Here is a 143,303-nt window from a genome sequence, read left to right as displayed (position 1 = left end):
CCCGTCTGTCCATGTTCACCCGATCCGCCAGACGGATGGAAAAGTAGGTTTTTCCTCCGTCACACTTTGGCGGATCGGAGAGGGTCGGATGTCAGGGGGCGTGTCACCGCTGACATCCGCGGCTCCATAGAGGAGCACGGAGCGCCCGTTCAGGTCCGCCAGAAAAAATGGCAGGCGGACCTGAACGGGCCGCCCATGTGAGAGGGGCCTTAGTGTAAAAATTGATGCTGATCTGAAGCCAAAGGGTTGTCACGCAAAATATTGATCTGATTGTGATTTTTCTTCCGTTCGCTCACTTTGCATTTTGTAAATTGATAAAAAAAAATAAACAATTAAGATATATTTTTAAAAAAAGCGTTCTTGCGTTACAGCATTTCTTCACACCTGCCAAAAACAAACCTTCGCACACTACTGTATGGGCCAGATCCACAAAGAAGTTACGTCGGCGTATCTAATGATACGCCACGTAACTTCAAGGATGCGCCCGCGTATCTTTTTTCTGTATCCAGAAAGCAAGATACGCCCGATTTTTTTCTTAGATACGACTGACGTAAGTCTCTTACGCCGTCGTATCTTAGTTGCATATTTACGCTGGCCGCTAGGTGGCGCTTCCGTAGATTTACGCGTAGAATATGCAAATTAGGTAGATACGCTGATTCACGTGCGCCCGGCGTATCTATATGCGTCGTTTGCGTAAGGCGTCGGACCGGCGTAAAAGTTACCCCTGCTATAGTGAGGCGTAAGCAATGTTAAGTATGGACGTCGGGACAGCGTTGAATTTTCCGTTGTTTGCGTAAAACGTTCGCGATTAGGGCTTTGCGTAAGTTACGTTCACGTTGTCTAGGCATCGAGCGGGTGTAATTTAATTTGAAAATTCGACGTGATACTGAGCATGCGCCGTTCGAAAAAAGCGTCATTTACGTGGGGTCATGCTTAGTTTACATAAAACACGCCCCCCTGTTCCTCATTTAATTTAGGCGCGCTTACGCCGGGCAACATTTGCGCTACGCCGCCGTAACTTTAGACGCAAGTGCTTTGTGAATACAGCACTTGCCTCTCTAAGTTGCGGCGGCGTAGCGTAACTACGATACGCTACGCCCGCTTATATTTACACCTATCTACGTGAATCTGGGCCTATATATTTAGAGATATAATATAACATCCGGCGGCTGCTCTGGTAGAACGTGGAAATCGGAGAGTCTTTCAGCTTCTCTCCTAATCTGCGTTCAGGTTACACTTAGAACACGGTGTGTGATGAATATTTTACAGGGCGGAGCGGTAATGACAGGATTGGGGGTGACCCCCCCCCCCTCCCCCGACCAGGGCTGAATTATTCAGCTCGTTCTGCTCATCAGAGATGTATCTCTTGTTCCTGCTGTAGATGACACGCTGTACAGCGATACCCGGAGACCCCCTCGCAGATTTCTTTCCGTCTTTAATTATCGATAACGAGATATCTCTGCACCGCCGTCTCCAACTCGCAACATCAATTAAACTTCTTTCTAGTTACAGATAAGACAAGACGACACTTTGTGAAACTTTTCCTCGTAAGAAGAAATTTCCCTTTGATGAAGTTTTCCAGGAAAAGAGCTCTGCCTGCTTAGCGCTAAAGGGAAAATGTCTTATCACTTTAGTTACAGGAGGAACTTAACCACTTAAGCCCCGGACCTTTAGGCAGCTAAATGCCCAGGCCAGTTTTTGCGATTCTGCACTGCTTTGCTTTAACTGACAATTGCGCGGTCGTGCAACATGGCTCCCAAACAAAATTGGCGTCCTTTTTTCCCCACAAATAGAGCTTTCTTTTGGTGGTATTTGATCACCTCTCCGGTTTTTATTTTTTGCGCTATAAACAAAAATAGAGCGACAATTTTGAAAATAATGCAATATTTTTTACTTTTTGCTATAATAAATATCCCCCAAAAACATATATAACATTTTTTTTTTCCTCAGTTTAGGCCGATACGTATTCTTCTACCTATTTTTGGTAAAAAAAAATCTAATGGCGGCGATCAGCGATTTTTTTTTCGTGACTGCGACATTATGGCGGACACTTCGGACAATTTTGACACATTTTTGGCACCATTGTAATTTTCACAGCAAAAAATGCATTTCATTCATTCATTCATATTGCATTGTTTATTGTGAAAATTACAGTTGCAGTTTGGGAGTTAACCACAGGGGGCGCTGAAGGAGTTATGCTTCACCTAGTGAGTGTTTACAACTGTAGGGGGGTGTGGCTGTAGGTCTGACATCATCGATCGAGTCTCCCTATAAAAGGAATCACTCGATCGATGCAGCCGCCACAGTGAAGCACGAGGAAGCCGTGTTTACATACGGCTCTCCCCGTTCGATCGCTCCGGGGAGCGATCGCGAGGGGGCGGCTAGAAACGAATAGCCGCGCCCTCGTCCCGGATCGTTCCCCGCGGGTTTCCGACCGCCTCATGTAGCGGGGGGGGGGTCCCGATCGGACCCCCGACCCGCGGAAAGGTAGGGACGTACATGTACGCCCATATGCCTGTACGTGCCATTCTGTGGACGTACATATACATGCGGCGGTCGTTAAGCGGTTAAGGACCTTGCCCCTTTTTGCGATTCGGCACTGCGTCGTTTTAACTGACAATTGTGCGGTCGTGCGACGTGGCTCCCAAACAAAATTGGCGCCCTTTTTTTCCCCCCCACAAATAGAGCTTTCTTTTGGTGGTATTTGATCACCTCTGCAGTTTTTGTTTTGCGCTATAAACAAAAAAAGAGCGAAATTTTAGAAAAAAATAAAACACAATATTTTTTACCATTTGCTATATTAAATATCCCAATTTAAAGAAAAAACAAAAACATATATTTTTTTCCTCAGTTTAGGCCGATACGTATTCTACATATTTTTGGTAAAAAAAATCGCAATAAGCGTATATTGATTGGTTTACGCAAAAGTTATAGCGGCTACAAAATAGGGGATAAAATTCTGACATTTTTTTATTATTATTTTTTTTTTTACTAGTAATGGCGGTTATCTGCGATTTTTGTCAGGACACTTTTGACACATTTTTGGGACCATTCACATTTATACCGCGAACAGTGCTATAAATATGCACTGATTACTGTATAAATGTGACTGGCAGGGAAGGGGTTAACACTAGGGGGCAAGGAAGGGGTTAAATGTGTTCTCTAGGGAGTGATTTTTACTGTGGGGGGAGGGGACTGACTGGGGAAGGTGACCGATCTGTGTCCCTATGTACAAGAGACACAGCATTGGTTTCCTCTCCCTGACAGGACGTGGATCTGTGTGTTTACACGTGGATCTGTAACGGTTGATCGCGGGTACCTGGTGGACATCGCGGCCGCCAGGCACGCGCATCGGCATCTCAGTGGCGCGCACGCGTGCCGCCAGCAGCGCTTGCGCGCCCCCCAGGGGCCGGAGGAGCCGAGGCCATAAAAAGACGGCCTCCCGGCATTGTAGAGCCACCTTGTGGATATCAGTTATATTATACAGGAGATCGGTGATGTCACTCCTGCATAATATAACTTATATCTAGAGAGAGCGGTGATGTCACTCCTGCATAATATAACTTATATCTAGAGAGAGCAGTGATGTCACTCTTGTATAATATAATTTCTATCTGGAGAGCGGTGATGTCACTCCTGTATAATATAACTTATATCTGGAGAGCGGTGATGTCACTCCTGTATAATATAACTTATATCTGGAGAGCGTTGATGTCACTCCTGTATAATATAACTTATATCTGGAGAGCGGTGATGTCACTCCTGTATAATATAACTTATATCTGGAGAGCAGTGATGTCACTCCTGTATAATATAACGTATATCTGGAGATTGGTGATGTCACTGTACAATATAAAATATTATATTTGAAGAGCGGCAGAGAAAAGATGTTGGGGGTGATGTTGCTTCGGTCCTTTGTAGTACCATATTTCAGCAGCAGGTGGAGCAGTTTCTCTGTGATGGATGCATCATTCTTCCAGCAGATCTCAGTGAGGGTTTTATTCTGATAAATGGTGATATTATCTGGAGGGGATGGTAGTGACGAGAAGATTTCTTCACTGATCATCAATGTAAGGGGTCGCTTTTCCACTAAACTCACTGAATGTAAGGCTATTTTTACACTGGGGCCGCACCGCGGTAGTGGTAAGGCGCCGCTCGTTTTAGCGATTTAGAAAGGGTTAAAGCCACCCATGTTGCTGCGTTTCCTAAGCACTTTTCATGTGCTTCGGAAGTGCTGCCCATGACTTCCAATTGGCAGGGGTGGTTTAGGATACTCCTCTCCCAAACCGCCCCAAAGATGCTGCTTGCAGTTATTTCAAGGGTTTCTTCATTTGTTTTTAAAGTTGAGAAAAGCTGGCCTATGGGATCTGAGCAAAGGTTCTATGTAGGGGTCTCAGCCTCCATCTATAGGCTCTTAGACTCCATCTATGGAATCTCAATGTGGGATATCTGTAGAGGTCTTAGCCTCCATTTATGGAATCTCAATATGGGATCCTTGTAGAGGTCTCAGCCTCCATCTATGGGATCTCTGTATGGGACTCAGTCTTCATCTATGGGATCTCCATAGGGGTCTCAGCCTCCATCTATGGAATCTCAATATAGGATTCCTGCAGAGGTCTCAGTCTTTGTAATGGTCACCACCGTTTACGATATTCCCATTCCATCGCCCATGTCAGCTTATCCGACAGACATCAGACACGATCCATCTCATTTCCCAGAATAACGAGACATACCCTCTGTTGCTGGTTTCAAAATGTATCAACAATTTTAATGGTATCTTAGCTTTCTTATATAGTTACAGTAATCAAAGGAACAAAGACACATTCCACCCACACATCACACAATGGGACTTCAATCGCATTCTTTTAGAGAATGACATTCAGAGAAGTTAATTATTCCCCAGACGTCCGGACTCCGATACTAAGTGACTCACCTGCATAATACACATTTCTATGTCAGACGTTTTGGCACCGATTTAACATGACCTAATTACTACAGCTGAGAAGTCACATTCCTTTACTAAACATAATTGACATGCTAATTCCCTACCCCTGAAAGGAGACATCTGACCCTTAGACTGCTAACTCACAACACATATCTATCATCAATAGCATCGTCACACAAACAGTGTTATTAGCATACATAATGAAAGGTCTTGGAGCAGACCCAATTAACACCTCAAAAGCCTGAGTCCTCACATTGAAGGAGACACTCTTATTGACCGGTTGGGGGTCAGAATGAAATCGCCTGTAATATGTCCAGGTCTCCTGCAATACATGAATTAACAGTAATGTCCCATCTCATGTAATTTATAATTAATATTTCCCATCACCCTATGCCCAAAAGGGGCACATGGTGACCCTAGACCCATGAGTCATTAGTGACGCTGGCCCAGGAGTACCCCCCATCCTTCAAAAGTCTCTGGTTGTCACGGGTCATTCCGTTACAGTCTTCAGCTATTGAATCTCAATATGGGATCTTTGTAGAGGTCTCAGCCTCCATCTATGGGATCTCCGTCTGGGTCTCAGTCTTCATCAATGGGATCTCCATAGGGGTCTCAGCCTCCATCTATGGAGGCTTAATATGGGATCTTTGTAGAGGTCTCAGCCTCCATCTATGGGATCTCCGCATGGGTCTCAGTCTTCATCCATGGGATCTCCATAGGGGTCTCAGCCTCCATCTATGGAATCTCAATATTGGATCTTTGTAGAGGTCTCAGCCTTCATCTATGGAATCTCAATATGGGATTCCTGTAGAGGTCTCAGTCTCCATCTATGGAATCTCATACGGGATTACGCATGTATTTGCAAATACGTGCAACTAAACCCCTGTTTTTAACGCACTGTTAGACAGGTGAATTTGGTTGGTTGCTGATTGGTTGGTGAGTTGAGCTTGGTTATTCTGTGTGTTTGTTGACATGCGTCTGCCCTTCTAATGCTCCTTGCTGTGAAGTTCAGTCATAGGTAGGGGCTGTAAAAGTTGTTTTTTTTTTTTCAATATGGGATCTTTGTAGAGGTCTCAGCCTCCATCTATGGGATCTCCGTATGGGTCTCAGTCTTCATCTATGGGATCTCCATAGAGGTCTCAGTTTCCATCTATGGAATCTCAATATGGGATCCCTGTAGAGGTCTTAGCCTCCATCTATGGAACCTCAATATGGGATCTTTGTAGAGGTCTCAGCCTCCATCTATGGGATCTCCGTATGGGTCTCAGTCTCCATCTATGGGATCTCCATAGGGGTCTTGGCTTCCATCTATGCAATCTCAATATGGGATCTCTGTAGAGATCTCAGCCTCCATCTATGGAATCTCAATGTGGGATCTTTGTAGAGGTCTTAGCCTCCATCTATGGGATCTTCGTATGGGTCTCAGTCTTCATCTATGGGATCTTCATAGGGGTCTTAGCTTCCATCTATGCAATCTCAATATGGAATCTCTGTAGAGATCTCAGCCTCCATCTATGGAATCTCAATAAGGGATCTTTGTAGAGGTCTCAGCCTCCATCTATGGGATCTCCGTATGGGCGTCAGTCTTCATCTATGGAATCTCCATAAGGGTTTCAGCCTCCATCTATGCAATCTCTGTAGGGTTCTCAGCCTTCATCTATGGAATATGAGTAAGGAATCCATTAAGGGTTCTCAGCCTCCATCAATGGCAACTGAGTATGAGATTAAGAGGTTTGATTTTAAGATATTAATGGGGTCTTAGCCTCTGTGTTCGGTAGAGCGGGACAAGGACTGTTTTTCCAGGAGGTGGCATTTACTTAATTCTTTCTCACATTGTTTGCTGTTTTTCGAACACAAAATTATTTGTATTATCGGAGCCATGGGTGATGGGTGGCAGGGCACATCGGAGAATGGATGGAGGCATTAAATGTATTACAATGGAAGTTTATCACTTTGGGCGAGTCACCCCCCCCCCCCCCCCCCACTTTGTATTTTGTGTCAAATTCTTCTTAAAGTTAATGTATGGACTATGCTGACTCCCTGGAGGCCTGACTGTAAATATTGTATATATAATGGCTTATGTTGGTCATTTCTGTGTATTATGTGTTTGTACAATCTCTACACACTGTAGCTGCGGTCTCCTCCCTGTATTTCGAGGATGTCTTCATGTGGTTAGTCTTTAGCTGCCTTTCTCAAATTTTCCTCCATTGAGGGACTCTTAAAATGGCTTTCCAGGCTCAAGGAAACCCTGCCAATAATTACTAATTATCTACAGCTCATAGTACATTAGTGTGATGATCTCTAGGAAGAATGCTCCGTACATTTGTGGTCAGTGGAAAAAATCCCATTCTTACAGAGAGTTTAATGGATCATTGGTGTCAGTGATTCCTCATCTGAGAGTCAGAAGTTGCTTATTGCTCAAGGTACCCCTAGCAGCCTCTGGAGCAGTGGTCTCCAAACTGCGGGCCCCTTGTTTACCTTTATCTGGCCCTTGGAGCTCTTTTCCTCCCCCAGATACAAGTCACTATTCCTTCCACTGACACCAACAGTGGGGCATAATTCCTGCCACTGACACCGGCGATGGGACACTATTTCTCCCACTCAAAGTGAAGAAATGTCACCAACACACCAATGATTCCTCAAAAGGGTCCACAGCTTTAATTTCGTGGTCACATGGTAAGCATAAGTTAAAGTTTTGAAGCCCCGCAGGGCCCATTCATCAGGCGAGTCACTTTCCTGACAAAGGGGCCCTGTGTGGCTCCAAAACTTTGTTTGTGGTCATTACAGAACCCAATATTACTGAACAGCCATTTTCAGGAACGTGTGCGTAGGGAATATTGCGTTTGGACTATTTATCCCATTGACACCAATGATGGGGTAATATTTCTTCTCCTGATACCAACAATTGGGCACTATTTTTCCCACCAATACCAACAATGGGGCACTATTCCTCACACTAATACCAATGATGAGGCTCTATTCCTCCCACTAACACCAATGATGAGGCTCTATTCCTCCCACTAACACCAATGATGAGGCTCTATTCCTCACACTAATACCAATGATGAGGCTCTATTCCTCACACTAATACCAATGATGAGGCTCTATTCCTCACACTAACACCAATGATGAGGCTCTATTCCTCACACTAATACCAATGATGAGGCTCTATTCCTCACACTAATACCAATGATGTGGATCTATTCCTCACACTAACACCAACAATGTGGATCTATTCCTCACACTAATACCAATGACAAGGCTCTATTCCTAACACCAACAATGTGGATCTATTCCTCACACTAACACCAATGATGAGGCTCTATTCCTCACACTAACACCAATGATGAGGCTCTATTCCTCACACTAACACCAATGATGAGGCTCTGTTCCTCACACTAATACCAATGATGAGGCTCTATTCCTCACACTAATACCAATGATGAGGCTCTATTTCTCACACTAACACCAACGATGTGGATCTATTCCTCACACTAACACCAACAATGTGGATCTATTCCTCACACTAATACCAATGACAAGGCTCTATTCCTAACACCAACAATGTGGATCTATTCCTCACACTAATACCAATGATGAGGCTCTATTCCTCACACTAACACCAATGATGAGGCTCTATTCCTCACACTAATACCAATGATGAGGCTCTATTCCTCACACTAATACCAATGATGAGGCTCTATTCCTCACACTAACACCAACAATGTGGATCTATTCCTCACACTAACACCAATGATGTGGATCTATTCCTCACACTAACACCAATGATGAGGCTCTATTCCTCACACTAACACCAATGATGAGGCTCTATTCCTCACACTAATACCAATGATGAGGCTCTATTCCTCACACTAACACCAATGATGAGGCTCTATTCCTCACACTAACACCAATGATGAGGCTCTATTCCTCACACTAACACCAACGATGTGGATCGATTCCTCACAATAATACCAATGATGGGGCATTGTTTACTCCCATTGATGTCAGGGCATTTTCTACCCCCAATGGCCACAGTCCGGCCCCCTCAGAATCTGAAGGACAGTAAACTGGCCCTTTGTTTCTAAAGTTTGGATACCCTTGCTCTGGAGGAACCCTAGCTGAGTAAGGCTGGTCTATAAGTACAAATACTGAAATAGATCAGGCTAGAAGCCCAAGTGCTGAACAGGGTGTTCTATCGGCTTGTGTAGATGGGATTATCCTTCACCTGGCACCATTGGGGTAAATGAAAATTTGCTGAGCGCCATTTGATGGTGTTTCCAACACATCAAGCTATGTGAGTCCCAAATGTGTTATTTGAACTGTAATGGGGAGCCAGTCCCAAGCTAGAACTAAACCCTCCTATCATTTTCAGCCAAGGAAGTGCCCATCTTGGCCTCTGTTTGCTTTTCAGCTGCCATGATGTTGCAAATGTGATCAGTTATGTTACCAGCCATTTGATGGTTTGACAGTTTGGTTTAAGCCCCTGATGTGTTGTTTGAACTGTAATGGGGAGCCAGTTCCAAGCTGGAACTAAACCCTCCTATTGTTTTCAGCCAGGGAAGTGCCCATATTGGCTTTTGTTTGCTCTTCAGCTGCCATGATGTTGCAAATGTGATCAGTTATGTCAGTTGTGATCAGCCATTTGATCGTTTGACAGTTTGGTTGAGAGCACATGTGACAGTTACATTCCCGGCACAGGCCAGGAATGTAACTATTTTTTTTAAACAATTAAATTGTTGGGTTTAGTTCCGCTTTAATTCCGGGACCTTTCAGGCTGAATGGTTCCTGCTGGCATTAGACACGAATCCACCATCTAGAAGACCTTCAGCCACCCTAATCCTCGTGTTTGGCAAACATGAAACCGCTGAGACGGTGTTGCCATATGACATCTGCGTCATCTCGTGGGCAGCGCTGGGCTCTGGCTGTAACAAGCCACTTACTGTGTATCCTGGCCGGTAAATATTAGCTTTTGTGTCATATTTTGTTTTTCTGGCTGTCAGCGGGAGGCTTTGTCTGTAAATCCACAATGAAATAACAATGGCTACGGCTGTGGTCTCCATGTGTACAGAGAGCGACCTCCGGAGAGCGCGGGATTCTAGGAGCGAGCCTCAGGCACGACTCCGCCGGGTTTTTTCGTTCATCAATAACGTCCAGATGATAAACACGGCTATTTCTGTCTGTTTCATAACACACGATACAAAACATTTATGTGACATCAAACAGAACATGTAAAGACAAGAGAAGAATGTAATTTTCTCCGTCACATTTGTGGCCCCGTTATGCCATCTGTGTTTAACCTGGAGTGTCACTGTCTATGGAAAACACATGATAAATCTGAACTCTGGAAAATCGGCTAAATACACAGAAGAAAACATATATGGGAGCGGTTTTACTTGCCAAAGGATTTTGTATTTCTGTTTATCCAAGCCTGAGATTTGTACAACTCTGCCACACAACACCACCAGGCAGATGACATCATACATACCCCCAACGTAATTAACACAGTTACCCCACCTCTATGCGGAGATTGCCCACTCGCAGCCCCAAACACTGCAATGAATACCTTACTGAGTTACGGAGTGCATCACGTGGGACACGGCTTTTCTAGGATGTGAGGCAACAAAACACGAAAAATGCCATGGGGGGGGGGGGGGGGTGAATACTTTTGCAAGGCACTGTATATTTGCATGCAGCTTTTACCTGATTGGCTCTGTTTCTGCTCCTTCCTCTCTCAGTCTGAGCTCTACAGGTATTGCAGTTCATAATCAGGTACTTGGACTGCATGTAATTAAAAAAATGAATCAAATGATGTATTAATAAATACACATCTTCATTATTTTATGTACTTTATATCTGCCTGGAGTTCAGCTTCAAGAGATTGACGGTAGTGAGCCCTGGGACGTGTCAAGAACCCCGCCGGTGTTGTTGGCCTCCAACAGATCTGAACTCTTTTATTCCTCGTGTCCGCACTCTTTTATATTTTCTCTCCAGTCGGCATTCTACATTGGAATTTTATTGGAAAGGCTAATTAATAACACCTTCCGGGTTATTTATCATTTCACACTAACTAAGCCATAACCCTCTTAAAATGAGAAATGGCTAAATACACATCCATTACTTCTGAAGGTTTATGGGGATCATTAAAAGTCTTCGTCTGGTCGGGGAGCATTTATTCCACTGATTTCAGCCTGGCTAATGGATATCATCCTACCGCCTCTATACACACCACTGGAGGGGGAGTTACATTATTCTCCCACCAATCAAATATGAGCTTTTGGGCAGCTTAGTGCATCGTCATACTGATTACATGTTTTCTGATTGGTTGCTGTGGGCTTTAACTAGTTATCTTGGAAAAGGAAGGAGGTCACAGGATTTCCACTGGTAGAGACTTCACCTGGCCAGTAAAAATTGGACTTTTTGCCCATGTTATTAATAGTAAAGGCTGGAATTTTGTTCCAGAAAAGATGGTATTGTTAATTATTGTCTGTCCTGAGCAGGGCCGGTGCTAGACTATTTTGCACCCTAAAGAAAGATCAGCTCCTTGTACCCCCCCAAAAAATAAAATAAAGACTGTCTGTATATAGGATGCTTTCTCACCTTCTTGGCTGACTGGGGAGCTGGGAGGAAGTGACCTCTTCTTCACAGATTGGCTGAAGTTTGCAGGAAATGGCTTTATCTCCAGCTAATATTATCCAATCCTGCAGCGCTATGCAGAACATCAGCGCAGTGTGTGGGGAACAGGGCATCAATCAGATATTTTGGGGTTCCCTCTTACATCAGAGTTTACCCCTTTCATTAGGGTCCACAAAGTGCCCCCCCCTCCCTTACATCAGGGTCCTAAGAGTCACCTCTCCTTAAATCAAGGACCCCAGAGTTCCAACCGTACATCAGAGTCCCCCTTTTATTAGGATCCCCAAAGTTCCCCCTTACATCTGGGTCCCTAAAGTGACCTTACATCAGGGTCCCCAGAACCCCCTTACATCATGATACCTAGAACCTATTCCCTTTCAGTAGGGTCCCCAAAGTTAGAAAGGAAGAGCAGACTCGACTACGCAAACTCCCTCTACCTCGGACTCCCCAAATATCAAATTTCGCATCTACAAGTCGTCCAGAACACAGCAGCCAGACTGGTAACAGGAAAAAAACCTGCAAATCACTCACCCTGTCTCTGAGGACCCTCCATTGGCTAGTTAAGGATCGAGTTACATTCAAGACCCTCTGCCTCACTCAGAAATGCACACAGGGAAACGCTCCTCAATACCTATGGAAGAAAATAAAGCACTACACCCCTAGTAGCGCCCTCCGGTCAACTAACCAAAACCTCCTCCACATCCCCAAGACCCGCTACAAATCTAAAGGAGAACGAAGATTTGCAGTCCAAGGACCACAGCTATGGAAGGCTCTACTCACGGACATCCACATGGAAGAATACCATCGGGCCTTCATAAAAAAACTTAAGACCCACCTCTTCTAAAGACACAGGACGGCACTAGATGCAAAAAGCGCCTTGAGGCGATTTATTTCGCATTTGTAGCGCTATACAAGTTACTCACTCAGTAAGGAGAGTAGAGCGGTTTAGGAGGATAGTTGGGGTAGTGGAAGGACAGGGGGGAGTATTGTGAAGACCCCATTGCCTACATCAGGATCTGTTCCTTCTCTCTCAGCAGTCGGCTTCAGGACAGGTGGAAGCTGGAAGTCTGGGCACTGGGACCAGGAAAGGTTTGGAGGAGGAATTTCTTCCTCCTCTCCCTCTGAATCGCAGGGCCTGGAGGAGGGGCAAGCACGTGACTGGTTGCTAGGACATGGGTGATCCTTGCAACTAAACCCTGGCTCTGAGAACAGCGGGCAATGGCATTGGTGCCATACATTCAGGAACAGTTCTGATTTCTGCACAGCCAGCACTGTTAAAGTAGAGATGCTGACTGGGTATTTGGGAAGGATGCCGGGGGGGGGGGGGCTGGACCCTGCAGCAACTGGTCGTGGCTGCGCCCTAGGCAGCAGTGTGCCCTAGGTGGCTGCCTAGTTCGCAGAGTGGTAGCACCGTCCCTGGTCCTGAGTTGTGTGAGGATTGTTGCGTGGGTAGTCAAAAATGTTGTATGATGACCAGGCTGTAGCTCCCAGCTGCTGGCAGTGTGATGTTGGTTCCAGGAGAGGCTCTAAGCTGATCCAGTTATGAAAAAAAATCACACCCCAGAGAGACTATTTATAAACTTTAACCTTCTCCAGCATCTCTCCACTGAAAATAATAGATTCCACTGTGCTTTTGGTGGAGTACATTATAGATGAAAGCTCATAAAATTCATATAAATTGGTCATGATATCTGCAAGATAGATGACTGTGGGCTATTTTCAGCAGAATCAAAAGAAATGAGAAGTGAAATTACAGAGAACAGCACTATAAACGAGCAATGTGAATGTAAAGCATGAAAGGAAGATTCTGAAGTTTATAACTGGGACACAAATTGCCCACGATGATGACAACCTGAGAGCTACAGAAGAGATGCTCATGTGCTAGAACCAGACCCTCTACGATTTGCTTGAAGTATTCAAGAAAGTGTGGGGTAGGAGGAGAGAAAGGGGTAAGAGATGTAGTATGGGGTAGGACAGGATAGATGGGTCGGCGGCATAGTGCAGAGAAGGACAGAAAAGACGGGTCAGAGATGTAGTGTGGACCAGGACAGGAGAGATGGGTCAGAGACAAAGTGTGGTGTAGCACAGGAGAGCCAGATCAGAGATGTAGTGTGGCGTAGGACATCAGAGATTGGTCATAGATGTAGTGTGGACATGGTTGGTGCAAGGATTTTTTACACCCTAGGCGAAACCTCATGCGAGCGGAGGCTAAATGCTGAAACGGAGACTTAGTTGCTTGCTGCAGAGAGAAGAAAGTAGGAACACCCGTGGCTGGGCACCCTAGGTGGCTGCCTAGTGGTAAAACCGGCCCTGAGTGTGGAGTAGGACAAGAGAGATGGGTCAGAGGCTTAGTGCAGAGTAGGACAGAACAGATGGGTCAGAGATGTAGTGTAAACAAGGACAGAAGAGATGTGCCAGAGACAAAGTGTGGCATAGGACAAGAGAACCAGGTCAAGGAGGTAGTGTGGAAGAGGACATCAGAGATGGATCATAGATGTAGTAGGATATCAGAGATAGGTCATAGATGTAGTGTGGAGTAGGACATCAGAGATGGGTCAGAGATGTAGTAGGACATTAAAGATAGGTCAGAGATGTAGTGTCAAGTAGGACAGGAGAGGTGGGTCAGAGACGTAGTGTAGAGCAGGACCCGACAAGAGACATAGTGTGGAATAGAACAGGAGAGAGGGGTCAGAAACGCAGAGAGATGGGTGAGAGATCAATTGTGGAGTAGACAGGAGAGAAAGGTCAGAGATGTAGTGTGGAGTAGGAGATGTAGTGCAAGTGTGACAAGAGAGTTGGGTCACAGACGTTGTGTGAAATAGGACAGGAGAGATGGGTCAGAGACGTAGTGTGAAGTAGAACAGGACAGATGGGTTAGAGACAAAGTATGGAGTAGGTCAGGAGAAATGGGTCAGAGACCTAGTGTGGAATAGGATAGGAGAGACAGGTTAGCGATATAGTGTGGAGTGGGACAAGAGAAATGGATCAGAGATATAATGTGGAGTAAGACAGGATGGATGGGTCAGAAACCTAGTGCAGAGTAGGACAGGAGAGATGGGTCAGAGATGTAGGGTGGAGTAGGACAGGAAAGGTGGATCAGAGCTGTAGGGTGGAGTGGAACAGGAGAGATGGGTCAAAAATTTAGCATTACATTTGATAGGTGAGATCATGATGGGTCAAGGACATAGTGTAGAGTAGGACAGGTGAGATGGGTTAGAGATTTAGTGTGGAGTAGGTCAGGAGAGATGGACTAGGGATTTAGCATGCAGTAGGACAGGAGAGATAGGCCAGGGATTTAGCATTGAATAGGGTAGGAGAGATGAGTCAGGGATATAGTGTGGAGGCGGACAGGAGAGATGGGTCTGGGATATAGTGTGGAGTAGGATTGGAGAGATAGGTCAGGGAGGTAGTGAGGAGTAGGACTGGAGAGATGGGTCTGGGATGTAGTGTGGAGTAGGACAGGAGAGATGGGTCAGGGATGTAGTGTGGAGTAGGACAGAAGAGATGGGTGAGGGATGTAGTGTGGAGTAGGACAGGAGAGATGGGTCAGGGATGTAGTGTGGAGTAGGACAGGAAAGATGGGTCAGGGATGTAGTGTGGAGTAGGTCAGAAGAGATGGGTCAGGGATGTAGTATGGAGTAGGACAGGAGAGATGAGTCAGGGATGTAGTGTGGAGTAGGACAAGAGAGATGTGTCAGGGATGTAGTATGGAGTAGGACAGGAGAGATGGGTCAGGGATGTAGTATGGAGTAGGACAGGAGAGATGGGTCAGGGATGTAGTATGGAGTAGGACAGGAGAGATGGGTCAGGGATGTAGTGTGGAGTAGGACAGGAGAGATGGGTCAGGGATGTAGTGTGGAGTAGGACTGGAGAGATGGGTCTGGGATGTAGTGTGGAGTAGGACAGGAGAGATGGGTCAGGGATGTAGTGAGGAGTAGGACAGGAGAGATGGGTCAGGGATGTAGTGAGGAGTAGGACAGGAGAGATGGGTCAGGGATGTAGTGTGGAGTAGGACAGGAGAGATGGGTCAGGGATGTAGTGTGGAGTAGGACAGGAGAGATGGGTCAGGGATGTAGTGTGGAGTAGGACAGGAGAGATGGGTCAGGGATGTAGTGTGGAGTAGGACTGGAGAGATGGGTCTGGGATGTAGTGTGGAGTAGGACAGGAGAGATGGGTCAGGGATGTAGTGAGGAGTAGGACTGGAGAGATGGGTCTGGGATGTAGTGTGGAGTAGGACAGGAGAGATGGGTCAGGGATGTAGTGAGGAGTAGGACAGGAGAGATGGGTCAGGGATGTAGTGTGGAGTAGGACAGGAGAGATGGGTCAGGGATGTAGTGTGGAGTAGGACAGGAGAGATGGGTCAGGGATGTAGTGTGGAGTAGGACAGGAGAGATGGGTCAGGGACGTAGTGTGGAGTAGGACAGGAGAGATGGGTCAGGGATGTAGTGTGGAGTAGGACAGGAGAGATGGGTCAGGGATGTAGTGTGGAGGAGGACAGGAGAGATGGGTCAGGGATGTAGTGTGGAGTAGGACAGGAGAGATGGGTCAGGGACGTAGTGTGAAGGAGGACAGGAGAGATGGGTCAGGGATGTAGTGTGGAGTAGGACAGGAGAGATGGGTCAGGGATGTAGTGTGGAGTAGGACAGGAGAGATGGGTCAGGGATGTAGTGTGGAGTAGGACAGGAGAGATGGGTCAGGGATGTAGTGTGGAGTAGGACAGGAGAGATGGGTCAGGGATGTAGTGTGGAGTAGGACAGGAGAGATGGGTGAGGGATGTAGTGTGGAGTAGGTGAGAAGAGATGGGTCAGGGATGTAGTGTGGAGTAGGACAGGAGAGATAGGTGAGGGATGTAGTGTGGAGTAGGACAGGAGAGATGGGTCAGGGATGTAGTGAGGAGTAGGACAGGAGAGATGGGTGAGGGATGTAGTGAGGAGTAGGACAGGAGAGATGGGTCAGGGATGTAGTGTGGAGTAGGACAGGAGAGATGGGTCAGGGATGTAGTGTGGAGTAGGACAGGAGAGATGGGTCAGGGATGTAGTGTGGAGGACAGGAGAGATGGGTCAGGGATGTAGTGTGGAGGAGGACAGGAGAGATGGGTGAGGGATGGAGTGTGGAGTAGGTCAGAAGAGATGGGTCAGGGATGTAGTGTGGAGTAGGTCAGAAGAGATGGGTCAGGGATGTAGTGTGGAGTAGGACAGGAGATATGGGTCAGGGATGTAGTGTGGAGTAGGACAGGAGAGATGGGTCAGGGATGTAGTATGGAGTAGGACAGGAGAGATGGGTCAGGGATGTAGTGTGGAGTAGGACAGGAGAGCTGGGTCAGGGATGTAGTAATAGTAGATGTCTTATGTCACTAAGTGAAAGTGACATGTTATATTAAACTTCTCCTTTCAGAAGAAATATTTGCACGGTAGCGCGTACATGCGTTTACTCTGCATCCAAGAATCGGCTATTTTCATGTAACATTTAGACGTGATCATGGTCAGTCTAGAAGAGGGGGGTCTCGCAGGATGATTGAAGGGACTCTAGCAGTGCCAGGATGATCAGACTGTCACAAGTTTAGGATCTGCCTCTCAAGAGACTAATTGGAGGAAGCTCAGATAAAGACCATGATGGAGTAAAATGGGTCAAGTCCTGCAATTTGATTAGTTGATGGAAACATTAAAGTTACCAGCTATCTTGCTTCAGTGTCATTCAAACCAAGCCCAGGGGGACCATGTGCTGTCAGTCATTGATGATACCCGGAGATGGCCAATAAACTATCCGAGGAATGCAGCCAGCATTAGATGATGTCGGTTGAGAGTATCAGGGTCCTGGAGCCTGGTCTGTTGTACAGTATCAAGACAATATTAGGAACTTACTGTACACTACTTGTATTTAAAACCATAAATTTAATGATATATTAACCACTTCAGCCCCGGAGAATTTTGCTACCCAATGACCGGGCGCTATAAACAAAAAAAGGTTGTCAATTTTGAAAAAAGCTATATTTTTTACTATTTGCTATAATAAATATCCCCTAAAATATATAAAAAAAACTGATTTTGTTTCTGTTTAGGCCGATACGTATTCTTCCACATATTTTTGTTAAAAAAAATCGCAATAATCGTGTATTGATTGGTTTGCGCAAAAGTTATAGCGTCTACAAAATAGGGAATAGTTTTATGGCATTTTTAAAAATATTTTTTTTTTACTAGTAATGGTGGCGATCTGCGATTTCTATCGTGACTGTGACATTATGGCGGACACATCGAACACTTTTGATGCTATTTTTGGGACCACTGTCATTTATACAGCGATCAGTGCTATAAAAATGCACTGATTACTGTGTAAATGGCACTGGCAGGGAAGGGGTTAAGTGTGTCCTAGTGAGTGATTCTAACTGTGGGGGGCTGTACTATATATAGCTGCAAAGGGTGGGGCCAACTCAATTTTTAACTCTACGGACCAAGTCTGGGAAGCCATTAAAGTTCATGGGGTAGATTCACAGACAAGATACGACGGCAAATCTCCTGATACGCCGTCGTATCTCTGAGTCCGGCTGGTCGTATCTATGCGCCTGATTCATAGAATCAGTTACGCATAGATTTCTATTAGATCCGACCGGCGTAAGTCTCTTACACCGTCAGATCTTAACTGCATATTTACGCTGCCTGCTAGGGGCGTGTACGCTGATTTGCGCCTAGAATATGTAAATCAGCTAGATACGCAAATTCACAAATGTACGCCCGGCCGACGCAGTACATTTACGCCATTTACGTTAGGCTTTTCCAGGCGTAAAGTTACCCCTGCTATATAGTGGCGTAAGTGCGGCGTACCAATGTTAAGTATGGCCGTCATTCCCGCGTCGAATTTTGAATTTTTTACGTAGTTTGCGTAATTCGTCCGTGAATGGGGCTGGACGTCATTTATGTTCACGTCGAAACCAATGATGTCCTTGTGGCGTACTTTGGAGCAATGCACACTGGGAAATTCCACGGACGGCGCATGCGCCGTTCGGGAAAAATGTCAATCACGTCAGGTCAAGCCTGATTTACATAACACACGCCCACCTCTTCACAATTTGAATTAGGCGGGCTTACGCCGGCCTATTTACGCTACGCCGCCACAACTTTCTTTTAAGAATACGGCACTTGCCTGTAAAAGTTGCGGAGGCGTAACGTAATTAGGATACGTTACGCCCGCACAAAGAAACGCCGATCTACGTGAATCTACCCCCATGTGCGTGTAAAGGCAGGTGTCCCAATACTTTTGACAATATAGTGTTTGTCAAACAGATCTCAGATAAGTGATTTCACTATGAATTACCATCAGAAAAGTATCTGCTGGCAAAATGTGAACATTATAATTAAAATGACAATCCAAGACACCGTATTAGACTGGCAGTGACCACTTCACATGTAGAAAGGCGCATTCTCTGAAACATTGCAGGGCGCTTAGTCTGGATTGTATCAGTGATGTCATGGGCCACATTGTCCCCTCTCCAGGGAGCTCCATTTGATTAGCAGAACACAGCCGTGCTATGCTGGTAATGATTACAGCGGAGGATAATGCAATGGCCGGCGATCTGGACAGACTCTGTGTCAGAGCAGAATCTTATTATGATCATTGGGAAATGGCCGTCCTAAGACTTCCTCATCCGCTGCCCGTTATTGGTTGCCTAATCGCATTACTGGTGCCGCCTGTTCTCCATATCTAAGATTGCGACATGACCCCCTCACTTCTCATGACATGCACATCGCCTATTCACTAAGGGAGCGCTACAACCCAAGAGCTGACATACCATTGGAGCAGAGTGGCCCTCTGGGACTTAGGGACCCATTTATATTAAAAGTGGGTCAGGTGGGTGTTGAGACCCCTCCCCTTGTATCATAGACCTGAATATGACTCACTTCTATCTGTCACGCAATACAAAGTACCGTATATACTCGAGTATAAGCCGACCCGAAAATAAGCCGAGGCACCTAATTTTACCACAAAAAATGGAAAAAACGTAGACTCGAGTATAAGCCTAGGGTGTCCATCTGCATGCCTCACTGTGCCCATGCCTCACTGTGTCCATGCCTCACTGTGCCCATGCCTCACTGTGTCCATGCCTCACTGTGCCCATGCCTCACTGTGCCCATGCCTCACTGTGCCCATGCCTCACTGTGCCCATGCCTCACTGTGTCCATGCTTTACTGTGCCCATGCCTCACTGTGTCCATGACTAGACTTACGTTTAACATGGGATTATATAGGAGGGTGCCTGGCTTTTAAAAAATGGTGCTCCCCGGCCGTAGGTCCACCAGACAGCAAAGGTTGCACACTTGTAGAGAAATGGCGCTACATGTGTGCCAGGTTTCGGGTCCAGGGAACCTACGGGCGGCCGGTACGGGGTCCCCAAAGTTATCAGAGAAATTACCATTTAACATGGAAGTCTATGGAAGGGGCTGTAGGTCCCTCGGACAACAAACTTTGCACGCTTGTAGAGAAAGAGTGTGGGGCTACATGTGTGGCAAGTTTGGGGTCCAGGGGACCTATGACCGGCCGGTACCGGGTCCCCAAAGTCCGGGAGATCAGGTGCAAAAAGGTGACTCGAGTGTAAGCCGAGGGGGGCATTTTCAGCACATTTTGTGGTCGGCTTATACTCGAGTATATACGGTAAATCTTTTGGTAATGTACTAGGTGTTCGCACACACCTGTTTGTGTTTTTCCCCAGTCTGGTTCTTCCCCTTTCGGAGTTATCATTTCTATAGTCTAAGAAAGAATTATCCTGATCCAGGGAACTGAGTCAGCTGACCTGGGAAGGGTCATTAGGGTGTTACAATGAAAAGCAGGGCCGTCTTTACTATTGATTGGACCCTGGTCAAAAAATGTCTTGGGCCCCTGAGCTGACCTAGTCAGGTCACATGATATTGACATCACACATGTGGGCGTGTATACAGGCTGCAGTGGAAATCTCCTCCTACCTGAACTCTCGGCACTGGAGAAACTCTGCAGTTTATCTCTGACCGTGGTATACAGATCAGCCAAAAAGGTATATAGTAGCAGTATTTTAATATAAAAAGAAGATTTATAAGCTGTGGGCAGACAGATGAACTATTTTCATATTACTGAGTTTAGTAACACTTTAATGTCCACAGTTGCTGCCGGTCCGCCTCTATTTACATATGAATGCCACCGCTATTTACATATCAATGCCAGTATTTCTATGTAAACACAGGGGCCCAGATTCTCAAAGGGCTTACGACGGCGCAACGCAATGTGCGCCGGCGTAAGTCCTAATCTGGCCTGTCGTATCTATGCGACTGATTCTTAGAATCAGTTACGCATAGATAACCGTTAGATCCGACAGGCGTAAGGCTCTTACGCTGTCGGATCTTAAATGCAATTTTTTTTCGCCGCTAGGTGTCGCCTCCGTCGTTTTCCCCGTCGAGTATGCAAATTAGCAAAATCCACGAATTCCCGAACGTACGCGCGGTCGACGCAGTGAAGTTACGACGTTTACGTTAGATTTGCGACGCGGAAAGTTGCCCCTGCTATATGAGGGGCAACCAATGTTAAGTATGGCCGTCGTTTCTGCGTCGAAATTTAAAAATTTACGTTGTTTGCGTAAGTCGTCCGTGAATGGGGCTGGACGCCATTTACGTTCACGTCGAAACCAATGACGTCCTTGCGACGTCATTTAGCGCAATGCACGTCGGGAAATTTTAGGGACGGCGCATGCGCAGTACGTTCAGCGCGGAAACGCGCCTAATTTAAATGCTCCACGCCCCCTACCCGGCTCATTTAAATTAGGCGGGCTTGCGCCGGGGGATTTACGCTACGCCGCCGCAACTTTACAGGCAAGTTCTTTGTGAATAAAGCACTTGCCTGTAAAACTTGCGGCGGCGTAACGTAAATGACATACGTTACGCCGCTGCAGTATTACGCCCATCTACGAGAATCTGGGCCAGGGTCTGTAGGTGAGGCATCTGTACACAACAAAAGGGCAGAGCTGGGCAACATTAGTAACAGAACTTCACACCAGGATATCGGGACACAGCACAGGACTAAAACCTCAAGGGATAAGGGAATTCGACTTAAAATCAGTTTACTGTATCAGATCAGGCAGTGACTGCGATTGGTTGCCAGAGGTTACAGCATATCATTAACACTTACTGACCGGTTGCTAGAGATTACAGCACACATTACGGCTCGCTGATTAGTTGCTAGAGGTTATAGAACATGATTTCTTCTTGTCGATTGTTTGATAGAGGTTACTGTACAGTAATACTGCTCACTGATTGGTTGCTAGAGGTTACAGCACATCGTCTCTTCACTGCAGAGGGGCGTGATATACCTATGAATGCCGCCTTTATTTACATATGAATGCCGCCGACCTTAGCTATTTACATATGAATGCTGCCGTTTTTACATATGACTGATGGTTATTTACATGTAAACACAGGGTCTGCAGGTGAGTCATCTGTACACAACAATAGGGCAGAGCTGGGCAGTATTAGTAGCAGCACTTCACACTGAGATATCAGGACACAGCACAGGACTAAAACTTCAAGGGACAAGGGAATTTAAACTGGGATAGTTGGCAAGTATGAGGCAGCTGCTTTGGGCCCCACAATGACAGGACCCAGGGCAGCTGCCCCTTTTGCCCTGCCTTAAAGACGGAGCACATGATTTCTTCTTGTCGATTGGTTGCTAGAGGTTACTGTAGAGCAGGGATATGCAATTAGCGGACCTCCAGCTGTTGCAAAACTACAAGTCCTATCAAGCCTCTGCCTGTGGGTGTCCTGCTTGTGGATGTCAGTCTTGCTATGCCTCATGGGACTTATAGTTCTGCAACAGCTGGAGGTCCGCTAATTGCATATCCCTGCTGTACAGTAATACTGCTCACGGATTGGTTGCTAGAGGTTACAGCACATCGTCTCTTCACTGCAGGTAGCTGCTTTGGGCTCCACAACAATGACAGGGCCCAGGGCAGCTTCCCCTTTTGCCCTGCCTTTAAGACGGCCCTGAATAAAAGTTCCTCCAGACCCGAGAAGTAGGAATTGTGAGAGGATGAAGTGTAGGTATTTCAAACTGTAATAACAATGTAACTACACGTACCCTGATGGAGCAGAAAACACACATCATATCAGCCCACGTCTAGTGAATTCTCCGCCTCCAGTAATAAAAAAAATGATAGGAGTAATAAAAGCGGTCAATGTATCTTTATCAATTTAATAGTAATAATGAAACATTACAAGGACATGGTTTCCATTCTCCACAAAGATAGAGGAAATAATAAAAAAACAGAGCAGGTCACTTCTTCAGGTAGCGAGACGGCTACGAACATGTCTGAGCGAAGGAGAGACGACCAGTGTGACACATATTGCATATTTCTCTTCTAACAGTCCAGGAACAGCACGGACAGGAATGAACAGAAAACATTGCGGCTCTCCTTCCTAAACATTTTCCTGGATGCTTACATGGACATGACTCTTCAAGCAGGTCCCCCAATACTCCCACTGGAGGCAGCGAGTCCACAGACATCTGTAAGATTGGTTATGTGACCGTCATGAGGGGGACAAAACAAGATACAGCATTTCCCAATCACAGACACCAGACCATCCGCATGACGTAACGTGGAACTTCGAGCCAAAGTGTCAGGACTAAGACCGGCTGTCATTCTCCCAGAGCCACCAAATTGGATTCAAGCCCAACTCCAGCCAAAGCTTTGATGAAGTGGCGAAGTGTTAACTCTATGTAACCACTTCAATACCGGGCATTTTCACCCCCTTCCTGCCCAGGCCAATTTTCAGCACTGTCACGCTTTGAATGAGAATTGCGCGGTCGTGCGACGTGGCTCCTAAAAAAAATAAAATTGACGTCCTTTTTTCCCCACAAATAGCTTTTGGTGATATTTGATCATCTCTGTGGTTTTATTTTTTGCGCTATTAACAAAAAAAAAACTGACAATTTTGAAAAAAACACAATGGCCCGGATTCACAAAGCACTTGCGCCGACGTATGTCCAGATACGCCGCGTAAGTGCAAATATGCGCCGTCGTATCTATGCGCCGGACTCAGAAACTTATGCCGCGTACACACCATCACTTTATGTGATGAAAAAAAATGATGTTTTTAAAAACGTCACTTTAATTGACTGTGTGTGGGGGAAAACGTTGTTTTATGTCTTGTAAAAAACTACCAAAAAAAATTAAAGCATGCTTCAATTTTATGTGTCGTTTTTCAAAAGTGCACTTTTTACTTCACAGAAATTGACCGTGTGTAGCAAAAAACGTCTGTAAGACGTTTTTTCATCCACGCATGCCCAGAAGCTACTTCAATGGTAAAACGTGGTGGAACGTAACCTCACTTTGCAAGAACATTGTGAGAAAAACGATGGTGTGTAGGCAACTTCGTCTTTGAAAATTGAAGTTTCAAAAACGTCATTTTTTACTTCACAGAGTGTCGTTTTTTTTCATCACATAAAGTGATGGTGTGTATGCGGCATAAGATACGCCTGAAAATAGGCTTTATCCGACCGACGTAACTTGCCTACGCCGGCGTAGAGTGGGCGCATATTTACGCTGGACGTATTTGGCGCTCCCATTGATTTTCTATTCACATATGCAAATGAGGGAGATACGCCGATTCAGGAACGTCCGTCCGTCCGACGCAGTGCGTGTAAAGTCATACGTCCGGCGTAAAGTTATGCCCCATAAAGGAGGTGTAACTCAGCAGCATCCATGCAAAGGGCTGCACCAGGGAACACAAGACGGCGTGTTTTACCTAGGACGTGAATATGACTAGGCGTAGGTTACGTTCACGCCGTAGGCAGTGATCCGACGTATCTTAGGGAGTAGTTTCGACGTGATTCTAAAGCATGCGCACTGAGATGCGTCCACGGGACGGCGTATGCGCCGTTCGTTATACGTATCTTTCTGGCGCTCGGCCCATCATTTGCATGGGGTCACGCCTCATTTGCATGGCTCACTCCCACTTCCACCTACGCCGGCTTATGCCTAGGAAACAGCGCAGTTTTGGCAGCACTGGCTTTGTGAATTCAGTGCTTGCCTCTCTGTGCTGCGTCGGCGTAGCGTACAGGAGATACGCTACGGCGGCATAAATGTGCGCCACTGTCTGTGAACCCAGGCCAATATTTTTAACTTTTTGCTATAATAAATATCTCAATTTTTTTTTCTCAGTTTAGGCCGATACATATTCTTCTACATATTTTTGGTAAAAAAGATTCGCAATAAGCGTATATTGATTGGTTTGCGCAAAAGTTATAGCGCCTACAAAATAGGGGATAGATTTATGATTTTTATTTTATTTATTTTTTTACTAGTAATGGCGGTTATCTGCGGTGGACAGATCGGACACTCTTGACACTATTTTGGAACCATTCCCATTTATACAGCGAACAGTGCTATAAATATGCACTGATACTGTATAAATGTCACTGTCAGGGAAGGGGTAAACACTAGGGGGCGATCAAGGGGTTAAATGTGTTCCCTAGGGAGTGATTCTAACTGTGGGGGGAGGAGACCGATCAGTGTCCCTATATACAAGGCACACACCATCGGTCTCCTCTCCCTGACAGGAGGTGGATCTCTGTGTTTAAAGAGATCCAGGTCCCTGGCTCTGTAACTGACGATCGTGGCTACCGGGCGGACATCGGCACCCAAGTGATATCACGCACGCACGCGCGCCCCCTAGCGCCGGGAGGCCCGAGGACGTCATATGATGGCCACCCAGGATGGCAAAGCCACCTTGTTGCCGTCATATTACTATGGGAAGTGGTTAAATTAATGCTAAAAGATAGTTTTGGTTGGATTCCGGGCTACAACTATCTTCCTGGGCAAGCGATATTGATGACTGGAGGAAAATGATGACTTCTCTAAGCTCTGACACTTTAACACATGAACCCCCTTATTGGGCCGGCTACCAAGAGCCTGAGCTGCCACAGTCCCATGAGAAGTACAATTGTGGAGGCAACCATGTTGTGGCTATGACTATGCTACAGCCAATCAATTCACCAGGAGCTGATGTAGCATGAAACCCCCCCCTGGTGATGTCACCTCTTTCTGGTGAGTTGATTGGCTAACATTTTTTAGATCCATGGTGGCCAAGTAGTGCAAGCTCTGGAACCATTGTCGTCCACCTTCATATATTTCACCAGTGAGGATTACCTTGTTTTATGGGATCTTTACCGTCGATGTGTCTGTTTTCCATTTCCACGGACATGATATTTTTTGATAGAACAAAAACATGGAAATATTTTTGAGACAAAAACATTTGGATATCTTGGAAATGTCGTTAATGCCTGGCAGGGTGTCCACAGACCCTCAACAACCTCTGGTGGCCACAGTTCTAAAGGTGCCCATAGACCCAAGACACCATTTGTGTGAATGCGTACGAATTCAGACGGCAGTTTTTTTTTTTTCAGGCAGGCTGGATATTTTAGCTGATTGACTATTGATCCCTTATTAATTACAAGTCATTGTGCTGTGAGGGGCCAGACCACACCTCTGGCATATGGATGGATGGCTTTGTCTAGTAAAAACGTATTTTTGGCAGTTGGACAATCTCTTCACAACGCCATCTTATGTCTGTGGGCCCCTTTAGTTCTGGCTCCAGAGGCTGCTTATTACAGGACAGTTGTTGCTACAGCAGTTTTCAGGCAACAAACAGTACAGAAGGTGAAAGTAAACAATACATATTACGGTCATGGCCGTCCTTGAAAGCGCCATTTTCTAAGCGCTCCACCTTTTTTTTAGGGCTCACCATATGTCCACTACAGAGAACAGGAAATGAGTGTGAATACTCACTGACACTTTACTGGCCACTAGGCGTTTTCAGATGCTACAGGAACTAATTAGGCGTCTCCATCACTCAGCACAGTGTCTCTGAGTATCGGCATTCCTGTTTAAGTCTCTACAGTGATTTTATGTACACGTGAAAGTGCACTCGGACAGTGGCAGCACTACGTGGAAGGCTCAGGAGATCTGGCCCCCACGGCTCCACACAGGGCCCAGGACATGCAAGGAGAGTTGCACCAATTGAATTGTTTTCCAGTCACAGTTCTGTCACTTATTCCGTGCATTGTGACCGGACACAGAGTGCACACGTACACACACGACAGAACACAACCCTCAGCAGCGTTATCACAAGAACAACATGACACTGAACTGTCATCCATTTATATATTATATATAAGTAAAATAAAATTTAATGACTACATAAAAAAATAAATATGTCTTTGTTACCTCAGTTATCCGAACTGATACATGCGGAGCATTTTGTGCCCCAAAATAAATAAAAAATAAAACATTTTTTTTTTTCTGGCCATCTGCTGCCCGTCACATTCTTAATTAATAATTTAATAGATATTTACAGAATTGTGTACTTTGGTATTGGATTTCTTTAACGTAAGTTAGAATGCTGCTTATGGCTTCAGTAGTTTATGTTACAGTACCTTGGCCTCACCCGCCGTTTACGCCTCTTTGAGGGGAACGTCCGAACCACGTCACGTCAGTGACCATCTGTCCGTGGCCAGGCTGCTTGTGTCTCAATGGACTATGTGTGGTGTGTAATAATATGGAGGTCACCCCTGTAATAGGGACAATTTATGGCCCTTCTTAAACACCTGAGAATTGTGTAGACTGAAGAGAGCTTCTCATCCTGCCCCCCCCCCCCCCCCCCCCCACACACACACACCTAACCCTCTTCTGCATCAGGTTTGTAGCTGTGATTAAATGATAAGTGGTGTAGGCATAGAACTAAGACCATTGGTCTCCAAACTGCAGCCCATGGGCCTGATGTGGCCCTTTGCTTGCCTTTATCTGGCACTATTTCACCTACTGAAACCAATGATGGGGTACCATTCCCCCTACTGACACTCACAATGACCCAAGTGGTGTTTATTAATGCAAAATAAAACGAGATATACTTACAATCAGTGGCGGCCGGTCCACTGCCAACTCAGCCCACACCATCTGTGTGGCTGTGCACTGTGCGGGGCGCCGGACCAACAGGTCTCTACCAGGTCTGTCACCCCCTCACAAGCAATTGACCACAGCCCGAGGCCCCAATTGGCCAGTTTCATATTGTCCTCCCACCCTGCCTGCGATACCAGCGAATCAGCTTTTGGTTTCTAGGCCAATAAGGACAGCAGGCCGAAGACCGGGTCAAGACAGAAGCCATGGCGCTGGGCACCAGGAGAGCCGTAAAAGCTGGATGGCTCCACCTATAGGGTGAGTGCGGACCTGGAGGAGCCCGCCCCATGCCCCTTTAAAATCCTCCAGCCTCACCCGCCACTGCTCACAAACAAATCAATCATAAAAGCATATCAGGGTCCATAGTGGACGGAAAGGGATCAGGTAACCGAGACTGCTCCCAGCAAACTTTAGGACCTTACAGATGCCTGACATGTTTTGAGGGGAGATCCCCTCTTCCTCAGAGCCAAAGGAAGAGGGGATCTCCCCTCAAAACATGTCAGCCATTTGTAAGGTCCTACGGCTTGCTGGAAGCAGTCTCGGTGAACCAATCTTTTTGCGTCCACTGTGGACCCTTATATGCTTTTATGATTGCTTTGTTTGTGAGTATATGTCTTTTTATTTTACAATAATAAACACCACTTGGGTAATGCGCAAGGTCAGTGCACCCTCTCCTCTTTTTCTTAGTGTTTTCATTGGGTCTTCCCCCCGACCCTTAGAGGACAGCAAAGCCTGTGCGTCCATTGGAGCCATCAAGATCCTGTGGTACATCCACCACCATTACACCAGCCTTGTATGCAGGAGACTGTTGTGTTGTGTTGACACTCTCAATGGTGGGGCACTGATGTCAGGGCATTTTCTACACCCACTAGCCACGGTCTGCCCCCCCCCCCCCCCCCAAAGCCTAAAGGACAGTTAACAAAAAGAAGGACAGTTAATCGGCCCTTTGCTTAGAAAGTTTGAAGACCCCTGACTTAGACCCCCAGATCAGTGACTGAGGAGACACATATGGTCTCATTGCCCTCTGATGGTGCTTGTGCAGTCTTGTAGAAGGTGTTTTTTGTTTTTTAAATGTACGTTTTCTTGTCTTTAAAATACCTGAGCACATTCTGGGTTAGGACCTGTACAGCGGAAGGGATGTGCCGTATTAGCCATGAATGGATTCTGATTGGCTATACGAAGGGTTAATACTTTATAGTTATATACAGAAGCAAAATGATACCTTGCTTGCAATTTTACCATTTTCAGTTTGCTAGTAAAAGCTATCACTGCACTCCTGGAGTGTCCTGCTAAACTAAAGTGATGAATATTAGAAGCATTGGGGTGTTCCATACGGATCATTTCAGCTCATATCCAAATTGAAAGCCCAATTGAACGTTTGGTTTGAATCAGCTAAATACATTCCAGGTACAATAAAATTCTTACAGTTATTTTTGAGCTTGATTAGAAAAGCCTATCCCCTGCCAAAATGCTGCAGAAAAAGATCCTAGCACTCCCCGCTTAGTCTGGCCTAGAAATCTCCAAACAGCAGAGAGCATGAGCGTTGTTGCTTGAAGAGTTCTATGTCAGGGTCATGTAGCTCTCTTGATCCTTGATAGCTGCTGGTCTCATTCCAGAATCCTGGTTTTGGCTATGATATATTCTCCCTGTCTGTTTGTCCACCTGCAAGATGATTGATGTGGCCAGTCTCTGGGTGGAGACCAAACCTGATTTAAGCCAGCTAAGCCTGCAGTCTCTTGCTTGTGATAGTATGTGTAATGCTCAAGCTCTCGGTCAGTCTGTCCTGATCTGCTGTTTGGATTCCTCTGTTTATGACCTTGGATCGGATATCGACTATTATCTGAACTCTGCCTGCTTTTTGACTACAGATTGGACCTTGACTACTCTGAACTCTGCCTGCCTTGTACTTGGACTGTCATTGAACCACTCTGCCTGTCTGCCAACTGCAAGTACCTGTTTGCTTTGCTCAGTTGCCTGTCCCATTGTGGCAGTCAGGCACTATAGCATTATTTATAAGACCAGGGGGCAGCCAAGTACCGGTAAGCCTGCTTGACTTATGGGAAAGGGGGCTGCTATACATGAAGAACACAAAATCTAGCTATAGTGTCTGACTCCCTGCATTAGGGGGTAAGGGCTGCAGGGATAGCCCAGCATGGCCTGGCTGATGTAGAAACTGACCGGCTTTGAAACATGTCTACAGTGCATGTGCCTAGAGTGACGTTGGGGATTCCAATGCCGGGTTCAACATCTTTTGCAGCTGCAGTAAGAGCGGCTTCCTCCATCTTCAACATGCTTCATCCCCAGCCGGAAGCCAAGGCTGATGGTGCTCTGGATGCCCCCTAGACATATCTGGCTCCCAAGTTACCTTTATGCCATTCCCTACACATGCGCACTTTTGTGAGTGCATTTCTATCTTTCAATAAATTGTCATTTATTTTTTAGTGCTACAGTGTGGGGATGTGTTGTTGTTTTTTTCAGTGGCGTCACTAGGGTTGGTTTCACCTAGTGCAGTAAAACACCAAGTGGCACAACCCCCCCCCCCCCCCACATTGTGCTCTCTCCTGTCTAGCCTGCCACAGTGCCTTACAGGGCACTGGGCAGGCTAGTTCGGGCTGGTGGGCAGTGGGCTGTCACTGGCCCCTGTAAATAATGAGTTGAGTGGCATCTTCATATAGCGCGGTCATTTACCCCGTAGGATCCCAACACGCTTGTGGCTTAAAACCTTACAATCATGAGATCGGTGATGGCATGCTGATCCGTGCGCTGTCACATGCTGGCAGGGGGCAGACTTTTCTACTCCAGCTGTGACTGCTTTCTAATGAAAACAAACTGTAACACTTGGAACGTATTTTGGATGTTACACACAGTTGATTCAAACTGTAAGTCCAGGTGAGCTTTAATTCCCCAGTTAGGTTCATAATAGTAGGGTCATTTTCTACAAAAACTGAGGGGGTCACTTCCAGGACCGTATTCTTCCTACTCCTCCCAGAGACACTGAAATACGAAGTGAGGAAATGCGTGAAACAGAAAGAAGACATAATTGTTCCGCCGGGAGGCAGATGGAAGTGTCTCCTCTACACCGTATTGTTGATGAATAATTTAGCTGCACTTTAAAATAGGGGAAAGCTGTTTCGGTTGTGCGTGATGCCACACATCTACTTCCTCTCGTATCAGCGCAAAGGCTCGAGTGTTAACGGTTTTCAAAAACGAGGGCGTACGTAGGTCTAGGGAGACCAAACCATTTCCTGGTAATGTTCTCTTACAGAAGAAAACAAATGGCAATTAGAGGCACAAATGAAGGTAGTGCTTACTTTAAAGTGCTCTGTTTTTACAGCTCCTTCAGCCTGCAAAGTGTGCAAACATGTTAAGTGTTTTGCAAATGGTAAAAAAAAAAAAAACTATATATATATATTCGAGAGAAATGCAGCTAGCAATGGTAAATATGCTACAAAATGAATTGTTTGCCTTTTTACGGTCAGCAAATTCCCCAACCCCCTTTGAACATGTAATGCCCTGATTATTCATAGTCACCCCCTTTAAGACAATGCACAGTCGTCTCCCACGTTTGGCGTACAAATTCCCGAACAACTGATGCAACTCGCCTTGTCTGTGTTAACTATGGAGAAGCTCCGCACTTTACCCCGAATCTGGGAAATCTGCATAAGATGCTTTGATGCACGGACTCCAGAAAAATCTCTGAATTTCATTTTTTTTTTCTCTTACCTTCACTGGAAAGCAGTAAAAGTTTGTATACAATAAAATAAAAAGCAGTTCATTGTCAGTAGGGGTATATTTGGTCACAATGGCTTTCAAGAAAGAGAAGTTTTTAATAGGAGATGGAGTCACTGCAGTTTCCTATCTGAATGCTCGGTGACACTCCTAGCTCGGTTCGGTCCAGTTGAGAGGAGACGTGGCCCCGAGGCTTCCTCTCGTCTCTCCCTCACACTAAGGGGAGAGGATGCTAGTAATCAATGCCATGCATAAGCTCAATGTGCACATATGAGCATCTCAATTCTCACAGTGTCTTAACACGTCAGAATCGGGGGTCACGTGTGTTAGAAAGTCCACCCCCGCCTGGCAGAACATGGACCTCCGGGGAGATGTGGTTATCTATCTTGACGGGTTCTCGACTGCTTCCAGTAATCCCATCTGTGGAGTAAACGCAGTTTTGTCCTAAGTACCTGGAGGAACTGGATAATGCGCCACTCTCTAAGTGGTTTTTTTCTGTTCGATGGATGCTCTCTCTTTGTTTCCGATGACCGCTATTTGTGATATTGTATTTTGGACTCATAGTCCCTAGCAGCTCTTTGGAGGGGCATGAATCCAGGCCATCCAGAAGCTGCCCCTCATCATCTGTGTCAGCATCAATATACTTGTGTACGTTAGCATCGTGAAAGGTGAATGCGATTGCCATGTGTTTCTCTGGCGACCTGGAAGGGGTTCTAGTGCTTGCCGTTGTGTACAGAGATGTCTCTGGGCTACGGACTGACTGGTCAGAAAAGTAGGAACTTTCTAACTTGGAATGGCTTTGCCTATGCTCTACGGGGCTTGTTATGTTTGGTGCAGGCACCAGTGTCCTTGTGTCACCTTCTCGAAAGTTGACTTTTAGGGATCTCAGCAGTAAAGGATTTCTAACTTTTACTAAACTTTTTGGACTTTCCAAAATGTATGCAGTGTGTCGACCTCTATCAGTTTTAGGACTAATTTCGCCAAAGCTCTCTCTGCTGATGTCAAAGTTCAAGGTTCTTTCACGCCCACCTGTTGAATCCTGCCCTGTATTTATACCTTTTTTATATGGTAGGACTGCCAGTGGACTGTGTGAAAACTTAACCGATTCTGGAAATTCGGCAGTGCAGCTAATGAAACTGTCTATGCTGGACATGCTTCTCATGTCAATGATTCCCTCCTTGTGAGTGGTCAACAGAGGGACAGCTGGACAAGGTATGGTGTCCATTTCCAACTCCTCTGTCTGTTTAACTGATTGATTTGCTTCTTTTAAGTTTAGAATGGGCTGTGACTGTGTCTTTGCCATTTTGTTGTATATATCTTCTAGCTGTTGAACATTAAGGTGTTGAGGACTTGAACAAGACCGGCTCTTCTCTGGAGAACCTTGTTCTTTTGTGTCAAAGGACTTGTTAGAACTCGTGTCTGATAGAGTCCTTTTTGTCCATTTCCATTTGGTGGGGGATAAGTGGTTATCCTGAACTTTCTCTTTCTTTCCATCCTCTGTCTTATCAACCACTACGTCCATCAGTTCTATGCTACGAGCGAAGGCATCTTTCATGTTCATTGACACTATGCTACCATTTCGTTTGGCTCTCTCAAGAGCTTCTCTGCGCTTGATGGCTTTTTCCTGCCTCTTTTGTTCCTTGTAGAATTCTGAAAAGTTATTTACAATGATAGGAATGGGAAGAGCGATCACCAGCACTCCCGCAATACAACACAATCCGCCAACTATTTTCCCCAGCAAAGTCTTAGGATAGATGTCCCCATAGCCGACTGTGGTCATGGTGATGGTCGCCCACCAGAAAGAGGCTGGAATGCTTTTGAACTTTGTATCATCTTCGTCCTTTTCTGCGAAGAATACCAAGCTGGAGAAAATCATAATACCCATGGCCAAGAAGAGGATGAGCAGACCAAGTTCATTGTAACTCCTCCGTAAGGTGAAACCCAGAGACTGCAGGCCTGTGGAGTGCCGTGCCAGCTTTAGGATTCTCAGTATCCTCATGATCCGGAAAATCTGCACCACCCTCCTGACGTTCTGGAACTGAAGTACACTTTTGTTGGACTCTGTTAGGAATATAGTGACGTAGTACGGGAGGATGGCTAACAGGTCAATAACATTAAGTGGCCCCTTGAAAAATTTCCATTTATTGGGCGAAGATAAGAATCTCAGGAGGTATTCCATGGTAAACCAGGCGATGCAGACAGCTTCCACATGCGCCAACTGAGGGTTGTCTGTCGACTGTCCAAACTCATCAAGACCTTGTAGTTCCGGAAGTGTATTTAGTGACAAGGCAATTGTTGATAATACAATGAAAAGAATAGAAATGATTGCCAGAATCTGCAGGGAAAGAAAGAAAACATAAATTGTGTTAGTTTTGTACAAACAATTAGTTTCACTGATAAAATAAAAGTAGATAAGTTCAACTCCAGCCCTCTTAGGCCAGTTTCCTGCCACAGTTTTAGGATTGAATAATTAGATGAGTGGAGGAGGTCATGGATAGGAACATCTCCACCAATAACCAAAGCTAGTATTCTGACAATATTTGCTTGATCTTTTCCCAACACGTCTACCAACCCAACATGAACAATGGTCAAACATTCCCATAGACACACTCCTAAACCTTGTGAACAGCCTTCCCAGAAGAGTTGAAGCTGTTATAGCCGCAAAGGGTGGGCCAACTCAATATCGAACCCTATGGGCCAAGACTGGGATGCCATTAAAATTCATGTGCGTGTAAAGACAGGCATCACACTACTTTTGGTAATATAGTGTACTTACCTATGTGGATGCAGCATCTGTTCGATCAGCTCTAACACTGAGAACCAAGCGATCGAAACACTGCCGATCGCTCGGTTCTCAGAGCTTCGTAAGCAGAGGGCTGGTGACTGTCAGTAACTGCTCTCTGCTCTGCCCCCCCTCGCTCACTGGGCTATGGAGGGGGCGTGAGTGGTTGGTTCAGGCTCTGGGCAGCTTGCTGAGAAGCACAGCTGGGTGCCGGTCCAGTAGGGTTGCCACCTCATCCCTTTAAGACCGAACACATATTAATTACACAGGTTCTGTGACTGATTAAGGTGGTAATTAAACTCACTTGGTGCCTTATCTGCATTAAATTAGCCTCAGAACCTGTGTAATTCATATGTGTTTGGGTTTAAAGGTATGAGATGGCAACTCTACGGTCCCATAGTTGCCAACAGTCCCGGGACAATCCCAAATTTGAAACCCTCATCCCGATCGGAGGCCATCCAGATTAAATCCTGGGATTTTGCCTTTGTCCCGGGAAATCTGGAATGTTTTTGGGTCCGCAGCAGTTCTGGCTTCAACAATGTTGGCAACTATGCAGTCCAGGCATGTGGGAAGATCCCAACCTCAGTGACGTCAGCCGACAGCGGGCTTCAGCCCACTGTCAGCTGAAAACGGGTCACAGAAGTGCAGAGTGAACAACACTCATGTGATCCACAGGAGAAGTACAGCCAAATGAGCTTTGGCTGTACTTCTCCTCTAAGAAAATGTCTATTTGAACAATTAGATTAGTGTATTGCATTGATGTTGGGGACTGTCACCTATGTGTGATAGATATGTCTCTGTAGATAATATTATGAGAACCAGGATGGCATCCACCTATAAGCCTTGTCTGGAGCTGGGGGCGACCCTGCATGTTGGGGGGCAATCATCCTATAATATAATGGTGATAATTGTCACAATAGGGAGTGGCAGTCTACAGGAACAGGCTGTGGTCGTAGAGTGATGGCTGATAGCATTATCCCCCACCCCAGGTTGACTTGCTGTGACCTGAAATCCTGAGCATGGGTCACAGTACGGAAACTGATCAGATTATCCCATGTGCGTCACGGCTCTATACTCACCTTCCATCACCCAATACAGTGTATAAGAGAGAGGTCTGTGCCTGCACTGGCTCTAAGGTCACATCATCCCTGCACACACACCCTTGGCACTGAGAAACGAATGCATGCATTTGTATGTATTTATTTATGTATTTCATTGCGAGATCTTTCCATTTTCTATCTGGAGTAAGATGTGGCTGGTGAGACTTGGTGAACTTGCACAATGTGAATGAATCAATTTATTGATCATTATCAATAATATAAATAAGCCCCTTTTGTCCTGTTTATGATGCAATAGAACAGGGGTCTCCAAACTATCTAAACAAAAGGGCCGGTTTACTGTCATTCTGAATTTATGGGGGCCGGACTGTGGCTAATGGGAGTAAACAATGCCCCATCATTGGTTTTAGTGGAAGAAATAGTGCCCTATTAATATCGGTGGGAGGAATAGAACCCCATCCTTGGTGTCAGTGGGAGGAATAGCGCCTTATCCTTGGTGTCAGTGGGAGGAATAGCGCCTTATCCTTGGTGTCAGTGGGAGGAATAGTGCCCCATCCATTGACCTTCCAGGGCCGCGCACGTAGCCGCGTAATCGTCGCGGCCACGTCACCGCGTATCGTGTACGCGCGGATTTCTGTCTGATGGTGTGTACAACCATCAGACAGAAATCTCCGGGCGGACATGTCCACTGAAAATGATCCGGCGGACCTTTTTCAGCAGACAGTCCGTCCGTGTGTACGAGGCCTTACCGTGGACTGATGAACAGCAAGCCTTTTGGAGATACTTTTATAACCCTTTCCAGCTTTATGCAAGTCAACAATTCTTAATCGTAGGTCTTCTGAGAGCTCTTTTGTGCGAGGCATCATTCACATCAGGCAATGCTTCTTGTGAAAAGCAAACCCAGAACTGGTGTGTGTTTTTTTTTTATAGGGCAGGGCAGCTGTTAACCAACAACTCCAATCTCATCTCATTGATTGGACTCCAGTTGGCTGACACCTCACTCCAATTACCTCTTGGAGATGTCATCTGCCATCTGCCTACTCAGTGGAGGGATCCCCTGCTGAGCAAGTGGAATCCGCTAGACGGAGGCGCTGTGTGAAAGGGGCCATAGCATCTACAAACTATGGTGTATATATATATATATACATTTATGCTTTTACTAGCCCTAAAGGCCATATAACTTTCTATGACCCCTAACTCTAGCCACAAATGTCTCATTCAGACCCATGGGACCACTCAATTCGTTTTTTAGTCCCCAGATCAGGGGTCTCAAACTGGCGGCCCTCCAGCTGATGCGGAACTACAAGTCCCATGAGGCATTGCAAGGCTGACAGTTACAAGCATGACTCCCACAAGCAGAGGGATGATGGGACTTGTAGTTCCGCAACAGCTGCAGGGCCACTGGGACCCCTGTCTCAGATCTTTTGCTGAGTCATGGAGATTTTTTCGGATCCTCAGGAAATATTTCTGATCACCATCTTGGCGCTCTGCGGTTAGCCGAGGATATGCATGCTGAGCCCTTAGGAGGCGTTGTCTGATAAGTTTGATTTACATTTTATAACAGCTAGAGGTTAATAATTCATCTGCAGAGGTTGTTATTCTCATCTGCCCGGTGGAATTATCTATGGCGATCCTTCACTCCCGCAAAGGCGCTGATGGTGAGCTGTGATTGGTGGAAAGTTCACATTTTCCATCACTAGTTTGGGAAGAGAAGCCTGGGGACCTGACATACGTCCCTGTGGAGAGGCAGTCGCTCCTCACTATTTACATGATATTAATAGATCAGCAACATCATCAGCGTCAAAAAAAAGAAAAAGAAAATAAAATTTCACAGCATGCCAATGGATGTGGACTTAAAGGATTACTCCACCTTCTTGACAGGCTTATAGGGGGGGGGGAAATAATAATACTTTGTAAACAGTGTATATTCTGTTTTTTGTTGTTTTATTTCTGTACTGGCTCTGGTTGTATTCTCAGGACACAATCATTGCTTGTTGTTATGCTTACAGTTGTGCTTCCAGTGTTCGGATAAGTAGGGTTGCCAGTCCAGTGGCGGCCCGTCTATTAGGGATGCCCGGGCGTCGCGCCCTCTCTCCTCTCCACCCATAGGGGGTGGAGAGGAGAGAGGGCGCGGCGGTATGCAGTGGATAGATTCATGCATAGGCCGAGGCCTATCCACGGCCGCTGTGGCCACCCCCCTATTCATGTGTCCGGCCGCCGCTTCGGGTCACCGGGCACATGAATTACGGCATCCATAGTTTTTTTTAAGCACCCGATTAGAGCCATAGGCCCAGATTCTCGAAGGCGTTACGACGGCGCAACACCATTAGCGCCGTCGTAACACCTCATCTGGCCCCGGGTATCTATGCGACTGATTCTTAGAATCAGTTGCGCATAGGTACCCATTAGATCTGACAAGCATAAGGCTGTTACGCTGTCAGATCTTAAAAGTAATTTTTTTTCCCGCCGCTAGGTGTCGCATCGTCGCTTTTCCCCGTCGTCTATGCAAATGAGGTAAGTACGGCGATTCCCGAACATACGCGAGGTCGACGCAGCGAATTAACGTCGTTTGCGTAGCGTACCCGACGCGTAAGGTTGCCCCTGCTAATTAGCAGGCGCAACCAATGTTAACTATGGCCGTCGTTCCCGCGTCGAATTGAATAAAAATTACGTCGTTTGCGTAAGACGTCCGTGAATGGCGCTGGACGCCATTTACGTATACATCTAGGCAAATGACGTCGGGGCGACGTCATTTAGCGCAATGCACGTCGGGTAATTTACCCGACGGAGCATGCGCAGTACGCTCGGCGCGGGAGCGCGCCTAATTTAAATGGTGCCCGCCCCATTTGAATTGGGCGGGCTTGCGCCGAGCAATCTAACGCTACACCGCCGCAAGTTTACAGGTAAGTGTTCTGAGAATCAGGATTTAAACCTGTAGACCTGCGGCGGTGAAACGTAGAGCTCATACATTACGCTGCCCAGGAGCAACGCTAATGTATAAGAATCTGGGCCAAAGGCTCTAATAGGCTTCAAAATAGCGTGGGATTTGGTCACAGAGGATGCGTCCTGAGCCCACCCAGGTGTTTTGCAACAGTGAATGAATATTCGCTGTTGCAACACTGATCCTCCTCCTGGTCAATGGGAAGCAGGTATGAAACCCGTTTCCTAATTGGACAAAACGTCAGGCGATCCGATTGGATGCTTAGTGGCGGCAGCAGCAGAGAGGAGGCTGGCTAGGCGGGCTAGGCAGGGAGTGGTGTGGCTTGGTTGGAAGGGAGTAGTGTGGCTGGCGGGGCAAGGAGTGGTGTGGCTTGGCTGGAAGTGGAGTGCCTGGGTTGGAAGGTAGCAGTATGGCTGGCTAGGCACAGAGCAGTGTTTCTAGTATGGTAAGGAACAAAGTGGCTGGGTGGGCAGGTAGTTGTGTGGCTAGCTAGGCAAGAATCAAAAAGGCTGGGTGGGCATAGATTAGTATGGGTGGCTGGGCAGGGAACAGAATGCCTGGGTGGAGTGACTTTTACACTATAAGGTGTGAATTGCCATAGGAGCTCCCAGCACCTATGACTTATTTTAAGGTGGTCCTCTCCCACCCTTGGAGGTCCCTAGTAATGCCCCTTCCTCAAGTTTTTCCTTATTATAGTCAACTGAGGAGTGCCACCTCTTCCACTGATCAGAAGGAATGGATGGCCCATTGTCCTCCATTGTCTGCTGCTCATCCATCTGGAAGTCCCAACCCTGTTGTGTAGATGTAGTTCTATCAGCCAGCTACAGTCCAGGTCTGTAGCCAAGATAAATCTCTTCCATGAAGAAGCAGTGACAACGCTGATACTGGCTCCCCCATTGTTTGCCATTGTGTGACCAGCAGCTGCAGATTGTGATTAGCAGCCAATCAGCCTCTTAGTGTAATATAGGAGAACATTTATCCGGAGTTCCTCCCTGAGAGATAACAGAACAATCCCTGGGCCTCCATTGTGATCTGCATTCATATCGATGTCAGGACGCTGCTAAATTCATTACTTTGTCTACCAGAGAGCGCCATTTTTATTGGCAGTTTAGGACCAACACATCAAGATAGGAAACCGGGAGCAGTCAAACTCCTTCTCTGTAGTATCCTATAGCAACCAGCCTACAGTCTGTGATTGGTTACAGTCCCTAATTAGGAAGGGGTTACCCAGATCTAGCAAATGACATCTTCTTCCTCTTGATTGGTTGTTCGATATGTGATCCCACCAGGATCGCCTGAACATTTGCATTCTACATCGCACATACTCTGTCAGTGGCGATTGGTGGTTGCCGGTCAGGATGGTATGTCCCATCCCAAAATCCTTGGCAGTATGGTAAATTCCAAGATCTGTAATGGTAAGTGGGGTGTTAGGTGCCATCCAGAATCCTCAGTGGTGTGTAAGGTATGTCCCATCCGAAGAGTCCTCAGCAGCATGTGAGGCAATAAGTCCTATTCCAGAATCCTTGGCGGCATGTAGGGTGGTATGCATAGGTGTGCGCAGCCTATTGCATTAGGGTGTGCACCCCAAAGCCCAAACACACACTACCAATCACTAATGATGTTCATTCAGAAAGGAAAGGGTCGGTAAATTACATATTTACTGGCCCCTTCCCCACTCCTAAAAAATCCCAACAGCCGATAGGAGAGGAGGGAAGCTGGCAGCACTGCGGGGGTAAAGATGGGAGCCAGGGCAGTAGAGGGAATCTGTGCTGCACAGGGTGATTAGGGTGTGCCTGGGCACACCCTGTGCGCACGCCTATGGTGGTATGCCCCATTCCAGAATCTCCGGCAGTATGTGGGGTGCTAGGTACAATTCCAGGATCCTTGGCAGTATGTGGGGTGGTAGTCGGCACAATTCCAGGATCCTCTGCAGTAAGTGGGGTGGTAGGTACAATTTTAGATTCCTTGGTAGTATGTGGGGTGGTAGGTACAATTCCAGAATCCTCTGCAGTATGTGGAGCATTATGTTCCATTCCAAAATCCTTGGCAGTATGGTAAATTCCAAGATCTGTAATGGTAAGTGGGGTGTTAGGTGCCATCCAGAATCCTCAGTTTTGTGTAAAGTGGTATGTCCCATCCAAAGAGTCCTCAGCAGTATGTGAAGCAATAAGTCCTATTCCAGAATCCTTGGCGGCATTTGGGGTGGTATGTCCCATTCCAGAATCTTCAGCAGTATATGGGGTGCTAGGTACAATTCCAGGATCCTTGGTAGTATGTGGGGTGGTAGGTACAATTACAGAATCCTTGGCAGTATGTGGGGTGGTAGGTACAATTCCAGGATCCTTTGTAGTATGTGGGGTGGTAGGTACAATTCCAGGATCCTTGGCAGTATGTGGGGTGGTAGGTACAATTCCAGGATCCTTGGCAGTATGTGGGGTGGTAGGTACAATTCCAGGATCCTTGGCAGTATGTGGGATGGTAGGTACAATTCCAGGATCCTTGGCAGTATGTGGGGTGGTAGGTACAATTCCAGGATCCTTGGTGGCATGTGGGGTGGTATGTCCCATTCCAGAATCTCCAGCAGTATGTGAGGTGGTAGGTACAAGTTCAGGAACCCAATCGGATAGTCAGCAAAGCCAAATGTCATAGAGCCAGAGATAAATGTAGTAGAACAGCAAGCAGGATCTGGAGCCAGAAGGAACGTCAGCCAAGCAAGTCTTCAACAGGAACACAGGAGATAGTCTCTGTGATGTTGACCAAGGCGAAGGCAGAGATCGTCTGAGCTGGACGCCTTAAGTAGGCAGGACTGACAAGCAGGATCATCAACAGGTGAGTCACTGTGGAGAGATAGAAGCTGGCAATCAGCCGACAGCTGAGCGGTCAGCTCAGAGATACAAGGGCTGAGCCCAGCCCTGACAGTGGGGCAGTATGCCTCATCTTAGAATACTTGGCAATATGTCACATAGCAGAATAATCAGAGATTAATGAGGTGGTGCATCACATCTCAGAACCCTTGGCAATATGTGGGGTGGTATGACCCATCCCAGAATCCTCAGCGGTATGTTGTGAGGTATGTCTCATCCCAGAATCCTCAGCGGTATGTTGTGAGGTATGTCCAGAATCCATGGTGGTATATTGAGCAGTATTTCACTTCCCAGAATCCTCAGTGGTATGATCCATCCCAGAATACAGGGCAGTATGTGGGGTGGTATGCCCCATCTCAGAATCCTTGGTGGTTATATACCTAGAATCCACAATGGTATGTAGAGTTGTATGCCCCATCCCAGAATCCTTGCAGGGATGTGGGGCGATATGTAAAATCCCAGAATCCCCCCTCCCACCCATCTACTACTAGTCTACAACTGGGAGATGGGGCCCCTGACACACTGTGGGTTCTTCATCATGGGTTACCACCCTCTGCACTTCATGAAGGTTAGTTGCTGTGGGTTACCACCCTCTGCACCTCATGTAGGTTGGTTGCTGTCGGCTACCACCCACTGCATCTCATATAGGTTGGTTACTATGGGTTACCGCCCGGCACCTCATGTAGGTTGATGTCTATGGTTTACCAACCTCTGCACCTTATGTAGGTTGGTTTCTGGTTTCTATGGGTTGACACCCTTTTCACCTCATATAGGTTAGTTGCTGTGGGTTACCACCCTCTGCACCTCATGTAGGTTGTTTGCTGTGTGCTACCACCCCCTGCACCCCATATAGATTGGTTTCTATGGGTTGTCACTCTCTGCACCTCATGTAGGTTGGTTGCTATGGGTTACCGACCTCTGCACATTGCTAGACTGGGTTACTGAAATTGACTATGCACTTCTGGGATTGGTTAGCAGAGGTAACTGCAGTTGGTTCATGATTGGTTGCTATTGTCTACCAAATTCAGTGCTGACTGGATGCTGTAAAAATTCCCACTCTGCTAACTGCTAGGATTGGTTGCTACTCTGAACATGACTGGAGTTGGTTGCTATGGGTTATCACACTCGTTGCTCACATTGGTTGCTGGGGATTTGCCGTCATTGCTAGAATTGGTTCGCTCGTGGTCCTTTGCAGTTGGTGAGGGGGTGATGGCAATACCACTCATGGTAACCATATTTGGGGGGAATGATTCAGATCCAATATAATATTGCTGACCCCGAAGGTAGACAGGCGTCTTGTTATCTGCTGAGCGCTGCGTTCTCGCCTCCTCTAGCTCCATGTGACGATATACGCGGCGACAGCGGACAGCGATGTGTCACACCGTATTAGGGACAACTCCGATCGCACACAGAAATTCTTCTCTTGACCTTCTTCTGCAGTGTATGGGGGGCTCTTCATTCAGCCATCCTACTCAATACTAGCGGCTCAGCTCCCCCCTCCCAGCCGCCGTCATTCATCTCTGTCTCCGATTCTATTTATAGATCAAAGCCCGGCGCTATTTTTATCCAGCGGGGGCGGATGTGAATTATAAATAGGCTGCAGCAAGAAATCTGTGCGATGAGCTGCGTCCATCGATATGTCCTCTGGAAGGTCCACACACACCACAATCCTCATCACATTCCTCGGTTTGGTGCCGAGGCAAATCTGTACAATCTCAGCATTTCGTGTGTAAAGGATTCGGATTGCACAATCGCAGCGGCGTGGTGGGGAGCGCGCAAATGTGCATTAAATAGAGGTCGACCGATATGGGTTTTTCTCTGGCCGATGCCAATATTTAGAAATCGGGGCGGCCAATGGGCGATATATGATGCCGATTTTTAGGCTGATTTTTTTTTTGGCAGGTGGCACTGGCTCGTGGCACTGATTGGCAGGTGGCACTGGCTCGTGGCACTGATTGGCAGGTGGCACTGGCTCGTGGTACTAGTTGGCACTGGAAGATGGCACTAGCAGAAGGCACTGATTGGCAGGTGGCACTAATTGGCACTGGCAGGTTGCACTGGATGGCACTGAAAGATGGTACTAGCAGATTGCACTGATTGGCTGGTGGTACTTATTGCCACTGGCCGGTGGCACTAATTGACACTGGCAGGTGGCACTAATTCACATTGGCAGGTGGCACTAATTCGCATATGGCACTGGCAGGTGGCACTAACAGGTGACACTGGTTGGCACTGACTGGCAGGTGGCACTAGTTGGCACTGGCAGGTGGCACTGGATGGCAATAGTTAGCACTGGCAGATGGCACTGGTTGGCATTGGCAGGTGGCACTGATGGCTTTAGTTGGTACTGGTAGGTGGCACTGAATGGAAGGTGGCACTAATTGGCACTGGCAGGTGGCACTAATTGGCACTGGTGCAAAAAAAATGGTGTCACCCCCCTCAGTACAGACCCCCTCTCCCTCCAGTATAGACACCCCCCCCTTGGTACAGAAACCCCCCCTGCCCCCCGTAGTACAGACACCCCTCCTTCCTCAGTACAGACACCAGAGAGCGGTGTGCGTGTCCCACGAGCGCGGGCCCCTCCTCCTCTGTGGGTGTAAACAGAGAGGAGGGCCGCCGCGCTGGGTGTACCAAGATGGCCGCGGCTCCGGAGCTAGGCGGAAGCCGCGGCCTTTCCTGATGCTGTGACCACCGCGGCAATCCGCGGATCACAGTGTGCCGATCCGAAGGGGGTGACCCCTTCGAATAACGGATCAACGGTGACGGGTGGCACCACTAGCGGCCATGTTAAATATCGGCTTAATTTGGATAAAAATCTGCCGATGCCGATTTCTCCAAAACGGCCGATATATCGGCCTGCCGATATATCAGTCAACCTCTAGCATTAAACCTGCATCAATCTGGGATGTTTGGATTGGATGGAAATGACTTACACGATGTCCAGAGACTGACAACGGCCTCCGATCCGACTCCCTCCACCCTGTCCCAATCCTAAGACCCTACAACCGTCAGGATTGCGCGTTATCTGCCCCCACAAGGCTCATGTTGGCCATACACCTAGCAATGTGATTGAGAGTTTCTTCACAGAATCTGATACTACGGTATGATCAGATCTATAAATCAGAAAGACGCATACTGTGTCATCGATTGATTTCAAACAAAACTGTCTGATTTAATCAAAATTGTTTTGATCAATCTGGAAGGAAAATCCGATCCTAGAAAAACAGGTAACGCAGTATGACCATTAACCACTTCAATACCCGGCACTTCCACCCCCTTCCTGCCCAAGCCAATTTTCAGCTTTGTGCGCTGTTTAAATGACAATTGCGCGGTCGTGCTACACTGTACCCAAACAGAATTTTTATCATTTTGTTCCCACAAATAGAGCTTTCTTTTGATGGTATTTGATCGCCTCTGCGGTTTTTATTTTTTGCTAAACAAATGAAAAAAGACCAAAAGTTTGGAGAAAAAAAAAGTTTTTCTTTTGTTTCTGCTATAAAATTTTGTAAATAAGTACGTTTTTTTCTCCTTCACTGATGGGAACTGATAAGGCGGCACAGACGAGCACTGATAAGATGGCACCGATGAGGTGGCACCAATGAGGTGACACTGACGGCCACTGATATGCGGCACTGATGGGCACTAATAGGCGGCACTGATGGACATTGATAGGCTGCACTGATGGGCACTCATGGGTGGCACTGGTGGGCACTGATATGCGACACTGATGGGCACTGAAAGGCTGCAATGATGGGTACTTATGGCCGCACTGATAAGCGGCAAGGCTGGGCACTGATAGGCATTGTGGATGGGCACTGATTGGCAGCTGCCTGGGCACAGATTGGCATTTCCCTGGTGGTTTAGGGGGGCATATCTTGTGGTCCAGTGTGGTGGCCATCCCTGGTTGTCCCGGCGGCATCCTGGTAGTCCTGGGCGGGCATCTGAGGGGGGCTGCGCTAATAAACAATCAGCACAGACCCCCCCCCTCTGTCAGGAGAGCAGCCGATCGGCTCTCCTCGCGTCTGTCAGACTCGAGTGAGGAAAAGCCGATCAACGGCTCTTCCTGTTTGCATCATGATCAGCTGTAATTGGACATGGCTGATCACGTGGTAAAGAGCCTCCGTTCGGTGTAGCAGTTTGTCAGAATGACACGCCGCACTGATGAGGCTGCACTGCTGGGCGCTGATCAGGCTGCACTGATGAGCCTGCACTGATGGGCGCTGATGAGGCTACACTGGTGGGCGCTGATGAGGCTGCACTAATGAAGATGCACTGGTGGGCGCTGATGAGGCTGCACTGATAGGTGGCAATGATAGGCGGCACTGATAAGGAGGCATTGATGGGCACTGATAGGCAGCACTGATAGAGACTGATTGCACTGTTGGGGCTGCACTGGTAATCAGTGTAGATGTCCCCTGTCACACTTGCCGCTTACTGACTCTCCTCTCTGCACGCCGTGACAGTGTGAGGAAATTAATGCCGATAACCACCAAGTGTGCTTACATTGTGATCAACTGTGATTGGCCCTTTACCACAATCTGTGATCAGCTGTGTCTGAATGACACAGCATTCACCAGAGCGTGCCGGATGCGCGCCACAGGGGGGTGCAGTTCTGGGTGGGAACGTCAATAGACGCCCTCCCAGAACTGGACAACAGCACTGTAGCCTTCACTTGGCTACAGCGAGGCCAGCAAATGGTTAAAGTGACATTAAAAACTATCCTTATTCTCAAAAAAAGAATCGATACCCAATCTCTTCCTAAAGCCAAAAGCAAACATTTATTGAATGTTCACAGCGTCTCCCCGCAGGGATGTAGTCCCAAGGGAGGGGGCCAGCATGCTGTAGTCCCAAGGGAGGGGGCGAGCGCGCTGTAGTCCCAAGGGAGGGGGCAGGCACGCTGTAGTCCCAAGGGAGGGGGGCGAGCGCGCTGTAGTCCCAAGGGAGGGGGCGAGCACGCCGTAGTCCTAAGGGAGGGGGGCGAGCACGCTGACTAACCCCCAGCCAGAGCGGTTCGGATGATGGAGGCAAGCTTACTAAGGAGGAACAGGAAGTGAGAAATTCAGACAAAGAAAAAAAAACATTTAGAAGGGAAATGGAAGGAAAAGGTAAGTGACCCAACAATGCACTAGCTTAAAGGAACCTATTTAGAAAATAAAAAACGATCCTTTAAAACCCCTTTAATACAGCTTTAATTGAAAATGTAAAATACGGCATTTGGCCACTAGATGGCGATACATATAACAGGAATTTTAAATGATGTCTTGTATGACATCTATCTGTACTGTGTGGGTATAGGGGGCACATAACCCAACACGGGGGGGTCATTATCTCCTATCGCCCCAATGACACCAAAATCTTTCTGGCTAATACAGGTCCTCCACGGAGGGGAGGGCTCTGAAGGGTTAAGTGGTATTACAATATGGATGAAGGTGTATTCCGGTCAGGTCTTTACAGATGGCGTAAATAATTGATCGGCACCTATCAGTAATTGATATTGTTTAGTTTTACAAGACGCTCGGCCGCGGTGTAATTAAAACACCACTCCGTACACGGGACGGACTGAGAGCGTGAGTCCAATCCCATTATCTGTGAATATCTTCCTGTCTGTCTGCCCCGGAGGATCGGGAGAGGGTTCCCCCTGAGTGCAGAGCCAAAGACGGGGGGGCGACAGGAACATAAAAAGTTCAATATAATTCCAATACAACATGTGCACACAGACCCATCTGCAGAGAATCCCAGCATGCCATCCTAATAACAATATTTTATATTCATTATAACATAATAATAAAACTGACGTTTAACTACTTGACCTCCAGAAGGTTTTAACCCCCCTCCCCCCCTCCTTCATGACCACGGCATTTTTTTTCTATTCAGCACTACGCTACTTTAACCACTTGCCGACCGCCGCACGCACTTTTACGTCAACAGAATGGCAAGGGCAGGCAGATTGGCGTTAGGGTGACCACGTGTCCCGGATTGCCCGGGACAGTCCCGCAATTTGCAGGTATGTCCCGGGCACCTTCATTTCAGGACAATACAGTGTGCCGGAATGAAACTGACACAGACACCCCCCAAGCCTAACTAATGCCCCCAAAAAAGGGCGTCACATCACCGCTTTACTCACTGACAGTACTTGTCCTGGCCGGGAATGCCTGGAGGAGCACAGTCCCGCCCCCTGCTTGTGATTGGAGAAATCATAAATCCTGCCTCTTGTGTCCAATTACTGTGCTGTGATTCGTTACAGCGCAAGCTGATTTTTGGGAAGGGAGGGGTGTCCCTGAATGGTAGTTTGGAAATTTGGTCACCCTGGGCACGTGCGCGTGCCGCGTGCCTCGTGAGCGCGTTTGTGGGTCTCGGGAACTCGATGTTCCCGGTCGGCCCGCGATTGTGGTTGGCAAAGGCAGAACAGGGGGATGCCTTTGTAAACAATGGATGCCTAGTGACACGTCAGGTCAGGGATCTACTGTTCCCCCGGGAACGGTCATCAGTGACGTGTCACGTGTAGCCACGCCCCCTAATAGTAAGAATCACTCCCTAGGGAACACTTCACCCCTGCAGCGCTACACCTACACACTTAACCCCTTCACTGCCAGTGGCATTTTCACAGTAATCAGTGCATTTTTATAGCACTGATCCCTGTAAAAATTATAATGGTCCCAAAAATGTGTCAAATGTGTTTTACGATGTGTCCGCCATAATGTCGCAGTCACGATAAAAATCGCTGATCGCCGCGATTACTAGTAACACAAAAATTTTAATAAAAATGCCATAAAACTATCCCCTACTTTGTTGACGCTATAACTTTTGCACTAACAAATCAATAAACGTTTATTGCGATTTTTTTTACCAAAAATAGGTAGAAGAATACGTATCGGCCTAAACTGAGGAAAACATTTTTTTAATATATTTTTTGGGGATATTTATTATAGCAAAAAGTAAAAAATATTGTTTGTTTGTTTTTTTCCAAAATTGTGGCTCTTTTTTTGTTTACAGCACAAAAAATAAAAACCTCAGAGGTGATCAAATACCACCAAAAGAAAGCTCTATTTGTGGGGAAAAAACCTTGCGGCGGCGTAGCGTAAATCCCCCGGCGCAAGCCTGCCTAATTCAAATGAGCCGGGTAGGGGGCGTGGAGCATTTAAATTAGGCGGTTCCCGCGCCGAACATACTGTGCATGCGCCGTCCCTAAAATTTCCCGACGTGCATTGCGCTAAATGACGTCGCAAGGACGTCATTGGTTTAGACGTGAACGTAAATGGCGTCCAGCCCCATTCACGGACGACTTACGCAAACAACGTAAATTTTTACATTTCGACGCGGGAACGACGGCCATACTTAAAATTGGTTGCCCCTCATATAGCAGGGGCAACTTTACGTGTCGCAAATCTAATGTAAACGTCATAACTTCACTGCGTCGACCGCGCGCACGTTCGGGAATTCGCGTATTTTGCCAATTTGCATACTCGACGGGGAAAACGACGGAGGCGACACCTAGCAGCGAAAAAAAAATTGCATTTAATATCCGACAGCGTAAGAGCCTTACGCCTGTCGGATCTAATGGATATCTATGCGTAACTGATTCTAAGAATCGGGCGCATAGATACGACGGCCCAGATTAGGACTTACGACAGCGTACATTGCGTTGCGCCGTCGTAAGCCCTTTCAGAATCTGGGCCCCTGTGTGCATGCCTATGGTAAGCAACTTCAGTACAAGACAGGAGGGAAGGCCAGAATTCAGATTGAAGAACAATGTTGGCATCTATGCTGCGTTAGGCAATTAGGTCACATAAGAGCAGGTAACACAGCTGTGCTGTTCTTTCCCCGCCCCCTCCAATGCTGTCTCATATTTACCAGTCAGTGTTGCCAAGCTTCCTCCAGCTGCAGGGCGCTGACAAAGGCGGGGCCTATGTTCAGGTGGAGCCGGTAATTGATTTGTTCTGCTTGTGTGGGAGGGGCAAGGAAATAGGAGACAACTTTTTTTAGGTTAGGAAATAGACGGTGACACTGGATGATGCCTGAACAAAGATGACGCTGTCCTTCTGGAGAGGAAAAAAGCAGACGGTGGCTGTGTCTGTGGGAGTACTGGGATCTTTGTGAAAAGTAATAAATACCTGGAAGTGTTATACCGACACATTACTCAGCACGCTGCATTTATCATGTGAATATATATCCAATGACAGATCCACTTTAATTATTGATTATGCTTTATAACGGAATTATGCTCAAGGGAAGGTATAGCTGAACGAAGCTTGGACATTGATCGTCTGATAGGAGTGCCGTGTAGTCTATGGATCGGTTCTGTCTGGTACCCCCGGGCCGAGTGGATTGTCGCCTTCTGTGCTTCTTCTTCTTCTAAAACAGAACTCAGATTGGACAGAGCTGGTCAGACGGGACTTTCCCTTCTTATACAGAAAGAGCCCAGTATACGTCACTGTCTGCTATCCACATCAGACAAACCGTCACATAGGCAACCCGACTGCCCCCCAAAACATACTGACCGACTGACTGCCCCCCACACATACTGACTGACTGCCCCCCACACATACTGACTGACTGCCCCCCACACATACATACCGACTGCCCCCCACACTGACTGACTGACCGACTGACTGACCCCCACACATACATACCGACTGCCCCCCACACATACTGACTGACTGCCCCCCACACATACTGACTGACTGACTGCCCCCCACACATACTGACTGACTGCCCCCCACACATACTGACTGCCCCCCACACATACTGACTGCCCCCCACACATACTGACTGACTGCCCCCCACACATACTGACTGACTGCCCCCCACACATACTGACTGACTGCCTCCCACACATACTGACCGACTGACTGCCCCCCACACATACTGACTGACTGACTGCCCCCCACACATACTGACTGACTGACTGCCCCCCACACATACTGACTGACTGACTGCCCCCCACACATACTGACTGACTGCCCCCCACACATACTGACTGACTGCCCCCCACACATACTGACTGACTGCCCCACACACATACTGACCGACTGACTGTCCCCCACACATACTGACTGACTGCCCCCCACACATACTGACCGACTGACTGCCCCCCACACATACTGACCGACTGACTGCCCCCCACACATACTGACTGACTGCCCCCCACACATACTGACCGACTGACTGCCCCCCACACATACTGACCGACTGACTGCCCCCCACACATACATACTGACAGCCCCCCACACATACTGACTGACTGACTGCCCCCCACACATACTGACTGACTGCCCCCCACACATACTGACTGACTGCCCCCCACACATACTGACTGCCCCCCACACATACTGACTGACTGCCCCCCACACATACTGACTGACTGCCCCCCACACATACATACCGACTGCCCCCCACACATACATACCGACTGCCCACCACACATACATAGCGCGACTGATCCCCACACATACATACCGACTGCCCCCCACTCATACATACCGACTGCCCCCCACACATACATAGCGACTGACCACCACACATACATAGCGACTGACCCCCACACATACATACCAAATGCTTACCACACATACATACCGACTGCCCACCACACATACATACCGACTGACCCCCACACATACATACCGACTGCCCACCACACATAATGACTGCCCCCCACACATACTGACTGACTGCCCCCCACACATACATACCGACTGCCCACCACACATACTGACTGACTGCCCCCCACACATACTTGTAGTCAGAGTCTTCGAGTATGAAATGTGATAACCCCAACAACCAAGGCCTGAGGTGTGCCTTGGCCTAGCTGGTCGGTATGCCTGAGAAGAGGGCATACCCTGAATGTAAGAATAAGAAAATGTACAAAGAGTAAAAGTATGAATGAAAGCTGGGGGAAACGGGTGGGTGGGAAACCTGAAATGGCGCCAACACAGGACCCGACAGAGGAGGAGGCTTAAGTACTCAGCAGACTCCTCCTACAAACACAGGCTAGCCTTCGGCCAGCCTTTATACATATTGACTGCCCACCACACATACATACTGACTGCCCCCCACACATATATACTGACTGCCTACCCTACCATACATACTCCACGATGGACCACAACACATGTTCTGCCTATGCTGTGTGCTAACTACAAGGGGGCTGTGCTGTGTGCTTCCTACAGGGGGCACTGTGTGGTGTGCTGCCTACAAGAGGCGCTGTGCTGTATGCCGCCAATGGGGTGCTGTGCTGTGTGCTTCCTACAGGGGGCACTGTGTGGTGTTACTGCATATGGAGGTCCTGTGTGCAGTATACCGTCAATGGGGGTGCTGTGCTGTGTGCTGCCTACAGGGGGCACTGTGTGGCGTGCTGCCTATGGAGGTGCTGTGTGTTGCCTACAAGAAGTGCTGTGCAGTATGCCGCCGATGGGGGTGCTGTGTGCTGCCTACAGGGGGCACTGTGGGGTGTGCTGCCTATGGTGGTCCTGTGTTTTGCCTACAAGTGGTGCTGTGATGTATGCTTCCAATGAGGGTGCTGTGTGCTGCCTACAGGGGGCACTGTGTGGTGTGCTGCCTATGCTGGTCCCGTGTGCTGCCTACAAGAGGTGCTGTGCTGTATGCTGGCTACAGGGGGCACTGTGTGATGTGCTGCCTATGGAGGTTCTGTGTGCTGCCTACAAGTGGCACTGTGCAGTATGCCACTGATGGGGGTGCTGTGCTGTCTACAGGGGGCACCGTGTGGCGTGTTGCCTATGGAGGTGCTGTATGATGCCTACAGGGGGCACTGTGTGGTGTGCTGCCTATGGAGATGCTGTATGTTGCTTACAGGGGGTGCAGTGCTGCCCACAGGGGGACACTGTGCTGTGTGGTACCTTTAGGGGTTCTGTGCTGGGTGCTGCCCACAGTGGACACTGTGTGCTGCACTCCTTATAGAGCTTCTGTGCGCTGCTTACAAGGTTGTTGAGCTGTGTGCTGCATACAGGGGGCTTTGTGCTGTGTGGTACCCCTAGGGGTGTTGAGTGTTGTCTACAGGGGGCACTGTGCTGTGTGGCACCTATAGGGGTGCTGTGTACTGCCTACAAGGGATGAATTGCAGAGTGAGGCTGGAAGCATACATACATTAGTGAGGAATCAGCCCCATTCAGGGTGCCCTGTGCTGCTCACACATTGCTGGGTGCTGATTTATCACCAACCCGGGAGACCCCTGTAGGAAAAGAAGTGCCCCAAAGTAGCCTCATCCGGGTGAATTTGCCAGGATAGAGTATGGTGGGCAGTTAGAGATCGGATGTTGGCATACAATCTCAGCACTGTGCAGAAGAAGTGAGCTCCTCACTCCTTCCATCTCAGAATCTCTAAGAAGATTAATTCAACCATTTGTATTTTTATTGGAATAAGAAGCTTATGAGGCTTTCCCAGAGGTCACAGAGGCCGAGAACTCTGCGTCACTGCACACCTCCACTGCAACTCTCTATCCACCGAGGCCGAGAACTCTGCGTCACTGCACACCTCCACTGCAACTCTCTATCCACCGAGGCCGAGAACTCTGCGTCACTGCACACCTCCACTGCAACTCTCTATCCACCGAGGCCGAGAACCCAGCGTCACTGCACACCTCCACTGCAACTCTCTATCCACCGAGGCCGAGAACTCTGCGTCACTGCACACCTCCACTGCAACTCTCTATCCACCGAGGCCGAGAACTCTGCGTCACTGCACACCTCCACTGCAACTCTCTATCCACCGAGGCCGAGAACTCTGCGTCACTGCACACCTCCACTGCAACTCTCTATCCACCGAGGCCGAGAACTCTGCGTCACTGCACACCTCCACTGCAACTCTCTATCCACCGAGGCCGAGAACTCTGCGTCACTGCACACCTCCACTGCAACTCTCTATCCACCGAGGCCGAGAACTCTGCGTCACTGCACACCTCCACTGCAACTCTCTATCCACCGAGGCCGAGAACTCTGCGTCACTGCACACCTCCACTGCAACTCTCTATCCACCAAGGCCGAGAACCCTGCGTCACTGCACACCTCCACTGCAACTCTCTATCCACCGAGGCAGAGAACTCTGCATCACTGCACACCTCCACTGCAACTCTCTATCCACGAGGCCGAGAACTCTGCGTCACTGCACACCTCCACTGCAACTCTCTATCCACCGAGGCAGAGAACTCTGCGTCACTGCACACCTCCACTGCAACTCTCTATCCACCGAGGCCGAGAACTCTGCGTCACTGCACGCCTCCACTGCAACTCTCTATCCACCAAAGCCGAGAACTCTGCGTCACTGCACACCTCCACTGCAACTCTTTATCCACCGAGGCCGAGAACTCTGCGTCACTGCACACCTCCACTGCAACTCTCTATCCACCGAGGCCGAGAACTCTGCGTCACTGCACACCTCCACTGCAACTCTTTATCCACCGAGGCCGAGAACTCTGCGTCACCGCACACCTCCACTGCAACTCTCTATCCACCGAGGCCGAGAACTCTGCGTCACTGCACACCTCCACTGCAACTCTCTATCCGTCCGTCTCTCCTCTGTCTGCCCATCTCTCCTCTGTCTGCCCGTCTCTCCTCTGTTTGCCCGTCTCTCCTGTGTCCGCCTGTCTCTTCTGTCTGCCCGTCTCTCCTGTGTCCATCCATCTGCCCTGTGTCCGCCCATCTCTCCTGTGTCTGCCCGTCTCTCCTGTGTCTGCCCGTCTCTCCTGTGTTCACCCGTCTCTCCTGTGTCCGCCCATCTCTCCTGTGTCCGCCCATCTCTTCTGTGTCTGCCCGTCTCTCCTGTGTCTGCCCGTCTCTCCTGTGTTCACCCGTCTCTCCTGTGTCCGCCCGTCTCTCCTGTGTCTGCCTGTCTCTCCTGTGTCCGCCCATCTCTCCTGTGTCCACCCATCTCTCCTGTGTCTGCCCATCTCTCCTGTGTCTGCCCGTCTCTCCTGTGTCTGCCCGTCTCTCCTGTGTCTGCCCGTCTCTCCTGTGTCTGCCCGTCTCTCCTGTGTCCGCCCGTCTCTCCTGTGTCCACCCATCTCTCCTGTGTCTGCCCGTCTCTCCTGTGTCTGCCCGTCTCTCCTGTGTTCTCCCGTCTCGCCTGTGTTCGCCCATCTCTCTCCTGTGTCTGCCCGTCTCTCCTGTGTCTGCCCGTCTCTCCTGTGTTCTCCCGTCTCGCCTGTGTTCGCCCATCTCTCTCCTCTGTCTGCTCGTCTCTCTCCCGTTTCTGCTCTTCTCTCTCCTGTGTCTGCTCATCTCTCTCCTGTGTCTGCCCATCTCTCTACTGTGTCTGCCCATCTCTCACCCGTGTCTGCCCATCTCTCACCCGTGTCTGCCCGTCTCTCTCCTGTGTCTGCCATTTTTCCTATATCCCATCTCTGTGTCCTTTCATCTTTCCCTTGTTTTTTCCTCTCTTCTGTGTCTATCCAAATCCTGTATAACAACCTTCACTGCAGGATTAGGTAGATCTGCTCTGGGCCCCCTCCCCTAACGGGCCCAGGGACATAATGCAGACATATGGTGTATTGTGTATGGTGGGGTGTACAGGGGTAAACCTTAATTTCCCGCTAATCTCAAGTGTCTGCACTGTCTGTACACTTTTGTGCAGGGCAGAGAGGATGTGCAGTAACCCATGGCAACCACTGCTGTACACGTAGCAACAGGCAATGTGTGCCGGCGATGGAGAGCAGCAGTAGAGAGCAGTATGGAGTATCACCCTGCAATATGATGTCAGGTTTGGTGGATATAAAACAATACTGGGAAATATTAGTGCTGTCACTCTGCAGTTATCGGAGTCGGCACCTGGCACTGGCGGATCTTCACTGGAGGATGATATTGATTAAACACACAGCTTCAGTTAGGAGCGGAGTCAGCTCTGGCTGCAATATATTCTGACGGTTTAATGTTCTATAAATCAATCTCTCTCTCCTCAACTCCATGTCTAATCTCAGGACCTGAACTCCAACAGGACTGTTTATTGGAATCCGGGGACCCCCTGCTCTATATTCCCTTCCTACACAGTCCTGTTATCTCAAACCTGTCCTAAAACCCTGTTATTTCCACAGCCCCTTATCCTGTTACCCCTATACCGCACCCTACTCCCCCATCCTTTCACCCCCTATACCGCACCCTACTGTCCCATCCCATCACCCCTATACCGCACCCTACTCCCCCATCCTTTCACCCCCTATACCGCACCCTACTGTCCCATCCCATCACCCCTATACCGCACCCTACTCTCCCATCCTACCACCCATATACCGCACCCTACTCCCCCATCCTTTCACCCCCTATACCGCACCCTACTCCCCCATCCTTTCAGCCCTATACCGCACCCTACTCCTCCATCCTTCCACCCCTATACCGCACCCTACTCCCCCCATCCTTTCACCCCTATACTGCACCCTACTCCCCCATCCTTTCACCCCCTATACCGCACCCTACTCCCCCGTCCTATCACCCCTATATTGCACCCTACTCCCCCCATCCTTTCACCCCTATACTGCACCCTACTCCCCCATCCTATCACCCCCTATACCGCACCCTACTCTCCCATCCTATCACCCCCTATACCGCACCCTACTCTCCCATCCTATCACCCCCTATACCGCACCCTACTCCCCCATCCTATCATCCCTATACTGCACCCTACTCTCCCATCCTTTCACCCCTATACCGCACCCTACTCCCCCCCCATCCTTTCACCCCTATACTGCACCCTACTCCCCCATCCTTTCACCCCTATACAGCACCCTACTCTCCCATCCTATCACCCCTATACCGCACCCTACTCCCCCATCCTTTCACCCCTATACCGCACCCTACTCCCCCATCCTATCACCCCTATACTGCACCCTACTCCCTCATCCTTTCACCCCCTATACCGCACCCTACTCTCCCATCCTATCACCCCTATACCGCACCCTACTCCCCCATCCTTTCACCCCTATACCGCACCCTACTCCCCCATCCTATCACCCCCATACCGCACCCTACTCCCCCCATCCTTTCACCCCCTATACTACACCCTACTCCCCCATCCTGTCAGCCCTATACTGCACCCTACTCCCCCATCCTATCACCCCTATATTGCACCCTACTCCCCCATCCTATCACCCCTATACTGCACCCTACTCCCCCATCCTATCACCCCTATATTGCACCCTACTCCTCCATCCTGTCACCCCTATACTGCACCCTACTCCCCCATCCTTTCACCCCTATACCGCACCCTACTCTCCCATCCTATCACCCCTATACCGCACCCTACTCCCCCATCCTTTCACCCCTATACCGCACCCTACTCCCCCCCATCCTTTCACCCCCTATACCGCACCCTACTCCCCCCATCCTATTACCCCTATACCGCACCCTACTCCCCCATCCTATCACCCCCTATACCGCACCCTACTCTCCCATCCTTTCACCCCCTATACCGCACCCTACTCTCCCATCTTATCACCCCTATACCGCACCCTACTCCCCCATCCTTTCACCCCTATACCGCACCCTACTCCCCCATCCTATCACCCCTATACTGCACCCTACTCCCCCATTCTTTCACCCCTATACCGCACCCTACTCCTCCATCCTGTCACCCCTATACTGCACTCTACACCAGCCATCCTGTCACCCCTATACTACATTCTACCCCCCAATCACCCCTAAAAACTGTACTCCACTTCTCCAACCTGTCACCCCCTATACTGCATTCTACTTTCCCCCCATCTGGTCACCTCAATACTAGCACTCCACCAACCTCCATTCTATCACTCCCTATATACTGCACCCCCCCTCCCCACCAGTACTGTACTCTATTACCCCCATCCCGTCATCAACCCCCCCCCCCCCTAAGGCTGCACCCTGTTCCCCACGTGCTGTCATTCCCCATTTTACTTCTGCCCATCCTCTCACCCCTTTACTGCACTCTGCATGTTGCCCCAATTCTGTCACCCCTATACTACCCTCTATCCCCCGCTCTGTTACCCCCACAATACCCTCCACACCCCCCCCCCCCCAAATACAGCACACACTTGTAGAGAAATCGAGCAGAACAGTTTTATAAAGCGGTGAACCTGAAATTGAATTGATATTGATGTGTGGATGAACCCGGCTTCTCACCCGGTCCTGCAGTGACAGGTCCTCTTAGATTGGTGCATTCCATAGAAGAGGAATTATTGGTGAAAGCATTGCGGGCATGGAGTCTCCCTGTATAAAGCCACGCAGGCCGTATTTCTCCCGTCCGTCTCACCAGTGGTGTGAGCGCTTTCTTTCAGTTTAATTAATTCTGCTCATTTATCTGTGTGAGAGGCGCAGAGTCGGGAAACTTTGCTGTGTGGCCAGAACTTTGTCTATAAATTAGAATTTGACCAAAGTCATTAATCTCTGCTAGAAACTCTCCGCAGCCGCCACTAATCAGCCGCAGATCACCGCGTGCCACCTCTACCCTATATTCGGTCACATCACACAGTCGGTGACCCTCTGGCGATGGACCCGCTGCCACCCCCCTCTGCCAACACACGATGGTACAATGATGTGCAGCCACCATCGCCCTCCCATCACACAGGTCTTTCCAGAACTTGTCTGGGTCTCCATGGGGAGTATTTGTACACAATTTGCATAGTAATTCACCCACTGAAAGTGCCTAGTATTCAGCAATTTCCTGTGCTGGTCGAGTGTTTTTCATTGATTTAAATCGGTAAAACCCACAATTGGCCACTAGATGGTGCCAAGGTTAATAGACATTTCCTATGATACTTAGAAACCAATGAAAGTGCCTGTACATTTGTTCTGTGTGAATGGGACAAAAAGTAAAGGCGAATGGTAATCAGCAATTTCCTGTGCTGGTTGAGTGTTTTTCATTTATTTATAACTCTAATTACCACATTTGGCCACTAGATGGTGCCAAGTATCACCGACATTTCCTATGATACTTAGAAACCAATGAAAGCGCCTGTACATTTGTACAGGCGCTAACGTAAACGTCGTTTACGTTAAAAACGTAAAACGACGTAGTAAACAACGTAAAAAAATGCGCCGGCCGGACGTACGCTTCTGAATCGGCGTATCTACCTAATTACCATATTCCTCACGTAACTATACGGAAGCGCCACCTAGCGGCCAGCGTAAATATGCAGCCTAAGATACGACGGTGTAAGAGACTTACGCCAGTCGGATCTTAGGGAAATCTATGCGTAACTGATTCTATTAATCAGGCGCATAGATACGACCCCACACACTCAGCGATACGCCGTCGTATCTCGTTTCTGAATCCAGCCCACTAACTTTTTAACCGGTTAAGCCCCGGACCATTATGCAGGTTAAGGACCTGTCCCCTTTTTGCGATTCGGCACTGTGTCGCTTTAACTGACAATTGCGCGGTCGTGCGACGTGGCTCCCAAACAAAATTGGCGTCCTTTTTTTCCCCACAAATAGAGCTATTCGTTTGGTGGTATTTGATCACCTCTGCGTTTTTTTTTGCGCTATAAACAAAAATAGAGCGACAATTTAAAAAAAAATTAATATTTTTTTACTTTTTGCTATAATAAATATCCCCCAAAAAATATATAAAAAAAATGTTTTCCCTCAGTTTAGGCCGATACGTATTCTTCTACCTATTTTTGGTAAAAAAAAATCGCAATAAGCATTTATTGATTGGTTTGCGCAAAAGTTATAGCATTTACAAAATAGGGGATAGTTTTTGGCCTTTTTATTTATATATTTTTTTTTTACTAGTAATGGCGGCGATCAGCGATTTTTTTCAGGACTGCGACATTATGGCGGACACATTTTTGGGACCATTGTAATTTTCACAGCGAAAAGTACTATACTATACTGTGAAAATGACAATGGCAGTGAAGGGGTTAACCATTAGGGGAGGGGGGAGCGCTGTAGGGATTAAGTGTGACTTAATGTGTTTATTTTACTGTAGGAGGGCGGGGCTGGACGTGTGACATCACTGATCGTCGTTCCCTATATCAGGGAACAGACGATCACTGACACTGCCACAGAGAAGAACGGGGAAGGTTTGCTTACACTCACCTCTCCCCGTTCTTCAGCTCCTGTGATCCGATCGCGGGACACCGTCTGCGATCGGGTCCCGCAGGCGTGGTCACGGAGCTTGGACCGGGTCACGAGCGTTCAGCCGCCGGCGCGCTCGTGACCCACGGCTGGGTTCTTAAATGGGACGTACCTGTACGCCCTTGTGCCCAGCCGTGCCATTCTGTCGACGTATATCGTTGTGCGGCGGTCCTTAAGTGGTTAAGCTGCGCAATCCGCTGACACCATTTCTTCATTAGACACCTATAAATATATATATTTTTGAGTCTGGAAATTCATAGAACTTATATAGGGCTAGATTCAGAAAGAATTTACGTCGGCGTATCTATTGATACGCCGCGTAAATTCAAAGCTGCGCCGGCGTATCTTCTTTCTGTATTCAGAAAGCAAGATACGCCGACATTAGGCTAAGATCCGACTGGCATAAGTCTCTTACGCCGTCGTATCTTAGGCTGCATATTTATGCTGGCGCTAGGTGGCGCTTCCGTCGATTTACGCAAGGAATATGCTAATTAGGTAGATACGCCGATTCAGAAACGTACGTCCGCCCGGCGCATTTTTTTTACGTCGTTTACGTTAGGCTTTTTCCGGCGTAAAGTTACCCCTACTATATGAGGCGTATCCAATGTTAAGTATGGATGTCGGGCCAGCGTCGAATTTTCCATCGTTTGCGTAAGTCGTTCGCGAATAGGGCTGTACGTAAGTTACGTTCACGTCTAAAGCATTGACGATTTGCGGCGTAATTTCGAGCATGCGCACTGGGATTCTTTCACGGACGGCACATGCGGCGTTCGTAAAAAACGTCAAATACGTGGAGTCATAAGTAATTTAAATAAAACGCGCCCACATCATCCACATTTGAATTAGGCGGGCTTACGCCGGACCACATACGTTACGCCGCCGTAACTTAGGGCGCAAGTTCTTTCTGAATACGGAACTTGCGCCCTAAGTTATGGCGGCGTAACGTATCTGAGATATGTTAAGCCCGCAGAAAATTACGCCGGGCTATCTGAATCTAGCCCATATAGACTTGTTGCATCTTTTCCAGCATGCAGAGCATCAGGCCGTCACATAGATCTCTGGATCCTACCACCACCACTAGCTCAGTCCATCACCACCCACACGGGTGGTACATGCAACCCTATGGGAAGGCTAAACCCGCCTGAAGCAGGTCAGCTGTAGGTCCAATAAACGTTGAACAACCCGTACCGAAACCATTCACATCGTCTTGGTTGGCAAGATAAAGCTGCTATTATGATCAGGCTTGCCCTGGCAGCCCCCAACCCCCCCCCCCCCATCCAAAATGGAGCCCATTGGTTACCAGGTCCAGGCTACACATGGCAATATACAGTATCTCACAAAAGTAAGTACACCCCTCACATTTTTGTAAATATTTTCTTCTATCTTTTCGTGTGACAACACTGAGGAAATGACACTTTGCTACAATGTTGTGTAGTGAGTGTACAGCTTGTATAACAGTGTACATTTGCTTTCCCCCTCAAAATAACTCAACACACAGCCATTAATGTCTAAACCGCTGAAAACAAAAGTTAGTACACCCCTAAGGCCTTGTACACACGAGAGGATTTCCGCTGGAAATGGTCCGCCGGACCGTTTCCAGCGGATAAATCCTCTGGCGGATTTTGATCTGATGGCTGTACACACCATCAGATCAAAATCCCCGCGGAATACATCCGCGGTGACGTGGCTGCGCCGTCGCCGCGACGATGACGCCGCGACGTGAGCGACCCTGGAAGGTAAATACTTCCACGCATGCGTCGAATCATTACGACGCATGCGAGGGATGGGATTGGACGGACTTATCCGGTGAGTCTGTACAGACGACCGGATAAGTCCGGCGGACAGGATTCCAGCGGATAGATTTCTTAGCATGCTAAGAAATTTTTATCTGCTGAAAATCCGTCGGCTGGATTTTTATCCGCCTGAAAATGTCCGCTAGGCCGTACACACGACCGGATCTATCTGCTGGAACTGATCCGCGGATCGATCCGGTCGTGTGTACGGGGCCTAAGTGAAAATGTCCAACTTTTTTGCCCAATTAGCCATTTTCCCTCCCCTGTGTCATGTGACTTGTTAGTGTTACAAGGTCTCAGGTGTGAATGGAGAGCAGGTGTGTTAAATTTGGCGTCATCGCTCTCACTCTCTCATACTGGTCACTCAACATGGCACCTTGTGGCAAAGAACTCTCTGAGGATCTGAAAAAATGTATTGTTGCTCTACATAAAGATGGCCTAGGCTATAAGATTGCCAAGACCCTGAAACTGAGCTGCAGCACCAAGACCATACAGCGGTATAACAGGACAGGTTCCACTCAGAACAGGCCTCACCATGGTGGACCAAAGAAGTTGAGTGCACGTGCTCAGCGCATTATCCAGAGGTTGTCTTTGGGAAATAGACGTACGAGTGCTGCCAGCATTGCTGCAGAGGTTGAATGGGTGGGGGGGTTAGCCTGTCAGTGCTCAGACCATACACCGCACACTGCATCAAATTGGTCTGCATGGCTGTCGTCCCAGAAGGAAGCCTTCTAAAGATGATGCACAAGAAAGACCGCAAACAGTTTGCTGAAGACAAGCAGACTAAGGACATTACTGGAACCACGTCCTGTGGTCTGATGAGACCGAGATAAACGTATTTGGTGTCAGATGGTGTCAGGCGTGTGCGGCAGCAACCAGGTGAGGAGGACAAAGACAAGTGTGTCTTGCCTACAGTCAGGCATGGTGGTGGGAGTGTCATGGTCTGGGGCTGAGTGCTGCCGGCACTGGGGAGCTACAGATCATTGAGTGAACCATGAATGCCGACATGTACTGTGACATACTGAGGCAGAGCATGATCACCGTCCCCTCAGAGACTGGACCGCAGGGCAGTATTCCAACATGATAACGACCCCAAACACACCTCCAAGATGATCATTGCCTTGCTAAAGAAGCTGAGGGTAAAGGTGATGGACTGGCCAAGCATGTCTCCAGACCTAAACCCTATTGATCATCTGTGGGGCGTCCTCAAACGGAAGGTGGAGGAGCGCAAGGTCTCTAACATCCACCAGCTCTGTGATGTCATCATGGAGGAGGGGAAGAGGACTCCAGTGGCAACCTGTGAAGCTCTGGTGACCTCCATGCCCAAGAGGGTTAAGGCAGTGCTGGAAAATAATGGCGGCCACACAAAATATTGACACTTTGTCCCCAATTTGGACATTTTCACTTAGCGGTTTAGACATTAATGGCTGTGTGTTGAGCTTTTTTCAGGGGACAGCAAATTTACACCGTTATACAAGCTGTACACTCACTACACAACATTGTAGCAAAGTGTCATTTCTTCAGTGTTGTCACATGAAAAGATATAAAATATTTACAAAAATGTGAGGGGCGTACTTACTTTTGTGAGATATTGTATAGTTAGGGTGCTGCGATCAAGATTCTGCCATTCACATTTCTTGTGAGAGGATTCCACCACGGACGTGATCGTGCAGCCGTGCGTTGAATGGTTACCATGGCGACATCAGGACCGTGGACGCTGGAACAGGACACGATGACAATGACAGAGTAGGCACAGCACGGTACCTGCACATGCTGTGGGGAAGCGGCGCTCACTTTTATTGTACAGCGGGATGCGGAGAGTCTGGGGCGTCTCTATTCATCATGATGTATGGTGGTTCTGCGCCTATAATGGCGCACAGAGGACAGCGACAACTCTGCGTTAGCGTTACTATATATATATATATAAATATATGTATCTCTCTTTATCTCTCTCTCTATATATATATATATATATATATATATATATATATGTTCTTCTCTTAAAGGGAAATTTTTAATGGACAAATATGGAAGCTGCCATTGCTAATCTCCTTCTGAAAAATTCTTGCTGCCTGGCTTCAACGGTGATCCTCAGGCTTCAGTTGTTTTTCTGAGCCGTGGACTCAGAATAAGTATGTAAAATCAAGAGCTGTGACTTCAGTAGCTGGGCAGTGATTGTAGCGCAGAGATACCAGTGTGACACCCAGACAAGTAGGGCTAGATTCAGCAACGATTTACGCCGGCGTATCCATAGATACGCCGCGTAAATTCAAAGCTGCGCCGGCGTATCTTCTTTCTGTATTCAGAAAGCTCGATACGCCAACATTAGCCTACGATACGACTGGCATAAGTCTCTTACGTCGTCGTATCTTAGGGTGCATTCTCACGCTGGCCGCTAGGTGGCGCTTCCGTTGTTTTCGGTGTAGAGTATGCAAATTAGCTAGTTACGTCGATTCACAAACGTACATGCGCCCGGCGGTCGTTTTTTTTACGTCGTTTGCGTAAGGCTTTTTCGGCGTAACGTTGCTCCTGCTATTAATTCGAAATTTGAATTTTTTGCGTCGTTTGCGTAAGTCGTTCGCGAATAGGGCTGGACGTAATTTACGTTCACGTCGAAAACCAATGACGTCCTTGCGACGTCATTTGAAGCAATGCACACTGGGATATGTACACGGACGGCGCATGCGCCGTTCGTAAAACACGTCAATCACGTCAGGTCATCACATATTAGCATAAAACACGCCCCCCCTTCCACATTTGAATTACGCGGGCTTACGCCGGCCCCATTTACGCTACGCCGCCGCAACTTACGGAGCAAGTGCTTTGTGAATACTGCACTTGCTCCTGTAAGTTGTGGCGGCGTAGCGTAAATATGATACGCTGCGCCGCCGTAAGAAGGGGCGCAGCTACCTGAATCTAGCCCATAGTATTTTACGGAAGAGATGATCAGTGTCCCTGTGTTTCCTGGCAGAGGAGGGGAGCCAGGGGAGATCCACAGCCCAGACCTGCTCCTGCCATCCCTGGGACTCTCGGAGAACACAGCATTTCCCATGAGAGAAGTCCCGGAAGGATGGAACATTTTGTGTAATGAGGACACATAATTCAGCTGAGTGATGAGATCCCAGGGGACGGCCGTCTTTCACACAAATTACTTATCACACACACTGCGTCGAGTCCTAATAAACATGAACTTCACCCCCTGCACCAAGTCCTGTGTGCAGTGTGTATGGGGTGTCCTGTGTATATGAAGTGTTCTGTGTGCTGTGTGTACGGGGTGTCCCGTGTGCAATGTGCATGGGGTGTGCTGTGTGTATGGGGTGTCCTGTGTGCAATGTGTATGGGGTGTGCTGTGTGTAATGTGTATGGGGTGTCCAGTGTGCAGTGTATACGGGGTGTCCTGTGTGCAGTGTGTACAGGGTGTCCTGTGTGTACGGGGTGTGCTGTGTGCAGTGTGTACGGGGTGTGCAGTGTGTACGGGGTATGCTGTGTGTACGGGGTATGCTGTGTGCAATGTGTACGGGGTGTGCTGTGTGCAATGTGTACGGGGTGTGCTGTGTGTACGGGGTATGCTGTGTGCAGTGTGTACGGGGTGTCCTGTGTGCAATGTGTAAGGGGTGCGCTGTGTGTACGGGGTAGGTTGTGTGCAGTGTGTACAGTGTGTACGGGGTATGCTGTGTGCAGTGTGTACAGGGTATGTTGTGTGCTGTGTGTACGGGGTGTCCTGTGTGCAATGTGTACGGGGTGTGCTGTGTGCAATGTGTACGGGGGGCAGTGTGTGCTGTGTGCAGTGTGTTCTGTGTGCAGTGTGTACGAGGTGTGCTGTGTGCAGTGTGTACGGGGTATGTTGTGTGCAATGTGTAGGGGGGGGGGCAGTGTGTGCTGTGTGTACAGGGTGTCCTGTGTGCAATGTGTAGGGGGTGTGCTCTGTGTAGTGTGTACGGGGTGTGCTGTGTGCAATGTGTACGGGGTGTCCTGTGTGCAATGTGTACGGGGTGTGCTGTGTGCAATGTGTACGGGGGGGCAGTGTGTGCAGTGTGCACGGGGTGTTCTGTGTGCAGTGTGTACGAGGTGTGCTGTGTGCAGTGTGTACGGGGTATGTTGTGTGCAATGTGTACGGGGGGGCAGTGTGTGCTGTGTGTACAGGGTGTCCTGTGTGCAATGTGTAGGGGGTGTGCTCTGTGTAGTGTGTATGGGGTGTGCTGTGTGCAATGTGTACGGGGTGTCCTGTGTGCAATGTGTACGGGGTGTGCTGTGTGCAATGTGTACGGGGTGTCCTGTGTGCAATGTGTACGGGGTGTCCTGTGTGCAATGTGTACGGGGTGTGCTGTGTGCAATGTGTACGGGGTGTGCTGTGTGCAATGTGTACGGGGGGGCAGTGTGTGCAGTGTGCACGGGGGGGCAGTGTGTGCAGTGTGCACGGGGTGTTCTGTGTGCAGTGTGTACGAGGTGTGCTGTGTGCAGTGTGTACCGGGTATGTTGTGTGCAATGTGTACGGGGGGGGGGCAGTGTGTGCTGTGTGTACAGGGTGTCCTGTGTGCAATGTGTAGGGGGTGTGCTCTGTGTAGTGTGTATGGGGTGTGCTGTGTGCAATGTGTACGGGGTGTCCTGTGTGCAATGTGTACGGGGTGTGCTGTGTGTACGAGGTGTGCTGTGTGCAATGTGTACGGGGTATGTTGTGTGCAGTGTGTACGGGGTATGTTGTGTGCAATGTGTACGGGGGGCAGTGTGTGCTGTGTGTACAGGGTGTCCTGTGTGCAATGTGTAGGGGGTGTGCAATGTGTAGTGTGTACGGGGTGTCCTGTGTGTATGGGGTGTGTTGTGTCCTGTGTGTATATATACGATTTTTTGTTTATATAACCATCCACTGCCTGTCTACCTCCCTTGCCTACTGCCCATTTCACACAGGCTTCAGCTTGTATAAGAGCAGTGTGAACAGCAAGCTTCGACAAAGAATTAGCAGAGCTTTCGGCAAGCTTTGTTGAAGCTTTAAAAGTACCATTCAGCTCCAGTTTGTAAACGTTGAATACAAATGCTAATGTGAATGTAGATTGCAACTTTAGGCAAGCTGCTAGCAGGCTTCAGCAGGCTTTCAACAAGCTTCAAGAAGTGTTGAGGCCTGCTAGCAACTTGCAACGGGTGAAGTTCATGTTTATTAGGACGCGGCGTAGTGTGAGTGATAAGTACAGTAATTAGTCAACACAGTGTGAATGGCGGCCATCCTCTGGGATCTCATCACTCAGCTGAATTATGTGTCCTTGTTACCTGGAACATTCCATCCTTCCGGTCTTCTCTCACAGGAAATGTGTTCTCCTTTTTCTTTCCTCCTGTCTGCCCTCTGTGTCCCTGTTATCTTCTACCCCCCTCCATTCCTGCCACCTATTTCCTGTCTGCCTCCTGCTTCCCTTCCTCCCTGCTTTTCCCACTGCCTATTCTTTTCCACCTCCCTCCCATCCGCCTCCTTCATTTTTCTACTCTGCCTAATCCTCCCATCTGCCTCCCTCGTCTCCGTCTCCCTTCCGTGCCACTTTGTTTCCTTCTACCTTTATCCCGTCGATCTTCCTTTTCCACCACTTGGCTCTCATCCCCCTCCCTGTCCTCCATCCCCTTATTCCTAACACCTCCTTACCCTCCATTTCCCTTCCCTACCACCTCCCATTCCCAACCCTGCCCTTCATCTCCCTTCCCTGCCACCTCCTTCCCATCTCTCTCTTCCCTGCCATCTTCCTCCCATTTGCCTTCCAGCCTTCTGTCTTCCTTTCCTGTCACCTCCATCTAATCCCTCTTCCTTTCCTGGTACCTCCCTCCAATCTGTCGTCCTTTCCTTGCACCTCCTTCCAATCCGTTTTCCTTTCCTGGCACATCCCTTCAATCCATCTTCCTTTCCTGGCACCTCCCTCCAATATGTCTTTTTTTCCTGGCACCACCCTCCAATCTGTCTTCTTTTACTGGCACCTCCCTCCAATCCGTTTTCCTTTCCTGGCACCACCCTCCAATCTGTCTTCTTTTACTGGCACCTCCCTCCAATCCGTCTTCCTTTCCTGTCACCTCCCTCCAATCCGTCTTCCATTCCTGTCACCTCCCTCTAATCCGTCTTCCTTTCCTGGTACCTCCCTCCAATCTGTCGTCCTTTCCTGGCACCTCCTTCCAATCCGTCTTCCTTTTCTTGGTACCTCCCTCCAATCCGTTTTCCTTTCCTGGCACCTCCCTCCAATCTGTCGTCCTTTCCTGGCACATCCCTTCAATCCATCTTCCTTTCCTGGTACCTTCCTCCAATCTGTCTTTCTTTCCTGGCACCACCCTCCAATCTGTCGTCCTTTCCTGGCACCTCCCTTCAATCCAGCTTCCTTTCCTGGCACCTTCCTCCAATCTGTCTTTCTTTCCTGGCACCACCCTCCAATCTGTCGTCCTTTCCTGGCACCTTCTTCCAATCCGTTTTCCTTTCATGGCACCTCCTTCCAATCCGTTTTCCTTTCCTAGCACCTCCCTCCAATCCGTTTTCCTTTCCTGGCACCTCCCTCCAATCTGTCTTCCTTTCCTGGCACCACCCTCCAATCTGTCTTCCTTTCCTGGCACCACCCTTCGATCTGTCTTCTTTTACTGGCATCTCCCTACAATCCGTTTTCCTTTCCTGGCACCTCCCTCCAATCCGTCTTCCTTTCCTGGCACCTCCCTCCAATCCATCTTCCTTTCCTGGTACCTCCCTCCAACCCGTCTTCCTTTCCTGTCACCTTCCTCCCACCTGCCTCCCTGGCCTTTGTCTCTCATTCCAGCCACCTCCCTTGTGTTTGCCTAATTTCCCCGATACCCCCCTTTCATCCACCTCCCTTGGGAAAATGATGTAGTGTTTAGATAACTTTGAAATTGCATTACATTAAATAGTTCAATTTCAACAAAAACATTTGTGTTCTTCTAGACCAGGGGTATCCAAACTTTCTAAAGAAAGGGCCAGTTTATTTTCTTCCAAACTTTAGGGGGGCCGGACAGTGGCCATCAGGAGTGTACATTTTCGCGTCATCAGTGGGCGTAAACATCACCACATTTGGTATTAGGTGGAGGAATAGTTCCCTATCATTTGTATAATTGGGAGGCCCATTGTTGATGTCAATGACAGAAATGGTGCCCCGTGGTTGATGTCAGTTGGCAAAATAGTGTCTCGTATCAGTGGGAGAAGAGTCCCTAAAGGGTCTCCGGCCCCCGGGTTGCAGTTTGGAGAGCACTGTTCTAGACAGACCAGAGAAGGGCGAGTCTCTGCAAGGGTTTTTTTTATGGTCACCTGTATCCATGTTGGAGAGTTTTTCCTTTCTGGAAGGGAACTATGGCAGATACAGACATAACCCATGTTTAGTGGAGTAGGGAAGAAACACCACACCACTTGTGTCTCTCTAAAGGACAGAGGGCCACCATTCTTCATATCTCAGAGTGTCTTCACTGCCTTGGGCCCCATTCAAGTGACAACTCAACTGAGCTCTTTCTCAAGCGTCCAGATTCCTGCATCCTATTGGTGGACCATGACACAGAGTACCACTAACTGAGAAACTAAGAGAACCGCCTTGTATCAGGCTATGCTCCAGAATTACCCTTCCTCCATATTATTTGCCATACAAAGTGAAGGTGTGAGGCCCCGTACACATGACCGGTTTTCTCGGCAGAATCCAGCAAGAAACTCGATGGGAGACCTATTCTGCCGCGAAAACCGGTCGTGTGTACACTTTTCGCCAGGAAACCCCGTCGGGAAACTCGTCGACCCAAATAGAGAGCATGTTCTCTATTTCCTCGTTGGGCAATGGGAACATTCGGTTCGACGAGTTTTCTGACAGCCGAACAAGGAACTCGACGAGCAAAACGATATGTTTTGCCCGTCGAGTTTCTCGGTCGTGTGTACGGGGCCTGACTGATCATGGAAGTTTTTCAGTAGGCGAGCCAGGTAATGTACTTGTTTACAGAGCGGGGTTCCTTCAGTGCCATTTGGACAATGTCACTGGTCCTATGCTGAAGACAGACAACCCAGGTGTAGGTGGGGCCGACTCCATGCTAACAGAATCCAGTTCTCATATCTATATATATCGGTTCCAATAACAGCTGGTGGGCGCCCGGTGTCACCCTTTAATATTTCAGCAGCCTGGTGTCACAACGGCCTATTAAATGACGGATGCAGACAGATGTCACACTGAGAAGAGATTTTTAGTTAATGAGCGGAGTGGAGTGTCTGTGCCATATCAGTCTTATTAATTATCAAATAGCACCGTCCAACCTTTAATGCTTTCTGGTACTTGCGACACCCACTATGGATGGCAGAGCAGCACCCGGGTATAATACCCTGCTGGGTCAATGAACGCTGTGTCCGAAAAAAAAAATGCAATCTATTCTGGTGGATTCAATTTCACCGCTAAATAGTTCTCACTGCCCTCCGGGTTATACAAACTCTGCTTAGAAATGGGTGACGTGGATGTCAGGAGTAGACGAAAACAGCAGATGCCTCTTCTCCAGCTCCAGTTTGGGGCGAAGTAAGTTGTCAGAAGAACTAGAAACCTTGGCCCAAATTCTCAAAGGAGATACGACGGCGTATCTCTGAGTCTGAGCCGTCGTATCTATGCGCCTGATTCTTAGAATCAGTTACGCATAGATTTGTATTAGATCCGACCGGCGTAAGTCTCTCACGCCGTCGGATCTTAACTGCATATTTACACTGGCCGCTAGGGGCGTGTACACTGATTTACGCCTAGAAATATGTATCAGCTAGATACGCGAATTCACGAACGTACGCCCGGCTGACTCAGTACAGATACGCCATTTACGTTAGGCTTTTCCCTGCGTAAAGTTACCCCTGCTATATGAGGCGTACATGCGGCGTACCAATGTTAAGTAGGGTCGTCGGAACAGCGTAGAATTTTTCACATTTTACGTCGTTTGCGTAAGTCGTTCGCGAATAGGGCTGTGCGTCATTTACGTTCACGTCGAAAGCATTGACTTCTTGCGGGTCAATTCGGAGCATGCGCACTGGGATACTTTCACGGACGGCGCATGTGCCGTTCGTAAAAAGCGTCATTTACGTGGGGTCACATTCAATTTACATAACGCACGCCCACATCTTCCACATTTAACTTAGGCGGGCTTACGCCGGCCTATTTACGCTACGCCGCCGCAACTTTGGTTTGAGAATACGGCACTTGCCTGAAAAAGTTGCGGAGGCGTAACGTAAATAGGATACGTTACGCCCGCACAAAGATGCGCGCTTCTCATAGTTGCCAACATTTGTCCAGGGACACTTTGCAGCACAGCTATTAATTAATTACCACACTCACTTCCCTGAAGCTCCACCCACTACGCATAATCTTCGCCAGGCAAAGATTATGCAGAGTGGGTGGAGCTTCGTGGAAGTGAGTGTGGTAATTAATTAATAGCTGTGCTGCAAAGTGTCCCTGGAAATTTTTTAAAAATGTTGGCAACTATGGTCGTGAATCCGGGCCTCAGTTCCTGAGCCTTTCCGAGGTTTGTCTAGGTCAGCTGATCTGTCCTCGGGTCTTTCTGTCTGTTTCTGAGGCTTTCCGGCGTCCCCCACCTCTGGCCGCATGCGGCATTGCATGCCATTGAAGTCACTGCGGAACAAATAATTTTCGTTTTCCTTGACTTAAATGGGGAAACTCGCTTTGATACGCGAGTACTTTGAATTACGAGCATTCTCCTGGAACGGAAAATGCTCGTAATCCGAGGTTCCACTGTACTTTAAAGTGGAATTCAAGGCGAAAATTTCCAAAATGGAATGTGATGGTAAATCTCCCCAATGAGGACACAGCAATGAAAGCCTGGCAGAGGTTCTCATCCTTAACCTGCTCCACCCAAAACTGTGAGATAAAACGTTATTGCTGGAGTTCCAGGCTCTTGCAGTATAACTGTGTTGCGCCACCTCTGCAGTAGGTAAGTCCATGATCCCTGCATTTAGTATCCTGAACCATGGAAAGATGATGGGTTGTGAGCAAGTTGGCGCTCATTCTAAAAAACATGTCCGACCTGTACAGGCCGCCATGTCTGTTCACATCTATGAATGGAAGTTAATTGTCACGATATGATTAGAAATAATACTAAATCTCTTTATAATAATTCATCTGAAGGGGACCTTTCCGTTCACATACAGCTGTCTTTACTCCATAGAGGCTTCACCACCCTCATAGATTTTTCACGCTCTGCCCGCTCCATATGTGTAATGGAGAGGAATTGATTAGTTATAATCCTAGTTTGGATTCCAGCCATGACAAATAATTCTCCTGTATTGGACTTGGCATAGATAAGCGCGCACAGGGTGGGGGTGACATACAATCAGAGTTGCCCTCTGAATAGGAATTCCAGTCCCATTGGCAGAAAGATGTTCCCATTTTACTTGCTAGTAATATACGATCATCACAGCTGTACATGGCCAGATATACGGAGCAGAGATCGGTGCAGATTATCCTACATGTACATCAATGATGGAGTCACGTATTTTAATAATGAAAACAAATTCGTTCTTGCCAGACCAATCTATTATCGTTTTACGAGGAAGTGATACAGTAAAGGAAAAATTTGACCCCCTTCTGATTTTGTACGTTTGCCCCACTGACAAAGAAACGATCAGTGGGCCAGATTCAGAAAGAGATACGACGGCGTATCTCCTGATACGCCGTCGTATCTCTGAGTGCGCTCGGTCGTATCTATGCGCCTGATTCAGAGAATCAGTTACGCATAGATATCCCTAAGATCCGACAGGTGTAAGTGTCTTACACCGTCGTATCTTAGGCTGCATTTTCAGCCTGCCTGCTAGGTGGCGCTTCCGTTTGTTTACGCGAGGAATATGCAAATTACTATTTACGTCGATTCAGAAACGAACGACCGCCCGGCGCTTTTTTCCGGCGTAAAGTTACCCCTGCTATATGAGGGGTATGTGCGGCTTATCCTATGTTAAGTATGGCCGTCGTTCCCGCGCCGAGTTTTGAAATGTTTACGTTGTTTGCGTAAGTCGTTCGCGAATACGGCTGGACATAATTTACGTTCACGTCGAAAGCAATGACGTTTTGCGGCGGATTTTCGAGCATGCGCACTGGGATGTTTTCAGAAACGGCGCATGCGCCTGTAACGGCGGCACCGAGATCCACTTAACATGACCTGATCAGACACATTCCTTTCTCAATAGAATTCAATTAACCTTTAGAACAATACACATTCACAGATAATCCCATTAACATACACCTGACAGGAGGCTGTTAACTGGTAATACCCAACAGAGAGTCAATTAGAATTTAGCAGTGAAAGAGTCACTCTACAATTAACCCTTTGAGCTCAGAATATAATGTGGTAAATCCAATTGTAACAAGTCATGCAGTTCTTTGTATGCCTCACTGCATGTCCAGGCAGAATACATAGGTCTGTTACAGCGCCGTTCAAAAAAAACTTACAATACGCGGGGTCAAGCCAAATTTATATAAAACACGCCCCCAACATCCCCATTTGAATTAGGCGGGCTTACGCCAGCCCACATACGTTACGCCGCCGTAACTTAGGGCGCAAGTCCTTTCTGAATACGGAACTTGCGCCCAAAGTTACATAACGTATTTAGGATACCTTACGCCGGACAGATACGCTCATGTATCTGAATCAGGCCCAGTGTGTATAATTTTAATTGTAGGTTTATATTAACAGTGAAAGACAGAATATCCAGAAAAACGCATTTGAAAAAAGTTATAAATTGATTTGCATTTTAATGAGTGAAATAATTATTTGACCCCTTCGCAAAACCTGACTTTGTATTTTGTGGCGAAACCCTTGTTGGCAAACACAGACAGGGCCGCTCATAGGCCAGTAAAACTGGCCCTGTTGTACCGTGCCCAGCCAGCAGAGGGGGCCCTGGTAATCTGAACAGAGTGGAAATTGATGCAGATTAAAAAAATAAAAATTCCTCCAGCCAGCACCCCATCACTCATCACCAACCAATCCAAGCACAGCTCTCTGCAGGCAGCACATGCATTATGGCCCATAACGAATGTGCTGCCTGCAGAGACGGTGCCACCCATTGCCATAATGTGCTGCAGACAATGCCACCAATGGCATTGGCGGCATGGTCTGCAGTACATTATGGCATTGGCGGTGTCTGGGGAGGGGACGGGGACAGGGGTGGGACCCCATCAATTAGGCTGTACAGGGCCCCATGATTTCTATCAGCGGCCCTGAACACAGAGGTCAGACGTTTCTTGTAGTTGGCCCCAAGTTTGCACACATCTCAGGAGGGATTTTGTCCTCTTTGCAGATCCTCTCCAAGTCAATAAAGTGGCTGTAAAACTTTACTTTAAAAAATAAATTAATAACAAACATGTTATACTTACCTCCACTGTGCAGCTCGTTTTGCACAGAGTGGCCCCGATCCTCGTCTTCTCGGGTCCCTCGGCGGCTGTCCCAGCTCCTTTCCGCATCAGCTAAACCCCTCTGGGAAGCGCTCTCCCAAGGGGGTTAGCTTGCGGGCGCGCTTCCGAGTCCTGTATCCGGCGTCGATAAGCTGCCGACTACAGGACTCGCCCCCGCCAGCGGACGCCCATGTCTATGGCTTTGACTACAGAGGGTGGTGTCAGAAATACTTCCCCAGCTTTTTCACATGCCCCCCCCAACTGTCCTGAATCCCATAAAACTGTTCTGATATCTGAACGAAAACCTGGCTGGGACTTGAGCCAAGGCAGACACCTGAAACTGAAGACATTTTCTCTCCGCTCCGACCAGCACATGATCATCAGAAAGGGGCACAGATAATGGAAAAAAATACACCCCCTAAGCTAGTAGGAACGGTGGAACGGGGGGGGGGTGTAATTCAGTTTTTTTATTTTTTTATTCTGCACTGACTGTCTATGAACTTGCCCCAGCCCCTGTTCAAATCCGGGACAAAACCAGGGATAGACTTGGTTCGGGGACAGTGTCCCCAATCCGGGGACTTTCCCTGGAAATGTCTCGTCACCCTAATGAATGGGCACCTGTCTGGCCAAAATATTTTCCTTCAAAGTGAATGGGTGCTGATGGGTTAAGCTGTTTACCATAGAAGTAAATGGGTGCTGCCAGGCTGTCTATCAAATAAGTGAACAGGTGTTACAGGGCCAAGATATATACTGCATATGAATGGGTGCTGCTGGGCCAAGCTATTTGCCATTGGAGTGAATGGGCGCTGGCCTTGCTAAACATTTAACTACAGAAGTGATGGGTGCTGTAGGGTCAGGCTATTTGCCATAGATGTGAATGAGTGCTACTAGGTCAATCTATCAACCATAACAAAGAATGGGTGCTGCCTGGCCAAGGTGTCCCCTGTGGAAATAAATAGGTGCCAACAGATCAAGCTGCCGGAGGGTTATTGCACTTTCCTCCTACCAATGCTGAGACCTTCATCCTCCCAGTGAGAGCGGTGTATGTCTCTTAATGCCACGGACAATACTCATTGCTCATGTAGCCTCATGTCATCTTCCTGTCAAGGTCCCTCAAGTTCTAAGGTTGGGAAGTGTGCATTCCCTTGGCTCAGCAGATGATGTTCCAAGAATGCCAGATTACTGAACCGTGTGATTTTCATCAGTCTGATACGTGGCTATAGCTGGATGCAAAAAACAAACCCCATCAATGAACACTGACTGAATACACAAAGACGTCCTCCATCGATATAAACGTTAACCGTGTACAAACACTTTTACAATTATTTTTTTTTTATATTAATTCTCTCTGCCTTTCAGTAATACTTTTCCATTGCTCGGATTGGCTGCGTGTTGGCGCTATTATCTCATCCCTGGGGATGCAAAATAAGAATCTGTTTCCATGACATTGAGGAAACGCGGCGTCCTCAACAACATTCTATTTCAAGTCAGACAAAGATCACGGCGGAAGCCGCAGGCAGCCACGGCCTATCGATCTAAATTTAGCTCCACATGTGGGAAAGAGCTTCCTGCCCATTAAAGTAAATGAAATGCCCTGTAAGCAGCAATGTGCACCCTGGGAAATCTGAGACCGCAAGGCCACCACATTGTGGGAACAGTTGATATGGCAAAGCCATCTCTCACTTGCTGGAAAGAGAGCAATAAAAGACATGGAGGGATGGGGGAATTCCCACTAACCCTCTTCCAACCCCCCTACTAACCCTTCCACCAACCCTTCTACTAACCCTCCCACTAACCTGTCCACCAACCTCCCAATCCTCCCATGAACCTTCTGACTAATCGTTCCACTAAAGCTTCCAGTGACCTTCTGCCTTCTACTAACTCTCCAACCAATCCTTCCTAATTTTTCCACTAACCCTCCTAGCAATCCTCCCACTAATCCCTATACCGACCCTCCCACTAACATTTTTACTAACCCTTCCACTAATCTTCCTAATAAATCTCCCACCAACCCACCCACGAACCCTTCCACTAACCCTCCTACCAACCCTTTCACTGACCTTCGCAGCAACGTATCCATGAACCCCCTCCCATTAGCCCTTCCACCAACCCTTCCACCAACCCTCCCATTAACCCTTCCACCAACCCTCCCATTAACCCTTCCACCAACCCTCCCATTAACCCTCCCACTAACCCTTCCACCAACCTTCCACCAACCCTCCCAAATCCTCTTACCAAACCTCCCACTAACACTTCTACTACTCTTCCTAATAAATCCCCTATCAACCCACCCACTAACCCTTCCACTGACCTTCGCAGCAACTTATCCATTAACCCCTCCACCAACTATCCAACTAACCCTTCTATCAAGCCTCCCACTAATCCTCTTAACAAACCTCCCACTAACACTTTTCTACTAATCTTCCTAATAAATCAGCCACCAACCCACCCACTAACCTGCCCACCAACCCTTCCACTGACTTTCGCAGAAACTTATCCAATAACCACTCCACCAACCTTCCAACTAACCCTTTTGTCAACCCTCCAACCGATCCTCCCACTAACACTTCTACTAACCCTTTCACTAATCTTCCTACAAAAATCTTCCACCAACTCACCTACTAACCCTCCTACCAACCATGCCACTAACCTTCCCACCAACCCTTCAACTGACCTTCGCCACAATTGATCTATTAACCCCTCCATAAACCCTCCTACCAACCTTCCAACTAACCCTCCTATCAACCAACTATTTCACTAACCCCTCACTATCATCTCTCCCACTATCCTTCTCACTTGTCCTACCAACCTCCCCACGGACTCACCTACCAGCAGATTTTCATTTAGCTGTTGCCCTTTGTGCCGCATCCTAATTAATCCTAACCTCATGGTATAATGCCCCGTATTGTCCCCCATAGTGTAGAGTGGTTGTACAGGTGATTTATGTAGGGACAGTACTATACATGCACCCCATGTTCCTGTCCACATCCCAAGATCATGTTTGCTCCCCAGCTCTGTTTATCTGACCCCATTCGATATACAGAAGGTAATCACCACTGCCTGTTCTTTAGCATTAAATTTCATTTGACATTCAATGGTCCAAAACACCCGGTGAGTTTTTTCTACGTTATTTTGTGCTGTCTGGGAAAAAAAATAAAGTGACATTACTCTCTACACCCTCCAGATTATTAGTAAGATGAAAATGTCTTCCTTTCACCTCCGCCACCTCTGGGGCCCCTACATAGGATGATGACCCCCTTATAACGGCCCCATCCTTCCAGGGTATATGTCATAAGGCACCATCTCTGTGGAATTCCCAGTCCCAAACGAATCGACCGTCCTCTAATCTACAAGGTTTTATGGTTCAGGTTAATGATCTGCCCTGAATACACTGAATTTAGGCCCTATTAAGAATGTTGCATAACCAGGTGTGGGTTCTCCTATGTATTATCATTAGTGTCTGTCAGTATTTGCCATTCAGGTCAGTTAAAGGGAGAAAACATTAAGGCTGCATTCACACCTAGGCGTATTGTCGCCTGTAGCGCGACGCTATTGCAGCCTGCAATACGCTGGAGGGGTGATTTTACATTGTCGGCTATGGAGATGGTTCACATCTCCACGCCGAAACGCCTGAAGCTCAAAACAAGTCCCGGACCTTTTTTTCAGGCGGCTTTCGGCCATAGCTGACATTGTTGATCACCCCTCCAGTGTATGTTACCGCGGCGTATTTTACCGCGTTTTGTCGCGGCAAATACGCCACGTTCAGGTGTGAATGCAGCCTAAGCCCTGTACACACGATCGGAATTTCCAATGGATAAAGTCAGACAGATTCATTTGATAGAACTACAAGTCCCAGTATGCCACCCTCATTTTTATAGAACTATAAGTACTAGCATTCCCCCCTCCTGTCTCACCTAATTTGATATAACTTCAAAGTCCCAGCATGCCCCCCCTTATTTTTATAGAACTATAAGTACTAGCATGCCCCCTCATTTATATAGGATTACAAGCCCCAGCATGGCCCCTTCCTTTCTCACCCATTTTTTTATAAAACTACAAATCCCAGCATGGCCCCTCCCGCCTTACCCATTTCTACAGAACTACAAACCCCAGAGTGTCTCCCCATTTCTATATACTGGGTGTCTTCACTGGCTGCATGCTTGTTTCAGGTCTGTGGGTCAGTAAGCAATGTAGGAGGGATGACAAGCCTGGAGCAATGGCTGCTCCCATCATCCTGTCCTGTGGTTTGTGTGTGAAGACAGCAGACAGAGATGGGGAGTTCAGGATCTGGTCACGGTGAAGGTGGGGGCGTCAGACAATCGGAGCCCCGCACTGCGCCTCCGTCCACTCTCAGTTTCCTTGGTAACCAGCAGAATGTTTGGTTGCATTACACAAATTTCAGGTTGTGCATAGCCATCGACGTTGGTTCCCCTTCGGTGACATTACCAAGTGTGAACAGTCGACAGATCTCTGGCGAATAGCCAATAAGAAGCCAGCCAGAAAAAAGCTGGATTCTGATTGGCTGATGTGCTCTAAGTCCCTTTTGGGCTCAGTAATAAAAATTTAGGGACGCACTAAAATTTTTTTTTTTTTTTACTACTTGCCCATACCAATTACCGATACCTTCCGCAACTGGTTTTCTTTACACTTCTGCTGTTAGCAATGGTACAAAGCACTAAAAAGTTATTTAGAAATTAAATACATTTATAAAAAATTAATAAAAAATTTGCTTCTTTCAATGTGAAATGTGTAAATATATATATTAAAGGTGTAAAAATATTAACGAACAAAGCACACAAAAATAAAAAAAATTAATTATAAATAGTTTATAAAATAGAAGTGAACAAAAAAAAATCAGCGGGAAAATAATAATTACATGAAGGAGGATTAAGGCCGATTAGAGTAAATTAAGGATTAATAAGGGGTTAAACAGGAACATTTCATAAAAAAAACACAAACATTTGTTTGACAGGTTGCTTTATACTGACTTCATCTACAGATGGAAATTCATCCCTTTGATCTGTAGATGAAGAAACAAAACGATACAAAAAGAAACAATGTTTTTTTTTATCTTATGCCACGTACAAACGATCGGTTAAACCAATGAGAATGGTCTTATGGACCGTTTTCATCGGTCCAAACCGATGGTGTGTGGGCGCCATCGGTTATATAACCATCGGTTAAAAAAAAGCCAACTTGTTTTAAATTTAACCGATGGATTCCTAACCGATGGGAAAAAAACGATCGTTAGTAGGCACAACCATCGGTTAAAAATCCACGCATGCTCAGAATCAAGTGGACAAATGCTTGGAAGCATTGAACTTCATTTTTTTCAGCACGTCGTTGTGTTTTACGTCACCGCGTTCTGACACGATCGTTTTTTTTTTAACCAATGGTGTGTAGGCGCTACGGACCATCAGTCAGCTTCATCGGTTAACCGATGAAAACGGTCCATCGGTCCGTTGTCATCGGATGGACCGATCATGTGTATGCATTAGTGATTCAAGGGCTGAGCAATGTTGTTGATAAACATTACCTGGCTGCTTTTCTTTTTTTTGACAGCTCCAATTGCTGGACTTTGTCAACAGGGGCACCCCCCTGACACCTAACCCCCCTCACACCTAAATGAGTCAGTCATCGGTTGTTTAGGATGCATCGGCACTGCTCCTTAACCACTTCAGCCCCGGAAGAATTTACCTCCTTTCTGACCAGAGCACTTTTTGAGATTCGGCACTGCGTCGATTTAACTGACAATTGTGCGGTCATGCGATTTGGTACCCAAACAAAATTGACGTCCTTTTTTTCCCCACAAATAGATCTTTCTTTTGGTGGTATTTGATCACCTTTGCGGTTTTTATTTTTTGCGCTATAAACAAAAAAATAGTGTCAATTTTGAAAAAAAATATGAAATATTTTCAACTTTTTGCTATAATAAATATCCCCCAAAAATATATATAAAAAACAAATTTTTCTCAGTTTAGGCCGATACGTATTCTTCTACATAATTTTGGTATAAAAAAAATTGCAATAAGCGTTTATTGATGCGCAAAAGTCTACAAAATAGGGGATAGTTTTATGGCATTATTATTAAAAAAAAATATGTTTTTATTTTATTAGTAATAGCGGTGATCTGCGATTTTTATTGTGACTGCGACATTATGGCGGACACATCGGACACTTTTGACGCTATTTTGGGACCATTGTCATTTATACAGCGATCAGTGATATAAAAATGCACTGATTACTGTGTAAATGACACTGACAGGAGTTAACCACTAGGAGGGCGATCAAGGGGCTAAGTGTGTCCTAGGGAGTGATTCTAACTGTGGGGGGATTGGCTACCAGTGGTGGTGGTCAGGGATGGACTGGCCATTGGGACTACCGGGAGATTCCCAATGGGCCGATGGCTCAGTGGGCCGGTCGGAGGTCCGTGGCGATCTACCCGTCAATCGCCGACAGCTGGTGCCTGACGGGTAGATCGAGATTTAGCGAGCATGCAGAGTAGCGCAGGAAGTGTGTGTAATATGTTCTCTCTCCTGTCACGGCACTCAAGCTGCTCCCTGGCGGCCCCTCCTCTCTTCTCGTCCATCCCCATTTACTTGTGACATCATCTGGGATGGACGAGAAGAGAGGAGGGGCCACCGGGATGCCGAGTGAGTGCCGTGACAGGAGAGAGAACATATTACACACGCTTCCTGCGCTACTCTGCATGCTGGCTGGTAAACGATGTGCACCATAATGTGCCCTATGCCCTAATGTGCTATGTGCCCTGTGCTCTGATGTGCTATGTGCCCTGATGTGCCCCTTGCCCTGATGTGTCCTGTTCCCTGATGTGCTGAGCTCTGTACCGTGCCCTGATGTGCACTGTATCCTGATGTGTTGTGCCCTGGGCCAGTCTGGATGAAGTCCAGGGCCACATTTTTGTCCCAGTCCAGCCCTGGTGGTGGTGGTGGGTGGGTCCTCATGTTGGGTGGAGAAACACCAACAGCCGGGAGGTCGTTGTGACTGATAGTGGATAAACATCAATGGACGCTGTTACAGATCATGAATTTACATCCTTGGGTGACATGATTGACAATGAATTGACAAAATCAATACTTTGCAGTATTTGGTTTAGATACGTAGACGATGTATTTGCTAACTGCGAGGCAAAGCGTCGATGTACCCATTTTATTAAGCATCAAATTCTATGGTAGAAGATTTATGATTTCACATTTCTTTTAGTAACAAGGATGTATGTTTTTTAGATACACGCATCTCTGTACTGGGCAACTCACTTATCAGTGATTTGTATGTAAAACCCACAGATCGTAATAAGTTATTGCATTTTTCTTGTTTCCATCCACCAAATGTCTCTAAATCTATTCCCTTGGCGCAGTTTGAAAGAGTCTCTATGATTGTAAGTGATGAGAAAAAAACAGGAGGAGTGGTTTGGGGAAATGAAAAGGAAATTAACGGAGAGTGGTTATCCAAAGAACTAGAGCGGAGTGTAATGGATGGGGTTAATGGGTCTAATCTAGTACGAGGTATTAAATCTAAATGTAGTCCTTTTGTATCAGATTTTCATACAATTTTTGCTTATATATTAAAAAAGAAATTGGTACATCATTCTTTCTGAGAATGATTCCAATCATTCCCAAATTTACTGCACCACCGAAGCAAGCTAGTAAACCCAGATAACCGGCCTCCAATTTCACCTGCGGTATTAGGCTTTCTTGGTTCCGAACATACTGGTTCTTTTCATGCTTTCTATTGTGTTCTTTGAAATAAAATGGTTAAGGAAGAATGTCATGACCTTGCAGTAATACTTTCATGACCTGTCTGCCTCTTACCTTGTCTGTGTATCAGCCTCAGGGCTTGCTCTCTCACAAGTTATCACTGACTCCGTCCATTCAAATAACAAACATTGTAACCTGTGATTACGATGTCTCAGTTTATGAATGGAGAGGAGCCGCTGTCTCCTCTCCATTCATTTTTAGTGCAGCTGAGGCTACAGAGAAAGTGACTGGGGAATCTGTGTCCTCAGTTTCTTTCTCTGTCTCAAGGGGGAGATATCAGGGGTCTGTTAGGACCCCTGATATCTCACCAAAGCCCCCCAACAGGACTGATAAAAAAAAGAAAAAAAAGAAGAATTGCAATAAATAATAAAAAATAAATAATTGTTAATAATAATAATAAAGTAATAACAACACCACCACACAGACACCGTCCACCCCCAACCCCCCACCGAAAAAAAAAGAGAAAGCATTGTAAAAAACAAAAACAAAAATAATAATAATAAAACAAGAAAATGTTTAAAAAATAAAAGAAAAATACTGACACGTGCCACTGTCACATGACCGGTAATCGGTATCGGCGAGTACTTAAAAAAAAAGTATCGGTACTTATACTCAAAAAAGTGGTATCGAGACAACCATAATAATTAACATAGCTAAGAAACAGCCAACAAACAGTATGCTAATCCACATCTAGCAACTAATAGCTGACAGTGATCTAATTAACATGAACTAATTGACAACTAGTCACCTAGACAAGCCTAGGTGACTCAGGTCATTATCCACCCAGACAGTTCAGCACCAGTATTCAAGAAGATCCAGGGCTGTCTAAATCTCATCAACCAGCCTTCTTTTCACATACATCTTCTCACTGAGTTTTAAGTTGGCAGAGACCATCATGGCAATCGAGAAATTACACATTTGGAAATGAAGAGGCTGAAAACCCCGAAAAAAATTGCAATATGAAAAAGTTCCTCCAAGGGGTTTTTTAGCAGCAAAGAGGGATTGAATTGATCAAAAAAAGGTCCGTACCCTCAAGGTTTGAACATATAACATATGCTTAACATATATTAATTTAATATCATCATTGGGAATTATACCGCAGGTGCCATTTGTTTCTTCCTCTGGAGGTGTCAAGATTGTGGCTTCTTGCAAGCTCCCTTGGACTGGATTCCGTCTTGGGGGGACGAGGATCGATCATGGAATCCATTGGGATACTCAATTTCTTTTAATTTTCTGATTATAGGATCTTTGTCCCAATTTCATCTTTTAGCAGAGTTCCAGCCTTTTTATGTTTATTAAAAGTCAGCAGCTACAAAAAGTGTAGCTGATGACTTTTAATAAACAGACACTTACCTGCTCCACGGTCCAGCGATGCAGCCGCCCGGAGCGTCGCTCCTCTCCCCCGGCGCCTCCATTCACACTGTAGGCACCCGGCCGTGACAGCTTTCGGCTTCACAGGCGGGCATGCACTGGGGACAGGCGATCTCCTGGGACCTGTCACGTGTCCCAGGAGATTGCCTAGAGCAGGGATATGCAATTAGCGGACCTCCAGCTGTTGCAAAACTACAAATCTTATCATGCCTCTGCATCTGGGTGTCATGTATGTGGCTTTTAGAGTCTTGCTATACCTCATGGGACTTGTAGTTCTGCAACAGCTGGAGGTCAGCTAATTGCATATCCCTGGCCTAGAGGGAGGGGCCGCCTAAGGCGAGAGAAGTATCCTAGGTGGCCCGTAAGTGGAAGTAGGAAGTGGGACAGGAAGTCCCACTCCTACCGAAGCCCCCACTCCCCCCCAAAAAAATGACATGCCAAATGTGGCATGTAAGGGGGTGAGGAGTGCTTAAAGCGGAAGTTCCACTTATGGGTGGAACTCCGCTTTAATGTATATTATTTTTTTGACAGTAATTAACCCCCCTGAGGAAGACAATAACAGCACAGGTCGAAACGCGTCAAGTTATCCATGTTGCTGACATTCTGTAATGTAGTGTTTTGCTTTACTGTATCAACATTGCTTTTTATGATGAAATGTGTGTTGTATTATATAACTAGAGCTCATATTTTAATTTCATACATGCTATTGGAATCTCATATGGCAATAATTTTTTTTTTACGGTTACCTCCCTTTTTTTGAGCAATTTAATCCCCTTTTCTGCAAAAAAAACAAAAAACCCTTGGGGGGAACTTTTCCATATTGAGACCATCATGGCTTCCTTGACTGTTAAATGTAATAATGTAATCTTGTATTATATAACAGGACATCTTCCTGAATGCTTGTAGCTCCCTCAAATGCCAGGGGCCCATAGTCAGTAGGCAAGAGGCTACCCTGCAGTCCCCTCCAAAAGAGGCTACCCTGTAGCCTCATCCAAAAGAGGCTACCCTGCAGCCCCCTCCAAAAGAGGCTACCCTGCAGTCCCCTCCAAAAGAGGCTACCCTGCAGTCCCGAGGCTACCCTGCAGTCCCCTCCAAAAGAGGCTACCCTGCAGTCCCCTCCAAAAGAGGCTACCCTGCGGCCACATCCAAAAGAGGCTACCCTGCGGCCACATCTAAAAGAGGCTACCCTGCAGTCCCCTCCAAAAGAGGCTACCCTGCAGCCCCCTCCAAAAGAGGCTACCCTGCAGCCCCATCCAAAAGAGGCTACCCTGCAGCCCCATCCAAAAGAGGCTAGCCTGCAGCCCCATCCAAAAGAGGCTACCCGCAGCCCCATACAAAAGAGGCTAGCCTGCAGCCCCATCCAAAAGAGGCTACCCTGCAGCCCCATCCAAAAGAGGCTACCCTGCAGCCCCATCCAAAAGAGGCTACCCTGCAGCCCCATCCAAAAGAGGCTACCCTGCAGCCCCCTCCAAAAGAGGCTACCCTGCAGCCCCCTCCAAAAGAGGCTACCCTGCAGCCCCCTCCAAAAGAGGCTACCCTGCAGCCCCCTCCAAAAGAGGCTACCCTGCAGCCCCATCCAAAAGAGGCTACCCTGCAGTCCCCTCCAAAAGAGGTTACCCTGCAGCCCCATCCAAAAGAGGCTACCCTGCAGCCCCATCCAAAAGAGGCTACCCTGCAGCCCCATCCAAAAGAGGCTACCCTGCAGCCCCATCCAAAAGAGGCTACCCTGCAGCCCCATCCAAAAGAGGCTACCCTGCAGCCCCATCCAAAAGAGGCTACCCTGCAGTCCCCTCCAAAAGCCCCATTCCTGGTTGGATCTGTCACAGTGACCCTTGCATTGCTTTCTTGATGAAAACAATCCACTGTAGAGGAGAGCGGTCTGTAATCAATAGGAACTGTCTGCCCATAGGGTAATACATCAAAGACTCTAATTGCCTACTTCATGACCAGACACCCCTTTTTCCACTACTAAATAATTCTGCGGCGGTCATATTTTCTGACTGAGGTATGCTACTGGATGTTCTTCCCCATTAATTTCCCTGGACAAGACTTCTTCCAGGCCAACATCAGAGGCATCTGTTTGTACAAGAAATTCTTGACTGAAGTTGGGGGGGGTGGTTAACAGTGGTCCCTTATACAATACTGCCTGGTGGGCTTTAGTCTTCTGTTTCATCTGTTGGGCATCTAAGGCAGAACTCCAGGTGAACCCGTTACTGTACTGTTGTTGTGTTGGCAGTGGTAAACTGTAACTGTCCGCTTATCATTGTGGATCTTGTTCAGCACTTACTGCTGAGTGGAACCTTTCTGCCTCCCTTTGGTTCCCTGGGGAATGTTTTGATCAGCAGGATTACAAGACCACTCCTTCTTCCTGTCTTAGAAAGAAAGCCTTTTCCTGTATCTCAGATGCCACATGTTAGCTGTCTGCATAGGATTTCATGGAAGATGTCTGCAGAAAATCCCTAAAGCTTAAAGTTTGTACCCCCCTTGGCAAGTGGATCGAGGTATGCAGAAAAGTGTGCATTGTTATAAAGGTGTATATGTTCTAGAGATAAACCCTGTTCATGCTGTTTGGTTTTAAATACGCTATATGATCCAAGACACTTTGCATGTAACTATGTTTCTTTGAATGTTCAATGTAATTAGATGTGTGTGCAGACAACTGTAATTAACCCTGTAACCCCCTTTTTGGTGACAACTGTAAATAAGTGTGTTGTATGTCATTTACAGTTTTCACGGTGCTATGGTGCTATGGTGCTTACGATATTCATATTTACGGTGCTCAAGGAGATAAAGAAAATAATATTCAACCCTGCTGCGCACCTTTGTTCCGAAATAATAAAACTACTGCACCCGTCAGAAGCTCTCCTCTTGTTATTTATTCGATGCCAAAGGGGCCGTAACAGTGAAAACTCGTCGCTGCGGTGGAGACTCGACATCACCAGCTGCGTCGCTGTCTTCATCGAACTGTGAGTAAAGGCTTCCCAACGCCTCGCAAGACACGTGCGGACGCCATCTTGGCAACAGAGACTTGGCTAAAAAAGTAAACGTGTCACGTGGACTTTTAAATATAGCGGGCTCTTTATACGTGATCCGGAAGCCGCCCTTAATTACTATGCGAGCCAAATAGTTAATATTTTGCTAAACCAGTGATCAAGTTATTATATTCGTGTTTAGAGGCCTAGTGTCAGATTTAAAGCAACGCTATCTTCCAAGTTCCTAATCCACTAAACTGCAGTTATTTAGGTAAAGGGTTAATTGTCTGGTTAGAAAGTGTCAGCAGTATATTCGTTTAAAACATTTTGTAGTACTGTATGCATTGTTTGCTAATCTTTAGTTACAAGTGTGAACACCTGTTATCTGTTGTAGCCCTTAGTAGCAAGTTTGAGCCAACACTCATTCAAGTTAGGTTTCAGGCACACTCACACTTGAAAGGCAAAGGCACACTAGAACAAAATGTTGTCACCTGCTGAAGAAACAGACAAACCCACAGAGTCACAACAGGTACGATTCAGCTCTAGAGAGCGAAGCCTAACAGAAAAGGGCAAAGAAATGCACGAAGAAACAGTTAAGAAAAATGAAAAGGCATTCAACAAGGTGTGCAACTCTTGGAAGGAGCTAGCAAAGGAATGTAGGACAAAGTTAAAAGGTTTCTGCTCAACTGAAGACTTTAATACAAGATTGAAAGAGATTAAAGCCAAAGAAGCGTTAGTGCACCAACAGTATGAGTCCATGTGCCGAAATAATTCCACTACCCCGTACGTTGTTAAGAAAATGGATGCATGCACCGCGTTAACGGCTGAAATCTGCAACCTCATCAGCAAGCGGCTAGAGAATGTAGATGAAATCTTTAACGATCAACTTGAGAAGGAAAGGGTGAGGATGGTGCTTAATAAAGAAGAGCATGAGTCAGTCTTTGGAAACTCAGAAACAGAAACTGTCCTCTCAGAGTCATTACCAGACTCCAACGCAAGCTCAAGAGCCACTTCCAGATCTAGCAAACGCGCTGACGCAGAAGCAGATCTTGCAGCCAAAATAGAACAGGCAAAGGCGACGCAACAGATGCGCGAGGAGCAAGCTAAGCTGAACAAACTAGAGGCAGAAATTAAACTGAAGTTGGATGAGGAAAAGACAAGACTACAACAGCTACAAGCAGAAAATGAAGTCAAGGTAGCTGCAGCAAGAGTGAAAGCCTACAACGCTTATGATAGTCTTGAAATTTACGAACAGGAGACAGACCACAATGTGCAATACCTCTGCCAAAATAATGAACCACGAAACTCATTGAATCCAAAGGCTGTGCCATTTCAACCTTCAAATACACCACTTGGGGTGTCAAGACCAAATGAAGAAGTTAGTCTAACCCCAGGACTTGCAAGTCTGCTTATCTCCAACCGTCTCCCTATACCTGAACCAACTGTATTCACAGGTGATCCTTTGAAGTTCATAGATTGGAAGATATCCTTTATGGCGCTGATTGATCAGAAACCACTCCCTGTGTGCGAAAAAATGCTGTACTTGAAGAGGTATCTCGGTGGTGAAGCTCGTAAGGCAGTGGAAGGGTTCTTCTACCGAAATTCAGAAGATGCCTATCTAGGTGCTTGGGGAATCCTACAGGACAGGTATGGAGGTCCATTCATAGTGCAAAGAGCCTTCAGAGAAAGGTTGGCTAAATGGCCAAAGATATCAGCAAATGACCCTGTAGCATTAAGAGAGTTTGCGGATTTCCTTAAAGGTTGTGTGGAGGCCATTCCTCATGTTAAAGGCCTAGCTATTCTAAATGATTGTGAAGAAAACCACAAGCTTCTCAAGAAACTGCCTGAATGGATCGTGCGCAGATGGGGTCGCATCGCCGTGGACGAGCTGGACAAGTCCCAAGAATACCCAACCTTTGCTCGTTTCACAGAGTTCCTGCAAAGGGAAGCTAAGATTGCATGCAACCCCATTGCCTCTCCTTTTCTCCTCAGTACCAAGACTACAGATGAGAGAATTCCCAAGAGAGCCAAGGCGCTCAACACAAGCACTCAAATGAAGCCCTCTACCTTCAACGTTCCAAATATCTCAGCTTCAAGACCGAAACCACCTTGCCTAGTCTGCAAAGACGAAACACACGGTGTCGCTAAATGTCTGACTTTTGCGGCAAAGACCATCGATGAAAAGAGGGCCTTTATTCACGAAAACCATCTCTGTTTTGGTTGCTTAAGAAAGGGCCACACTACAAAAGACTGCAAAGGAAGACACACGTGTAGCATATGCAGTCGACGTCATCCAACCTGTTTGCACATACAGAGAGACACTGAGCCTGTCAAGGCATCAAACGATGATTCAGTAGGCATGAGAAATAAGGCAAACGACAACGTTCCCAAAGTTATGTCCCATACTTTGACAAGACATACGTCTGCCACATCATGCATTGTTCCAGTTCTGTTGTCAGCTACTACGGAGCCTCAGAGGGAAATCCTCACTTATGCCTTACTTGACACACAGAGTGATTCAACCTTTATTCTGGCAGACCTGGTATCGAAGTTAAGTGTGAGCACCAAGCCATTACAGCTAAAGCTCAGCACAATGACAGCGGTTGACGAAGTTATATCAAGCCAAATTGCTCACGGTCTGCAAGTGCGTGGCTTCAACTCCGAAGTTCAAGTCCAACTCCGTCGAGCCTATACAAGAGATTTCATTCCAGTAGATAAGTCTCACATCCCCACTAAGGAGACTGCACTCCAGTGGTCACACCTCAAACACTTGGCAAACAAGTTACAGCCACTTCAAGATTGCGAAGTAGGACTACTGATCGGTTATGACTGCCCATCAGCACTGGCTCCCTTGGAGGTTGTTATCGGCTCCGAAAATGAACCCTTCGCTCAAAAAACTATGCTCGGCTGGAGCATTGTAGGATCAGCAAATCCACATCTTGATAGACAGGGTAGCCAGAGCTTCGTACACAGAGTCGCAGTGAAAGAAATGCCAATGCCGCCAGTCGCTGATGTGTTAAAGGCTTTAGAAATGGACTTCATTGAAAGAAATTATGAAGATAAGTACGTGTCTCAAGATGATGTTCGCTTCGTGCAGTTTCTCTCGGAAACTATAATGAAAAGGAAAGATGGACACTACGAGATGCCGTTACCCTTCAAAGACAACAGTCAACTGGCACTACCAAACAATAAGAGGCTGGCCCTTATTCGACTTCATCATCTAAAGAAAAGATTAAAGGGAAATAGACAGTACCATGAACACTACACTGCATTCATGGAAGAAACAATCAGAAGAGGTGATGCAGAACCAGCCCCTTCATTATCAGAGGAAGAGACAGTGTGGTACATCCCACATCACGGGGTTTATCACCCCAAGAAGCCAGACAAGTTAAGAGTTGTCTTTGATTGTTCAGCAAAGTTCAAAGGCATCTCCCTAAACGATACCTTGCTGACAGGTCCCGACCTGATAAACTCTCTAGTGGGAGTCCTCTGTCGCTTCAGGAAGGAAGCAGTTGCTGTGATATGCGACATTGAAAAGATGTTCCATCAGTTCTATATCCCCTCAGAAATGCGCAATTACTTAAGGTTCCTTTGGTGGGAGAACGGTCAGTTGGAAACAGAACCGAAAGAATACAGAATGGCAGTTCACCTTTTCGGTGCCAGCTCCTCTCCAGGATGTGCCAATTTCGGCCTTAAGTATCTTGCACGACAACACAAGTCAGAACATCCCTCAGCATCAGCCTTCATCGAGAAGAACTTTTATGTCGACGACGGCCTAACTAGCGTTCCAACAGTCAGCGAAGCTTCGAATCTAATCCTCGAAACTCAAGGATTATGTAAAAATGCCGGCCTACGACTGCATAAGTTCAACTCTAATAAAAGGGACGTCCTGTCCTGTATAGCTCCGTCAGAAAGAGCAACAACTAGTGTACCTGTCAAACTTAGCCCAGACTCAACAACAGAAGGACAAGTACTTGGCATTCAGTGGTCAATTGAAAACGACACCTTCAGTTTCAGTGCTGACATAAAGCATCAACCCTCAACTCGTCGTGGTATCCTGTCAGTCGTAGCCTCCCTTTATGATCCTCTAGGCTTCATAGCCCCCTTCATACTGAGTGGCAAGTGCATTCTCCAAGAGCTTTGCCGCAGAGGCATCAGTTGGGATGAAGCACTTCCTGAGAGCTTGTGTCCACGGTGGGAGGCTTGGAAGAGTAGTCTGCAAGCTTTAAGGGAAATCAAGATACCCAGATGTTACCATCCCCCAGACTTTGGTAACAGAATGAAAGTGGAACTACACCACTTTTCCGATGCCAGCAACATAGGATATGGTGCCTGTTCGTACCTTAGGTACAAAAATGACAGAGATCAAGTCCATTGCAGCTTCGTAATGGCCAAGGCAAGAGTTGCACCAACGAAGATTGTGAGCATCCCAAGGCTTGAACTCTCAGCTGCCGTCACTGCAGCAAGGTTGAGTGTCATGTTGAAGGCAGAACTTGAAATAGAAATTGACAAAGAATTCTTCTGGACAGACTCCCAAGTAGTCTTAGCCTATATCAATAACGAAGCAAGAAGGTTTCACGTGTTTGTAGCCAATCGTGTTCAACTCATAAGAGAGATTACAGATCCAACCCAGTGGCATTATGTGGATACGACCCAAAACCCAGCCGACCATGCATCCAGGGGTCTACATGTAGCGGATATATCCACCTCAAGTTGGTTATCTGGGCCTAGTTTCCTTTGGAGATCTGAAGTGCACGCATCTTCAAGCTCTTCAGCAGAACTAATTGTAGACGATCCTAAAGTCAAACCCATTACAACCCTTGCATCACAAGCCAATGAACAATTCTGGAGTCGGTGGAAAAGAGAATACCTCATGAGTGTTTCCACAAGACAGAAATGGCACACACCTCGACGTAACCTCAAAGTAAATGACATTGTCATAATCAAAGATGATATGTCTCCCAGATGCCAGTGGCAACTAGGACGTGTAATTGAAACTACAATAGAAAAGGATGATCTAGTTCGTCGAGTCAAGGTGTTAGTAGGTGACAGAAGATTGCAAGATAAGAAGGACTATGTATCAAAACCTTCAATTATTGAACGTCCTATTCAAAAGCTAGTAGTCCTCATAGAAAGCAAATAAGTTCAGTTTTAGTGATACACTAGCATACCACCACACAAGACAGTAGCCAGTTACAGAGGTACCTATAAGCTAAATTGTGTATGATGTACCATGTTTTATAGCGGCCAAGGTTATGTTCTGTAAATTATGTATGACTTTTAGGTTATGTTCATCATAACATAATTTGGTGGGAGTGTAACTGTCCGCTTATCATTGTGGATCTTGTTCAGCACTTACTGCTGAGTGGAACCTTTCTGCCTCCCTTTGGTTCCCTGGGGAATGTTTTGATCAGCAGGATTACAAGACCACTCCTTCTTCCTGTCTTAGAAAGAAAGCCTTTTCCTGTATCTCAGATGCCACATGTTAGCTGTCTGCATAGGATTTCATGGAAGATGTCTGCAGAAAATCCCTAAAGCTTAAAGTTTGTACCCCCCTTGGCAAGTGGATCGAGGTATGCAGAAAAGTGTGCATTGTTATAAAGGTGTATATGTTCTAGAGATAAACCCTGTTCATGCTGTTTGGTTTTAAATACGCTATATGATCCAAGACACTTTGCATGTAACTATGTTTCTTTGAATGTTCAATGTAATTAGATGTGTGTGCAGACAACTGTAATTAACCCTGTAACCCCCTTTTTGGTGACAACTGTAAATAAGTGTGTTGTATGTCATTTACAGTTTTCACGGTGCTATGGTGCTATGGTGCTTACGATATTCATATTTACGGTGCTCAAGGAGATAAAGAAAATAATATTCAACCCTGCTGCGCACCTTTGTTCCGAAATAATAAAACTACTGCACCCGTCAGAAGCTCTCCTCTTGTTATTTATTCGATGCCAAAGGGGCCGTAACATAAACCATCCACGAAATAGAGACACCCAGGGGCAGCACTTCTCTTTTGTAAGGCAGCAAGCACAGTTTGATGCAGAAGGACTTTGTACAGCAAGTCCATGGAGAAAACAAATCTGCTTGTAGAGTCCCTAGGTAAACTCAGGTCAGTCCCTGACTACGAGGCATGGCCGGGACAAGGGGTGGGCAGCTGCCCTGGGCACATTGGTTTACTGTAGGGATCAGCGGTGGTGCGATCCTGCCACCGCTCTATCACCATAGATAAATTCATGCATTGCATGAATCTATGGTCGCCGCTGCCACCCCCTTTTCAGGCACCTGAATTACAGTGGTGGGGTATTTTTTGGAGGCACCTGATTAGAGCCATAGGCTTTAATAGGCGTCCAAAAAGGTGAACAGTGGCCGCCATGCTGGGCGCTTGCTGTTCACACAGCGTTGTGTTAGGAAAGCAAATGAATATTCACTTTCCTAACACTGAATCGCCTCTTGGCAAATCAGGTGCTCGGGTCTGTTACCTGTCACCTGATTGGCTGAAAGGACAGGCACTGTGATTGGACGCCTGATGGAGAAGACATCTAGGAGTGTGTGTATTGTCACAGTTTGCTGCCTATCCTAGAATGCTCCGGAAGTCACGTGGCGGCCAACTGCGCATGCGACACTACAGTGTGCAGGACACTGCCGCCGTGACCCGCTGCCCCACAGAGACCGGTAAGATGCACACTGGCAGCATTTGATGGGCACAGTAGCGGCAAGTGATAGGCAAACTGGCAGCATTTGATGGGCACAGTAGCGGAAATTGATGGGCACACTGGCAGCATTTGATGGGCACAGTAGTGGCACTTGATGGGCACAGTAGCAGCAATTGATAGGCACAGTAGCTGCGTTTTAAGGGCACAGTGGCGGCAATTTATGGGTACAGTGGTTGCGTTTGATTGGCAGAGTGTCTGCATTTGATGGCACAGTGGCGGCAATTGATGGATACAGTGGCTGCATTTGATGGGCACAGTGGCTGCATTTGATGGGCACAGTGGCTGCACTAGATAGGCACAGTAGCTGCGCTTGATGGGAACAGTAGCTGCGCTTGATGGGCACAGTAGCTGCGCTTGATGGGCACAGTGGCTGCACAAATGGGCACAGTAGCTGCGCTTGATGGGCACAGTAGCTGCGTTTGATGGGCACAGTAGCTGCGCTTGATGGGCACAGTGGCTGCAATTGATGGGGGTTTTTTCAGCATACCAAGACATTTTGGACAATTTCATGCTCCCAACTTTGTGGGAACAGTTTGGGGACAGTCCCTTCCTGTTCCTACATGACTGGGCACCAGTGCACAAAGGAAAGACCATAAAGACATGGGTGAGCGAGTTTAGGTTGGAGGAACTTGACTCTTTTTCGGACCATTCTCTGAGAGATGGTTGTGTGTCAAAATCCCAGTAGATCAGCAGTCTTTGAAATACTCAGACCAGCCCGTCTGGCGCCAACAACCATGCCACGTTCAAAGCCACTTAAACCCCATTTCTTCTCCATTCTGATGCTCGGTTTGAACTTCAGCAAGTCGTCTCCACCACGTGATGCCTAAATGCATTGAGTTGCTGGCCACGCGATTGGCTGATTAGTGTTACCAAGCAAAGTGAACAGGTGTACCTAATAAAGTGGCCGGTGAGTGTATATTTATTATTACAGTATACAGTCCACTCCTCTGATAAACACTGGCTGGGCTTTTAGACGGATGTAGAGAGAGGATTTCTTGTATTGTGCAGCGTCCCGGGAGATGGAGATGTTGGCAGCGACACTCTCTCACACACACACACACACACAGTACACACTCCCCCTCCCATGTTTGCACATCATAGGGGGCGTCATCCCCATCCGTGCTCTGGCTGTGCTCCTGTGTGACTGGCCATGTTTGGCAGTCGGGACCCGAAATATGCAGACAACATAAATAATTCCTTTTTAGAACTTGCTGAAGAAGACACAGCAGAGGCGGCTGCAAGATAGAAGAAGAGGAGCGCCGAACTTATATACAGAGCGTTACAGCTGTGCTGTATACATCTCTATTATAAAGCGTTATATACAGAGCGTTACAGCTGTGCTGTATACATCTCTATTATAAAGCGTTATATACAGAGCGTTACAGCTGTGCTGTATACATCTCTATTATAAAGCGTTATATACAGAGCGTTACAGCTGTGCTGTACACATCTCTATTATAAAGCGTTATATACAGAGCGTTACAGCTGTGCTGTATACATCTCTATTATAAAGCGTTATATACAGAGCGTTACAGCTGTGCTGTATACATCTCTATTATAAAGCGTTATATACAGAGCGTTACAGCTGTGCTGTATACATCTCTATTATAAAGCGTTATATACAGAGCGTTACAGCTGTGCTGTATACATCTCTATTATAAAGCGTTATATACAGAGCGTTACAGCTGTGCTGTATACATCTCTATTATAAAGCATTATACACAGAGCGTTACAGCTGTGCTGTATACATCTCTATTATAAAGCATTATATACAGAATGTTAGGCTGCGTACACACGATCGGTCCATCCGATGAGAATGGTCTGATGGACCGTTTTCATCGGTCCAAACCGATCGTGTGTGGGTGCCATCGGTTAGTTTTCCTTCGGTCAAAAAAATAGGAACTTGCTTTAAAATTGAACCGATAGACGCCTAACCGATAGGTCAAAACCGATCGTTGGTATGCAAAAGCATTGGTTAAAAATCCGCGCATGCTCAGAATCAAGTCGACGCATGCTTGGAAGCATTGAGCCTAGGTTCACACTGCTGCGAATTCAAAATTGCGGTAAAATGCACGATTTTACCGCGATTTCGCGGCCGCGATTTTGCCGCGATTTCGGCCGCAATTTAATGTAAATCGCGGCCCGAAATCGCAAAAAGTAGTACAGGAACTACTTTTTGAAATCGCAGATGCGGCGTCGCACTGATTAGGACAGTGCCATTGCCGACAATTGCCGCCGATTTGAGATGCGATTTGACATGTCAAATCGCATCTCAAATCGTTCCAAATCGTACCCAGTGTGAACCAGGGCTGAACTTCATTTTTTTACAGCACGTCGTTGTGTTTTACGTCATCGCGTTCTGACACAATCAGTTATTTAACCGGTGGTGTGTAGGCGCGACGGACCAGTCAGCCAGCTTCATCGGTTAACCGATGACAACGGTCCTTCGGACCATTCTCATCGGATGGACTGATCGTGTGTACACGGCCTAACAGTTTTTTTTATATATATCTTAGGCCTTGTACACACGAGGAGACATGTCCGATGAAAACGGTCCGCGGACCGTTTTCATCGGACATGTCTCCTGGGAGCTTTTGGTCTAATGTGTGTACACACCATCAGACCAAAATCCCCGCGGACAGAGAACGCGGTGACGTAGAAGACACCGACGTTCTCAAACACGGAAGTGCAATGCTTCCACGCATGCGTCGAATCAATTCAACGCATGCGCAGGATTTCGGTCCGCTGGTTAGACGTACTAACCAGCGGACATGTCCAACGGACAGGTTTCCAGCGGACAAGTTTTTTAGCATGCTAAGAAACTTTTATCCGCTGGAAACCTGTCCGCTAGGCCAGGAAACCTGTCTGATAGGCCGTACACACAACCGAACATGTCCGATGAAACTGGTCCGCGGACCAGTTTCATCGGACATGTTCGGTCGTGTGTACGGGGCCTTAGAGAGTGTTACAGCTGTGTCGTATACATCTTCTGCGTATAGTGTTATATACAGAGTGTTAACCACTTCAGCCCTGAAAGAATTTACCCCCTTCCTGACCGGAGCACTTTTTGCAGTTCGGCACTGTGTAGTTTTAACTGACAATTGCGCAGTCGTGCGACGTTGCACCCAAACAAAATTGACGTCCTTTTTTTTTCTGTGTAAATGGCACTGTCAGGGAAGGGGTTAACACTAGGGGGCACTCAAGGGGTTAAATGTGTCCCATGGGGAGGGGTTTCTAACTGTGGGGGGAGGGGACTGACTAGAGGAGGAGACAGATTGCTGTTCCTAATCACTAGGAACAGCAGATCTCTCTCTACTCCTCTGTCATAACAGGGATCTGTCTGTTTAAATTGGCAGATCCTCATTCTGGCTCTTTTTCCTACGATCGCAGGTGGCCGGCGGACATGATGGACGCCGGGCACCCGCAACGGGTCCCCCGCCATGCAGCGGGTCCGTGCCGGTGACTTGTCGTTAAGGTTCCCCTATCGAGATGGTAACTGTAAGGACTGCGCAGGCGCAATCCTTGCCGACGGAAATCTCCGAACCTCGGCCGGCATCCAGGCTCATTTCTTAACATCCCCGTGGATTGGAGGATGTTAAAAAAAGAGCCAGGAGGCCGAGCGAGCGGAGCGAGCCGTTCGAGCGAAGCGAGGACGTGAGGCCGACTGGCCACTTTCCTAAAATTCCACGTCGCCCTGGATGCCGGCCGGGGTTCGGAGATTTCCGTCGGCAAGGATTGCACCTGCGAAGTCCTTACAGGAACCATCTCAATAGCCGGAACCACATCGTCAGATCACCGGCTATGGTATTTTTAAAGGAGACGACGTACAGCTACGGCCATTTGCAAAAACGTGTCGATCTGCTGCCATAAAATGACAGCGGCTGGTCGGCAAGTAGTTAAATGATAGAGACAGAATATCAACCAAAAATCCAGAAAAAACACACAATTCTAATTTTATAAATTGAGTTGCAGTTCAGTAAATAAAATAAGTATTTGGATCCCTACCAACCAACAATAATTCTGGCTCCCACAGACTGGCTACAGTATGTTCTCATGTGGTACACAGATTAGTCCTGTCAATGTAAGAAGGAGCTCCTAACGACAACTCGTTATGTATATAAAAGACACCTGTCCACAGAATCTCTTTCTTCCATTCAAATCTTACTATCATGGGCAACACCAAAGAGCTGTCAAAAGGACGCCGGGGACAAGATTGTAGACCTGCACAAGGCTGGAATGGGCTACAAGACCATCGTCAAGAATCTTGGTGAGCAGGAGACAACTGTTGGATTGATTATTTGCAATTGGAAGAAATACAAAATAACCATCAATCGCCCTCGGTCTGGAGCTCCATGCAAGATTGTGCCTCATGGGGTGAGGATGATCATGAGAAAAGTGAGGGATCAGCCCAGAACTACACGGGAGGAGCTTGTGAATGATCTGAAGGTAGTTGGGCCCACAGTCACCAAACAAACCATTGGTAACACAATACACCGCCATGGACTGAAATCCTGCAGCGCCAGCAAGCTCCCTCTCCTCATGAAGACACCTGTACAGGACCCTCTGAAGTTTGCCAATGAACATCTAAATAATTCAGAGAAGGATTGGGAGAAAGTTCTGTGGTCAGATGAGACCAAAACTGAGCTCTAACTCATTAACTCGACTCACTGTGTTTGGAGGAAGAACAATTCAGACTATGACCCTAATAACACCATCCCTACAGTCAAGCGCGGAGGTGGAAACATTGTGCTTTGGGGCCGTTTCACTGCTAAAGGTACAGTCCGACTTTGCCATATTTTACACATGGGCCGAATGTTGGCCGGTATCGGTCAGTTCAATAGAAACCGGCCGAGATTTGGCTTAGGTTTCGGGTCAAAGACAGAATCAGGGATGGGTCAAGATCAGAGTGATGGTTAGGTTGGGTTAGGGTCAGGGGTGTGTTCAGCTCATAGTATCAGGGTTAGGTTCAGGTTGTCAGCATCACAGATTGGAATGGGTTGAAATCATGGTTGATGTTAGGGTTTGGGTTATGGTTAAGATCAGGGCTTGGTTAGGGTCAGGGTTATGGTAAGGTTACGTTAGGGTCAGTATTAGGACAAACATTGGTTAAAGGCTAGGAGTTGGGTTAAAGGTCATGTTCCACATCAAGTAGCAAGAGAAAGGCAATACTAGCCGTGGGTAAGTGTGCTGCACACTCCAAATGATAATGAAAAGGATAGGTACCCCAGGGGGCTTTGTATTGCAGCAAGGAATAATACTGTTTTGTTTTTTTTTGTCAAAAACTAAGGGCCAGATCCACAGAGCAAGTACGCCGGCGTATTCTACTGATACGCCGGCGTACTTTCAAATTTCCCGCGTTGTACCGTTGTTTTGAATCCTCAAAACAAGATACGACGGCTTCTGGGTTAGATCCGACAGGTGTACGTCTTCGTACGCCTTCGGATCTAAGATGCAATACTTCGGCGTCCGCTGGGTGGCGTTTCCCGCGTCGGGTATGCAAATTAGCGATTTACGACGATCCACGAACGTACGCGCGGCCGTCGCATTTTCTAACGTCGTCTGTAGTCGGCTTTTTCCGGCGTATAGTTAAAGCTGGTATTTTGCGGCGTATAGATAGAATTGCCATGTTAAAGCGGGAGTTCACCCAATTCCTTTTTTTTTTCCCCTTAGATTCCTGCTTGTTTTGTCTAGGGGAATCGGCTATTTGTTTTAAAATATGATCCGTACTTACCCGTTTTCGAGATGCATCTTCTTCCGTCGCTTCCGGGTATGGGTCTTCGGGAGCGGGCGTTCCTTCTTGATTGACAGTCTTCCGAGAGGCTTCCGATGGTCGCATCCATCGCGTCACTAGTAGCCGAAAGAAGCCGAACGTCGGTGCGGCTCTATACTGCGACTGCGCACTGACGTTCGGCTTCTTTCGGAAAATCGTGACGCGATGGATGCGACCGTCGGAAGCCTCTCGGAAGACTGTCAATCAAGAAGGAACGCCCAGTCCCGCAGCCCATACCCGGAAGCGGCGGAGAAGATGCATCTCGTAAACGGGTAAGTACGGATCATATTTTAAAACAAATAGCCGATTCCCCTAGACAAAACGAGCAGGAATCTAAGGGGAAAATGTGTAAGGTATGGGTGAACCTCCGCTTTAAGTATGGCCGTCGTTCGCGCGGAGAGCTCCAGCCTTACGCTGGTCCCCCTCCAGACCCTTAATTTCTGCTTTCAAGCAGTGCATCCAGCTTCTTCCCAACAGCAGCATAAGGAAAGGGGGGTGCACTGTGATGTAATGGAGAGTTGGGGACTCAACTTCTGATGGTGGGGTGGCTCTTGACATCTAATGTAAGGGGAGGGGATGCTCTGGACATCTAATCTTACAGATACAACCGGTCCTTTTGAGGGCAATCATAATGCTGATGCGGCCCATGATGAAATTGAGTTTGACACCCCTGGTCTATGATATACACCAGAAATCATCTTCCATGGGTCAGTTGCCCTCAGGGGTTAGGTGGAGTGCTGAGCAGACTTTAACCCGCTGTTGATGATTCTGTACAATCCAGATGACATTGAGCGATAGCAGTGTGCAGATAGCGGCTGTCTACATGTACGTATGTTGTGTGTGTGACTGCAACCATTTATAATCCTCTGCACGCTGGGCCGTGTCCAGAATGTTAATGAGCTCATACATGAATGATGAGGCTCTGCAGTGTCACTGGAGGAATTTCCACTGGAGAAGAGCAGCATAAACCATTTACCGATCAGTGCTGCTTCTTCATGAGGACTGTTTGTGAATTGTCCAAATATCCTCCGAGCTTCTAGCTGGGCCAATCTAGAATCATTGAAGAGTGACAGCAGAAAAAGACCACACAGACCATTGGGCCAGATTCAGAAAGACTTACGACGGGCGTATCAGTACATACACCGTCGTAAGTCCTAATCTGAGCCCGCGCAAATTTAAGCATATGCTCATAATGACATACGCTTAAATGTTGCCAAGATACGACCGTCGTAAGGCACTTACACCGTCGTATCTTAGATGCATATTTACGCTGGCCGCTAGGTGGCGTTCCCGTTGTTAAATGTGCAAATACGCCGATTCACGAACGTACGCCAGGCCGGCGTATCTGTTTACGTCGTTTGCGTAAGACTTATGCCGCGTACACACCATCACTTTATGTGATGAAAAAAAATGACGTTTTTAAAAACGTCACTTTAATTGACCGTGTGTGGGGGAAAACGTCGTTTTATGTCTTTTAAAAAACGACCAAAAAAAATTGAAGCATGCTTCAATTTTATGTGTCGTTTTTCAAAACGTCAACTTTTACTTCACAGAAATTGACCGTGTGTAGCAAAAACGTCGTTTAAAACGACGTTTTTTCACCCGCGCATGCCCAGAAGCTACTTATGAAGCGAGCTTCAATGGAAAAACGTGGTGAACGTAACCTCGCTTTGCTAGAACATTGTGAGAAAAACGATGGTGTGTAGGCAACTTCGTCTTTGAAAATTGAAGTTTCAAAAACGTCATTTTTTACTTCACAGAAAATGTCGTTTTTTTTCATCACATAAAGTGATGGTGTGTACGGGGCATTACGCCCGGCGTAACGTTACCCCTGCGGTGACGTACAAGACGTATGACGGTCCTATTAAAGGGAGTATCAATGCCAGTCGTGTTAGTAGAAGTTTGGTGAGAGACAATTCGTGCTTTTCAGCCTCGTGCTTTTCAGTCCGTTACAGCGTGACGAGTGTGCTATCTCCATTACGAACGCTAGTTTTACCAGACCGAGTGCTTCCGTTTCGTACTTGATTCAGGGCATGCGTGGAATTGTGGGCGTCGGGATTGTCCACACACGATCGTAAATTTTCGAGAACGGATTTTGTTGTCAGAAAATTTGAGAACCAGCTCTCAAATTTTTGTTGTCGGAAATTCCGACAGCAAATGTCCGCTGGAGCCTACACACGGTCACATCACACTATGGACGCCGAGTGTATGACACGGGAGCACTCCCGCAAGGTAACCCCCTTGGGAGAGAGCTTCCCAGAGGGGGTTATCTAATGCGGGGAGGAGCCGGTGGGACCCCAGAAGGGGATGATCGGGGCCACTCTGTGCAAAACGAACTGCACAGTGGAGGTAAGGATGATACTTGAAAACTTGAACCTTTAATATCACTTCTTTAGGGCCCCAGGTTACGGTAGGTCATAGTTCTGGGACTCCACCAGGAATACTGGCCCACACCTAGCTGGGGAGATGTACGATGCCTTGTGTAGTACGGAAAGGGGGGGGGGGGGGTAATTGTATAGGACGCCCTGTGTCTAATAACAGATCTCCTTCAGTGTAAGCTCTGGTGGGGTTCCTCCACCCCTAGAGACACATATCGAGCCAGTCTGGGGAACATTTCCATCAGGCGCCTGTGCTGTAGCTTTCTAATCAAATGAGGTGCACGTGCATAAATATGATACATTTTGTGATCTGTCTGCAGTTTTAAGGGCTCACTTATCTCATCGGTATGATTAGCCGATTCAGCAGAATCAACCCTCTTACATTATCCCAGACAAAGAACAGAGGAAAATGTTGGACGCGTCTTCTGGTTCCCGTCACCCAGGGCGGCACTCTTCGAATTCCCCGATGACAAAATCAAGCCCAAAAAAATAAGCACCTTTCACTTGTGTCTGCTCTCATTGGGTGTTTGGCAAAAGAGCTGACAATTCATTTAGAGCAAAGGCTTCAAACCTTCCCGATGCTACTTTATTTCTGAAGGTACCCAGATCATTGATGATCTCTATATGTGATCAATGATGTCACCAGGAGGCCCCACCCCTTTGTTTATATCAGCCGTTATCCGCCAAACCTTGGCTTTTTTTCTTTCGGCGGGTCAACTTTGGACTGCTGAATGACATGATTGACAATGAATGTGAAACGGTGTCTGTGTGTTTATTTACTCTTTACGTTTTCTTTTGTGAATGCTTAGGGGTACTGTGAACCCCATATTCATATGAGGGTTGGGGGGCTTCCTGTCCCCTACTTGTAGGCCCCCACAACAACATGACCAAGGTTGTATGGAAGAGGCCCTTGTCCTCATCAACAGGGTAACAAGGTGCTGTGCTTTGCCAGGGGGGTACCCCCTGGCAAGGTACCCCCACCATGTTGAGGGCACTGTGTCTGTAGCTGTGTCTGTAGCTTCTGACTTTTAATAATAGAACGCTTACCTGTCCAGGGATCCAGCGCTGTCCTCACACGAGCCAGCTATTCGACCATCCAGGCGCCGGCATGTTTTCTTTGGGATCCCGGCTGTAACTGTTTGCGGCTTCACAGTCGGCTTCCTACTGCACATGTGCGAGCCGCGCTGCACTTTGTGACTGGTCCCACAGCTTTCTGGGACCTGCAGGGGAAGGGGGGGCAAACTTACACTCAGATCGCCGTCAAAACCAGGTACCCCCTCCCAAATAAAAAATAAGTTCCAAAACATAAAGAGTTGGGGTAGGGGAGTGAGGAACAGAGGTTAAAATAAATATTCTAGGGGCAGATCTGATTAGTGCAGGATGCAGTAATAAGCGGACAAGTAGTTTTGAGCCCTGCAGGGGTGAATATAAACAATCTAGGAGGTGGATCTGATTAGTGCAGGGTGCAGTAATAAGCGGACAAGTAGTTTTGAGCCCTGCAGGGGTGGATATAAACAATCTAGGGGGTGGATCTGATTAGTGCAGGGTGCAGTAATAAGCGGAGAGGCAGTGTTGAGCCCTGCAGGGGTGGATATAAACACTCTAGGGGGTGGATCTGATTAGTGCAGGGTTAAATAATAAGCAGAGAGGCAGTGTTGAACCCTGAAGGGGAGCATATAAACAATCCGGGGGGTGGATCTGATTAGTGCAGAGTGCAGTAATAAGTGGAGAGGCAGTGGTGAGCCCTGCAGGGGCAGATATAAACAATCTAGGGGGTGGATCTGATTAGTACCGAGTGCAGCAAGGAGCAGAGTGGCAGTGGTGCCCCCCTTTAGGGGCAGATATAAACATTCTAGAGGCAGATCTTGTAAGTGAGGGGTGCAATAAGCAGTGGAGAGGATCCTGCATCTCATGCGGCACACAAGAAATACAAAAGTCACAATTTATATCCAGCACGAAGGCTGTACATTTACATAACACACTGGGATTATCACACACACACTGGGTGTCAAGTATTAACAGCTATGCTAAGAAAACCTAATAATTCTATTATCTGATGAATATTCAGATTTTGGCACGTGGATGTAACAGATCCTACAGATCCAGAACAGCAAAAAAACAACAGAGAAGACCGCTGAGATACAACAGACTCACTTTCTGTACAGATAATTTACCCCACTACATATCAACATACAGCAGAGTCTCCCCCCTGTTCTCTCCCCATCTCTGTACTCCTTCCTTGGCAGTCACAGTACGGTGTTGGTGTATGCGGTGTGGTGGTCACAATATGGTGTTAGTGTGAGCGGTGTGGATGGTCACAGTACGGTGTTGGTGTATGCGGTGTGGTGGTCACAGTACGGTGTCGGTGTGGGGGTCACAGTATAGTTTCAGTGTGAGCGGTGTGGTGGTCACAGTACGGTGTCGGTGTGGGGGTCACAGTATAGTGTAAGTGTGAGTGGTGTGGTGGTCACAGTACGGTGTTGGTGTATGCGGTGTGGTGGTCACAGTACGGTGTCAGTGTGAGCGGTGTGGTGGTCACAGTACGGTGTCAGTGTGAGCGGTGTGGTGGTCACAGTACGGTGTCAGTGTGAGCGGTGTGGTGGTCACAGTACGGTGTCAGTGTGAGCGGTGTGGTGGTCACAGTACGGTGTCAGTGTGAGCGGTGTGGTGGTCACAGTACGGTGTCAGTGTGAGCGGTGTGGTGGTCACAGTATGGTGTCAGTGTGAGCGGTGTGGTGATCACAGTACGGTGTTGGTGTAAAATAGCTGTACAAAATACCAAGCCACGGACTCTGATTTGAAGCACCTGTGCAAGATAAAGGAAAACCTGCAAACATGGCCTGTTGGGGGTACTTAAGGACAGGATTGAGAAGCACTGCTGTACAGTATGAGCGGTGTACCAGTCACAATCAATCACCAAGTCGTGAGCAGTTGGGGGGCATTGGACTCCGCACACAATTCACTCATTTGCACCTCCAGTAATATGAAGATGGCGGAGTGAGGAGTGAATGGGGCTCAGTCAGCGGCGTCTGTTATAGACGGGCGGATTGAATGTCCTTTGTGAGTCTCTGGCTTGTCTTTCACTTGCGTTCTCTTCCATTGTTCACATGGCTGAAATGAACGGGATTGAGTTACAGCGACGGGTGGAGGTGTAAGGTGTACAGCTCTGTCATCACCTCCCCAAATAATATTCAGCGTCGTATTAACGCTTCCCTGCCTGGAGCCGTTATGTGTTTTCTCACAACTTTACTAAGTCCTGTACTGTGCCCCAGAGCTCAGAGGCTTTGTAGAGCTTTGGGTGGGATAAAGCCTCCCTTACAGCTTCAATCCCCCTTCTGATCCTCTATTGTACCCCAATCCACCTATACTTCTCTATTTTACCCCAATCCCCCTGTCCTATTGTACCCCAATCCACCTATATTTCTCTATTGTACCCCAATCCCCCTTCTGATCCTCTATTGTACCCCAATCCACCTATATTTCTCTATTTTACCCCAATCCCCCCTGACCCCAGTCCCCCCTGTGTCCTTGTATGTACCCCAAGTCCTTCCTCTGTTCTTCTATTGTACCCAAATCCTTTATCTGCCCCTCTCTATTCCTTTATTGTACCCCAACTTCTCCTCTGTCTTTCTATTTTAACCCACCCTTTTTTATCCCTCTACTGTACCCCAACCTTCCCTATATTCCTATATTATACCACCCCCTCCCCTGCCCTTCAACTGTACCCCAGTCCCTATGTTGTCCATTGTACCCCAATTCTCCATCTGGTACTCTATGGTACCCCAAACTCCTACCCATTCTTCTGCTTTTACCACATTTCTTCTGTGTCCCTCTAATTTACCCAACACCCTCTATCCTCTATTATTCCCCAATACCCCATCTGTCCCTCTATTCTACCCCACCAACCCTCTACTGTATCCCAATCCACCCCCTATTGTACCTCAATCTTCCATCCGCCCCTCTACTGTACCCCATCCCCCTTTCTACTTTATTGTACACCAAAATTCCCTTTATTTCTCTACTGTACCCCAATACACCCTCTATTGTACCTCAATCTTCCATCTGCCCCTCTACTGTACCTCCATCCCCCCTTTAATTTTCTATCATACCCCAGTCTGACCTATGCCCCTCTTCTGTACCCCAATCTCCCCTTTACTCCTTTATTGTACTCCAAATCCCTCCTTTATTTCTCTACTGTATCCCAATTCACCCTCTATTGATCTTCCATCTGCCCCTCTACTGTACCTCCATCCCCCCTTTAATTTTCTATCATACCCCAGTCTGACCTATGCCCCTCTACTGTACCCCAATCTCCCCTTTACTCCTTTATTGTACCCCAAATTCCCTCTTTATTTCTCTACTGTACCACAATCCCTCCTTTACTCCTTTAATGTACACCAAATTCCCTCTCTCTTCTGTACCCCAATCCCCCCTCTTGTTTCTCTATTGTATACCAATCCCCCCTCTACTTCTCTATTGTCCCCATATTCCTGCTCTGTCCCTCTATTGTATCCTCCTCTAGGGGAGCATGTGACAGGGAGTGACCATTTACTCACCATGATCAGATGCAGAGGCCCCATTAACTCCTTTTCCTGAATGGTGCGTACAGACACATTTGTATATCATTGGGAGGGGTCTAAAGAAGCGTGGGTAAACAAAACCTTATATTACTCTTTTCTCGGTCAAGATTGCATAACCCACAGAGTGCAGGGGTCAGGAGTAAATAATGAACAAAGCGTAGAGGTCATGAGTAAGTTATGCACAGGGTGTTGTTCATGCGTAAATAATGCACATAATGCAGAAGTCAGGAGTAAGTAATGCACAGAGTGTAGAGGTCAGGAGTAAACAATGCACAGAGTGTAGAGGTCAGAAGTAAACAATGCACAGAGTGTAGAGGTCAGGAGTAATTAATGCACAAAGTGTAGAGGTCAGGATTAAATAACACACAGGGTGGCTCCAAAAAATGTTGCCAGGCAGATTATCCAGCCTGCGGGTTGGAGTAAGTAATGCAAAGAGTGTAGAGATCAGGAGTAAGTAATGCACAAAATGCAGAGGTCAGGAATAAGTAATGCAGAAGTCAGTTGTAAGTAATACAAAGAGTGTAGCAGTCAGGAGTAAGTAATGCACAAAGTGCAGAGGTCAGGATTAAAAAATACACAGAGTGCCTCCAAAAAAACTTGCTAGGCAGATTATCCAGCCTGCGGGCTGGAGTAAGTAATGCAAAAATTTAGAGGCCAGGAGTAAATAATGCACAATATACTACTATTACTTACTCCTGACCTCTACATTTTTTGCATTACTTACTCCAGCCCGCAGGCTGGATAATCAGCCTGGCACTCTTGCATGTGGCCAGAGGTGAGGGGGCGCCAGAGAGACTTGTCACTGGCGCCCCCGCACCCCTGGCCAAATACGGTACTGCACACCGCAGAGGCTTGAATCCTGCTCGATTTGCGCAAGATCAGCAGCACATCTTTTCCAATTGATCTCTTCTGATAGGAATAATTGATCCATAGTGGACATCCCCCTTGATGGATCTGCCGCACACAGTGACGTAGATTTTGATTGATCATAAGCTACTTACAATCATAAGTTATCGATCGCCTCTCTGTTTCCATCATGTAATCTCATTATCAAAATACGATCATGCTCGTGAACGAAGTATCTCAGTTCTACTGATCGATGCAAAACAAAAAATCGATAATCCTCTGCCCAGACCGATCAACTCAAGTGTGATCAAATCCTGTCGGAAGCGAGTTTAAAAATCGATCAGAAGGGGAGTTCAGGCCGATTGTTTACGGATTCAGGATACAGTTGTCTAAAAACCGAAATGGACAGTTTTAAAAAAAATGAATTTTTTTTTTTTTATAAATAATTGTATTATATTTGACTTTTTAATTAATATTATGAATTGAAATTAATTTGAATGTATTTTCGGCCATTATCAGCACCTTTCTTTTTAATCGCCAAAATATTGATAACCCTATTTTCGTACGATCGTTTTCGGCGGCCAATATACCGGTACAATCCTATTTACCTTATTTATGTATTTGTTCGTTTTGGTTGTATTGGACATTGATCGGATAAAATAATTTGTCGCGCGTGCGGTCTCCGCACCTTGATGGGGTCAGTTAGGGGCGTGTTTTGCTGAAAGTTCGGCCTTTAACCCCTTGCCGACCAGCACACGGCTATTTACGTCGGCACAATGGCACGGCTGGGCAAATGGGCGTACCTGTACGTCCCCTTTAAATCGCGGCATAGTGGGCACGCACACGCGCCCGCCCGCTGCGTACTCCGTGAGCGTGCCCACGAGTCTTGCAGACTCAATGTCTGCCAGGGGCCCGCGATCTTGTCACGGAGCGGCCTACGTAAACAAGGCATTTCCCTGTTCTGCCTAGCAACATGACAGGGATCTACTGCTCCCTGTCATCAGGGGCAGTGATCTCTGTCATGTTCTAGTGAGACCAGCAGTTAGAATCACTCCCTAGGACACACTTAACCCCTTAATCATAAATAAAGGAAGAGCTGCGCCAATAGAAGTTAATTTTGAATCAGTCCTCAAGGAAGTAACTGATGATATGTAGCAATCCCAAAAGTGACTAATGGTGCCAACATATCGTAAAAAGAAAAAAAAGTCACAGAAAGACCATAGATTGTACAAGTCCAAAAGTCCAATCAGGTAACACCATCAGTGCTTGCAAACCCAAGTGCCCACCACCGTAGATAAATTGGCCGCTTACCAAAAATAAGCCAAAAAGTCCAGTCGGCTATGACCTACCTGCGGCATTTAGCTTGTGTACTGTGTACGATGGACCTTGGACCCAATGCGGACACCCTGGACACTGCTCCGGTAAACCGTATACTCGTATGCTGTATTACAAGCAATATGGATCAAAAAAGGGAGAGGACCATAGGGTGATATCGTCTAGCAAACATCTATTAATAAAAGGTATCATACTTACATTAAAAGCATAGAAAAAAGTGCTGGCAGGCAAATGCAGAAGCCCTTCCTCGAACGAGCTGCGATGTGACGTCACTGCGTGCCACCAGACGCGTTTTGTCACATCTGACGTTCTCAATGGAAAAAAAAATTTTTTTGTTTTTCAAAATTGGCGTTCTTTTTTTGTTTATAGCGCAAAAAGTAAAGAGGTGAATAATTACCACCAAAAGAAAGCTTTATTTGTGGGGAAAAAGGGATGTCAATTTTGTTGGGGTACAGCGTCCCACAACCGCGCAATTGTCAGTTAAAGCGACGCAGTGCCAAAATGGCCCGTCATTTAGGGGGGAAAATCTTCCGGTGTGCAAGTGGTTAACTGACCAAAAATGCAGCAAGCAAGGTTTTTATCACAACAACAGAAGCGCAACGGACCAGTGTGAAGACATTTTATCGTGAGCTTTTCTCGCGCTAAAGATGCCGATAATGGCCGACAATAAATTCACAATCATTTGAATTCATGATATTAATTAAAACGTCTAATAAAATACAAAAATATATATATTTTTTAAAACGTCAATTTCGCTTTCGGCTTCGGCCAACATCCTAAATTCTTGGTTTTGGTACCAAAATGTCCATTTCCGTGCACAACTAGTGTTGGATTAGTGGGTTTCCAATGATATGTATGACAACGATGGGGTCAGTTAGTGGTGTGTTGGATATTGGTGGGTTTCCAATGATTTGTATGACCACGAGGGGGTCAGTTAGGGGTGTGTTGGATATTAGTGGGTTTCCAGTGATATGTATTACCACAATGGGGTCAGTTAGGGGTGTGTTGGATATTAGTGGGTTTCCAATGATATGTATGATCACGATGGGGTCAGTTAGGGGTGTGTTGGGTATTAGTGGGTTTCCAATGATATGTATGATCACGATGGGGTCAGTTGGATATTAATGGGTTTCCAATGATATGTATGACCACGATGGGGTCAGTTAGGGGTGTGTTGGATATTAGTGGGTTTCCAATGATATGTATGACAACGATGGGGTCAGTTAGTGGTGTGTTGGATATTGGTGGGTTTCCAATGATATGTATGACCACGATGGGGTCAGTTAGGGGTGTGTTGGATATTGGTGGGTTTCCAATGATATGTATGATGACCACGATGGAGTCAGTTAGGGGTGTGTTGGATATTGGCGGGTTTCCAATGATATGTATGACCACGATGGGGTCAGTTAGGGGTGTGTTGGATATTGGTGGGTTTCCAATGATTTGTATGATGACCACGGTGGGGTAAGTTAGGGGTGTGTTGGATATTAGTGGGTTTCCAACTATATGTATGACCACAATGGGGTCAGTTAGGGGTGTGTTGGATATTGGTGGGTTTCCAATGATATGTATGACCACGATGGGGTCAGTTAGGGGTGTGTTGGATATTAGTGGGTTTCCAATGATATGTATGACCACCATGGGGGTCAGTTAGGGGTGTGTTTATTTATTAGTGGGTTTCCATTGATATGTATGATGACCACGATGGGGTCAGTTAGGGGTGTGTTGGATATTGGTGGGTTTTCAATGATATGTATGACCACAATGGGGTCAGTTGGGGGTGTGTTGGGTATTAGTGGGTTTCCAGTGATATGTATGACCACGATGGGGTCAGTTAGGGGTGTGTTGGGTATTAGTGGGTTTCCAATGATATGTATGACAACGATGGGGTCAGTTAGTGGTGTGTTGGATATTGGTGGGTTTCCAATGATATGTATGACCACGGTGGGGTCAGTTAGGGGTGTGTTGGATATTGGTGGGTTTCCAATGATATGTATGATGACCACGATGGAGTCAGTTAGGGGTGTGTTGGATATTGGCGGGTTTCCAATGATATGTATGACCACGATGGGGTCAGTTAGGGGTGTGTTGGATATTGGTGGGTTTCCAATGATTTGTATGATGACCACGGTGGGGTAAGTTAGGGGTGTGTTGGATATTAGTGGGTTTCCAACTATATGTATGACCACAATGGGGTCAGTTAGGGGTGTGTTGGATATTGGTGGGTTTCCAATGATATGTATGACCACAATGGGGTCAGTTAGGGGTGTGTTGGATATTAGTGGGTTTCCAATGATATGTATGACCACCATGGGGGTCAGTTAGGGGTGTGTTTATTTATTAGTGGGTTTCCATTGATATGTATGATGACCACGATGGGGTCAGTTAGGGGTGTGTTGGATATTGGTGGGTTTTCAATGATATGTATGACCACAATGGGGTCAGTTGGGGGTGTGTTGGGTATTAGTGGGTTTCCAGTGATATGTATGACCACGATGGGGTCAGTTAGGGGTGTGTTGGGTATTAGTGGGTTTCCAATGATATGTATGACAACGATGGGGTCAGGTTAGTGGTGTGTTGGATATTGGTGGGTTTCCAATGATATGTATGACCACGGTGGGGTCAGTTAGGGGTGTGTTGGATATTGGTGGGTTTCCAATGATATGTATGATGACCACGATGGAGTCAGTTAGGGGTGTGTTGGATATTGGCGGGTTTCCAATGATATGTATGACCACAATGGGGTCAGTTAGGGGTGTGTTGGATATTGGTGGGTTTCCAATGATTTGTATGATGACCACGGTGGGGTAAGTTAGGGGTGTGTTGGATATTAGTGGGTTTCCAACTATATGTATGACCACGATGGGGTCAGTTAGGGGTGTGTTGGATATTGGTGGGTTTCCAATGATATGTATGACCACGATGGGGTCAGTTAGGGGTGTGTTGGATATTAGTGGGTTTCCAATGATATGTATGACCACGATGGGGTCAGTTAGGGGTGTGTTGGATATTAGTGGGTTTCCAATGATATGTATGACCACCATGGGGTCAGTTAGGGGTGTGTTTATTTATTAGTGGGTTTCCATTGATATGTATGATGACCACGATGGGGTCAGTTAGGGGTGTGTTGGATATTGGTGGGTTTTCAATGATATGTATGACCACAATGGGGTCAGTTGGGGGTGTGTTGGGTATTAGTGGGTTTCCAGTGATATGTATGACCACGATGGGGTCAGTTAGGGGTGTGTTGGATATTAGTGGGTTTCCAATAATATGTATGATCCTGTGTGCATATGCATACCAATATAACATTTCCTATCAGAGGGGGATCGGGGGGGCCATGTCACAGACGGCCTCCCATGGGTGACACACAGGTTTACACACATCAGCAATGGAAGCGATTCCCGGAACCGTAATCCGCCGCTCTGCCCGTAAATCACATCAGGGATGTTTATTGCTAATGGGAGGGCAGAGATCATCACCGTCCCTATATTCCTCACATGTGATGGAAATGTCAGATTTGGCTCCACTAAAGTCCTGGATATTCAATGAAATTAATGCAAAGAACGGTGATGGTTTTACTGTGATTTACAGCACGGTGGCCAATCAGCTGTCAGACCGGTGGGACAAGAACTGTGATTGGTTGCTCGGTGTTGTCGGATAAGTCGGGAAGCACTTTGAATTCGCTCATTACCACCTTGTGTTCCTTATCTCAGAGGAGTTATTGTGACCCAATGAGAAACGTATCTGCATTGCCAGACCGGACCACCGTCCATGACCAGCGGGGCCGCGCGGACAGGAACAGCGAACAAAGCCTAAAAGGCAGTTCCAGCCACATAAATAAACCATTCATTCATGCAACCAGAATATCTCAGAATGAGCTCTTAGGCTGCATTCACACCTTGGCGTACCTAATCGCGGCGTTTTGTCCCGCGAATTGCGGCGACAAATTGCGGCGTTTTGTACCGCGATTTGCGGCGACAAAACGCCGCGATTGTGAATGCAGCCTTACCCCAGGTCCACATCTCCTATGCCGAACGCCGAAGCCGCCTGAAAAAAGGGTCCGGGACTTGTTTTGAGCTTCAGGCGTGCGGCGTTCGGCGTGGAGATGTAAACCATCTCCATAGAGGGCAATGTAAAATCACTTCAGGCGTATATACGCCTAGGAGTGAACAGAGCCTAAATCATGTTTTTTTATTATTATTATTTTTTTTACATTACTTTAACAGTCCTGTAGGGGGGTGGGGGGTGTTTTGGTGATATATCAGGGGTCTAAATCATGGTGGATATAAATCAATGATTATTATTTATTTTTTTATCAAAAAAATTATTTTAATATTTTTTTTTTATTTAACCGCTTAAGCCCCGGACCATTTTGGTGGTCAATGACCAGGCCACTTGTGCGATTCGGCACTGCGTCGCTTCAACTGACCATTGCGCGATCGTGCGACGTGGCTCCCAAACAAAGTTGGCGCCCTTTTTTCCCCACAAATAGAGCTTTATTTTGGTGGTATTTGATCACCTCTGCGATTTCTATTTTTTGCGCTATAAAAAGAGAGCTTAAATTTTGAAAAAAAAATCTATATTTTTTCTTTTTTGCTATAATAAATATCCCCCAAAAATATATTAAAAAAAACATGTTTTTCTCAGGTTTAGGCCGATACATATTCTATATATTTTTGGTAAAAAAAATATTTAAAAAACGCAATAAGTGTTTATTGATTGGTTTGCGCAAACGTTATAGCGTCTACAAAATAGGGGATTGTTTTACGGCATTTTTATTAATAATTTTTTTTACTAGTAATGGCGGCGAACAGCGATTTTTATCATGACTGCGACATTATGACGGACACATCGGACACTTTTGACACCATTTTGGGACCATTGTAATTTTTACAGCGATCAGTGCTATAAAAATTCACTAATTTACTGTAAAAATTACACTGGCAGTGAAGGGGTTAACCACTAGGTGGCGCTGCAGGGGTTAAGTGTTCCCTAGGAAGTGATTCTTACTTTTAGGGGGCGTGGCTACACATGACACGATCACGGGGGAACGGTCATCAGTGACAGTGTCACTAGGCAGAATAGGGGAATGCCTTGTTTACAAAGGCCTTCCCCCGTTCTGCTCTTGCCGGGGTGCCAATCTGCCTGCCCGTTTCATTCTGCCGACGTAAATAGTCGTGGTTAAATGGATTTTTTTGATCTTTATCAAATTTATTTAAATAAAATGCTTTTGGAGTAAAAATCTATCGAAAGATAGTTTTCTTTTTAAGATACATTAATAACTTAGTTTATTCAGCATGAAATGGAGCTTAGTTATGTAGCACAAGGCTGTTTACACACACAGCTCCCGGTCCCCGCTCTGTAACGAGCGATTGCGTGTGCCCGGCCGGGCACGCGCACAGGTTTTGGGGGCGAGGGGGGGCGCGCGCACCCCTGGTAGCCTGCAAGAGAGCCGCCGTAGAGCTACGGGCTCTCGCGCAGGAGAGCCAACCTGCCGCCGTAGAATGACAGCGGCAGGCCGGCAAGCAGTTAACTGTGTCGTTTTGTGGCACTACATGTCCCAGCGATGCATGCCTTGAGATGCCGGGACACAGCCAGGCCTGCCGTGCAGATCATATAGATTTATTATTGAGTTAAAGGGCACAGCGCTCGCTGGGTTGGAGAGAACAAATAAATCCACATACCAGCCGGGTCTGAATTCGGATAGTCGGAGGGATGATGATTCAGTATATAATATATATAATCATCCCATCGCTCATCCTGCCCCTCCCCCCCTGATCTCCCCCCTGCTGTTATACTGACAGCGATGTCCGGCCTCTCTCTCACTCACCATACAGAAAGTCGTGATTAGATCCGGGGATCCAAAAATTCAGAAAGCCGACTGCTTATCCGGAATCTCCGGGCCAAATCCGGCAACTTCCCAGCTTATGCCGACCGTACACGTAGAGATCGGTGATAATCTGTTCCATCGATCTGAAGTGATCCACAAAAAACGCCAATGTCAATCGACTTGGCAGAGTTAACATGGGTCAAGAGTACAATGAAATGATAGATTTTCTCGATATAGAGCCCCCCCCCAAGTGTGGTCTCTGACATCACTAAAGTGCCACACATAATATTCAGTGATTACAATGGTCAGAGACTGCAGACATCCTACAGGAGATGGTCAGAGACTGCAGACATTATACAGGAGATGGTCAGAGACTGCAGACATCCTACAGGAGATGGTCAGAGACTGCAGACATTATACAGGAGATGGTCAGAGACTGCAGACATAGTACAAGAGATGATCAGAGACTGCAGACATGCTACAGGAGATGGTCAGAGACTGCAGACATGCTACAGGAGATGGTCAGAGACTGCAGACATGATACAGGAGATGATCAGAGATTGCAGATATAATACAGGAGATGGTCAGAGACTGCAGACATGATACCGGAGATGGTCAGAGACTGCAGACATGCTACAGGAGATGGCCAGAGACTGCAGACATAGTACAGGAGGTGGTCAGAGACTGTAGATATAATACAGGAGATGGTCAGAGACTGCAGACATAGTACAGGAGGTGGTCAGAGACTGTATAAATAATACAGGAGATGGTCAGACTGCAGACATTATACAGGAGATGGTCAGACTGCAGACATCTACAGGAGATTGTCAGAGACTGCGGACTTTCTATAGGAGATGGTCAGAGACTGCAGACATAGTACAGGAGATGGTCAGAGACTGCAGACATAGTACAGGAGATGGTCAGAGACTGCAGACATAGTACAGGAGACGGTCAGAGACTGCGGACTTCCTACAGGAGATGGTCAGAGACTTGGGTCGTGCTATAGGAGTTGTTGGACCCTGGGGACAAGGTTTAGGAGACAGTCCTAGACTGGAGACTGTTAGGCCCCGTACACACGGCCGAGGAACTCGACGTGCCAAGCACGTCGAGTTCCTCGTCGAGTTCTGGGATGAAGCCGCCGAGGAGCTCGGCGGGCCGCCTTCTCCCATAGAACAACGAGAAAATAGAGAACATGTTCTCTATTTTCTCGACGAGCTCCTCGGCGGCTCCATCGAGCCAAAAGTGTACAGACGACAGAGTTTCTCGGCAGAATCCGGGTTTTGACCGAGTTTCTCGGTGAATTCTGCCGAGAAACTCTGTCGTGTGTACGAGGCCTCAGAGATCACTGCCATTAGCCCTTTAAAAGCAATACATCCTCACGTTTGCTCTATAAATATTCCTGGGGCCACATGTGATTTTCCTCATTTCTATGAGGTCAGAGGATAAAATACATAAAAAGGGAAAAATAGACGGTCAACAAAAGAAAAAAAGTCAGATAGTGTGAGAGATATAAACCAAGGCATTTAAATAATGCAATCCTCTCTAAAGGAGATTTTCTCTTTCTGACCTCAGTAAGCTTCAAGTTAAGGAAATCACAGACTGCTATATGCGGTGGCCCCGGAGGGCCGCAGGTTGGGTGTCGGGGGAAGGGACGAACTTCAATTTCCCCGTTTATATTTAGTTAATTCACATTGAATGATCAGATTAATATGTGTGGGGGGGACCACCAGGAGGTCTCTGCAACTTTCCGAGTCTTGCTGGTCAGGGTGTTCTTATTTTTGTAATTGGCGCCCGTCCTCAGGGGGGAGTCCGGTGTGTATTGGGGGGTCCGGTGTGTATTGGGGGGGGGGGTCCGGTGTGTATTGGGGGGGGTCCGGTGTGTATTGGGGGGGTCCGGTGTGTATTGGGGGGGGGGGTCCGGTGTGTATTGGGGGGGTCTGGTTTGTATTGGGGGGTCCAGGGTGTATTAGGGGGGGGTCCAGTGTGTATTAGGAATGAGGGAGATACGTCGATTCACGAACGTACTTGCGCCCGGCGCATAATATACGCGGCTTGCGTAAGTCGTACGTCCGACGTAAAGTTATTCCCCGTATATGAGGCGCAACTCATGCTAAGGTATGGACCAGGGAACACAGCCGTTGTATTTTACGTTGTTTACGTAGTACGTGAATAGGGCTGGGCGTAGGTTACGTTCACGTCGTAGGCAGTGATCCGTCGTATCTTAGGGAGTAGTTTTGACGCGATTCTGAGCATGCGCACTGGGATACGTCCACGGGACGGCGCATGCGCCGTTCGTTTTAAGTACTTGTATGGCACTCGGACCATCATTTGCATGGGGTCACTCCTCATTAGCATGGCTCACGCCCACTTCCACCTACGCCGGCTTACGCCGAGGAAACCCAGCGTAGATTTATGAGCGAGTGGGAGCAAGTGCTTTGTGATTACTGTGCTTGCCTCTCTGCGCTGCGTCGGCGTAGCGTATATTGGATACGCTACGCCGGCATAAATATGCGCCGATGTATGTGAATCCGGGCCTCCATCTCTAAACCTAACCCTCCAATCATAACCCTCTATCCCTAGCACTACCCCTCTAACCTTAACCCTCCAACCATAACCTTTCAACTCTAAACTCTACCACTACCCTTCTAGCCCTAACACTACCCCTCTAACGCTAACCCTCCAACCATAATCCTCTAACCCTAACCCCTTACCTTCCAACAATAACCCCCTAAACCCTAACCCTCCAACCATAACCCTGTAACCCTAACCTTCCAACAATAGCCCCCTAACCCTCTAACTAACACTACCCCTCTTACCCTAACCTTCCAACCATAACCTTTTAACCCTAACCCCCAACTCTACCACTACCCCTCTAACCCTAACACTACCCCTCTAATGCTAACCCTTCAACCATAACCCTCTAACCCCCTAAGCTTCCGACAATAACCCCCTAACCCTCCAACTAACGCTACCCCTCTAACCCTAGCCCTCCAACCATAACTTTTTAACCCTAACCCCTAACTCTACCACTACCCTTCTAACGCTAACCCTCCAACCATAACCCTTAAACCCTAACCCCTTAACTTTCCAACAATAACCCCCTAACCCTCTAACTAACACTACCCCTCTAACCCTAGCCTTTTAACCCTAACCCCACCACTACCCCTCTAACCCTAACCCTCCAACCATACCCCTCTAACCCCCTAACGTTTCAACAATAACCCCCTGACACTACCCCTCTAACCCTAACACTACCCCTCGAACCCTAACACTACCCCTCTAACCCCAACACTCCAACCATAACCCTCTAAACCTAACCCCCTAACGTTTCAACACTAACCCCCTAACACTACCCCTCTAACCCCAACACTCCAACCATAACCCACTAAACCTAACCCCCTAACGTTTCAACAATAACCCCCTAACACTACCCCTCTAACCCTAACACTACCCTTCTAACCCTAACACTCCAACCATAACTCTCTAACCCTAGCCCCCTAACCTTCCAACAATAACCCCATAACCCTCTAACTAACACTATCCCTCTAACCCTCCAAGTAATACCCTCTATCCCTAACCCCTTAACTCTCACCCTAACCCTCCAACGCTAACACTACCCTTCTAACCCCCCATCTCTCCTAACCCCTAACACTAACCCTCTATTCATAAACTTCTAACCTTAACCCTATATACGTACAACAAATCGTGTATATGGTGCTGACATTCATCACACAGTACAACCTAAAACAGAGTAACTTACCCTCAACTTAATCCTTACCCCTAACACTGCGATGGTAATCCTGGGCGACCGCAGTCACTGCATGCTGAATATATAATACAGGAAAACAAATCTGTGCTGAACATTTAGATGACACAAATGACAGATGGTCAGGCCACACACCCAGCGATTGCCCATTCCTGGCTCAGGCCCACCTGGCCTTTGCCTGTCCTCGCTTGCTATGGGGGACGGCGCTCTGCTCTCCACCTCACCCGTTGGCTCTGCGGTTCCAGAAATCGGAAAGGTTTCCACGGCTATCAATCTTACATGTAATAAAGAGCGAAGGGAGAGAGCAGAGCTAGGCTGACCGCCATCAGCGAGCTGGAAAGATTATTTCATTAGCAGATCGCTGCGGATCACCCTCATAGACCGCCATCGGTAATCTCCGGAGACGGCTAATATCTGTTGGACAAACAAGGGGCTGATGACAAAAGACAATTAAAAGGTACCTTGGCGGCGACGGAGGAATTGGGCTTCTCCAGCAGGTCCCAGAGTTTCTTCCTCTTATCCGCGCAGCAAGTGTTATCGAATTCCTCGCCCTCCCTCTCCCGCAACGTCTCCGCTTCCCGCTTCAACTCCTCGTTCATCTGCTCCTTCTTCTGGTGGTACCGGGCCTGGCAGCACGACTCTAGGTAGATCTCGTCGATGCCCCAATAATCCAGCTCCTGGCTGAAGGACAGGGCGCACATCTCCTCCATCATGTGCAGCTTCCCCGTGCGGTAAAAGTTCAAGATGGAGGTGAAGGCGCCGGGGTGGCGGTCGAAGAAGTACTCGTTCTCCTCCAGGTTGTAGTCGTCGCAGATTTCCATCAAGGACTCGTGGGTGTTGCAGTCCCTGAGTTTGCCCAGTCTGGTGCGGGGCAACCGGTCCAGGGTCCGCCACAGCACTTCGTGCGCCAGGCCCCCCACGTTCAGCTTCACCCTTCGGGAGCAAGCCTTGCTGCGGATGATCTCCATGGGGTCGGGCGGCAGTGAGGTAGTCGATCGGGACCCATGCTTGTTCATCCAGCCGGGCATGTCTGTGGCATGAACAAGGCTCCGGCAGGTTGGGAACGGTCGGCGTCTTCGCTCGCTGGCAGGGCAGTCACATGTGGAGGTGTCACCTTCCCCCCTTCACCTCCATTCCGGCAGCAGCGCACGGCCGAGACGACAGGCGAGGGACATTTTCCTCCTCAGGGATCCCGATGACCTACAAAATAAGAAAGAGCATCCTTCACATGCCTGTCAGGTGGTTTATCCACTAATCACACCAGCAAATAGCTCCTGTAATCTGCTCAAGCAGCAACGGCTGCTGCCCACAAAGCTCTGCGTGTCCCTGGCAGAAGTGCATGAGAGCTGAGACCTTCCCTACACCGCCCCTGTCATCATCATCCTTCACTTTATCCCCACCCACAACCATCACTGAGTCACCTGTCATCATCATCCTTTACTTTATCCCCACCCACAACCATCACTGAGTCACCTGTCATCATCATCCTTCACTTTATCCCCACCCACAACCATCACTGAGTCACCTGTCATCATCGTCCTTCACTTTATCCCCACCCACAACCATCACTGAGTCACCTGTCATCATCGTCCTTCACTTTATCCCCACCCACAACCATCACCGAGTCACCTGTCATCATCGTTCTTCACTTTATCCCCACCCACAACCATCACTGAGTGACCTGTCATCATCATCCTTCACTTTATCCCCACCCACAACCATCACCGAGTCACCTGTCATCATCGTCCTTCACTTTATCCCCACCCACAACCGACCGAGTCATCTGTCATCATCATCCTTCACTTTATCCCCACCCACAACCATCACTGAGTCACCTGTCATCATCGTCCTTCACTTTATCCACAACCACCACCGACCGAGTCACCTGTCATCATCATCCTTCACTTTATCCCCACCCACAATCATCACTGAGTGACCTGTCATCATCGTCCTTCACTTTATCCCCCCTCACAACCATCACTGAGTGACCTGTCATCATCATCCTTCACTTTATCCCCACCCACAAATATGACTGAGTCACTTGTCATCATCATCCTTCACTTTATCCCCACCCACAACCACCACTGAGTCACCTGTCATCATCGTCCTTCACTTTATCCCCACCCACAACCATCACTGAGTCACCTGTCATCATCGTCCTTCACTTTATCCCCACCCACAACTATCACTGAGTCACCTGTCATCATTGTCCTTCACTTTATCCCCACCCACAACCATCACTGAGTCACCTGTCATCATTGTCCTTCACTTTATCCCCACCCACAGCCATCACTGAGTCACCTGTCATCATCATCCTTCACTTTATCCCCACCCACAACCACCACCGACCGAGTCACCTGTCATCATCATCCTTCACTTTATCCCCATCCACAACCATCACCGAGTCACCTGTAATCGTCATCCTTCACTTTATCCCCACTCACAACCATCACCGAGTCACCTGTCATCATCGTCCTTCACTTTATCCCCACCCACAACCATCACCGAGTCACCTGTCATCATCATCCTTCACTTTATCCCCACCCACAACCACCACTGACTGAGTCACCTGTCATCATCATCCTGCTCTTCACCTCTATCCTCAGCCATTTTGTCACCTGTCATCATCATCCTGCACTTTATCTCAACTCCCAGCTATTGTGTCACCTGTCATCATCATCCTGCTCTTCACCTCCGTCCTCAGCCATTGTGTCACTTATCATCCTGCTCTTTACCTCCACCCACAGCTATTGTGTCACCTGTCATCATCATCCTGTACTTTATCCCCACCCACAGCCATCACCGAGTCACCTGTCATCATCATCATCCTGCTCTTCACCTCTATCCTCATCCATTGTCTCACCTGTCATTATCATCCTGCTCTTTACTTCTATCCTCAGCAGCCATTGTGTCTCCTGTCATCACCATCCTGCTCTTCACATCAGTCCCCAGCTAGTGTGTCACCTGTCATCATCCTGTACTTTATCTCTACTCACAGCCATTGTGTCACCTGTCATCATCCTCATCCTGCTCTTCACCTCCACCCACAGCTATTGTATAACATGTCATCATCCTGTACTTTATCTCTACTCACAGCCATTGTGTCACCTGTCATCATCATCCTGCTCTTCACATCAGTCCCCAGCTAGTGTGTCACCTGTCATCATCCTGCACTTTATCTACACTCACAGCCATTGTGTCACCTGTCATCATCCTCATCTTACTCTTCATCTCTATCTAGTCATTGTGTCACCTGTCATTCCCCAGTCATTGTGTCATCCATCATCATCATCATCATCCTGCTCTTCATCTTAATTCACCACCATCATTGTGTCCCTTATAACCATCCTGCTCTTCATCTTCACCCACAGCCAACATGGTGTCACCTGTCATTATCATCCTGCTCATCTTCATTATTATTTCAGGTACTTATATAGCGCCATCAATTTACGCAGCGCTTTACATATACATTGTACATTCACATCAGTCCCTTCCCACAAGGAGCTTACACTCTAAGATCCCCAACACCCATTCATATACTAGGGACAATTTTAGACAGAAGCCAATTAACCAACCAGCATGTCTTTGGAGTTCCCTGGTCACCGTGTCACCTCACATCATCACCCTGCTCTTCATCCTAATCCAAAGCCATGATTGTGTCACCTGTCATTATCATCCTGCTCCTCATTTCCACCCACAGTCATCATGGTGCCACCTGTCATTATGACCCTGCTCCTCATCTCCACCCACAGCCATCATGGTGTCACCTGTCATTATCACCCTGCTCCTCATCTCCAACCACAGCCATCATGGTGTCACCTGTCATTATCATCCTGCTCCTCATCTCCACCCACAGCCATCATGGTGTCACCTGTCATTATCACCCTGCTCCTCATCTCCAACCACAGCCATCATGGTGTCACCTGTCATTATCACCCTGCTCCTCATCTCCAACCACAGCCATCATGGTGTCACCTGTCATCATCATCCTGCTCTTCACCTCCGTCCTCAGCCATTGTGTCACTTATCATCCTGCTCTTTACCTCCACCCACAGCTATTGTGTCACCTGTCATCATCATCCTGTACTTTATCCCCACCCACAGCCATCACCGAGTCACCTGTCATCATCATCATCCTGCTCTTCACCTCTATCCTCATCCATTGTCTCACCTGTCATTATCATCCTGCTCTTTACTTCTATCCTCAGCAGCCATTGTGTCTCCTGTCATCACCATCCTGCTCTTCACATCAGTCCCCAGCTAGTGTGTCACCTGTCATCATCCTGTACTTTATCTCTACTCACAGCCATTGTGTCACCTGTCATCATCCTCATCCTGCTCTTCACCTCCACCCACAGCTATTGTATAACATGTCATCATCCTGTACTTTATCTCTACTCACAGCCATTGTGTCACCTGTCATCATCATCCTGCTCTTCACATCAGTCCCCAGCTAGTGTGTCACCTGTCATCATCCTGCACTTTATCTACACTCACAGCCATTGTGTCACCTGTCATCATCCTCATCTTACTCTTCATCTCTATCTAGTCATTGTGTCACCTGTCATTCCCCAGTCATTGTGTCATCCATCATCATCATCATCATCCTGCTCTTCATCTTAATTCACCACCATCATTGTGTCCCTTATAACCATCCTGCTCTTCATCTTCACCCACAGCCAACATGGTGTCACCTGTCATTATCATCCTGCTCATCTTCATTATTATTTCAGGTACTTATATAGCGCCATCAATTTACGCAGCGCTTTACATATACATTGTACATTCACATCAGTCCCTTCCCACAAGGAGCTTACACTCTAAGATCCCCAACACCCATTCATATACTAGGGACAATTTTAGACAGAAGCCAATTAACCAACCAGCATGTCTTTGGAGTTCCCTGGTCACCGTGTCACCTCACATCATCACCCTGCTCTTCATCCTAATCCAAAGCCATGATTGTGTCACCTGTCATTATCATCCTGCTCCTCATTTCCACCCACAGTCATCATGGTGCCACCTGTCATTATGACCCTGCTCCTCATCTCCACCCACAGCCATCATGGTGTCACCTGTCATTATCACCCTGCTCCTCATCTCCAACCACAGCCATCATGGTGTCACCTGTCATTATCATCCTGCTCCTCATCTCCACCCACAGCCATCATGGTGTCACCTGTCATTATCACCCTGCTCCTCATCTCCAACCACAGCCATCATGGTGTCACCTGTCATTATCACCCTGCTCCTCATCTCCAACCACAGCCATCATGGTGTCACCTGTCATTATCATCCTGCTCTTCATCTCCACCCACAGCCATCATGGTGTCACCTGTCATTATCATCCTGCTCCTCATCTCCACCCACAGCCATCATGGTGTCACCTGTCATTATCATCCTGCTCCTCATCTCCACCCACAGTCATCATGGTGTCACCTGTCATTATAATCCTGCTCCTCATCTCCACCCACAGCCATCATGGTGTCACCTGTCATTATCATCCTGCTCTTCATCTCCACCCACAGCCATCATGGTGTCACCTGTCATTATCATCCTGCTCCTCATCTCCACCCACAGCCATCATGGTGTCACCTGTCATTATCATCCTGCTCTTCATCTCCACCCACAGCCATCATGGTGTCACCTGTCATTATCATCCTGCTCCTCATCTCCACCCACAGCCATCATGGTGTCACCTGTCATTATCATCCTGCTCCTCATCTCCACCCACAGTCATCATGGTGTCACCTGTCATTATAATCCTGCTCCTCATCTCCACCCACAGCCATCATGGTGTCACCTGTCATTATCATCCTGCTCCTCATCTCCACCCACAGCCATCATGGTGTCACCTGTCATTATCATCCTGCTCCTCATCTCCACCCACAGTCATCATGGTGTCACCTGTCATTATCATCCTGCTCCTCATCTCCACCCACAGTCATCATGGTGTCACCTGTCATTATCATCCTGCTCCTCATCTCCACCCACAGCCATCATGGTGTCACCTGTCATTATCATCCTGCTCCTCATCTCCACCCACAGCCATCATGGTGTCACCTGTCATTATCATCCTTCCTGCTCCTCATCTCCACCCACAGTCATCATGGTGTCACCTGTCATTATCATCCTTCCTGCTCCTCATCTCCACCCACAGCCATCATGGTGTCACCTGTCATTATCATCCTGCTCCTCATCTCCACCCACAGCCATCATGGTGTCACCTGTCATTATCATCCTTCCTGCTCCTCATCTCCACCCACAGTCATCATGGTGTCACCTGTCATTATCATCCTTCCTGCTCCTCATCTCCACCCACAGCCATCATGGTGTCACCTGTCATTATCATCCTGCTCCTCATCTCCACCCACAGTCATCATGGTGTCACCTGTCATCATCCTGCTCCTCATCTCCACCCACAGCCATCATGGTGTCACCTGTCATTATCATCCTGCTCTTCATCTCCACCCACAGTCATGGTGTCACCTGTCATTATCATCCTTCCTGCTCTTCATCTCCACCCACAGTCATGGTGTCACCTGTCATTATCATCCTGCTCCTCATGTCCACCCACAGCCATCATGGTGTCACCTGTCATCACACGGCTCAGAGCTGTGCTGGTCGCTGTCCACAGCCGTGCAGTGCTGAAACCTCCCAGTATGAAGTCCCAGCACAGCTCACTCTTCACACCCATCTCATGAACCCACATTCACCCTGATCATCCCGATCACTGTCATCTCCACTCACAACTACTATACTGGTGTGTGGGGGAAGAGTTACTGACATCATACAGAACACACTCCGACACTGTGTACTGTTCACCAATACACAAATGTGAGTACACCTCATACACCCCCGATACACAAACCATATACACCCCCCTATACACATACCATATACACCCGCCTATACACAAACCATATACAACCCCAATACACATACCATATACACACCCCTATACACCCCCAATACACAAACCATATACACCCCCCTATACACATACCATTTACACCCCCCAATACACATACTATACACATACCATACACCCCAATACACATACCATATACATACACCATATACATCCCCTATACACAAACCATATACACCCCCCCTATACACAAACCATATACAACCCCAATACACATACCATTTACACACCCCTATACACATACCATATACACACACCCCTATATACCCCCAATATACAAACCATATACACCCCCCTATACACAAACCATAAACACCCCCAATACACATACCATACACCCCCAATACACATACCATATACACCCCCCAATACACATACCATATACACCCCCTATACACATACCATATACACCCCCTATACACCCCCCTATACACAAACCATATACAACCCAAATACACATACCATATACACCCCCTATACACATACCATATACACCCCCCAATACACATACCATATACACCCCCCAATACACATACCATATACACCCCCCAATACACATACCATATACACCCCCTATACACATACCATATACACCCCCTATACACAAACCATATACACACCCCTATACACAAACCATATACAACCCCAATACACATACCATATACACCCCCCTATACACATACCATATACACCCCCTATACACAAACCATATACACCCCCCTATACACAAACCATATACAACCCAAATACACATACCATATACACCCCCCTATACACATACCATTTACACCCCCTATACACAAACCATGAACATCCCCCTATACACATACTATACACATACATACACCATATACATCCCCTATACACAAACCATATACACCCCAATACACATACCATACACCCCAATACACAAACCATATACACCCCCCAATACACAAACCATATACACCCCCAATACACAAACCATATACACCCGCCTATACACAAACCATATACACCCCCAATACACAAACATATACACCCCCAATACACAAAACATATACACCCCCAATACACAAACATATACACACACAGAGTGACAAGAAGAAAGACATTGTTGAAAGAAAGTCATAAGAAGTCCTGTTTGCAGTGTGTGAGAAGCCATGTGGGGGAGGGGACACAGCAAACATGTGGAAGAAGGGGCTCTGGTCAGATGAGACCAAAATTCAACTTCTTGGCCTAAAAGCAAAACGCTATGTGTGGGGTAAAACTAACACTGCACATCACCCTGAACACACCATCCCCACCGTGAAACATGGTGGTGGCAGCAACATGTTGTGGGGATGATTTTCTTCAGCAGGGACAGGGAAGCTGGTCAGAGTTGATGAGAAGATGGAGCCAAATACAGGGCAATCTTAGAAGAAAACCTGTTATGCTGCGTATACACAACCGGAAATTCCGACAAGAAAAGTTTGATGTGAGTTTTCAGTCGGAAATTCCGACCGTGTGTAGGCCCCATCGGACATTTTCTGTCAGCAAAAAATTTGAGAACAAAAGATGATCAGGACAGCCGCACTCCAATCCAACGCAACTTTAATGTAAAAAACTGGAAACAGGCACTACAAGTCACAGCAACGGAACCTAGGACAGCTGACGCGTTTCACACTAACTTCAGTGTTTACTCATAGCTGAATTTGAGAGTGGTTCTCAAATTTTCAGACAGGCTGAGTCGCTGGACCGTGGAGCAGGTAAGTGTCTGTTTATTAAAAGTCAGCAGCTACACTTTTTATAGCTGCTCACTTTTAATAAACACTAAGGCCCGGATTCACGTAGAAGCGCGCATCTTTGTGCGGACGTAACGTATCCTATTTACGTTACGCCTCCGCAACTTTGACAGGCAAGTGCCGTATTCTCAAACCAAAGTTGCGGCGGCGTAGCGTAAATAGGCCGGCGTAAGCCCACCTAATTCAAATGTGGAAGATGTGGGCGTGTGTTATGTAAATTTAATGTGACCCCACGTAAATGACGCTTTTTACGAACGGCGCATGCGCCGTCCGTGAAAGTATCCCAGTGCGCATGCTCCAAATTAACCCGCAAGAAGCAAATGCTTTCGACGTGAACGTAAATGACGCACAGCCCTATTCGCGAACGACTTACGCAAACGACGTAAAACGTGAAAAATTTGACGCTGTTCCGACGCCCATACTTAACATTGGTACGCCTCATATAGCAGGGGTAACTTTACGCCGGGAAAAGCCTAACGTAAACGGCGTATCTGTAATGTGACGGCCGGGCGTACGTTCGTGAATTGGCGTATCTAGCTTATTTACATATTTCTATGCAGTTAAGATACGACGTCGTAGGAGACTTACGCTGGTCGTATCTTATACAAATTCTGGCGTATCTGATTCTTTGAATCAGGCGCCAAGATACGACGGCTCACACTCAGAGATACGACGGCGTATCTGGAGATACGACGGCGTATCTGGAGATACGCCGTCGTATCTCCTACGTGAATCTGGGCCTAAAAGGCTGGAACTCCTCTTTAAGGATGCACTTGGCTGGAAACAGAAACAGACAGTTTTTAAAACGTTTCTTTTTAAAACCGTAATTAATGTGGCTGTCATTTTTGCATTGAAGCCACTAGGGGGCGTTTTTGCATTGAAGTCAATGGGATGCGATTTTGCATTGAAGTCAATGGGACTCGATTTTGCATTGAAGTCACTAGGGTGGGGGGGTGGGGGGGATTTGCATTGAAATCTATGGGACACGAATTTGCATTGAAGTCACTAGTGGGCGTTTTTTGCTATGACGTCTATTGGATGCAACTTTGCATTGAAGTCACTAGGGGAAATTTTTGCATTGAAGTCTATGGGACGCAATTTTGCATTGAAGTCTGTGGGATGAGTTTTTTTGCATTGAAGTCAATGGGACGGACAATGCTATTATCGGCACTTTTTTTTTTTTTTTATATCGGTAAAACGCAGATTACCCTATTTTTGGCGAATCCCTAACCTAAACCACCTCCCATTATATCACCCACAGTGGATATAAAAAGTCTACACACCCCGGGTGGTAAAATGAGACAAATATAAATAATTTCAGAACTTTTTCCACGTTTAATGTGTGACCCATAAACTGTACAACTCAATCGAACAACAAACTGAAATCTTTTAGGTGAAGGGAATACAAAATAAAAATAAAATAATCTGGTTGCATAAGTTTGCACACCCTTACACTAATACTTTGTTAAAGCACCTTTGGATTTTATTACAGCACTCAGTCTTTGTGGGTATGAGTCTTTCAGCATGGCCAGGGGAGGGCTGGCAGCCTTAGGCCTGGGGGGCAAAGTCCAGTCAAGTGGTCCATTGAACCGTCGAATGAACTCACCTTCCGGTCCCAGGGAGTTGTAGTTTCCTCTGCGCTGCTCTGTTTTCTACCCACCGGGAGCTTGAGCGTGGACTACAACTCCCAGAATGCAACAGCTAATGGCAAGCCGCTGTGGCCATGCCCCCGGCCCAACTTCCTAGTGCAGAATAAAAAAAGATGGTAAAGGGCAGAGGCTGCCGACCATTATGAACATAGGTTAGAGCGGCCTGGGAGGCAATTGCCACCCTGCCCCCCGGCCCAGCCCTCCCCTGAGCATGGCACACCCTGACTTGGCAATATTTGCCCACTCTTCTTCTTTGCAAAAACACTCCAAATCTGTCAGATGGTGAGGGCATCTCCTGTGCACAGCCCTCTTCAGACCACTCCACAGATTTCCAATGGGATTCAGGTCTGGGCTCTTGCTGGGCCATTTCAAAACTTGACTCTTCTTCTGGTGAAGCCATTCCTTTGGTGATTTGGATGTATGGCTTTGGGTCGTTGTCATGATAAGAAGTTTCTCTTCATGTTCGGCTTTCTAGCAGAATCCTGAAGGTTTTGTGCCAATATTGACTGGTATTTGGAACTTTTCATAATTCTCTCTACCTTGACTAAGGCCCCTGTCCCAGCTGAAGAAAAACGGCCCCAAAGCATGATGCTGCCACCACCATGCTTCACGGTGGGTATGGTGTTCTGTTGGTGATGTGCAGTGTTGTTTTTTGCACCAAACATCTTTTGGAATTATGGCCAACCGTGGTTTCATCAGACCAGAACACATTTTCCCACATTGTTCTGGGAGACTTCAGATGTGTTTTTGCAAAATTTAGATGTTTTTCTTGGTAAGAAAAGGCTTCCGACTTGTCACTCTGCCCCATAGCCCAGACATAGGAAGAATACGGGAGATTGTTGTCACATGTACCACACAGCCAGTACTTGCCAGATATTCCTGCAGCTCCTTTTATGTTGCTGTAGATCTCTTGGCCGCCTCCCTGACCATTTTTCTTCTCGTCTTTTCATCAGTTTTGGAGGGACGTCCAGTTCTTGGTGATGTCACTGCTGTGTCATATTTTCTCCACTTGATGATGACAGTCTTCACTGTGTTCCATGGTATATCTAATGCCTTGGAAATTATTTTGTACCCTTCTCCTGACTGATACCTTTTAACAATGAGATCCCTCTGATGCTTTGGAAGCTCTCTGTGGGTCATGGCTTTTGCTGTAGGATGCGACTATGAAAATGTCAGGAAAGACCTACTAGAACAGCTGAACTTTATTTGGGGTTAATCAGAGACACTTTATATGATGGCCGGTGTGACTCCTATTTGACATGAGTTTAAATGTGATTGCTTAATTCTGAACCCAGCGACATCCTCAGTTGTAAGAGGGTGTGAAAACTTATGCAACCACGTTATTTCATTTCTTTTTTTTTTTTTAGTTTGTTTTTCAACTGAGTTGTACAGTTTATAGTTTTTTTTACATCAAATAAACCTGACATTTTAACTGGGGTGTGTAGACTTGTTTTATATCCACTGTACATTCCCTGCAGCCCTCCTATGCCCAGATATTAAATAAAAGTATAAAAGTTAGGCATACACCAGTTAGGCTTGTTATCCCTCATTAGAGCTGTATTTATACTTACTATACATGCCCTATACACACACACCATACTATACATGCCCTATACACACACACACACACCATACTATACATACCCAATACACACACCACACTATACATATCTTATACACACACCATACTATACATACCCAATACACACTATACTACACATACCCTATTCACACACACCACACTATACATATCTTATACACACACACACCATACTATACATACCCAATACACACTATACTACACATACCCTATTCTCTCTCACACACACACACCACACTATACATATCTTATACACACACACACTATACTATACATACCCAATACACACCCCATACTATACATACCCAATACACACACCATACTATACATACCCAATACACACACACACACCACACTATACATATCTTATACACACACACCACACTATACATATCTTATACACACACACCATACTATACTATACAAACCCCATACACACACCATACTATACATGCCCAATACACACAATACTACACATACCCTACACACACACACACCACACTATACATATCTTATATACACACAAACACACTATATTATACATACCCAGCACACACACACACACACCATACTATGCATACCCAATACACACACACGCATACAAACAAACACTATACTATACTACACATACCCACACCATACTATATACACACCACAGCACACTATACATATCTTATACACACACTATACTATACATACCCAACACACACACACACACACCGCACTATACTTATCTTATACACACACACACACTATACTATACATACCCAGTACACACACACCATACTATACATATCCTACACACACACACACACCATACTATACATACCCAATACACACACACACTATACACACCATACACACACACTAAACATTACATATCCTATACATACACTTTACACACACACACACCCCATACTATACATATCCTACACCCACACACACACACACACACACACACTATACTGTAAATACACTATACATACCCTACACACACAGAGCTGTATAAGAGTTCTCTAATGAGCCCTGACAATCTCTTCCTGTCGCACTCTTTGCTTTCGGGAATAATAAATGTTGCTCGGTCTCATCATTTTGATAAATTGCGGTGTAAGACAAGAGTAACGGGTCTGTGCTCTCCTCCTATCTTCTGTGCTCTCCTCCTATCACACCACTTCTCCAATCCACTGATCATCTACTTACCATATACCAGTCAGATGTTCCCAGCGACAGGCAAGAGTCACATCGGACCGGACAAATGTCCATCTTCTCAGCACACTGACCCACATACCATGTCCAGCCTGGATAAGAACGGTTTTGGTGCTGCAAGAGTGGATGCACACTGCTCCTCACCGAACACTGCTCCTCACCGCACATTGCTCCCTACTACACACTGCTCTTCACACTGCTTACTGCTCTTCACTACACACTGTTATTCACACTGCTCCTCACCGCACACTGCTCCTGACCACATACTGCTACTCACCGCACACTTCTCCTCACACTGCTCTTCACCGAACACTGCTCCGCACTACACACTTCTCCTCACCGCACACTGCTCCTCACATTGCTCTTCACCGCACACTGCTCCTCACACTGCTCTTCACCGCACACTGCTCCTCACACTGCTCTTCACCGCACACTTCTCCTCACACTGCTCTTCACCGAACACTGCTCCGCACTACACACTTCTCCTCACCGCACACTGCTCCTCACATTGCTCTTCACCGCACACTGCTCCTCACATTGCTCCCTACTACACACTGCTCTTCACACTGCTTACTGCTCTTCACTACACACTGTTATTCACACTGCTCCTCACCGCACACTGCTCCTGACCACATACTGCTACTCACCGCACACTTCTCCTCACACTGTTCTTCACCGAACACTGCTCCGCACTACACACTTCTCCTCACCGCACACTGCTCCTCACATTGCTCTTCACCGCACACTGCTCCTCACACTGCTCTTCACCGCACACTGCTCCTCACACTGCTCTTCACCGCACACTTCTCCTCACACTGCTCTTCACCGAACACTGCTCCGCACTACACACTTCTCCTCACCGCACACTGCTCCTCACATTGCTCTTCACCGCACACTGCTCCTCACATTGCTCCCTACTACACACTGCTCTTCACACTGCTTACTGCTCTTCACTACACACTGTTATTCACACTGCTCCTCACCGCACACTGCTCCTGACCACATACTGCTACTCACCGCACACTTCTCCTCACACTGCTCTTCACCGAACACTGCTCCGCACTACACACTTCTCCTCACCGCACACTGCTCCTCACATTGCTCTTCACCGCACACTGCTCCTCACACTGCTCTTCACCGCACACTGCTCCTCACCGCACACTGCTCCTGACCACATACTGCTACTCACCGCACACTTCTCCTCACACTGCTCCTCACTACACACTTCTTCTCACCGCACACTGCTCCTCACACTGCTCTTCACCGCACACTGCTCCTCACCGCACACTGCTCCTGACCACATACTGCTACTCACCGCACACTTCTCCTCACACTGCTCCTCACTACACACTTCTCCTCACCGCACACTGCTCCTCACACTGCTCTTCACCGCACACTGCTCTTCACCGCACACTGCTCCTCACACTGCTCACTGCTCCTCACCACAAACTGCTCCTCACTGCATACTGCTCCTCACACTACTTATCGCACACTGCTCTTCACCGCACACTGCTCCTCACACTGCTCTTCACCGCACACTGCTCCTCACACTGCTCTTCACCGCACACTGCTCCTCACACTGCTCTTCACCGCACACTGCTCCTTACTGCATACTGCTCCTCACACTACTTATCGCACACTGCGCCTCATTGCATATTGCTCCTCACCGCACACTGCTCCTCACAGCACACTGCTCCTCACATCTCCCCACTCACATTGCTCCTCATTGCACACTGCACCGTACTGCACGTTACTCCTTCACCATACACTGCTCCTCACACTGCTCCTTACTGCATATCGCTCCCCACTGCATACTAGTCTTCATAAAATATCCAGTGAGGGGGGACAGTAGTTTGTATATAATATCCAGTGAGGGGACAATAGTATGCATATAATATTCAGTGAGGGGACAATAATATGCATATAATATTCAGTGAGGGGGGACAGTAGTAAGTATATAATATCCAATGAGGGGGGGACAGTAGTATGCATAAATAATCCAGTGAGGGGGGACAGTAGTATGCATATACTATCCAGCGAGGGGGGACAGTGTTTGTATATAATATCCAGTGAGGGGGGGACAGTAGTATGCATATAATATCCAGTGAGGGGGGACAGTAGTATGCATATAATATCCAGTGAGGGGGGACAGTAGTATGTATATAATATCCAGTGAGGGGGGACAATAGTTTGTATATAATACCCAGTGAGGGGGGACAGTAGTATGTATATAATATCCAGTGAGGGGGGACAATAGTTTGTATATAATACCCAATGAGGGTGGACAGTAGTATGTATATAATATCCGATGAGGGTGGACAGTAGTATGTATATAATATCCGATGAGGGGGGACAGTAGTATGTATATAATATCCGGTGAGGGGGGACAGTAGTATGTATATGATATCCAGTGGGGAACAGTAGTATGTATATAATATCCAGTCACAGGTTTGTAGTATGTTTACCCTATCATATTACAACACAGTTGCATGTGTATACTATCTGGGTTGTAGTATGTATATAATATCCGGCGCTGGGTTTGTAGTATGTAGATAATATCTGACCCGTTGTCTGCAGGAGGAAAGTAGTAAGTGTACATTATCAGGTGAGATTACAGTAGTGTGTATATAGTATCCGGTGTGAGGATTGTAGTATGTCTATAATATCCGGTGACAGGTTTGTAGTGTGTGAATATACCATCTGATGAGGGGATGGTAGTATGTATAATTGTATATTGTATCCGGTGTAAGGGTTGTAGTATTCATATAATATCCGGTATGAGGGTTTGTAGTATGTATACAATATCCGGTGACAGGGTAATAGTATGTATATAATATCCAGTGTAAGGGTCATAGTATGTATATAGTATCCGGTGTGAGGTTTGTAGTATCTATACAGTATCTGGTACCAGGTTTGTAGTATGTATATTATATCCGGGGTGAGGGTTGCAGTATGTATATAAATATCCGGGGTGAGGGCTGTAGTATGTATACAATATCCGGTGACAGGGTAATAGTATGTATATAATATCCAGTGTAAGGGTCATAGTATGTATATAGTATCCGGTGTGAGGTTTGTAGTATCTATACAGTATCTGGTACCAGGTTTGTAGTATGTATATAAATATCCGGTGTGAGGGCTGTAGTATGTATACAATATCCGGTGACAGGGTAATAGTATGTATATAATATCCAGTGTAAGGGTCATAGTATGTATATAGTATCCGGTGTGAGGTTTGTAGTATCTATACAGTATCTGGTACCAGGTTTGTAGTATGTATATAAATATCCGGTGTGAGGGCTGTAGTATGTATACAATATCCGGTGACAGGGTAATAGTATGTATATAATATCCAGTGTAAGGGTCATAGTATGTATATAGTATCCGGTGTGAGGTTTGTAGTATCTATACAGTATCTGGTACCAGGTTTGTAGTATGTATATTATATCCGGGGTGAGGGTTGCAGTATGTATATAAATATCCGGGGTGAGGGCTGTAGTATGTATACAATATCCGGTGACAGGGTAATAGTATGTATAGTATGTATCCAGTGTAAGGTTTGTAGTATTTATACAATATCCTTTGTGAGGGTTGTAGTATGTATATAATGTCCGGTGACAGGGTAGTAGTACGTATATAATATCTGGAGACAGGGTAGTAGTAGTATATATATATATATATATATAATATATATCTGGTGACAGGGTAGTAGTATGTATATAATATCCTGTGACAGGGTAGTAGTATTATTCTATAATATCCAGTGACAGGGTAGTAGTATGTATATAATATCCTGTGACAGGGTAGTAGTACGTATATAATATCTGGTGACAGGGCTGTAGTATATATATATATATATAATATCTGGTGACAGGGTAGTTGTATGTATATAATATCCGGTGACAGGGTAGTAGTACGTATATAATATCTGGTGACAGGGCTGTAGTATTCTATAATATCCGGTGACAGGGTAGTAGTACGTATATAATATCCGGTGACAGGGTAGTAGTATTCTATAATATCCGGTGACAGGGTAGTAGTACGTATATAATATCCGGTGACAGGGTAGTAGTATTCTATAATATCCGGTGACAGGGTAGTATTATTCTATAATATCCGGTGACAGGGTAGTAGTACGTATATAATATCCGGTGACAGGGTAGTAGTACGTATATAATATCTGGTGACAGGGTAGTAGTACGTATATAATATCCGGTGACAGGGTAGTAGTATGTATATATACGGTGACAGGGTAGTAGTACGAATATAATATCCGGTGACAGGTAGTAGTACGTATATAATATCCGGTGACAGGGTAGTAGTACGTATATATACGGTGACAGGGTAGTAGTACGTATATATCTGGTGACAGGGTAGTAGTACGTATATAATATACGGTGACAGGGTAGTAGTATGTATATAATATCCGGTGACAGGGTAGTAGTATTATTCTATAATATCCGGTGACAGGGTAGTAGTACGTATATAATATCTGGTGACAGGGTAGTAGTACGTATATATCTGGTGACAGGGTAGTAGTACGTATATATCTGGTGACAGGGTAGTAGTACGTATATAATATCCGGTGACAGGGTAGTAGTACGTATATAATATCCGGTGATAGGGTAGTAGTACGTATATAATATCCGGTGACAGGGTAGTAGTATGTATATAATATCCGGTGACAGGGTAGTAGTACGTATATAATATCCGGTGACAGGGTAGTAGTACGTATATAATATCCGGTGACAGGGTAGTAGTACGTATATAATATCCGGTGACAGGGTAGTAGTATGTATACAATATCCGGGGTGTGCAGAGATTGGGTGGCCGGGGGGCGGGGGGGGTTGGGTGTACACAGGTAGTTGGGTGTGATGGCACGGTGTAGTATGGTATATGTATGTAGAGATTGGGTGGCCGGGGGGCGGGGGGGGTTGGGTGTACACAGGTAGTTGGGTGTGATGGCACGGTGTAGTATGGTATATGTATGTAGAGATTGGGTGGCTGGGGGGCAGGGGGGTTGTGTTGGGTGTACACAGGTAGTTGGGTGTGATGGCACGGTGTAGTATGGTATATGTATGGCATAACCCAGCCTTCCATTATACGGGGATGTGAATGGAAGGTATGACACCACCTGCTATACAGCCTGAGAGTTGAGCGTTGCACCCGGCTGTCACCCCGGACAGTTCCGTGCGCTGGTACACCCTCCCTCCCCCCCCCCCTGGGGCAGTCATGCCGGTGCGCCCGCCGTCACCCAGCTGCCAGCTCCAGTCGGTGTGACAGGACAATGGCACACGGTTTGCTGCCCCTCCATCGCTCTCCTACGTCACACAGTAAACACTTCACCATATAAATGGCGATGAGAGCGGAGAGAGGGGTGATGAGTGGTGTGTGTGTACACTGCAGACACCTCCATCCACACACATCGCATACACATCGCACAGCGTACCTCCTCCAGCCTCCGGCCTCGGCTCACATCTCCCCGCTCCTCCTTCGCCCTCCGCAGCCTCCGACTGATGGAAATCAACAAGTCAGGTTCCCCGCTCCAGCTGCTCTTCTCCTTTCCTCTCTGCAATCCAGCCTGTGATACAGGCAATTTACATGATGATGAGGAGCGCCGAGGAGCCCGGCTCCCCCTGCAGGTCAGACCGGGGCGCTGCAGCTCTCTCACTCACCCTTTCCTGCCTGGACGGAGGGATGAGGATGCTGCTTGTGGTACCTCCCCTGTGTGGTCCCTTCCCCTCCATCCTCTGTGCGTCCTCTGTCCTTTACACCGCCGCCGTTTACACCACATGCAGGCAGGTGCGATTCTAAATGTAGCATAAACCCAATACAAACGCATATGTAAGACAAATAAAAAAAGCAGAGCATGCTGCATTTTGCTGCAACGGAGCGCACTGCAAACGCACATAAATGCATGAGCGTAGTATGAACGCATATGCAAGACAAACGTAAAAAAAAATAAGTACAGCATGAGCCATTTTTCCACACTGGAAATGCACGTAAATGTGCGCAAACGCATCACAAACATGTATGAACCCATACAAAACGCATCATAGTATAAAAAAATTGAAATAAGTAAAAAAAAAATACAAACACAGCGTAAAAAAATACTCCATATGCATGTAAACGCACTGAAAACGCACACTGAACGCAGAACATTGTGGTGTAAACAAGCCCTTACACCACAATCTCTGCGTTCGCAATGCGTTTCTGCATGTTTTCTGTACATTTACATCCATTTAAAGAAATAAATACAATTTATTTACATTTTTTTTTGCACACATTCATGTGCGTTTATAGTGCAGAAAAATGATTTTTTTTTAAAATGCATATGAAAGCAGGTACTGCAATGGTGTGAATTAGGATCCTTGGAAAATATACAATTTTCTTGCAAATGCGTTTGTGCTGCAATTAAGAATGCACAATGACTGCATCTTGTGTGCGCTCATTTACATCACAATGCGTTCACTGTGCGTTTCTGCATGCGCATTTGCATGCGTTTAGATGCTTTTGCAGTGTGTTTCTGTGATCTTTTAATTTTCCTTTTTTTTTTTTTTGCAGTGCGTTTTTGGAATAATTTTTTCACTTTTTTGTGGTAAATGTTTGGAATCATTTTTTTATTTCATTTTTACATTTTTTTTCACGTTTTTGGAGTAATTTTTCTTAATTTTATTCATTTCATGGTGCGTTTTTTGAATATTTTTTTTCATGTTTCAGTTTGTTGCGTTTTTAAAATAATTCTTTCATTTTTTGTGGTGTGCGTTTTTGGAATATATATATATATTTATTTTTTTAAACCAATGCTTTTTTTTTTTTATAATATTTAAAAAAAATTGATATTTTTTCCATTTTGTGCGGTGCGTTTTTGGAATGTTTTTTTTTCCCCCCATTTACATTTTTTGATGTTTAATTTTTTAACGGTGCATTTTAAAATAAATTTTCTTTCATTTTTTAGGAATAATTGTTTTTTCATTTTTTTGTGGTGCATTTTTGGAATAATTGTGTTTTCATCTTTTCATTAAATGCCTTTGTTTATATTATTATTTATATAAATATATATATTATATACACACACACACAAAGGAAATACATTAATTTAAAGAATGAAAACCACAACTCACATGAACATGCATGGAAATACAATTTAGTAAAGAAATTAAAAAGTGATATATATATATATGATAATAATAATAGAAAAAAAAAAATATATATATATATATATATATATATATATATTTTTTTTTTTTATTATTATTATTTCAATGTATTTTCTTTTGTTATGTTTCCATGCATGTGGGTTGTGGCTTTCATTTTTTAATTACATTTATTTTCTTTGTTTATATTATCATTTATAAAAATATTTTCTCTTTTGTTTCATTTCAATGTATTTTTTTTTGTATTTCCATGCATGTTCATGTAAGTTTTCAGTGCATTTTTTTTATTTATTCCCTTTTTTATATTATTATTTATATACATATTTTTATTTTATTTATTACAACTTAGTAAAGAAAATAAATAGAATTTCCATGTAAGTCCTCCGTAACACTAAACTGATGACCTATAGGGGGGGGGCCTTTGAAGCGTCACCTATAGACAGTTTTTTCGCCATTTCACGGGCGCAAGAAAGTTTAAAGCTTGACATGTTTGGTATCCATTTACTCGGTGCAACCTCATTTTGTTTTGGGTTTCCTAGTCCTTTGCGGTAATGTCAAGTGACGTAAAAAATTGGAACTACCACTATTTTATTCTCTAGGGCAGTGATGGCGAACCTTGGCAACCCAGATGTTATCGAACGACATGTCCCACGATGCTCAACTACACCGCAGAGTGCATAAGCATCATGGGAAATGTATGTGTATGGGGATAGGTGTGTACATTGGTGTCTATGGAGGGAACTGGCTGTGTATGGGGATACCGTAGGTGTGTACATTGGTGTCTATGGAGGGAACGGTATCTGGCTGTGTATGGGGATAGGTGTGTACATTGGTGTCTATGGAGGGAACGGTATCTGGCTGTGTATGGGGATAGGTGTGTACATTGGTGTCTATGGAGGGAACGGTATCTGGCTGTGTATGGGGATAGGTGTGTACATTGGTGTCTATGGAGGGAACGGTATCTGGCTGTGTATGGGGATAGATGTGTACATTGGTGTCTATGGACGGTATCTGGCTGTGTATGGGGATAGGTGTGTACATTGGTGTCTATGGAGGGAACGGTATCTGGCTGTGTATGGGGATAGATGTGTACATTGGCGTCTATGGAGGGAACGGTATCTGGCTGTGTATGGGGATAGGTGTGTACATTGGTGTCTATGGAGGGAACGGTATCTGGCTGTGTATGGGGATAGGTGTGTACATTGGCGTCTATGGAGGGAACGGTATCTGGCTGTGTATGGGGATAGGTGTGTACATTGGTGTCTATGGAGGGAACGGTATCTGGCTGTGTATGGGGATAGATGTGTACATTGGTGTCTATGGACGGTATCTGGCTGTGTATGGGGATAGGTGTGTACATTGGTGTCTATGGAGGGAACGGTATCTGGCTGTGTATGGGGATAGATGTGTACATTGGTGTCTATGGACGGTATCTGGCTGTGTATGGGGATAGGTGTGTACATTGGTGTCTATGGAGGGAACGGTATCTGGCTGTGTATGGGGATAGATGTGTACATTGGTGTCTATGGAGGGAATGGTAGAGACGGTATCTGGCTGTGTATGGGGATAGATGTGTACATTGGTGTCTATGGAGGGAACGGTATCTGGCTGTGTATGGGGATAGATGGGTACATTGGTGTCTATGGAGGGAACGGTATCTGGCTGTGTATGGGGATAGATGTGTACATTGGTGTCTATGGAGGGAACGGTATCTGGCTGTGTATGGGGATAGATGTGTACATTGGTGTCTATGGAGGGAACGGTATCTGGTTGTGTATGGGGATAGATGGGTACATTGGTGTCTATGGAGGGAACGGTATCTGGTTGTGTATGGGGATAGGTGTGTACATTGGTGTCTATGGACGGTATCTGGCTGTGTATGGGGATAGATGTGTACATTGGTGTCTATGGAGGGAACGGTATCTGGCTGTGTATGGGGATAGATGTGTACATTGGTGTCTATGGAGGGAACGGTATCTGGCTGTGTATGGGGATAGATGTGTACATTGGTGTCTATGGAGGGAACGGTATCTGGCTGTGTATGGGGATAGATGTGTACATTGGTGTCTATGGAGGGAACGGTATCTGGCTGTGTATGGGGATAGATGTGTACATTGGTGTCTATGGAGGGAACGGTATCTGGTTGTGTATGGGGATAGGTGTGTACATTGGTGTCTATGGACGGTATCTGGCTGTGTATGGGGATAGATGTGTACATTGGTGTCTATGGAGGGAACGGTATCTGGCTGTGTATGGGGATAGATGGGTACATTGGTGTCTATGGAGGGAACGGTATCTGGCTGTGTATGGGGATAGATGTGTACATTGGTGTCTATGGAGGGAACGGTATCTGGCTGTGTATGGGGATAGGTGTGTACATTGGTGTCTATGGAGGGAACGGTATCTGGCTGTGTATGGGGATAGATGTGTACATTGGTGTCTATGGAGGGAACTGGCTGTGTATGGGGATAGGTGTGTACATTGGTGTCTATGGAGGGAACGGTATCTGGCTGTGTATGGGGATAGGTGTGTACATTGGTGTCTATGGACGGTATCTGGCTGTGTATGGGGATAGATGTGTACATTGGTGTCTATGGAGGGAACGGTATCTGGCTGTGTATGGGGATAGATGGGTACATTGGTGTCTATGGAGGGAACGGTATCTGGCTGTGTATGGGGATAGATGTGTACATTGGTGTCTATGGAGGGAACGGTATCTGGCTGTGTATGGGGATAGGTGTGTACATTGGTGTCTATGGAGGGAACGGTATCTGGCTGTGTATGGGGATAGATGTGTACATTGGTGTCTATGGAGGGAACGGTATCTGGCTGTGTATGGGGATAGATGTGTACATTGGTGTCTATGGAGGGAACGGTATCTGGCTGTGTATGGGGATAGATGTGTACATTGGTGTCTATGGAGGGAACGGTATCTGGTTGTGTATGGGGATAGGTGTGTACATTGGTGTCTATGGACGGTATCTGGCTGTGTATGGGGATAGATGTGTACATTGGTGTCTATGGAGGGAACGGTATCTGGCTGTGTATGGGGATAGATGGGTACATTGGTGTCTATGGAGGGAACGGTATCTGGCTGTGTATGGGGATAGATGTGTACATTGGTGTCTATGGAGGGAACGGTATCTGGCTGTGTATGGGGATAGATGTGTACATTGGTGTCTATGGAGGGAACGGTATCTGGCTGTGTATGGGGATAGATGTGTACATTGGTGTCTATGGACGGTATCTGGCTGTGTATGGGGATAGATGTGTACATTGGTGTCTATGGAGGGAACGGTATCTGGCTGTGTATGGGGATAGATGTGTACATTGGTGTCTATGGAGGGAACTGGCTGTGTATGGGGATAGGTGTGTACATTGGTGTCTATGGAGGGAACGGTATCTGGCTGTGTATGGGGATAGATGTGTACATTGGTGTCTATGGAGGGAAAGGTAGGGAACGGTATCTGGCTGTGTATGGGGATAGATGTGTACATTGGTGTCTATGGAGGGAACGGTAGGGAACGGTATCTGGCTGTGTATGGGCGAGTGTGGCGCTGAGCCAGGAAGCTGTTTGAGTTTCTGAATTTAGATCATCTCTAATCCCATTTATCTGTGTGCTCGGTTCCCCGGAGTTGGATTATGGGATTACAGAGGTTATAACCAGCCTGGAAAGTGAGGAAATCTCCAGCGCTGTCCTTCCGTGTTCCAGAAAATCCACTTTTCTCTCTTTAGACCGCCAACCGATGTCTCACCTCCCCGCAACCCCCACCAGTGCCGGGACGCAGCAGGCAACCCATCGACCGAGAACCGTGTTATAGAAGAACGGCACATTCGTTTTTAGCCTTTTATTCGTTTTATACACCGATCAGCCATAAGACCACCCACCATAACCCGTCAATGCCTGGACCTCTGAAGGTATGCTGTGATATCTGGCACCATGAGTAGCAGATCCTTCAAGTCCTGGAAGTTGTGAGGTGAGGCCTCCATGGATCAGAATGTTTTTTCCAGGACACAGATGCTCGATTAGATTGAGAACCAGAGAATTTTGAGGCCAAGTCAACACCTTGAACTCGTTGTTGTGTTCCTCCAATCATTCTTGACCAGGCCTTCTTCTTCCATTTCTCCATGGATCAGTTCTGATGCCCACTGAAGGCGATTTTGGGTCATCATCAGAACCCTGACCAGTCGCGGCTACTCTGCCCCATACACAACAAACTGCGATTATCCTGACACCTTTCTATCGGAACCAGCAACTTTCTCAGAAATTTAAACTTCAGTAGCTTTTCTATTGGATCAGACTGCACAGGCCAGCCTTCGCTCCCCACATTCATCAATGAGCCTTGGCCACCCGTGACTGGTTCTCCTTCTCTGGACCACTTTTGGTCGGTCCTGACCACTGCAGACAGGGAAAATTGCACAAGAGCAATGTCTGAGGTCAAAGGTGGAGCAATGTCTGATGTCATAGGTGGAGCAATGTCTGATGTCATAGGTGGAGCAATGTCTGAGGTCATAGGTGGAGAAATGTCTGAGGTCATAGGAGGAGCAATGTCTGATGTCATAGGAGGAGCAATGTCTGATGTCATAGGAGGAGCAATGTCTGATGTCATAGGAGGAGCAATGTCTGAGGTCATAGGTGGAGCAATGTCTGAGGTCATAGGTGGAGCAATGTCTAATGTCATAGGAGGAGCAATGTCTAAGCTCATAGGTGGAGCAATGTCTGACGTCATAGGTGGAGCAATGTCTGAGGTCATAGGAGGAGCAATATCTGAGGTCATAGGTGGAGAGAGGTCTGATGTCATAGGTGGAGAGAGGTCTGATGTCATAGATGAAGAGAGGTCTGATGTCATAGATGGAGAGAGGTCTGATGTCATAGATGAAGAGAGGTCTGATGTCATAGGTGGAGAGAGGTCTGATGTCATAGGTGGAGAGAGGTCTGATGTCATAGATGGAGAGAGGTCTGATGTCATAGGAGGAGAGAGGTCTGATGTCATAGGTGGAGAGATGCCTGATGTCATAGATGGAGAGAGGCCTGATGTCATAGATGGAGAGAGGCCTGATGTCATAGGAGGAGAGAGGTCTGATGTCATAGATGGAGAGAGGTCTGATGTCATAGATGGAGAGAGGTCTGATGTCATAGATGAAGAGAGGTCTGATGTCATAGGTGGAGAGATGCCTGATGTCATAGATGGAGAGAGGCCTGATGTCATAGATGGAGAGAGGCCTGATGTCATAGGAGGAGAGAGGTCTGATGTCATAGGAGGAGAGAGGTCTGATGTCATAGGAGGAGAGAGGTCTGATGTCACAGATGGAGAGAGGTCTGATGTCATAGATGGAGAGAGGTCTGATGTCATAGATGGAGAGAGGTCTGATGTCATAGATGGAGAGATGCCTGATGTCATAGTTGGAGAGAGGTCTGATGTCATAAATGGAGAGATGCCTGATGTCATAGTTGGAGAGAGGTCTGATGTCATAGGAGGAGAGAGGTCTGATGTCATAGATGGAGAGATGCCTGATGTCATAAATGGAGAGATGCCTGATGTCATAGTTGGAGAGAGGTCTGATGTCATAGGAGGAGAGAGGTCTGATGTCAGATTGTACCACAGATTGCGACTGGGGTGTTACCGACAGTCGGATGTGATTGGTGTTGCGGCTGCGGTGACAATGTTGAATTATATCTTCTACATAATTTATGGTGTGAATTCCGGGTGGAGGTTTTCTCTGCAGCTCAGAATTATCTCTCCATCAGTCCGAAGTGTTTTCTGTAGGTGGAAGGTGCTAATAGGATGCTGTAATGGGTTTTAATGGACGGAATCCCCAGATGAGACAAATGTATACCAAGCAGAAGTAGTGGAGCCGAAGTCAGACATTGAAGCGTTGGTATATTTTAGGGGACATTTGGATGTGTAATGTACAGGGTGGGGGGGTCAGGTGTGTAATGTACAGAGTGCGGGGTCAGGTATGAATTAATAGGGGGGGGGGTGGTCAATCGATTAATGAGGGGTGTCTACGGACTAGTGAGGGGGGTCTGGACTAATGAGGGGGCTCCTATAGACTGACTGGGGGTGTCAGTGGACTGAGGGGGGCTCCTATAAACTAATGAGGGTGTCAATGGACGAATGAGGGGTGTCCATGAACTAATGAGTGGGTTCCTATAGACTAATCGGGGGGGGGGGGTGTCAATGGACTAACGAGGGGTGTCAATGGACTAATTGGGACCACTGAGGGGTGTCTATGGACCAATGGGAGGTTTCTATGGACAAATGAGGGTCTTCTATGGACCACTGGAGGAGGGGGGGTGTCTATGGAACTATGGGAGATTTCTATGGACAAATGAGGGTCTTATATGGACCACTGGAGGGGGGGGGGGGGTGTCTATGGAACTATGGGAGGTTTCTATGGACAAATGAGGGTCTTATATGGACCACTGGAGGGGGGGGTGTCTATGGAACAATGGGAGATTTCTATGGACTAATGAGGGTCTTATATGGACCACTGGATGGAGGGGGTGTCTATG

At 47.0% G+C, this 143,303-nt stretch overlaps 2 protein-coding genes across 2 annotated transcripts; one reads left to right on the top strand and one right to left on the bottom strand.

Annotated features, from left to right (window-relative positions):
• Positions 1-30,940: 30,940 nt before the first annotated feature.
• On the bottom strand, positions 30,941-135,185 carry KCNB1 (potassium voltage-gated channel subfamily B member 1). The gene is made up of 3 exons (XM_040330862.1): positions 135,079-135,185; positions 116,942-117,680; positions 30,941-33,605 (listed from the first exon to the last, which is right to left on the bottom strand). The coding sequence occupies exons 2-3, from the start codon at positions 117,506-117,508 to the stop codon at positions 31,575-31,577; spliced, it is 2,598 nt and encodes an 865-aa protein (XP_040186796.1). The 5' UTR covers positions 117,509-117,680; positions 135,079-135,185; the 3' UTR covers positions 30,941-31,574.
• LOC120918949 lies at positions 85,254-91,179 on the top strand. The gene is made up of 2 exons (XM_040330861.1): positions 85,254-90,826; positions 91,053-91,179. Exon 1 carries the CDS (start codon positions 85,735-85,737, stop codon positions 90,394-90,396), a length of 4,662 nt encoding a protein of 1,553 aa, XP_040186795.1. The 5' UTR covers positions 85,254-85,734; the 3' UTR covers positions 90,397-90,826; positions 91,053-91,179.
• Positions 135,186-143,303: the final 8,118 nt, after the last annotated feature.

This window comes from Rana temporaria, chromosome 12 (genome assembly GCF_905171775.1).
Source record: "Rana temporaria chromosome 12, aRanTem1.1, whole genome shotgun sequence".
Lineage (NCBI taxonomy): Eukaryota > Metazoa > Chordata > Amphibia > Anura > Ranidae > Rana > Rana temporaria.
The sequence above is the reverse complement of the archived record's forward strand: the minus strand, read 5'-3'. Positions and strand labels throughout refer to the sequence as shown.

Bases quoted from the DNA above. Each gene is read 5' to 3' on its own strand.
- LOC120918949 (XM_040330861.1), top strand. From the start codon at position 85,735: ATGTTGTCACCTGCTGAAGAAACAGACAAACCCACAGAGTCACAACAG.
- KCNB1 (XM_040330862.1), bottom strand. From the start codon at position 117,508: ATGCCCGGCTGGATGAACAAGCATGGGTCCCGATCGACTACCTCACTG. The intron at 33,606-116,941 runs GTACCTTTTAAT...CTTTCCCTGCAG, and splicing joins ATTCCTCCGTCGCCGCCAAG to ATTCTGGCAATCATTTCTAT.